The sequence below is a fragment of the Phyllostomus hastatus genome, unplaced genomic scaffold (assembly GCF_019186645.2).
Source record: "Phyllostomus hastatus isolate PE091 unplaced genomic scaffold, TTU_PhHast_1.1 phas_scaffold_442, whole genome shotgun sequence".
Classification (NCBI taxonomy): domain Eukaryota; kingdom Metazoa; phylum Chordata; class Mammalia; order Chiroptera; family Phyllostomidae; genus Phyllostomus; species Phyllostomus hastatus.
The window spans coordinates 5793966-5906532 of record NW_025334030.1 but is presented as its reverse complement, the minus strand read 5'-3'; the positions used below and the strand labels follow the sequence as shown (position 1 = coordinate 5906532).

General features: G+C 57.6%; 4 protein-coding genes across 19 annotated transcripts; 2 read left to right on the top strand and 2 right to left on the bottom strand.

Moving 5' to 3' along the window:
* The first annotated feature begins 10084 nt into the window (after positions 1 to 10084).
* SLC9A3R2 (SLC9A3 regulator 2) lies at positions 10085 to 21019 on the top strand. Of its 3 annotated transcripts, XM_045820855.1 has the most exons (7): positions 10085 to 10467; positions 12687 to 12887; positions 18282 to 18461; positions 18756 to 18909; positions 18987 to 19030; positions 19575 to 19637; positions 19879 to 21019. In XM_045820855.1, the coding sequence occupies exons 1-7, from the start codon at positions 10255 to 10257 to the stop codon at positions 20035 to 20037; spliced, it is 1014 nt and encodes a 337-aa protein (XP_045676811.1). In that variant the 5' UTR covers positions 10085 to 10254; the 3' UTR covers positions 20038 to 21019. The 3 variants fall into 3 exon arrangements, with proteins under 3 accessions (XP_045676811.1, XP_045676812.1, XP_045676814.1); XM_045820856.1 differs by lacking the exon at positions 19575 to 19637; XM_045820858.1 differs by lacking the exons at positions 10085 to 10467; positions 12687 to 12887 and adding an exon at positions 15590 to 15750.
* Positions 21020 to 21776: 757 nt separating this feature from the next.
* On the bottom strand, positions 21777 to 27740 carry NTHL1 (nth like DNA glycosylase 1). The gene is made up of 6 exons (XM_045820859.1): positions 27585 to 27740; positions 26026 to 26264; positions 25142 to 25312; positions 24029 to 24188; positions 22124 to 22229; positions 21777 to 21972 (listed from the first exon to the last, which is right to left on the bottom strand). Exons 1-6 carry the CDS (start codon positions 27721 to 27723, stop codon positions 21849 to 21851), a joined length of 939 nt encoding a protein of 312 aa, XP_045676815.1. The 5' UTR covers positions 27724 to 27740; the 3' UTR covers positions 21777 to 21848.
* An 89-nt stretch (positions 27741 to 27829) lies between these two features.
* Positions 27830 to 63913, top strand: TSC2 (TSC complex subunit 2). Of its 11 annotated transcripts, none has more exons than XM_045820844.1 (42): positions 27830 to 27933; positions 28474 to 28640; positions 30352 to 30438; positions 32456 to 32566; positions 33499 to 33643; positions 34702 to 34819; positions 35229 to 35277; positions 35675 to 35800; positions 36184 to 36257; positions 37360 to 37486; positions 38277 to 38420; positions 39262 to 39399; positions 40230 to 40333; positions 40807 to 40888; positions 42014 to 42169; positions 42641 to 42757; positions 43816 to 43938; positions 44844 to 44950; positions 45165 to 45315; positions 46607 to 46729; positions 47276 to 47410; positions 48661 to 48850; positions 49728 to 49821; positions 49973 to 50075; positions 50370 to 50464; positions 51699 to 51827; positions 53257 to 53421; positions 53676 to 53828; positions 53967 to 54079; positions 54607 to 54822; positions 56094 to 56297; positions 56988 to 57056; positions 58225 to 58355; positions 58955 to 59448; positions 59709 to 59784; positions 60046 to 60132; positions 61103 to 61289; positions 61608 to 61747; positions 63001 to 63079; positions 63149 to 63240; positions 63326 to 63424; positions 63569 to 63913. In XM_045820844.1, the coding sequence occupies exons 2-42, from the start codon at positions 28503 to 28505 to the stop codon at positions 63737 to 63739; spliced, it is 5442 nt and encodes a 1813-aa protein (XP_045676800.1). In that variant the 5' UTR covers positions 27830 to 27933; positions 28474 to 28502; the 3' UTR covers positions 63740 to 63913. The 11 variants fall into 11 exon arrangements, with proteins under 11 accessions (XP_045676800.1, XP_045676810.1, XP_045676801.1 ...); XM_045820845.1 differs by having other exon boundaries at positions 27844 to 27980; positions 53260 to 53421; XM_045820848.1 differs by having other exon boundaries at positions 27844 to 27980; positions 54661 to 54822.
* Positions 63914 to 63962: 49 nt separating this feature from the next.
* PKD1 (polycystin 1, transient receptor potential channel interacting) lies at positions 63963 to 110748 on the bottom strand. Of its 4 annotated transcripts, none has more exons than XM_045820841.1 (46): positions 110326 to 110748; positions 95783 to 95854; positions 95591 to 95662; positions 95181 to 95350; positions 94237 to 94908; positions 93934 to 94117; positions 92953 to 93173; positions 92481 to 92596; positions 91887 to 92013; positions 91294 to 91541; positions 89946 to 90701; positions 88947 to 89078; positions 88587 to 88762; positions 88191 to 88324; positions 83979 to 87595; positions 83616 to 83765; positions 82379 to 82522; positions 81994 to 82273; positions 81700 to 81913; positions 81449 to 81620; positions 80520 to 80672; positions 79810 to 79954; positions 79016 to 79636; positions 78720 to 78876; positions 78183 to 78435; positions 77884 to 78079; positions 76253 to 76423; positions 76006 to 76149; positions 75706 to 75916; positions 75479 to 75605; positions 74213 to 74329; positions 74071 to 74120; positions 73651 to 73835; positions 73454 to 73547; positions 69398 to 69516; positions 69114 to 69316; positions 68844 to 69038; positions 68267 to 68406; positions 67753 to 67865; positions 67342 to 67489; positions 67103 to 67228; positions 66649 to 66823; positions 66225 to 66515; positions 66015 to 66149; positions 65628 to 65930; positions 63963 to 65532 (listed from the first exon to the last, which is right to left on the bottom strand). In XM_045820841.1, exons 1-46 carry the CDS (start codon positions 110526 to 110528, stop codon positions 65065 to 65067), a joined length of 12900 nt encoding a protein of 4299 aa, XP_045676797.1. In that variant the 5' UTR covers positions 110529 to 110748; the 3' UTR covers positions 63963 to 65064. The 4 variants fall into 4 exon arrangements, 2 of the variants coding, with proteins under 2 accessions (XP_045676797.1, XP_045676798.1); XM_045820842.1 differs by having other exon boundaries at positions 67342 to 67477; XR_006783598.1 differs by lacking the exons at positions 63963 to 65532; positions 65628 to 65930; positions 66015 to 66149; ... (2 more) ...; positions 67103 to 67228; positions 68267 to 68406 and having other exon boundaries at positions 67471 to 67489.
* Positions 110749 to 112567: the final 1819 nt, after the last annotated feature.

Below are 112567 nucleotides of genomic sequence, written 5' to 3'. Positions count from 1 at the left end.
GGGGCAGAGAGCAGCTCTGGGAGCAGGGAGAGGTGGCCCTCAGTGTGGTCCGTCCCACAGAGACCAGGTTGTAGGGCCTTGGGGGTGGGGCCTGCTGGCAGTTCTCTTCTGGTGAGGGGCTTTTCTGTCAATTTCTATGGAATGCAAAGGGAGTTGTTTTGTTTTATAAAGCTTTAAAAAATTTACATCTTATCTTTGAGCTTCCATACTTTAAAAAAAGGGGGAAAATAACAAAAAAGAAAAAGAAACTGGGACCAATTTAAAATTTTAAAAGGTGGGTACAATGGTCAGGGAGTGAGAAAAGAGTTTCTAGGTACTCCCTGATAATGGTGTTCCCACAGGCTGTGTGGCACCAAAGCCTGTTGCTAAATGTGACTCAGATGAGATTGAGAGAATATAAACATGTAACGGTTGGTAGACTGTGAAAGGTGGAATATTTAAGCAGGCTCTATGTCGAGAATTTGTCTCTTTTACCTAATATTTTATGGGAATGGATATTATGTCCTACTGGGGAACACTTCCCCTACCTGTATTGTAAAATCAAGATGTGTTGATGAAGTCCTATCAGGAGCTACAGTTAGAAATGTGGGGGTTGATGGAATCCAGGGAAGAGTTAATAGGAGAACTGATAGGGCTGAGCAGGCTTGATGTGAATCATGACTCTTACCTGATTGTGTTGGGGGAGGTGGACGTTGTACCCCACTGGGGAGCATTTCCCTACCCAGTCTCGTAAAACAGGCATGTAAATCTGCCCTTCAAGCCGCCTGAATCGGACATGCTAAATGGGAACCCATGTGGGTGCCCCCGCCCATGCAGTGTGGAACAGAAGCTGACGTGCAGGTAGGGGCAGATCTCTGCGTGGTAGTCCATGTGGAGAGTGGACTGGGCATTGTGACAGCATCCCGTGAGCACCGGCTTGTAACCAGAGAATTTGGACAAGAGAATTTCCATTTCTGGGCATATGCTACCTTGTTAGCAGACATAAATCAAAGCTACTCATATGACTGAAGGACATAAAATGACCCTGAAACCTGAAGTACCCACAGTGTTTTGGGTGATGTCAGAGATACTCTAATGGGTATTGACAGCCCCAAGAGTAAGGTAATTAAATGGAAATGATTTATACAAGATCATGCTGCCTCAGGGTAGCAAAGAGATACAAGCAGGAAGCCTCTTTTCCCTAGGGCTGACTTCTAAACCGAGGAGCTGCTGGATTCTGTTGTCACTCGGACAGTGCCCTATAAATAGCTCTTGCCTGGTCAACAAAAGAGCTGCTTGGCGGTTCCAAGGTGAACAGACAACATCCTGTTCGGGAGCCTACCACTCTGATCAGAGAAGGTAAAAACAGACCAGCCCAATGAGTGGAACAGCATGCTGTTTTTCCAGGAATGACAGAAGAATTGAACAGCAGTAAAAGCTCCGTTGTTTGGGTTTTCATTCAATCACAGGCAATGGCCAATGGCCTGGCCATGTGGTCAGGCATGAGGGCAATGGAAACCTGGCCTATCAGAGGAATTCCTGTGCAGGCATGGTGTTGTTCTGTAAATCTCGGTGGGAATTTGGGGGTGCATTAAAGTAGGATATGTTGATGCCTGCCTGAAGGTTCCCCTTCCAAGTTCAGAAGGTGACTGGAACCACCAAGCAGACCTTTCAGTGTACTCACTTGAGGGGGCTACCTCAGCCCATGACGTGAGTTGACCCCGGGGGGCTGCAGCAGTACAGACATGGTTTGAATCTAGACATATCCTCTTGCACCCAGCAAGGCACAAAAATGCCAACAGGGACTGTTCTGTCTCTCAGCGAGACCGCACGTGGCTCTGGAAAAGATTCTCCCTGGGAAGTGGATTACATTGGACTGGTGCCAGCAGCCACTTGGCACTATCAACAGGTCCTAACAGGAACAGATGTGTAACTTCACACTGCATTTTGCATACCCGGTGACAAGTACAAACACTCAAAATACTATTAAGAATTGGGATGGAAAATACCGTATCCGTCTGTACCATCAGGTTACAGTTCTTCAGACCAAGGGACACACTTCACAGCTGATAATGTCCCATGATGGACAGAGAGGTGTCCTCTTTAGTACGAATTTGATAGGAAATTGAAAAGAGCAGTTAAAACACTGGATGTCTAAAATAGCAGGAAAGGTGTGTAAGACATGAAAGGCTGACTTACACGCTTTCTCGAGTGTGTGCTCACACTCAACCTGAGGGGGCCTTAGAGTTCTGGGGAAGGGGTGTGGGGGAGGATGCCATTGTGACTCAAGTTCTTCCCTACAGCACCGCAACATGTTTTCTTACCTGACACAGTAGTCCCAGCACCTGCGCTGCCACCGCAGGTGCCCGAAGCAAAGAGGATCTTAGGCAAGAAACTTAACTGTATACTGTTAAGCCTTTGTGTCAGAATTCCTAAGGGATGATGGGACAGGTTGTGCCTTCACTCCATCAGGTAGAGTTGGGACTGACAGTGGATGCTGGTGTGCTGTCTAGTGGTCCTGATAGCCCATGAGTTCTACACTTGGAGCTTCACCCTGTCTGAGTGAGAGTGGCCGGAGGGGAGGCACTGGCCAAACCGGTGTTACTGCCTGCAATCTGGACCAGCATGGCAGCCGAACCTAGCAACCCTTCCAAGGGTGGAAAAGTCAGGGTAAGAAAAATGACAAATGGAGAGAAGTAGCAATAATAATAGAGGGCAAGAGATGAGTAACTGGGTTATGCAGCAAGGGAAATCCAACATTTGTTTATTTTTTATTAATACCTGAAGAGAGGCTCAGCAAGAAATGACACTTAGTCTGAGAGGGTGAAGCCTTGTGTTTGCTGAGAGCGTCCACACTGTTGGAACCTGACAGGTTTGAGCGGCAGACTGCAAACCTGAATGACATCACCCTGGGAGACGTTTGCATGTGATAAGATGATGGACTGGATAGTTACTCATGATTGAATGAGATTCTGGTAATGGGCCAGTATCTTTTTTTTTAAGATTTTATTTATTTATTTTTAGAGATGGGAAGGGAGGGAGAAAGAGAGAGAGAGAAACATCAATGTGTGGTTGCCTCTTATGTGGCCCCCAGTGGGGACCTGGCCCGCAAATCAGTCATGTGCCCTGACTGGGAATCGAACCTGCGACCCTTTGTTTTGCTGCCCACGCTCAATCCACTGAGCTACGCCAGCCAGGGCAGCCAGTACCTCTTGACTTAAATGATTTGCTGTGAGTGATCCTAGTTCAAAGACTAGAGTGTGGACTGCAATATTGTGATTTATTATGATATTTGGTCTTCATAGTTCCTGGTGTCACAGTTCCCTAAACCCTTGGAATTTCCTAAGTGTATCTTGTTAGGTTAATAAAGTGGCTTTTGGAAACACTTAAGAAGGGAGGCTGGTTGCCGCTGGAGCCATCACAGGAGAGGGGCTGGACGTTGAATCAATCACCAATTCCCAATGCCGATCATAACTCCAGCGAAGCCTCCATAAGAACCCAGAAGGGCGGTCCTAGCTGGTGTGGCTCCTTTGGAGCATCATCCTGTAAACAAAGGTTGTGGGTTCGATCCCTGGTTGGAGTACATACTGGAGGAAACCAATCAATGTTTGTTTTTTCTCTTTCAATATAATGAAAAAAATGTCCTTGGGTGGGGACTGGAAAACAAAACAAAACAAAACAACAAACCCAGAAGGGCAGCATGCCTGTCCTTGTGGAGAGCTTCCACATTGGCAAAGACGTGGGAACGTGGGGGGAGTGGATAGAGGCTCCCTTCCTTTCCTGGTGCCTCTCCTATGTATCTCTTCTATCTGGCAGTTCCTGAGTCATATTCTTTTATAATAAACCTGTAATCTAGTAAGATTTTAAAAAATTATTGATCTTAGACAGAGACTTCAATTTGTTGTTCCACTTACTTATGCATTCATTGGTTGATTCTTATATGTGCCCTCACTGGGATCGAAGCTGCAGCCTTGGTGTGTTGGGATGATGCTCTCATCAGCTGAGCTACCCAGTCAGGGAGACATGTTTCTCTGAGTGTTGTGAGCCTTTTCAGCAAATGAACCAAATCCAAGGAGTGGGTAATGGTAATCTGATTTATAGCTAGCTGGTCAGAAGTACCTGGGCTTGCGGCTAACCTCTGAAGTGCTGGGGAGTGGGGTCAGTCTAGTAAGACTGAGCCCTTAACCTGTGGAATCTGGTGCTGTTTTCAGGTAGTGTCAGAATTGAATTCTTGGATACCCTGCTGGCATCTGAGAACTGCTTACCAGTGGGGGACCCCACCTATGTTGTAAAGGGGTCCAGGAACCCCAATTCAAATACTGTATATTGCAGTTTTCATTAGTGTTTGTATATTTAATATGTGGCCCAAAACAACTCGCCTTCTTCCACTGTGGCCCAGAGATACCAAAAGTTGGACACCCCTGCCTCTAGCTAAAGGACATTTCTTTGCTCCGGTCCCCCCATCCCTGTGCCCTAGCAGTTAGTTACTCTCCTTGGAGGGGAGGAGGGGCACCCTTAGGGGAGCATCAAGATGAGTTCTAGCTAAAGGCCTACTCAGCTAGGGTGCCCCAATAACCCACGTCTCTGATGCAGCAGCCTGGGCTCCTCTTCTCCTTGCACCCCTCACTCTCCCCTTAGGAGCCCAGCCACTACTGCAGGAGTGAGCAGGGGCGAGGCCACCGATTAGTTTTAGTTGGACCAACTCCTGACCTATAGCTTCCTGTGCTCAGGCTCCCATATGGCCTCATTCCACCGCATCTAGATCCAGCTGAGCCAATTCCTGGCCCACCCTACCTGATGGGCAACTGTGAACACCCTGGCGAGGGGCATGGAAGTGTGGAACCCTGGGCTGGGGGACTCTGCCAGCGGGCCACTGTCAAATTGCTGCTGTTGCTGCTGCTGTTTCCCGCTGGTGCCTGGTATAAGCACTTGGTGAATCCTGGCTACCACACAGTGGGCCACGGGGCTCACCCTACATGTGGTACAGCGCAACACTTCCAGGCCCCTTGCTTGGACACCCAAGCCTGCGTGTGCACACGCAGGGGCCATCTGCCAGAGACACCTTGTACCCCAGGCTGCTGCCAGCCAAGCTCTTCTGCCTCCCGCAGGGGTTCAGGAACCATGGGAGATGCGACGCGCGCCCCCTCCTTAATCCAGGGCCATGCTGAGGCTCAGCCCCTGCCCTTGGCGCCCCCAAGCCTGGCTGAGAAATAGTAGCTTTGGCCTCCTGGGCATGCAGCTCAGCCCGGACTGTGCCTTTTGGCCAGTAAAACCTGCCTGATTCCTGCGCCTCATTTGTGACCCTTTTCCTCCATGATATGTACTTTAACATCAAGTTTTGTGGTGCAAACAGCCACGCCCCCATCCCACAAATATCAGGAGCCATCTATCTGTCCAACACCCCTCCTCTCTGGCGCCTTCATCTGTACGTCCAAGAGGGGCAGAAGGGGAGAAGGGCAGAGGCAAAAACACTGCCTGGACCTGGGTTCCCTTCTCCTTTCTCTGCCAATGCTGCCCCCTCCTGCTTAGGGGTGGGGGGCATCAGACCAGGTCCCGGGTCCCCCAGGAAGGGAGGATTCTCCCCCAGGGGAGGGGTAAGTCACAGCCTGGGTCCTGCTGTCATCCCCCAAGGTGTAGAGGAAAGCAGGAGCTCACACCTCATCGAACCAGAGCCTCCACCTCAGCTTCCTGGGAGCTCCACAGGGTGCTCCCTCACTATGCCTCCTGACCAGGTTGGGGTGATTGTCTGCCTCAATGGGGTGGGACCTCAAGACATGGCAGCCCACCCAACATTTCCCTCATCTCCCAGGGATCTCCTAGGAACCCCTCTCTCCCCTCAGTTTATGGAAAGGAAGTGGGAATCCCAGCCCCTTCTTCACAGCTGTGCTCTTCCTCTAGGTAGGTAGAGCCCTCCAGCTGAGTCTCCTTGCCTCCTCAGGGACCCTCCACCTCTTATCCCCCTCTGCTATTCCAGCTATTGGCTCCAGCACCCCCCCATGTAATATGGGGTACCCTCCCTCCATCTGGGCCCCCTTCCAGCTCCTCTCTTAAAAGGATCTGGGCCCTCCCACCCTCGTGCTTCCTCTTCAACTCTTTTCAGTATGGGCTCAGGCTCCCACAACTGTCCTGGACCCTCAACTGTCCTGGATCACCTGGGCACTGTGATCTGAGGCTGTCTGCCCCTGGAGTCCTTTCTCGGCCGTGTGCCCAAGTCTCCCCTTAGGATACCCAGCAAGGATGGAGGAGAGGTGGTCCCATGTCTGTCTTGTTTTGGGATGTCCATGTGGAACCAGCCTCCACACTGCCCCCATGGCCTCTGGAATTCCTAATTTCTCCTCACTGGCAATTCCTTCTCATCTCCTGGATGCATCCTGTGCACCTGGTCCCCTAATGTGGGTGCTCATTTTTACTCCATTCTTTCAGTTCTTACCTTGAATTTATTTACCCTGAATCCACCCAGGTTGATGATTTTTTGTTTTTGTTTTTTTGCCCCAGGATCTGCACTGGCAGAAGGGGTGGACCCAGACCCCTTAGGTCCTCTTTCTACACCACTGAGCCCACTCCTGCCCTCGCTCTTTCTCAAACCTGACCTTTCAAACCATAGGTTTTCTTGTCACACGCAGTACACACTAAAATGGCTCCCTGTCTCTCACTCTCATTGCTTCTGTCCCTCCCCACAGCCTGCAAACACTCTGGGCAGGTTCCAGCACTATGGTCCACCCCGAAAGACTCTTGGGCTCCAGCTGGGATTAAATGTCCCTCCTTGGGGCTGCCCCAAACCCTGGGCTTGCCAAGGTACAGAAATCCCTGTTTCCATGGGTCTCAGAGATGTTTCCCCAGTCCTCGCCAGCGTTTGGCACCAAGTGGTCAGCAAATATTTGGTCACAAGTGTTGGAACTCCTGGTGAAAGGCCAGATTTCATGTTGCCTGAGGTACCCCAGTCCAGGAGGTTGGTGCTAGGTCCAAGGTGAGAAAGCATAGCAGATTAGGGGCTCAGCTTCTTCGCCTAGCACCGTCGTAGCACCCCTACATCTTGTATTGCAAACAGCCATAGGGCGCGGACCTCACTCCAGTCCCCACTTTGTAGGGCTGGGCCGAGTTGGAGCCGGAGGGATGGGGCCTGGGGCAGCCCTTCAGGCAATGCGATCCCACCCAGAGCCAGCAGGTGTCAGTGCGGGGCTGCGCCTCTGGACTACAGCCCCGCTCCACGCCTCCGGCAATGGGTGGGACTGGGGTGTGCCGCAGGCGGGGCCAGAGTGAGGTGGGCGGGGCACGGCCGCCCAGACGCCCCCGGGGGTTTCCCGCGCCTTCTCCCTCTTTGGTACTCGAGGTTGTCCTGTTCTCTCTCTCTCTCTCTTCTGGGTCTCCTTCTGATCTCTTCCAGCCACCGTGGTCCCGCTTGCTCCAATTTTGGGCTCAGAAGAGAGGCTTGGTGTTGTCTGAGGGAGGAGCCATAAGCCTGAGGTCCTGGTTATCCCGTGGGGCCATTAAAGCCCATTAGGGAGGGAGGCAGCGCCAGCCGAGGAAGCTCTGGGCTGTTACCCGGACGTCGGACAAATGGCTGGGTACGGACACATCCTCTGAGACTAGGCCTCCGCCCACTGCTACACCCTAAGTCTCCGCCCAGGCCCAGGCTCCGCCCACTGCTGGGGTATTGCTGCTGGGAGCTGGGCTCAGAGCTCAGGAAAGCCCCCTCCTTACTCAAGGTGGACCCTCTGACTCCCCAAGGGAAGGGAACCCCGAAAGGTCTGCCTAGCCTAGCAAGGTGACAGGAGTGGGTGAAGGCGTGGAGATCACCCAGACCACCGCTGACCAGACTTCCTTCCCGCCTGTTGCCCGCCTCACTACCCATCTCCCCTACCCACTTCTCCAGCGACCACAAACAACTCACAGCCCCTGGACCCCTTTCCCTTTCACAAGTCCATAATTCTGGCCTTCTGCTTTTGTCTTTTTTTATAAGTCCCTCATCTTCATCACAGCGCCGGAGGCCCGAGGCTGGAGGAAGCGCCGGGGAGTTTGCTTTGGAGAGCTGCTGGTCGCGCTTCCTCACCGCTGTTACTTCAGGCCCTACACACTGACCCTGCCCCCTCTCACTCCTGTCTGTTCCCCCTTTGGAATTTTTATCTGTAGGTCTTCCCGGGCCTTTGTTTGTTGTCGGTATCCACTTCCTTTGTTGCCCACCCCCTTTTGTTTTTCTATTACCTTCCCTGGTATTTCCTGGGCCTTGGGGCCTCCTTTGTTATTCTGAGATGCAGTGTTTGTCCCTGGCCCCTGGCTGTGGCCACGTGCCCTTTTAGCCCTCCTTCCAGCTGTGTTGGTCCCATGGGTCTTCACTCACAGGCTGAGTCCTTTGCTATGGAACACAAAAGGGCCTAAGGCAGATCCGGAGGAGTGAGGAAGTCTGCAAGCATTCTGACCCAGGGAACCCAGGCACCTAACTTGTCTGGTGGTCTCCCACTCAGCCCCTTCCCTCAGTTCTGGGTGATCCCAAAGCTACAGACTGGCAGGCCTTGGGTGGTCCTCGTTCTGGGGTAACCCTTCGGGCCGGTATGTAGTGGACCTCACTGTCCACACCCATCCTTACTGCCCAGTTGAGTCCAGGGAAGCCAGTCACAGGGCAGACTGGCAGCCTCTGGACCGGCAAACAGACAGATGGAGGTGGGCAGCCAGATGAGAGCCTATGGCAGCATCAGCCAGGAACTCGGAGGTATGGGTGGGGACTAACCATACAGCTTTGGCCTAAGTGGCTTTTAGGGGCAGCAGCTGGGGTATGGACACCCAAGGGGCTTCCGCCCTGGGCGGGCCCTGTGCTTGGGTGAGGGCTGGGAGCCCAGGCTGAGTGCACTGGAGAGAGAAGTAGCAGCAAGGACTGGGCCTGAGCAGAGCCTGCTCCTACCCTCATGGGGAACTGTTTGGGCTGGCTGTGCCTGACTCCTGGGGACCAGGTATGTGCTGGGGATGGGTACGCTGAGGAGGAGCTTGCAGCCCCTCCGGGGTTTTTTTCTGTCTGCAGCTGTGAAGAGCATGGACTTGGAATCTCACAGTCCTGGGCCCAAGAGGAGCTGGGGAACCTGGCCTGGGTCTTTTCCTTCTCCACACTAAGTCCCCTGGTCTGTAAAATGGCCTGAGCCTCGGGTTATTACAAGTAAAATGCACTGAGGCACGACAAAGCATTTATGAATGATTCTCCATTGTGATTATTATTGTCTGGTTGGGGGAAGGGTTAGCTCTTGCTTCCAGGAGGGGAGGGGAGAGCTGGGGGTGGAGGAGGGGAGATACCCTGGTTCCTGCTCATGGAAATAGCTCCTGTGAAAGCTGACCACAGGCCAGCACTCAGGGGCCAAAGCCTGCAGCACATTTTATCCCGGATCAGGATTGGGAGGGAGGACCAAGACGCTCTCAGCCCAGCCAGACAAGCACATTTCCTTACTTCACCCTCCCACCTTTTCAGTCACCAACAATGAGGAGGGTCATGAGTGAGGGGCCCTGGCACAGGGAGGGGCTGATGGGGGGAATGTTTAATGGACACATACACCACAGATCAGGGCAAACACTCCTGGGGAGGGCCAGGGAGCCCCTCAGTCACTGGCCTCCAGTAGATCGGGAGGGGCTGCTGTTACCTCACGTTCAAGCCCCTCTTTCTGCCCCCTGGACAATTCTGGAACTCTGAGATGGGCCAGGGCAGCTGTTCGTGCAGGAAGGATCTAGATACATGGACAGTGGTGCTGGTGGTGCTTCCAAAGAAGGGTGGGCAGAGCTGTAGCTCTTGTTACCCTCTGCCCCCTGTGTGAGACTCCTTCAGCTCTAGGACCCTTCCTCTATCCCTCTCCCACCTCAAGAGCCTGTCTTGGTGCAGTGCCCTGCATGCAGTAGGTGCTCAATAAATGTTCCTGGAATAGGAAACAAAGGTGTTGACGGGAACGAGGCTGCCCAGAGTGGGGGGCAAACAGGGGGTCACAGTGATTTGGAACCCTCTGTCCTCGCAGCCTTCCCCTGGGCTCCCCAGAGTTGGCGCGGTGCCGAGACAGGGGCGAGGCCAGGATGGCTTGGACACTGGGCGGGGGCGGAGGGGGCGGGGAAGGGGCGGTGCGGGGGCGGTGTCACCGCCGGAGCTCCAGCTCAAGCCCGAGGCGACGACGGGAGCCGGGTTGGAGCCGCGGAGCGGAGCCGCGGGAATCGCCCCTGGGTCTCCAGCGTCACCCCGTGCCCCTGCTTGCTGGGGGTGGCTGTGAGTGCCGTGGCCAGCCCGTGGCCGGCTGGTGGGTAGCCGGCGCCATGGCCACTCCAGAGCCGCTGCGGCCGCGCCTGTGCTGCCTGGTGCGTGGCGAGCACGGCTACGGCTTCCACCTGCACGGCGAAAAGGGTCGCCGCGGGCAGTTCATTCGCCGCGTGGAGCCAGGCTCCCCGGCCGAGGCGGCCGAGCTGCGCGCCGGGGACCGCCTAGTCGAGGTCAACGGCGTCAACGTGGAGGGCGAAACGCATCACCAGGTGGGTGCCTGCGCCCAGGCCTCAGCACTGTGCTCGGGGCCAGAAGGGGGTCGCACCAGGGCCCGTGTGCCCCCTGCTCTGGGAGGTGGGGGACGTAGCCACGGAGGCAACTGCTGCCGACCTCCTTCCTAGCACCCTCCCACCAAGCTCAGTCAGTCCTGCACCGCGGAGGGAAATCCTGGCAGGGAGGAGCCCGCACTGCGGCTCCTCAGCTCATCTCTCGATCTTCAGGCTTGCTCTGGCCTCAGTGTGCCAAGTATAGAGCTGCGGGGCACTCTGGGGAGGTCTCCGTGGAGGGGGTGCCCTGGGTGCTTTCTATGTGTGTACATGCGCACGTGTACACAACTGTGTATGTATGTGAGTGTGCAGGTCCCTCTGGGGGTCACCCATGTGCGCATTATGTGTTACAGTAAGGGCGCCCTTTTGCGTGCCTGCATGAGTGAGTGTGTGTGGGCTGGACTGTGCATGTGAATGTACTGGTTTGCACCCCAGGTGTGTGTGTGTGTGTGTGTGTGGACAGATCTGTACTCCTGGATGTGTGTGAGCTGCACTGTGTATGTGTGTGTCCAGGCTTGTGTGTTGACCAGTCTGCTTGTGTGTAGTCGTCAGTATGTGTCGGGAGCCCGTGTTCTCGTGGGCATCCTGGTGATGGTGTCTGGGTACCAGTGGGAATTACTGCTGGTTGCCATACATTCCTCTCCTGGGAGGCTGCGCTGTCTTGCCGGGGTCACCAGGCCGAAGTCCCTGCCTCCTGCAGCTGGAGATAAAGGCCAGAGGGAGGGCAGTGTACCTTGTCTACACAGGTTCTGACCCCTGGGGGTGTCCATCTCCCACTGGCTGGCCTGTGACTCACCTGGCTTGGGTACAGCCATTCGTGCTCAGGTTCCTCTGTCTTCACAGCACCTGCACATCCATGACCTGTTTGGGTGTCCAGCCCTGGGGCCTAGAGATTAATATATATTGGTCCTTGGCTGGCCCGGGAGCAGAACTTCTGGGCCTCGTCCATCCATCTGTCTGCTCTCCCGCCTTCCACCCAGAATGTCAACCTGATAAGACTGTTTACTGAAGGAAGGTGGGCGTCAGGGCCAGAGGACTTGGCTTGACAGGGCACAGGGAGGGGCCGGCAGGCCTGGCACCTAGCCACTGTGTAACAGTCGCTGCCACTCTTGCCCTGTTTGTCCTAGGCCTCTGGGTGGTGGTCTAAGAACTTCACACATGGGACCCCATGGGACCCTCTCACTGCCCTGGAAGGGAGGGCGTGCAATTGCAGCTCCCATCTCACAGATGAGAAAACTGATGTTGGAAATGTTGAGTGACTCCTTTGGGTACCGCAGTTGGGAAGCAGTCAGGTGCGGGGGTCCTGCTGCTCAGGGAGAAAGGAGGGGCGGAGGAGCACTGGGGAAAACATGGGGCTGGCTCAGACCCTCCTCTCTATTGACAGTTTTTGCCAAGCAGCTGATGGGGGCCTCTCATTTGCCTTCCCCCGGGCTTTGGGGTGGGGATGAGGACGTTACCCTTTCTACCCCAGAGCCAAGTGGGCAGTTGCTCCTTCTTCCTGCAAGGCACACCCTGGCATGCATGCCCTATGACCACCCATATGCTCCAGACACTCCATAGGCACCTGCATAGGCGTGCAGATGGCCACATGCCACACTTGTCCCACAGGCGATCCTGCCCCTCCCGCCTCCGCCTGCTGGGTTTGAATCCTGCTTCATGTGTGGTTCCTGAGTAGGTGCCTTGCCAAGAACCCAGGGCTTTCTCCTTCTGCAGGTCCAGCAAGAATGGGCCTGTGATCAGGGGGCGGGGGGACAGGAACGGACGGCCTAGATGCAGGGGTTTAGACTTCCATGCTCTACCACTGAGAAGGACAGAAATGGACACAAGACACGCCCAGACAGACAGCCAGGAGATGCTGTCTCTCTCAAACCCAGACTGAGAGACAGACCCTGGAACAGACAGATGCATACCTGCATCTATTGGAGAAGAGCTTGGGCTGAGGCAAAGCCTTGGGACCACACTGCACCTCTTGCAGCCTGGGCCCCAGTATCAGGAGACCCAGCAGAGGAGGGAGGGACTGCTGGAGCCTGGGGGTAAGGGGTGGAGCCGACAGGCCCCTTGGTCCTGCCACCCACTCCTAGTAGGCCATCCTTGAGCAGTGCCACTGTCCATGTGCTGCCCAGAGAGCTGGCTGCTGACCCACTCCCACCTGCCTGTCCCAGGTGGTGCAGAGGATCAAGGCTGTGGAAGGGCAGACCCGGCTGCTGGTGGTAGACAAGGAGACTGACGAGGAGCTGCGCCGACGGCAGCTGACCTGCACTGAGGAGATGGCCCAGCAAGGTCTTCCACCCGCCCATGACCTCTGGGAGCCAAAGCCGGTCTGGACGCATGCAGGCAGCCTTGGCTCCAAGGATGGCCAGAAGGTATGGCAGATTCGGCCCACAGGGACCACCCTGGCTTTTTCTAGAACCATCTTGGCCTCTTGATAGCAGTCTGTTTCTGGTCACCTCCAGAAGTCACTCTCTCAGACTCTTCCGCCTCTCAGGGCCTTTCTTTGCCCCCGGTGACTACCCTCTTGGCTACATTCTTTCCGTCCTCAGTCTGTTTTAAGCTGGTTAGGATCAGGGCAGCCTGGTCCTCAGCCCCTGGCCCTCTTCCAGAATGCTCGGAGCCACCTGATCTAGCGAGGGGCCACTCTGACGAGGCTCCCTCCCCTTTCTGGGGACTGAGGAACCCAGCCCAGGGAGGGGCTGCTGGGATGTCCAGCTCTTTGCCTCTATCTGGTGTCTGTCTGTCTGTCTGTGGCTCTGCCCTTGTGTCTGTCTGCTTGTTCTTTGAAGGCCTTGGGGAATGGGGGCTGGTCCTGCTCTGTGGGCAGTGTAGGGCTGGGGGCAGCTGAGGAGCCGAGTCCTCATCTGATGGTCTGTGGGGTTGGGGCACCTCCCCCATCTCTTCCCCAAGGCTGGAGAGCTGGAAAAGAACTCACGGGGTGGGGGGCGGTTCCAGGGCAGCGGTCCCCAAGCTTTTTGGCATCAGAGACAGGTTTCATGGAACACAGTTTTTCCCTGGGGAGTGGGGGACAGGAAGCATAGCTCAAGTGGTAATGAGAGTGAAGCTTTGGTCGCTCACCTGCCGCTCACCTTTTGCTGTTTGCTCACCTTTTGCTGTTTGCTCACCTTTTGCTGTTCGGCCCGGTTCCTAACAAGCCGCAGGCCAGTACTGGTCAGGGGTTGGGGACCCTGGCTTAGGGGGGTGTCCCTTGGGGGAGGTGACCCCACCTGGGAAGCACCTGGAGGCCAGGAGGAAGAGCCTGGGCCTGCTCGTTCCTCCCTCCTGAAGGTCCCATGGTATTGTCTGTCATGCCCTTTCTCCCTTTTTTATGTTTAAAATAATTTATTTACTTATTTATTTTTAGAGAGAGGGAAAGGAGGGGAGAAAGAGGGAGAGCAGTATCAATGCGTGAGAGAAACAATGATTGGTTGCCTCTCACACAAACCCACAACCCAGGCACATTCCCTGACCTGAGATTGAACGGGATGATGCCTAACCTTCATTTTGAGGGATGATGCCTAACCAATGCCTGAGCCTCACCTGTCTGGGATCCCTTTTTTATTTTTAAAGAAAAATAAATCCCTTTAGGGGATTCAAGCCCAGGGGTTCCTGGGGTGTGAGATCTGAAGTTTCTGGGTGTGCAGGGGATCCCAACGTCTACCTTGACCTGTGCCGTCTGCCTTATCCTGTGCTGTGCTGTGCCGTGCCTGTGACCTGGAGCACTGGCCTGAGCTTTTTGTTCTAAAAGGAGGGGGATGGTCTCATGGCCGAGGTGCCAGGCCCTGTAGTTTGCATTTTGCTCTGGGGCCACTGAAGGCCAGACTAGGGGATGTTAGGTTCAGATCTGTGATCTTGGGGGGTCCTGGGATGGTTAGCTGGCTGGGCTCCCACCGAGCCTGAGGTTGGGAGCCTCCCTCCTTCCTGGGCGTCCTGCACCCCTGCCAGGCTGCGCCCTTCCCCCCAGGCATTTGTCCATTGATTTGGACACAAATGCCAGTGTTCACCTTCCTGTGGAAAACTTCACCCTCAGGCCTTATCATCAGGATGGGGTGACCCACCTTGTCCTTGGGTGGAGCCTTCCCCCTCTGCTATTTAAGTCTCTGGGGCTGCAGGAAGCCCTGGGAGGGGGCTTCCTGTGGGTGTATTTTTAGAGAAACAGAGTGAGGCCTGAACGACAGATTTCTCTAGGGTTGGGGCTGGCCTGCGGCCTGGGACCCCAGAAGGTCAGGGGAGGCCCAGAAGACAGAGACCCCCAGTTTTGTTTGGTTGAGTTCAGAGCCTCAGAAGGAGGTGCTGGGCCTTGGTGGGGGATGACGCTCGCAGGGCTGTGCTCCGAGGGGACAGGAGAGACAGGGCAGGATGTGTGTGCTTTGCTTTCGTGCAGGGCAGAGGGCCCCTTATGTCTTCTCAGACTCAGTTCCTCCTGTTCTGGGGCTGAGAGGAGAGGGGGAGACCGGGGGAGGACACTGGTGTGGCCAGCCCCTCCCTTAAAGGACTGTCAGGGCCTTGTAGGTGGTGACTCAGCCCCTGGCCAGACAGGGGCTGATAGTGGGGGTAGGGGGCAGGCCCCAGATAGAGCCAGGGCAGCTAGCAACTAGCAGTGCCCGATGGGGCACTAATAGACCCTGGGCCCCTTCTTTCCTTACGAGAAGCCTGTGCCCCCAGCCTCTGGTTGTGAGGGTCCTTGCGGGGTGAGAGTGAGTGAGGTAGCGAGAGTCCTGCAGGGGGTGACTGCTTGGCACAGGACCTTGTTCTACCATCGGGTTTCTGGGGCTCTTTGCTCCTGCTGCTGCCCTGCGATCTTCTGCAGATCTGTTCTCCATCCTGGGGCCTGGGTTCTCCCTTGCTTCCATGTCTCCCCAGCCCTGGGGCCTGGGAGCAGGGCAGGGCCTTGCAGCAATTTCCTTCCCTTCTTGGGACGGAAACCTAGTCAGTGGGAAGGGGGGTGGCACGCCAGGCTGGAGCCTCAGTAAGGGGGGCTGTGCTCAGCCACCACCCTGTTCCCCTGAGTGACTCAGCCCCATGACCCCACCTGTCCCTGGGGAGCCTGGGTCTCAGTGGGAGGTGGATAAATGAGGTGGCAGCCTGGGCCGGCCAGAGAGCTCAGGCCACTCCAGGTGGATGCTCACTGTCCGCCACTTCTGTCTTGCCTCCATGGCGCACTCCTGGAGTTCCACACCACCTGCCCCAGTCCCAGGAGCCCCTCCACGGAGCCCATCCCTAGGACTTGTGCAGGTTAGGTGGGGCGGGACTCCAGGAGGGTGGGCAGGGTGGGCAGTGAGAATCCTAACAGCTAGTTTAGCCTGTGTACCCCAGGGTCAGGAGAGGGGACCCTGGTGTGAGCAGGCTGGACCCTGAACGACAACGGGGCCTTTCTCTGCCAAGGCTGGTGAGTCACCATCTGCGGGGGGCACAGCCTGGCTCCCGGGGTACCCCATGCCAGCCTCTTTATCCAGTTAAAGGCACGGCTGGGAGGACAGGGCTTGTCCAGCTCTGGGACCGCCCTGCTGGGAGCCGTGGGAGCCGTGGGAGCCTGAGGGCCTGGCTGGGAGGTGGCAGGAAGTGCGCCGAGCCAGGGCAGGGAGTGAGGAATTCGAGCAATGCGCCGGCGCCCCCTCCAAACCCACTGTTGCCCGCCCTCCTGCAGGGCCTCCCTGCTGGGTTGCTGCACCGCAGCCCCTCGGCTTAAGGGTATAGCGCGAGGTTTGGTGCTCCATGGAACCTGGGCTCTTGTGAGGAGGATTTAGGCTAGACAGAGAAACCTCAGGGCTTGTGTGATGAGAGGCAGCTGTGTTGGGTTGAGGCCAGTGTGGTTCCGAACCCGGATGTGACTTCAGCCTGGCCTCGTGGCCTGGGATGCCCCCTAAGTCGATACCCCCCCAGTCCTTTTCCCGTTTGGGACCTTGACAGCCCCTGCCCTGAAGGTTACTGTGGAGGACGTGGGAAGAGGCCACAACCCGTACCACCAGGCTGTCCCGTCACAGGTGTGGGTCGCCTTGTGTGTCCTGTAGCATGTTTGTGAGCATGTGTTTGGATGTCTTGTCTCTGACCATGGGCTGTACCTCTGCTACCTGGGCCCATGTCCACATTCCAGGTTTGGTTATGTCATGCTTCCCAGTTCCATGTGCGGCCCTGGCCCCAGATCAGCTCTGTCCCAGTCAGCCATGGGGGCCCATGTGCCTGACGGGGCCTCTGGGGAGGTGTGGGCCCTCCTCAGAGCTGCACACCTGCACCTCCAGGTTTGTCTGGGAGAGGACATGAGCCTGTATAGCGAGGCTGTGGAGAATTTGGGGGCTCACATCTTCCCCAGTTCAGACCATGCTGCTCAGCCCCGTCCCCAGGGAACTGAAGGGCAGCAGTTCTGTCCCTGGAGTTCTTGGGGTTATGGGGCCAGATGGTAGCCTGCGGCAGGGGTCCCCAGGGAGTTCTGAGCAGGCTTTGGGGGTTAGAGAAGAGGGGCACGGGCTGGACAGGAAGGAGGTTTTCCCAACAGGTGGGAACCCACTCTGTGAGGAAGGACACTCTTGCTCCCACAGCTGGGTGGCCGCCAACTGGCAGGCAGAATATTCACAGTCAGATTTGGGGTTTGGAACCAGGTTTCAGGCCTGGAGGCTGGAGTGGTCCAGGAGGGGGCCTGGGCTGCAGTGGGGGCGGGGCCCAGGGCCTGGAAACCTCCCCTGAGGGCCGAGGGGACTCCCTTCAGTGCCACCCCAGCCTGGCCTAAGGTCCCTCTACCACCTGTAAAGGGGGGGCCTGGTGAGCATTCCCACCCCAACACTCACCCGCACACGCACCTGAGCCCTGAGCGTCCCGGGAAACCTGAGCTGCCGCCTGCCTGCTCACTCCGGCCACCGCCATGTTTAATTGAGCACCAGTAGCCGCTGGCCACTCAGTACCGTGGTCACTGGCTGCCCCAGGCCCCTGCTGGGTGGGGGTCCTGGGGCCCAGCCCCTGCCGGCGCAGCTCCCTGGCCCAGAGCCCTACTGCAGGATGCCAGAGGTAAAGCATGACAGGGCCCTGGGATGTCGATGGGGGACCCGCAGGGCACCGTAGGCCTCTGTGTCTCAGAAGGGAGGGCAGGAGGGCAGGCCCCACCCTCGGCCCTCTTACTGGGCTCCTGCTGCAGCCCCGGCCCGGCATCCCTCTGTCTCTGGTGAGGGTTGGGGTGGAGATGGGGGTGGCTCCAGCTCGCTCTGGAATGTGAAAGCAAACACAGTAGCACTGCTGCCAGCCCTATGGGAGAGAAAACAAAACTGCCCAAGCCCGGGACTCCACGAGCCCCACGCTCTGGAGGGAGGGAGGGAGGGAGGAAGGGAGGGGGCTGCTGGCAGGCAGGGCCCACAAGGACAGCCATCCTCCATATCTAGATGAGTGGCAGCTGCTCTCGCCTGGCCTCTCTAAGGACCCTGGGCCTTGTGCTCAGCGCTGTTGATCCTTGAGCCTGTTGATTTTCCCAACATCTCTAAGGCCCTGGCCCATCAGAAGCCACTGTGGGGATTGGAAGCTAGGCTTTGCCCAAGATGTCAGGGCTGGAAGTCAGTGACAGGCAGCCAAATGGGGCCCCCGGGTGTGGGTGCACAGTGTTTGTCTCTGCCACTGGGCAGGGGCTGATGCCCAGTGAGAGGCTGTGCTCCTTGGTGGTTGCTGCCCACAACCGTGGCTGTGCTGCATGGGGGTGGGGGGTGCAGAGGCCTTGGGGTGGTGTCAGTGGCCTCTGAGGGTGAGAGATCAGAGCCGAAGCCTGACCCGAGTCCCGTGTTCTGCAGGATGTCAATGGGCCTGCAAGGGAGCTTCGCCCCAGGCTCTGCCACCTGGTAAAGGGCCCCCAGGGCTACGGGTTCAACCTGCACAGTGACAAGTCCCGGCCAGGACAGTACATTCGCTCGGTTGACCCAGGCTCGCCCGCCGCCCACTCTGGCCTCCGTGCCCAGGATCGACTCATCGAGGTACCCATCACCGAGGCTTCGGGGTGTCAGGTGCCCTGTGTGCGTTGCCCCCTGCATGTATATCTGTGCTTGTGCCCCTGTCTGCATGTCTGTGCCTGTATCCCCTGTCTGTGTCTGGGCCCCAGGTCCTCCCTGGGAGGAGGGGAGTTTCTGGGAACTTGAGCTGGCATTCCTCTTGCCGCCGCGGCTGGTGACAACATTGATGAATATTTGATGCCACACCTGGCCAGGCAGCCTGGGGGGCTGGTGGGGGCCTGCCCTCAGGCAGTGCTGTCCCCATGCTGCTGGCGGCAGGTGAATGGGCAGAATGTGGAGGGGCTGCGCCACGCAGAGGTGGTCGCCAGCATCAAGGCACGGGAGGATGAGGCCCGGCTACTGGTAGTGGACCCTGAAACAGACGAACACTTCAAGAGGCTGCGGGTCACGCCCACCGAGGAGCATGTGGAAGGTGGGCTGCTGCCCTGGGGGCCTGGGGTGGGGTGGAGTGAGGGGGGCTGGGCAGCCACTGACACACTGTCTCCACAGGTCCACTGCCATCACCAGTCACCAATGGGACCAGCCCTGCCCAGGTGAGAGGGTTGGTCCAGGAGGCCACAGGGGCACCTCTGGGGTCCCCAGGCCTGACAGAACCCCCCACCTCTCTGTATTTTCAAGGCTGTGACACCCAATCTGGCCCCGACACTCCCTGCTTTAATGCCCTCTATGGGTTCTGTCCTGAGCCAGCCATGCCCCAGCCCCACACGGCAGGCAGGCAGGCACCTGCAGCCCGGGGCTGCTGCCCCTGCTGCTCTCTCTGTTCAGCACCTCCTGGTCACCTGGAGTCTCAGTCTGTCCTCAGGAAGCTGTCCCTGGCTCTGTCCCAGGTGATGCTCATGGATGATTTGTGCATCAAAACTGCCCCTCCCTGTTGTGAGTTGGCCAGGGGTGGGCCACCTGCCTGTTCACTGTTTAGTGCCCAGAGTCCTGCCTACAATGGGCTTGGAGCGTGGAGGCCTGGTGCCTACTGCTGGAGGAACAAATGCAGCTCTGGCACGTGCTTGTGTGTGTGCATGTGTGTATACCAGTGACTCTGGGCAGGGCCCCTGAAGCTACACCTTGCCCTTGGTTTCCCAGCTCAATGGTGGCTCAGCGTGTTCGTCCCGAAGCGATCTACCTGGCTTAGACAAGGACAATGAGGTAGCGAACGTCCACCCACCTCCTCTGCTGTGCTTACACTTTTGGGGGTGGGCCAGAGAGGCCTTTAGGGTGGGTGTTTGTGGAACTTTCTACTTGGGCAGTGGGGCCACTGCCTCCAGGAAGCCTTCCTGGGCTCGCTGCCTCAGCCCCACCAGGTGGCCTCTAGTGTGAGCTCCTTGGGGAGGATCCAGGTTTGGGGGCTCGGGTCCAGGGCTCACTCTGGCCATCTGCCTGCCCTCAGGACGGCAGCACCTGGAAGCACGACCCGTTTCAGGAGAGTGGCCTCCACCTGAGCCCCACGGCGGCTGAGGCCAAGGAGAAGGCAAGAGCCACCCGGGTCAACAAGCGGGCACCGCAGATGGACTGGAATCGGAAGCGTGAGATCTTCAGCAACTTCTGAGTCTCCCTCCCCACCCATTTGCTGGACCTGGGCCTCCTCCCTGCATGGACTTTGGGTCTCGCCCCTTGGGTCCAGACCAAGAGTTCCCCAAGCCTCAGTGGACTGGAGGAGGTGCATCCTCACTCCCAGAAGCCATGGTGGTCCCACCACCACCCAGGAACCTACCCACGTCTCAGTGAGTCCCTGTCCAGAGCCCCTTACCGTGGGTGCTGAGGGAACGTGGCAGCAAGACTAGGGAGAGGGAGCCCCCAGTATGTGAGAGAGACATTGAGAAAGGGAGGGGTGGCGGTGTGACCCTAGGGGCCAGGCCCTTGCTGCTCTGCCTGGGCCTGCTGATTTAAAGGAATTTGTGGTTTTGCTTTTTTTCCAAAAAGAGCTCCAGCTCGACACATGTTTCCACTTAATACCAGAGCCCCCACCCCCACCAGGACGTGCTCTCTAAATAATTGCAATAAAACAAACCTTTCTCTACAAACCATTTCCTCCCCCACCCCCTCCTGGGCAGGAGCCATCCTGGGTGGGAATCCCTGGGACTTCCTGGGACCGAGAGGGGGTGGGCAAGCTGTTTGAGGGGGCTTCAGGTGAAGCTGGGGAGGCCAGATGTGGCTGTTAAGAGCTTTCCCTGAGCTCCATCTTTGCCTTCTGTGGTATGGGGGTTCACTAGACCAGGCTCTCTATGTCCCCACCACACCAGGGATCTAGGGCGCAGGGCCTGGGTTCTCTGAGGGGCCCAAGGATGGAGGCTTCCTGTCCCTGATGAGGGCAGCTTCTGGACAGGCCCCATGTCCTGCACCACCTCCCCCAAGCTTGGGGAGCGTGGCTGTGCAAGATGCTACCCCAGGAGCGACTCCAGTCTTTGAGCTCAGCTCCTGCCCAAAGCCCTCCCCGAGTGCAGCCCCAGACTGCCCTGAAATCTGACATTGGCATCAGCCCTGTAAGCCATAGCGCACCTGCACCCTTGAATAAACAGGCCTTCCTTGGACCCTTGGTTGCCTCTGTCCTTCCTGAGCCCTCAGGGGTGGGGGATGGTGGTCCAGGTAAGAAGACAGCAGCCTGGCCTCCCCCTCCCCAAGTCTCAGCTGCTGAAAACTGGGTCTTATTCTTAAACTTCCCCTTCCTGAATCCATCTACCTGGTAGCTAAACCCAAACCCCTTTCAGTTCCAGCTCCCTCGTCCCTCCCCCAGCCCACTTGGGAGCCCTGCCCTCCTCTCACCCTCTGGTGCTGAGGCCCTTGGCCACCTTTTCTGCCTGGTGAGGCCCAGCTCCTTCGCCGGCACCTCCCATGAAGCTTTCTGGGCCCTTGACACCCCATGATACAGGGCGACCCCCAACCCCCCAGCAGGTACACAAAGGTCAGGCCTGGTGCTCTGTGACACAGCGCCTGGGCCTCCTGGTGTTCTGGAGGCCCAGTGGCTCTGTAAGCCCTGGGGGTGGGGCCTCCTGGTAGAGGCGAGGCTCTCAGGGGGCACCAAGTTCAGGAAAGGGGCTGTTTCTGGGCCCCCGGCCAGCTGCTGAGGGAGGGAGGAAGCCTAGGTCCCCAGCGTCCCCAGCAGGCTTCCCAGCGGCAGGCTACAGCTGGCTTGCATGATCTGCTTCTTCAGTCTGGGCTCCTGCACCCCCGCCCGCAGTGTACGCAGCCCCGATTGTCACGTGCACATCCTGGCCTCCCAGACAGCCCCACTCCAGACATGTAACACAAAGCCCACGCACCTTCTACCAAGGGCAGAAGGTGCCCTACTATTGCAAACCCCCAAACTTTATTATGAACAGGCTACAGCTCTCCAGCAAAGTCACAGAACAGACATGGCCTTCAGAGTCCCCGTGCTGCTGGGCACAGGGCCTGGTTGAGGCAGGCCTGGCATCGTGGTCGGATAGGCAGACAGATCTGCTGGCCAAAGCCCACCAAGAGTCCGTTAATCTCTCTCCACACATCCCTGTGGGGGTGAGAATGAGTGAGTGCAGAGAGAGAGAGAGAGAGAGAGAGAGAGGGAGAGGGAGGGAGGGAGGGAGGGGGAGGGAGGGAGAGGGAGAGGGAGAGAAGGAGGAGGGAGGGAGGGGAGACCCATCTTGCCCCTGTGATAGCACCTGGGCAACCACTCCTCCAGGGCTGCACGGGTCTCCTCTGGGGACTTGGTTGTCTTCTTGGTCCACCCAAGTCGGTTGGCAATTCTGTGCACATGTGTGTCCACTGCTGCTGGGAGACAGGGCAGAGTGAATGTGGGGCATGCTAGCAGACCAGCCCTTTCCTGCCCATGGCCCCACCTTTAGCCCAGGTTGGGGGGGGGGGCCCTGAGTCTCCCTGGCCTCCACATGGAGTGTCTGAGGAGGGCCCAGAACTGCGCAGTACTGGCTACAGACATGACAGTGGGTCACCAGGCCACCCCCATTACTGGACAGGGGCTGTAGCCAGAACCCAGAGGACTTGGGCCCTCATTTGGGGTGCAGGGAACAGTGGGTGCCAGTGTGAGGCCATTGCCTGCAGAGGCAACACCTGTAAAGGACACAGTGGGATGCACAGCCAGGCCAGCTGTGGCTGTCATCCACCTGGACCATGGAGGTGACTGTGCTGTCACCCAGAGGCCCAGCCTAGGGTCACACCACACCATACCTCCTGTGGGCTGGTCCAGGAGGACAACTGCTTCCCCTGCTTTTTGGCCAAAGCTCAGAGAGGTCACATGCCTTGCCCAAGGTCACCCAGGTGGGGTGGCAGAGCTGGGATCAGCTTTTTCATTGAAGGGGCTTCTAAGGAAGCCCCTGAGAGGCAAATCCTACTCTTCCTAGGGTCTCTCTACAGGTGACAGGGCCCACAGCCAGAAAGGATGACACTCTGATGTTCATGTCTGCTGTGTCTGCTATCCCCAAAGCCCTGTCCTGTCAGGCAGCAGGCAGGGGGCCCTTCACCACAGATGGGTCAGACCACTCCTGGAAAAGAGCAGCTAAGGACAGCCGCCTAGATAAGCTCAAGTATCTGCTGAGAGGCTGGCATATTCAGGAGCCCTAGTCTGAGGAGGCTGTGTCCCTCCTTGCAATGGCCCTAGCCCCTCCTTGACCTGGTTCTGGCTCTCTGGGGCTGCCACCCCTAGCTGCCCTTCTACTCACAGGCAGGGCTAGAAAAAGGCTCCCACCCCAGGGGGCAGGCTTCACAAGCTGCAGGAGCTGGGGGTGTCCCCACCCCCTCCAAGCTCCCCCTGTATGCTTCCCAGAGAAGCCATGGGGTTGGGGAGCAGAGAGGTCGCAGGTCATGCCTTGGTTTCTGGGTTGGCTGGGCCTGCTGCTAGGGCCTCAGAAGCCCTAACTCTGGGCAAAGCCTTAGAAAACAGCTGCTGCACCTGACCCAGGGTCTGTCTCCACACACGATCCTCTGATGCTGGGATGCCCGGCCTGGATCTAGGAAGGGATTCCGGCAAGGGGCTCCTCCACCCCAGCTCCTCCTCCCCATGCCTCCTCTCCCCGGGTCCTCCTGCCTTCACAATGCCACCACAATCTGCCCACACTCATCCCAGAGCCCCCTGCCTCTGGCCCTCTCTACCACCTCGTGACTTTGCAGATGCTGTTCTCCTGCCTGGAACACACTTCATCCTCATGGCCCCCACACCCTGTCCCCCCAGCCCCCCGCACTTCAGTTCTGGGCTGAGTTATCACTTCCTCAGGAAGTCTTCCCAGGTGCATACCCCATCATGGTTCTACCCCACCAGTAAGGACTGTGCAACGTCTCTCTTCCTCAGGTAGCACAGACCCCAAGTCTGTCCCTGAGTCCATCACCAGAGACCAGCACAAAGTAGGTGCTCAGCAAATGGGAGCTCCTGCCATTGGTACTCATCTCAGGGCAAGACAGGCCTAGCTCAGTGCTGGGAACACCTTCTGACCCTTTGGGCTGAGTTATAGATGAGACCCGAGCTGGGATCACAGGTCACGGGCTGTGGGGAACCCTGAGAGCGGTCAGTAAGTTGAGAGCTGGCCCCACTCTCCTCGTGGGGACATGCCACTCACCGATGCCTGACACAGTACCCCAGGCCACAGCCATGGCCAAGTGTGCCATTTTGGGCCCGACACCTGGCAGTGCCACCAGCTCTGCCACAGAGGTGGGGATGTCCCCATCATAGTGCTGCTGCAGGATGGCGCTGGTCTGCTTGATGTACTTCACCTTGTTCTGAGAGATAGGGAGAAGGGGGTGTTAATCCTGGAGGTAGAAGGTAGGTCCAACCTGGAAGGACAAGGCCAAAGAGGAACCACAGGTGCCTAAAGCTGCTTGTCACCTGCCCAGGACATACTCAGAGGCACCTACTTGCTCCTGTCCCCCCACAAAGTAAGAATGAACCAAAGGCAGCAGGCAGCTTGAGGGTGGCTCAGTGTAGGCAAGCACCCCTCCCTCCCACCTGTCTGGGCCAGTAACCTGCCTGTGGGGTCCAGCTTGGGTTCCTCCTGCCCCTTTATTACCCCCAGAGGCCAGGCAGGCTAAGCAAGGCCAGCCACGCCAGGAGCTGGGTTCAGCAGCACCTGGGCCTTCAGGAAGGAAGGCTGGAGCCTGGGGTTCCCTGCTAGCCGCCAGGCCAGCTGGGTGGTTCCCATCCTGTGCCTGAGCAGAAAGGGCTATTTAAAACCCATCTGACACACTGCAACCCACACCACTGCCTAAAGGAAGCAGCCACACCCACCGGCTACTTACACCAGATCTGCCCACCTAAAAAACTGTGCTGTGGCCTCTTGGGACTCTGGAAGGGAAGGGGTGACACACTCCAGGGAGGCTTAGAGTAAACAAAGGGAACGGTGGGTGGGCAGGCTCAGTGAGGAAAGGAAGGGCCGGGCAGCTGGGCGGGGAGGTGGAGGAAGGAAGGGGTGGGCTACAAACAGGAAAGGCCAAGGAGCGCCAGGGCCTAGACTGGAGGCCCCATTGCCTGGCCCACTGTGGGCTGCTCAGAGGGGCGGGGGGCTCCAGTGAGAACTCACATCCATCTGGACACCTGTGGCCAGAAATGTCAGAAATGTCTAACCTGGTCTCCTGTACCCCGACAGCTGCCCCCCCCAGCCCCCCAGCCCCAGCCACTTGATGTCTTTTCCAGGCCAGGGGCAACCCCAGCCACGTTCACCACAGGCTAGGCTCACCCTCCAGAAGCCCACAGGGTAGATGAGTCTGCCCAGTGTGATGTCGTCTGTCTGCAGGATGCTGTCCACTGTCAGGCCCCGGGCCTGTAGCCGCTTCATGGCACCTGCTGTCACCTGATCTTTGGTCTGGCTGGAGAGCATCAATGACAGCAGCACCTGGTACCTCCGCACCTGCTCTCAGTGACAGGGATGAGAATGGTGGTGGGTCCTGGGTGCTCACTATGGGCCAGGCCCAGCCAAGCCCTTTACCTACCTGGGAATGTATGGGCTGTCAGCCTTCCACCCGCCCTGGCCAATGTGGGGGAGGCGTGTAGAGTTTGGCCTGGGCCTACTTTTCATCTATAACATGGGGACAATGATAGCACCTGTTTCTCAGAATCACTGTGAGGCTTAATGAATCATTACAACACATAGGCTTGCACCTGGCACAATGTCAGTGCAGCAGCCATTAGCTGTACAGTCACTGCTGTGTGAATGATGCTACCACCCACGTGACAAAGAAGCAAACTGAGGCCCAAAGAGCATGTACCTAAGTCAGTGGCGGCAGAGCTGGGATTAGAATCACGCTGGTCAAAGGACTGGGCTCCAGGCCAGGGAAGTGCAAAAACTTCTTTCTCTATCAGCAAACTTACTGAATGCCCCTTATGACCCAGCACCGTGCTGGTAGCAGTCAGAGCACCAGGCCCCATGCCACAGGTACACCTGGCCTGCTGAGTGGCCATGGTAAGGCAAACGAGTTTGCCCAGTGCTCTGGGCCTCAGGTGTGCATCTCAGGGTGGTATCAGCCAAGAGCTGTCGGCTGTCAGGTGCCCTGCCACAGGCCTGAAAGGAGACAAGCATCTTGTTCAGAAGGGGGTCACCAGGCAGACTGGGCCCCTGCCTACCTTTGGGGGTACTCTGGGATCATAGCAGTGCTCAGCCCCCAGCTGGTCCACAGGTGCATCCTTCCCACTCCGCATGGTGCGGATGTTTGCCAGCTGCTGCTGCCAGTCCTGAGGCTCCCAGCTTGGCGCCTTGAGTGGCTTGGTCCCCTCTCCTTTCTCACCATCCGAGGCCTCGTAGGCTACATTCAGGCGTTGGGCCTTCCGTTGACGCTTCACAGGGTGGTAGCTTTTCCTTCCTTCTGCAAAAACATGCCACTCGGTTCTTTCAGTGAGGGACACAGGTAAGGATAAAGTGTTTCCCTACCCGCTCTCTCAGCTCTTATTCTTTCCTTTAAGAAGCGTCCATCATCTACTACACCTGGGGGTGCTCTGTGCTCTGTAGCATGCACTCCAGTGAAGGTTAGCCTTCCTTGTGCCACTGCCCGCCTCCCCCCTACTCCCACACCCACCAAGTCCAAGTTAACACACCAGAACTCTGGTAATAGCCTCCACCATTATGCTCCCTAATCTAGTCTCCACACTGTCAGACAGAATTTTGTAAGACCAAAATTTGTGTCAATTCCTGATTAAAAATCTTCATTGACCCCGGCTGGTGTGGCTTAATGGATTGAATGCTGACCTGTGAACCAAATAGTCAATGGTTCTATTCCCAGTCAGGGCACATGCCTGGGTTGTGGGCAGGTACCCAGTTGGGGGTGTGTGTGTGTGTGTGTGAGGACAGCCACCCATTAATGTTTCTCTCCCTTTCTTTCTCCCTTCCCCCTCTCTCCCTTAAAAAGCAAACAAAACTTAATTGGTTTTTCTTTGTACTCATAATGAACTCCAAACTCTGTCCTGGCATTGAGGCTCCTTCCTACCCGGCTTGACTTGCCACCTGCACCAGCCCCCCCCCCCCCCCCCACGCACGAGTTCCTCCCATCATGCTTCTGTCCTAGTGGGTCTCCTTTCCTGGACTACCCCTGGGGTTCTTGGGTGCTTATGGGAATTCCTGTCTGTCCAATCCTGCAGACGTCATCATAGGACAAGCTGCTGAGGCCCTGTCAGTCTCCTTCCCAGCTCAGGCCCGTGGTAGGCACCCAGTAAGTCCTGAACGACTACAGGTTAAACATAACAAAGGCCATGCCCCTTCTTGTTTTCTCTCAGAGGGGAGAGGACTTCTGGCTAGGGGTATCCTGGGCCCCTGACCTCTCCAAGAGGTAAGCAGCTATGAGAAGAGGGCCAGTCTGCCCCACAGATAGCTTGGCACAAGTGGAACATCCCAGGGCAGGCTAGTGTGGTGGGGAAAACGTCCCTGTTCAGGACAAGGCTGTGAGGAGGTGTGAGTGCCCGGGACTAGCCCCTGTGGACCCTGTCCCTTCCTCTTGGGAATACGGCGCTAGGTGGGAACGCAACTGAACTTGGTGACGAGGAACTGCCTCGCTGCTGCCAGGTCCCCAGCGTCTGGCGTCTGGGTCCTAGCCCGCGTGCCTCAGAGCCCTCGTGGGCACCCCGGGACCCCAGCCCCCAGTCTCTTGCCCTCCCTCCTCTCCTTTCTTTCCCCAGCCCGATCTTGGCGCTACCTGCAGACGCCTCTCCTCCCCTTTGGATCGTCGCGGCCTCCTCCCCACTCCCCGGGGGCCCAGCCCCAGGTCCCCGGCTTTGGCTGCGGGTCACCATCCTCATGCTCACGTAGTTCATGCTGAACTGCGGACTACACATCCCAGAGATCTTCGCGGCCTGTCATGTGACTCAACACTCACCCGGTCTTTCCGACAAGGGAAGCTCAGAACTACGACTTCCAGCAAGCTTTGCGGCGGCCGTGAACTGTCTGCTGCGCAAGTGCGTACTTCCGGCGGCGGCCTGCGGCCCTGGGGGTGTGCTCCCCGCTCTGCGCCCGGACGGTCCGGCGCGCAGCGCCCGCGGCCCTGAGTGAGTGGCTTGCGGCCCCCCGACAGCTAGTGCAGGCCCAGACCGAGGTGTGGTGCGACCCTGATGGGGCTGAGGGGAGGCAGCCACGCCTGGCCTACTCGGTGATGCGGCGGGGCGAACCCTGCAGTGTCCCGGGTCCGAGTCTAGGCCGCGCCCACCTTAGCCTGACTGTGGAGCTCTGGGCACTCCGTCGTTTTAAGTATGGCGGGTGAAAGGAGGTCCCTGCTTCCGGGCCCCCGCGAGAGTCCTTCACATGTGAAGGAGCGAGATGTTTAACGTCAAGGCTTCCTGGGCCCTGCGGCTACTGTACCTTCACCCCTAATTCCCTTCCCTCACCCTATGCACTGGCTCAGGGGCGGCTGCCTGGCGTTTCCCAGGTTTATTTTTGGCCAGGACAATGTGGCTGCGGTTGAGTTCTCCCCAGGGCCCGTGGGAGGAAAGGTGCCCATCAGAGAACTATGGTTCCGTGGTGGCTGTAGGTCCGCAAGGCAGCTGTGTGGAGTTGTTTCTGAGATCTCTATGCCTGTTTCCTCCGCACAGAGGAGTCCCTGGGTGCGTCCCTGCCCACCATGGCCAAGCCAACAAGCAAAGATTCAGGCTTGAAGGAGAAGTTCAAGATTCTTTTGGGACTGGGAACTCCAAGACCAAATCCCAGGTCTGCAGAGGGCAAACAGACGGAGTTTGTCATCACAGCGGAAATCCTGAAAGTGAGTGAGCTGCCTGTATCTTCCCTGCTGGCCTCTGGGAGGTGCGAGGAAGGCTGGGTTTGATTTGTCAACAGGTGCTGTGGGAGATGGGTTGCTGGAACAGTCTGCATGGGGTTGCTGTCCCCAATATCCCGGAGGCTTACATAGCTTTTCCGGAGATTCAGGAAATCAGAATCTTGGTGACTTGGTTCTGCACATGAGTTAGTTTTTAGATGTTGATGCAAGGAAACCTGTTTTACGACGTGAGAACTGAATTCCATGGCCTCCACAGGTGATTAGGTTTATGGACAGGTGCATACCATTAACTTGTGAGTCCCTGTGCATTTTTTGTCTTTGTTTGAATTCCCCTACCACACTCCTGACACCATGCTTTGCCTATGAATAGATGTCTAGGTTTTGCACTTTGATAGTGTCCCGTTCAGAAACAGCCAAGATGTATGTTCATCAGCTGGTGAGTTTCCCCTTGAACAACACATACTTGAACTGCACAGGTCCACTTACACTCAGTTTGCTTTAATTTTATTTTTTAATTGAATTTATCTGTTAATATATAAGTTTCAGGTGTACAATTCTGTAATACATCATCTGTACATTGTATTGTGTGTTCACCACCTCAAGTCAAGCCTCCTTAAATGCATGTTTTTTAAATCCATTTGTAAGTGGACCCTCATGGTTCACATCCACACTGTTCAAGGGTCAGCTATAAATAAAATATGGTGCATCCATGTGAAGGAGTATTACTCGTCAAAAAAGGAATGTTGCAACATGGATGGACATTGAAAACCTGCTATGAGAGAAAAACCAATCACAAAGGCCCACATAGTGTGTGATTCCATTGATATGAAACGTTGACAATAGGAAAACCCGCGAGACAGAAAGCGTTTGCCAGGGCCCCCCCATCCCCGCCACCCCCCCCCCCGCCCCCCCGTGGAGAAAGCAATGGGAAGTGACTGGTAAAGGGTATGAGGTTTCCTTTTTTTTTTTAAGATTTTATTTATTTACTTTTTGAGAGAGGGGAGGGGAAGGAGAAAGAGAGGGAGAGAAACATCAGTTGGTTGCCTCTCGTGTGCCACCTGGGCATTTGCCCTAACTGGGAATCAAACTGGCGACCTTTCAGTTTGCAGGACGGCGCTCAGTCCACTGAGCCACACCAGCCAGGGTGAAGCTTCCTTTTGAGGTCATGAAAATGTTCTGTAATTATGGAGGTGGTTACAAGCAATGTAAATATGCCAAAAAATAAATTATATGGTTTAAAATGGTGAGCTTCATGTGATGTAAATGTTATCACACACAAAAATAATGGATGTCCTGGCTGGTGTAGCTCAGTGGATTGAGCATGGGCCTGCAAAACAAAGGGTTGCGGTCCAATTCCCAGTCAGGGCACTTGCCTGGGTTGTGGGCCAGGTCCTCAGCAGGGGGCGCACAGGAGGCCACCAGACATTGATGTTTCTCTCCCTTTCTCTTTCATTTCCCCTCTAAAAATAAGTAAATAAAATCTTTAAAAAATAAAAAAAGTAATGCAGTGATGAGGAAAAAGTCTGTTCTTACTCAATGGAATAGAGTAATAAACTGGTAACTGCTTTCAGAAAGGTCTGCTACCAGTCTCCAGAGTGGGAAATACAAGTACCGTTCTTAGGGTGGTCAATGATTGGCAGTTAAGGAGACCTGTGGCCTGAGCACAGGCCCCTTTTCCTTCTTTTACCTTCTCCAGGAACTGAGTGTTGAATGTGGCCTCAACAATCGCATTCGTGTGATAGGCCAGATCTCTGAAGTCGCAAAAACGAAGAAGTTTGAAGAGGTAGGTCTGTCTCGGTTGGGCTACTGGAAGGATGCACGTGAGCTGTTCAGAAGCCTGATTTGGCTCTTTGTAGGAGCAGGGTTGACAGTTAACTTTGCTAATGAATAATGCACCACTTTAGTGGATTTAACTTTCATCTTAGTTATGGGGAAACTTCTGGAAATGCCCTGACCACAACCCAGAGGAAGCAATCATATGTGGAGGTGGAGAGCAAAGGGATTAAATAGGGCTTTTCTAGTGGATCTGAGAAGGGGTTTATAGTGGTTTACAGGAGTTCACGTTCACTTGTCCTGTTGTTACAGATTCAGGGGAAGGAAAATAGGGGAGTGTCAGGGAAGAGTGTGGTCTCACAGAGAACTGTTCAAGGCTCACCTGTCTCTGTCTTTTTGGGAGAGGTGGTTGGCAGTTCCAAGGGGCCTTACAGACAAGAGCATACTTATTTCAGCCAACTATTTCCAGGCTCTCTCCTGACGTCCTGTGGACAGAGTGGGAAGTTATCATTACAGCACTTCTCTGCTCTGGCCTCACACAGCTTTTGTGTGAATGACTGGGGGTGGCGGGGGAGACACGGATCTCACCTAACAGGTTCAGATCTGCTAGGGAGAGTGACCGAGACATTCTCAGCAGTCCGTCTGAGCCATGACAGCTGCACATTACCAAGGAGCAATGTGACAATAGGCACCTGTGTTCATAAAGTTGCCTATGTAGGTACCAAAAGGTGAGATGGGGATGAGCTGCTGGTCATGTGAATAGACAGAGAGGCCTGAGAGGCTGGGATAGTCTACCAGCCCAGCGTCTGTTTTGTTGAGGCTTTGGTTGCATCCACAGGAGTAGGTAAATAGGGCCAAGGAAGTGAAAGTTTTAGTGTATTGGGAATTGGTCAGAACATTGTCAGACATCATCTAGAAGACATATTAGTCCTGCCACTAAGAGTGAGCGAGAGCTCAGAAAAGGGTAAGTGGTCTGAAAACCCTGGTTGAAGGGAGTCTGGGATGGTTGATGTGGAGGAGGGAAGGTGACAAGAGAGACTGATTTGGGTAGCTGTAGGGGACGGGAGCCAGGTCTCCCATGGGCTGGGTGGACTTAGAGGAGGCCAATTCCAGAAGTTTGCATAGAGTTCTTGGCAGGTCACGCAAGGCAGCAGAGGTGGGGCAGGGGTGGGGTACTGAGTGGTCCATGGCTGGGCTAGTGTGTTTAATATATTTTTAAATTTTTTATTATGTTTTATGTTTTAAAAATACTTCTTTTTTAGAGAGGGGGAGGGAGAGAGAAAGAGGGAGAGAAACATTGGTATGAGCGAGAAACATAGATTGGTTGCCTCTCAAATGCATCCTGACTAGGGACCAAACTCGCAACCCAGGCATGTGCCTCGCCCAGGAATCGAACTGGCGGCCTTTCACTTTGCAGGATGACTCCCAACAAACTTAGTCACACTTGTCAGGGCCAACACATTTTTAAAATTCTGTTATTGATTTTTAGAGAGAGAGAAAAACATTGATTTGTTCTATTTATTTATGCATCTATTGGTTGCTCCTTGTATGTGCTCTGACTGGAGATTGAACTTGCAACCTTGGCTTAGCAGGATGATGTTCTAACCAACTGAGCTGCCCAGCCAGGGCTGGGCTGGTGTGTTTACAGAGAGGGAAGCCAGGGAGTCAGGCTGCAGGTCAAGGGACCTCTGTGGTACTTCTGGTTATGAGACTATTCCAGTGGATTTTTCCACCAGAGTGAGGAAGCTGTAGGGCGGACTCCCTGTGATCGCTGGAGGCAGCCAGGACAGCTGCTTTCTCCTGCATGCCCTCCTCCCTCCTTTAGCCTGTGGTCTGCTGAGGGTTTTGAAGTAGCTTGGAGCTATTTTGTTGGTTCACGGTTGCTGTGGGCTGTGACAGATCCTCAAGATGTGGGCTTTAGTGGCACAGGATCTAAGTCAAAAGACCCTGTTTTCCTGGTCTGTCCTTTGCTCTCGAGTTGAGGGGCCAGCACACCCTAATCTCTGTCCCCTCTTTGCTGGTGGCAGCATGCAGTGGAAGCACTCTGGAAGGCTGTTGCAGACCTGCTACAACCGGAACGGCCACCAGAGGCCCGGCATGCCGTGCTGGCTCTCCTGAAGGCCATCGTGCAGGGACAGGTAAGGAGTGTTGGGTCTCTGCCCAGGCAGAACTGGGATGGGTGTGTGGGATGATGTTGGGCCGCCCACTGACGGCTCCTGCTGATCCCACTTGGACTCTTGTCTGTGGTGAGGGCACCAGGCACAAGCTCTGTGGTTCCCAGGGGCTCTGCAGCTAGATGGCCTGAGTGGGCATCCTGGAATCGCCTCTTGTACCAGTGTGACCCTGGGCAAGTCACTGGAGCTCCCCGCTGAGCCTCTGCCTCCTTACCTGTAAAAGGGGATGCCCATGATGCCTTCCTCCTCTGGGATGTTTTAGGGAGTAAATGGGGCAGTTTATGCAAGATGATGAGAACGGTGCTTGGCATGAGCGAGCCACGGACTGGGCTGCTGTTCTTGCCGACCTCGGTCCCCTCTTCCGTGGCCGCTGCCTGTAGTCAGTGTCCTTTGGCCACACTGGTCTTTGCTGTTCCTGAGCTGCTTAGGCCCCTGCTCCCTGTTCCTGCCCAGAAGGCTCTTCGCCCCCACCCTGCCACCACCATTCACTCTACTCCTTTGCACCCAGCCGCCCAAGAAGCCCTGAAACCCTCAGTGTGGTTAGACTGTTGTCGTTGTTCTATGAGCACAAATGTGTCCACCCTATGCTGTGAGTATGGTGGGAATGGAACTGCACTGTCCCTGCTGTGTGCCCACACTCATGCTCAGAACTGGGCACACAGTGGGTGCTCCGCACACACTGGTTAGCCCATGACCAGTGCATCTGCTCCCCTACCCTAAGCTGCTTCGATGTTGCCGGTCCGTCCCTCATAGCCCGTTCCTGTGGGAAGGGGAAAGGGCCCCAGAGTTGGGAGTCTTGTAGTCTGTTGTCCTTCCTGGACTTTTTACAGTGCTCACAAAGCCCAGTAAGCCAGGGGATCCTGGCAGGACTGCTGACCTTGTGGTTTTGTCTTCAGGGGGACCGCTTGGGTGTTCTCAGGGCCCTCTTCTTCAAGGTCATCAAGGATTACCCCTCCAACGAAGACCTCCATGAAAGACTGGAAGTTTTCAAGGCCCTAACGGACAATGGGAGACACATTACCTACTTGGAAGAAGAACTGGGTGGGTGCCACACTGGGTGTGAGGTTTCTCTGGCCCTGGTGATCAAATTTAATCTGGGATGTGGAAGGCCACTGGGTCCCTGAGGGAGTACTGCAGTTTGCAGGAATGGCCTGCGGAGGGCACTGCACCATGCAGCTCTGCTTACCTGTGTGCAACCGGAATCAGCCACCAGAATCTCCTGGGGATCTTGTTAAAAATGCAGAGTCCTGGGTTTCATGCCAGACATGCTGGCTCAGAACTCCTGGGGAGTGGGGCTGAGGTGTGCATTTGAGGTGGGCAGGAGGTGACCTGAGCTCTGTTGTAGGAGAGTAGGCTGCTGACCCGGCCATCAGGCGTAGCCTCCAGGTAAGGTTACCCAGAGTGCCCTGAGGTTTCTGCAGGGCCTGGCCGCCTTACTGTGTCGGCCTCCTTGCTCTCTTTGTGCCGTGGCCTGGCCTCCAGCTCTCTCCTTTGCTGGCCTTCCTCCTTGTAATGACTGTGTGAGGTTCCCATGAGTCTTGAGATTTCATGTCACTGATGAGGGGAGAAGAGGGAGGAAGTAGAAGAAGTAAATCTGACTAACGCCTTGTTGATCTGTTGACTAGAAATGGGCCTCAGCTGTTGGTTTGCCTCCAGGGCAGGTGCTGGCAGGGAGCCATGGTCAGGTTTTCTAAGTTTACTTGGCCAGCACTCAAGCGTTGCTTGTGTCTTCAAGAGATTCTTTCTGGGGGTAGGGGGCCACAAATCTGCCTCCTAAATAGATGTCATGGCGATGCTGGCACCCCTAGTGTTGTGGTCAGGGCTCTGGTCAGGGGTCATCAGATGCACACACGCACTGCTGCTGCCTTTCAGCCCAGATCTCCCTCAGTGCATTGCGGGTTGGTGAATTTGAATTCCACAGTCCATGACATACTGACTTGCTCGGGCTCCAGCCGAGCCACTCTTGACCCCGTGCATGCGTGGCCTGCCTGTCATTGCACGGGGACTGAGACGGGGTTTCCAGCAGTCAGTGGGCTGGGACGCATTTTCCTTGGGAGGAAGTGGTAGGGAGAACATTTCTATCCTCCCCTTCTCCCCAGCTGAGTTTGTCCTGCAGTGGATGGACATCGGCCTGACCTCAGAATTCCTCCTGGTGCTTGTGAACTTGGTCAAATTCAACAGCTGTTACCTCGATGAATATATTGCATCAATGGTCCAGTAAGAAAAGAATCCAAATAACGTTACTCTGATCGTAGTCTCACTGTCTTGGTTTTCACTTCAGCTCTGCAGGGTGAATAAAGCTATTGGGTAAATAGAGACACTGGAAGTGGCCACAGCCACCTTCTACTTAGGCTGATATTTTAAAGCTTGACCTAGCATTTTATTTTTGATGGATGTAATATTATCTGATATTTTATTTATTATTTTTGTTGTCATTTTTTCAAAACTCTGTGACATCCATGAGGGCAGGGGCAGCACTGAGCACTTGCCTCTCTGTGGGTGAGTGGGGCCCTAGGGAAGATGAGTCCCTCATGTAACTGACTCTGTAGAGTAATTAGAAAGTAAACTGGAGTCATGCAGCCTCTGGGGAATGTCCTTTCAGTGGACTTTGTGCTTCCTCCAACAGTATGATCTGCCTGCTGTGTGTCCAGACTGTGTCTTCCATGGACATAGAGGTTAGTAGCTGCCCCTCCCAGAGGCAGTTTCTGTCATCCTCCTTCCGGGCAAGCCGGGTGGGCTCAGGGTAAGCTCCATGCTGCCCCCCACTGGCTGTGTGACCCCAGGCAAGCTGCTCGGCCTCTCTGAGCCTCTGGACTCTTTCCTGTAAGTAACGATGTTTGGATGACCTATGTTGTGGGGTCATAGTTCAGGATGAGGTGACCCCAGTGCGTGGAATGTAGAAGTGCCTCCAAGACACTCGCTTCCCATTTTGGTTCCAGGGAAGGCTGCTTTGGCATTGAGGAGGGATGACAGACACTGACCAAAGGAGGGTGGGAAGGAGGCCGGGGGTGTCACTTCCCTATGGGCAGGAGTTAGGCAGGGCCAATGTGACCCCTCCTTCCACCCCACCAGGTGTCCCTGCAGGTGCTGGACGCCGTGGTCTGCTACAACTGCCTGCCGGCCGAGAGCCTGCCCCTGTTCATCGTAACTCTGTGCCGCACCATCAATGTGAAGGAGCTCTGTGAGCCGTGCTGGAAGGTGGGGTCTGAACTGTTGTCCCGGAGAATCCTTCCCTGGGTGAAGTTATAAGCCAGGCGCATGGACAGGACAAGGGCCATCTTGTCTTTACAGGACAAGGGCCATCTTGTCTTCAGTGAATGGCCATCTGATTCTCAGGGTGGCCACACAATGGCCTGCTGAGGGGCATCCAGTGACATTTTCCCAGGCAGTTGAGCTGAGGTCAGGGTTTTGGTGGCATTTTGAGAACTCTGAGGCCTCTCTGTTTGGGAGGAGGTGGTCGCAAGCCAGCCGGACACATGGGGTGTTGGAGCAGTAGTGTGCAGGGCTGGCGCGCACGCAGGGCTGGATTTGGAGCCCTGGGACTCGAATCTGCCAATCTAATGGTGTGTTTTGTTTCCCAGCTGATGCGTAACCTTCTGGGCACCCACTTGGGCCACAGTGCCATCTATAACATGTGCCGCATCATGGAGGACAGGTGAGGGGTCGGGGCCTGGGGCAGATGGGGAGCGTGAAGTGGCTGGATCAGGTGCTGCAGAGCTTTCATGAGAGGCTGTCTCTTTTGGCTCTTGCCTGGCACAGGCCAACAGGGAGGCTTCCTATGCCTTTGAGGTGTCTGTCCCAGAAGCACACAGCTTATGCTCTTGATTTTCTGTCCTCTCCCACCTCTGTCAATAAAATCAGAATGTTCAAAAGGGAACTTGTAACCTCCCTCCCATATTTTGATCTTGTCCAGTGAGGCTGGTTCTCCTTTGATCCTATTATGAGGCCTTCACCCTCACCTCCCACAGCCAAACCATCACTGCTGTCCTTTGGAGGTGGCTCCGAGTTGCCCGCCTAGGATCTCCACCCTAGCCCCTTGGCTCTCACCTCCTCGTTGGACTCCTGCACCCACTCTTGGCCTCTTGAAGTCAGTTCCTCCACACAGCAGCCCCGTGACCTGACTGTGTCACCCTTTGCTTGAAGCTACTGTGGCCCCCAGGGCGTTCAGGATTAGAAACCAAACTCCTCACTGCAGCAAGGCCTGGGTGGTCTGGCCCTGCCCCAGCCCTGGCTTCTCACTTCCTCCATCTTGCCACGGGGCTCTGCACGTGCCCTTGCTCTTGCTGGAACATCCTTCCGCTTTGGTCAAGTTTCGCTGAGTGCTCCTTGACATGTAGGCAGCATCGTTGATTCCCTGAGCACCCAGGCAGGTTTTGCTCTGCTATCCTGTGGCTTCCCTTCTTAGCTGTGATTTGAGGTAGACATTTGGCATTTCCTTATGTTCTTTGGTTCACGTCAGTGTCTCCTGGACTGTAAACACTCTTTCACGTCTGTGCCCTGGCACCCAGCATGGCTCTGTGGTTAGCAGCGACGACTATGGAGTGAAGGCACGAATGAATCGAATGGTTGCTGCCAGCCTCTGTGTTTCCTGACCGACACTCCTCCCCTAGCTTTGCTTCTGCCCTGTAAGCAAGTGCAGGGCCCCCTGGGGAGGCTGCCAGGAGCCGGGGCCCACCCCGCCTGTCTTCGGGCCCTGCAGTGGGCAGATGGCTGGGCCGGGCCCTGCTTACATCCGTCTGTCTGGTGAATGCTTTCAGAGCCTACATGGAAGATGCCCCGCTGCTAAGAGGAGCTGTTTTCTTTGTTGGCATGGCTCTCTGGGGAGCCCACCGGCTCTATTCTCTCAAGAACTCCCCAACATCTGTGTTGCCATCGTTTTATGAGGTAACTAATTTTTCATGACACGGGAGCCAGAGCACTCACCTAAGTCAGGCTGGCCTGCTGAGCAGAACGGGCCCATGCGCCGGGCTCTGCCGCATGGGCGAGGGTATTTCTAGTCACTTGCTTTTTAAGTGCAGATGAGGCTCGGAGCCATTTGACAAACTTATTCTCCAGCAAATGTTATGTTATGCATTTCATATTCTCAGTTAGCATTAGAACTACTCAAGATCCCTCCAGGGGTGGCGATACTCTTACTGGTGACAGTTTCATTTGGTAATCTCGGCCTCACTCTAGAGTGCAGCTCGTGAGAGGGCTTGCATTTCCCAAGTTCCTGGTGAGGTGCTGAGTGTTCGTGCGTGTATTTCTCACATCATCACAGCAGCCCTGTGAGCTGTGCCAGCTTCATCTCACTACACGGAGAGCTGCCTGGACAAGCTGTGTCATGTCCAGGGTTACACAGAGTCTCCTGATGGGCTCTTCTTTCTGCCCTGCCCCCACCGCATGGGCAGTGGTGCGTGCGGTGTTTGCATGTTGCTTGCATCAGGGTAACTTTCAGGTTCCTCTAGGCCAGTGAGCCAGGGGTCAGGAATTTAGCTGAGCCAGGCTTTCTGGAGCCAGTGTGGAAAACACTTCTGGGCTCCTATGAGATGTGGGTGGCCTGTGAGACATAGGCGGGCATTGTGGCCCTCCCAGGGCATCTTGTGTTGGGATCCGAGGGTGATGTGATGGGGGCTTCCTTTGCATGAGCAAGAAGTGGCTGACAGTTGCCTGCCCCCTGGGCCTTGTTTTCCAGGCCATGACCTGTCCAAACGAGGTGGTGTCCTATGAGATTGTCCTCTCTATAACCAGACTCATCAAGAAGTACAGGAGAGAGCTCCAGGCTGTGACATGGGACATTCTGCTGAACATTATCGAACGCCTGCTTCAGCAGCTCCAGGTGAGGCCGGTGGGAAGGCTGGGCACGGGGAGGACCAAGACCATGGACAGGCAGGCCCAAGGGCTCTTCCTTGGGTGGCCAGGACCTTTGGGGCTGCCAGGCTCGTCCCACCTGGATGACAGCTCCCATGAGACCTTCCTTCTGACCCTGCTGGGGGGGTTCCTGATGGTTCTCAGTGATGTCAACTCGCCATCCACTGAGGCCAGCCAGGTTTTCCAAACCTGCTCATCACTGGGAGCAGGGATGTGGTGTAAGCGAGCAAAGGGACTGTGCTGCTGTTGATCAAGATCAAGTCATACACCAGGTCACCTCCGTGGCCTGGAAGTGGGCCCTGAAGACAGTTTCCTAAGTGTCTAAAAAGCTGGCCACAGCTTTGGCATTATTTTCGAGGACATTGCTGATGTGGGGGCTGTGGAGATGACAAGGGCTCAGGGCTGGGCCTTCTGGGGCCCTGGGGTGGGCCAGTGTTTCAGCAGCCAGGCCAGGGGGAGGAAGGGCTGGGCTGTCATCCCTCATTGTCACTGTCCAGCCGGCCAACTGGTGCTTTATCCCAGTGGCAGGCTGGGAGGGCATATCCTGGGGCCTCCAGAGGTGCTTGAGTCTGGGGGAAGCGTGAAGCCCCTGAAGTTGGCCCCTCTGAGGCTGGCTGTGGGGCACATCCAGGACCCCTGGCAGTGGTGGGTGAGCAGAAACAGCCCAGCTGCCACGTGTGTCCCAGCACGGTGGGGGTCGTGTCCCCTACCCAGCGGAAGGTCTTGAGGGGGTGTCTGGATGCAGCTGGTCTTGAGTCCTTGGGGAGAGCCAGAAGTCCCTCCTGTGTGACTGCACCTTTGTGTCGCAGACCCTGGAGAGCCCGGAGCTCAGGGCCATTGTTCATGACCTGCTGACCACGGTGGAGGAGCTCTGCGATCAGAATGAGTTCCATGGCTCCCAGGAGAGATACTTCGAGCTCATTGAGAGATGTGCGGACCAAAGACCTGTAAGACCACCTGTGCCCCGGGCCTGGTGGGGCCTTGGGTGCTCAGGCACAGAGGGTAGTTTCTGTCAGGCTCCTAGGGAGGGGTGGACCTGCTTAGCTCTGGGAACCCTGGCTGTGTAGACTGAAACTGAGTTGAGTGTGTTTGAAATAAAGGCCCCTGCTTTTCTGGGATTGTTCTCCAGTGGGAAGTCTGTCAGGGTGTCAGCAGACTGCGTGCGTGTGGGTCTTTCAGAGCGCAGCGCTAGCCTAACCGTCAGTTCCTCCCACCTGTGTGGGGGCAGGTGCCAGCCGGCACCGTGGGGACTTGTTGCTTGCCACATCTGCTTCCCGGGCAGTGGGCAGGCCTTGTGCCAAAATGCTCGGCTTGATGCCAAGTATTTTACATAGGTTTTTGCTTTATTTTTATTTACTTATTTTTTAAAGATTTTATTTATTTACTTTTAGAGGAAAGGGAAGGGAGGGAGAAAGAGAAGGAGAGGAGCATCAGTGTGTGAGAGATACATTAATCAGTTGCCTCTTACTGGCCCCCAACTGCAGACCTGGCCTGCAACCCAGGCATGTGTCCTGACTGGGAATCGAACCAGCGACCTTTTGGTTCACAGGCTGGCACTCAGTCCACTAAGCCACACCAGCCAGGGAATACATAGGTTTTTAAATGAATTTTCACTGCTGCCAGTAAAGTTTTGTCTTGGTGGGCTCCCCACCTAGGCCTTGGAGTGGTTGGTCTCGCTGAGCACACTTCTGGGCCAGCAGCATGGGGCGCTGTTTATAACAAAACCTCTGGAAAGGCAAGGTGGCTCATTCATACCAGGTGTTTCTTCTTTTGACAGGAGTCCTCCCTCTTAAACTTAATAACCTACAGGGCTCAGTCAATCCATCCGGCAAAGGTTGGCTGGATTCACAACCTGCAGTTACTGATGGAGAAATTCTTCAGGTAGGGAGGCTCTGGAGACCTCTTGAGACATGGAACCTGACCCTGTGTCTGTGCCTTGGGCCGGGGTCTAGGACACCAAGAGTGAGGGCTTTTCTTTCTGATTCTTGAAAGTAATGGTTCTAAATGAGCAGGAGAAGGTTGTTTTCCTGTAGGGCAGAGTCCTTGAGGCCTCTGTGCTTACTTCTTCCTGTGGGGGGTTGCGTAGAAGGTGCTCTCTCTGAGGGCTGAGCTTTGTGCCCCTTTCCCAGTTCTTGGTCTGGATATTGACAAGCTGGGCCCACAGGGAAAACTGCAATCAGTCTTTCCTGCTGGAGTGACGGGGGGCGGGGGGGCTTTGTTGCCCACAGTGGGTCTGGGTCCCTGGGGGAGCCTTCGGAGCTTGGGATGCAGTGTCAGCGGGCCTGGTGCAGGGGGTGAGGGAGGCTGGTAGTGGGGCCTGCACCCGGCCCCAGCAGGTGTGCCCCCGCCCGCAGGAGCGAGTCTCGCAGTGCTGTGCGCATCAAGGTGCTGGACGTCCTGTCCTTCGTGCTACTCATTAACAGGCAGTTCTATGAGGTGTGTGTCCTACGGCTGGCGGGGGAGCTCTGGGGCATCGGGTTCGGGTGAGGGTCGCCTTAGAGGCCCTGCATGGCCCTCACGGGGCAGTGAGAGCCTCTGGGGTTTGCCTGGGCTCGGGGTCTGCCACTCTCCTCTCTGGCAGGTTTTCTCAATAGGCTTTGTCTGTTTACTCCTTTGTCTGTCCATCCATCCATCCTTCCTTCCATCCATCCATCCATCCATTCTATGGTGTGCCTGCCAGGCCTGTGCTGGGCTTAGAGATGCTGCTAAGCAGCTGGTGGGGATGGGGGGGTGGGCATAGTTCCTGTCCTCAGGGAGCTTCAGCCTACTCGTCACCCAGAATACAGAAGAGTTCTGTAGAGTCTTGCATGGGGATGTTTTCCTTTTGCCTTTGTAATCACACTCACTCTCTGGACCCCAGCCCAACCACTGGCTGCCTGTCTGTCTTCTGCCAGTTTCTTCCCTCCAGTTCACCTTTCACTGCATTAGTGTTCAGAGTCCCTCCTTCCTGCAGAAACTCTATTGTGTGCCTGCTCACCGTGCCCTTCCCTCCAGGAGCTGCACCTCAGGCTGTCTGTTTTCTCTTGCTTCCCAGCACACCTCCTGGCACTCTCAGTGTTCCTGGGATGTGCTCCCTCCTACCTTCTCAGCCTTCCCTTCCCCTGCGTCTCTGTCTCTTGGCATTCCAGCCTTCTTCAGAGTCCTGCTTGGAGCTGCCTCTTTTAGGAAGCCCTCTGGGTTTTCAGGTTCCTCACGTCAGGGTCGGCCTTGCCCTGCTTCTATGAAATTCTTCTCATGCTGTCCCATTGAAGTGGACTCTAATGTCAGGGAGAAGGTCTTCCTACCCCCAGACACACAGAGGGCCTTCCGTGTAAGATTATTCTTAATTGTGACATTCAGTGACAAAGAGCAAGTGGGGACATTCGCTGTTGCATCCTATCTGAGCCTGTGGTCCTATGCCTAGGCTGGGCCATTGAGTAGCTGTCGCTACTCTTGAATTGAGGGGCCAGGCCCCCTAAGCACTGACATACCCCTGCCGTGGGTTTCTTGTTTCAAGGGGTGGCTCAGCTGCTTTCCAGCCTGTCACAGATAGCCACCCTCACACCTCTGTGCTTGCTGCAGGAGGAGCTGATCAACACGGTGGTCATCTCACAGCTCTCGCACATCCCTGAGGACAGAGACCACCAGGTCCGGAAGTTGGCCACCCAGTTGCTGGTGGACCTGGCAGAGGGCTGCCACACTCACCACTTCAACAGCCTGCTGGACATCATTGAGAAAGTGAGAGCTGCGGGGGCATAGGGTGCTGGGGTGCCAGAAGCACCCCCTTCCTCTTTGGGGCCAAGCCCTGCAGGCAGCAGCATCCTCTGGGCTCTGTCTCCATTGTCTGCGGAACCCCCGGCTGGGTCTCTTGGAGGCAGGGCTTCCCTCCCAGCCATGATGGGCCGGTCCAACGGCGCGGCAGGCCCGCTGCTGCTCAGCAGCATCCCAGGGTCCCGGGAAATGGCTGTGGTGGTGTTTCAAGGTGGGCTGGTTTGGGGCTTGGCCCTTTGTCTTCCCACACAGCCAATGTAATTTTCTCTTCATTTTGAAATGTATCACAGTATCTAAATGGTTCCTCACATGCATAATGTGCACCTCTCCTTTTGAGGAGGAGAGGAGAAAGGGCCTGCTGGCGGGAGAACCGAGTCTGGTGGGTGCTGACTCTGGGAACCTGGATACCAGAGTGACACACAGATCTTCTCTCCAAAGGTGATCGCCCGCTCCCTCTCCCCACCCCCGGAGCTGGAGGACAGGGACATGGAGGCGTACTCCGCCTCCTTGGAGGATGTGAAGACTGCTGTTCTGGGGCTCCTGGTCATCCTTCAGGTGGGCCTGCACTCTTTGGGAAGGCATGCGATGGCCGGCTGTGTGTGTTGGAGTGCTGATCTTCGGGGACACTCCTCCTGGGAGACCTGGGCACTCCCCAGGGGTCAAAGAGAGCAGCCTGGGTGTGATCCTGACTTGTCGCAGTGTGGTGGGGGAGGGGCCTCAGCCTGGGGAGAGCCATCCCGTGCAGAGCTGCTCAGTCATTGCCCACCACCCCTCAGCTCTCCCAGCAGCCGAGGGAGGGAGGGCTGCCATCCATTTGGCCCCAGGGTTGTTTAATTTTGTTAACAGCTTTATTGAGATGTAACTTACATGCCATATAATTCATCTGGGTAAAGTATATGATTCAGTGGTTTTCAGTGTATTCAGACTTCTGCAGCTATCACTATGGACAAGTTACTACAGGGAACTTTAGAATATCTTTTTAAAAATTTTTTTACTTATTTATTTTTAGACAGAGGGGAAGGGATGGAGAAGGAGGGAGAGAAACATCAATGTGTGGTTGCCTCTCATGTGCCCCTTAACTGGGGACCTGGCCTGCAACCTAGGCATGTGCCCTGACTGGGAATTGAACCGGTGACCCTTTGGCTTGCAGGCTGGTACTCAATCTACTGAGCCACAACAGCCAGGGCTAGAACATCTTTATCACTTCAGAAGATACCCTGTGTTCCTCATGGAGCACACTGCGTGCTTGTCCTGCCCGGGTGTGCCCTCTTTTGCTATGTGGTTTTGAGAGCATGCTCTTTCGGCCCGCAGGGCCCCATCTCCCACATGGCTGCATGGTGCTCTACTGGATGGACTTTCCCGGTTTAGTAACTCATTCCCTGTAGGTGACGGGGGCGTGAGGATGATTTTTTGCTGTTACCAGATGCCTGTGTGGGGGTATCCATGAGGCAAAGTGCTGGAGAGCAGCTGGTGGCTTAAAGGGTTTGAGCATTTTGAAGGATGGCAGATGCTACCCAGTTACCTCCAAAGCTTGTCTGGTCTCTCTCCCCCGGGTGCCAGCTCCCTGGCTGCATTGTGGCCTCTTGCCCTCATGGTGACAACTTTCTCCGCAGACCAAGCTCTACGCCTTGCCTGCCAGTCATGCGATGCGTGTGTACGAGATGCTTGTCAGCCACATTCAGCTCCACTACAAACACAACTACACCCTGCCCATTGCCAGCAGCATCCGGCTGCAGGTATGACAGGCCTGTGTGGGTGGTCAGTGGCTGTGGTGGGGCCCAGCCACACCTCGGGGCCAGCCTCAGGTAGATCCTCTCCGGGGCCTAGCAGCTGCCTCAGTCTTGGTGGTAGAATGATCTCAAACAGGAGAGGTGGCGGATGTCCCCGGGAGGGATCTCCAGCAGACTGTTTTCTCCTTTAGCACCAGCGGTGGCACCTTCTGCCCTTCCCTTTGCCCGCAGCACCATGAGCCTCTGTGGCATGTCAGTCTGAGTCACACAGTGGCCTGCAATGGGGGCAGAGGAGGGGTGTCACGCTGATTTACAGGGTGGCACATGTTCCACTCCTGGTGCTCAGAGTCTGTCAGCAGCCTGTAGCAGAGGGCGTGAGCCATGTGTAGGGGCGGGGCCGGACCGGGCAGACCGCCTTGAGCTTCCACTGTGGGTGCTGGCACCAGGCTGAGCAGAGGTCACTGGGACAGAGGCCCTGGTCCTTCCCAGAGCATCTTCCTGATCGGGCAGCCCTCTGTCATTTAGGGAGCCCATTTAAGTGGCCTTTCATTCATTGGAGGAAGTGACAGTGTTCTGAGCAGAGGTCTCTTCTTTGGCACCTGGGGCTGGGCCGTGCAGTGCTGTCCAGCCAGCATGCAAGGCATCCATCCCTTCGTCCTGAGGGCAGGACCAGCTACCTATGGTGTGGAAGGATACAGCATTACCAGCTGCTATGGGACTGTCACAGAGCCCTGGGGCTCTGAGGGAGAGGCCAGGAATGGCATACCTTACCACTGACCACCGCTGTCTGCGTAGAGAAGTTGGGTGCATTTGCTATTAGTGAAAGCAGCATTTCCTGAGAGATGTGTGGGCTTGGGGGCACGGGTCAGGCATGGTCCTGCTCTGTGGGTGGTGCTTTCTGTTCCCTGCAGGCCTTTGACTTCCTGCTGCTGCTACGGGCCGACTCGCTGCATCGCCTCGGCCTGCCCACTAAGGATGGGGTTGTGCGGTTTAGCCCCTACTGCGTCTGTGACTACATGTACGTGTGGGTCGATGTCTTTCCCTACTGCTGAGGTCAGCCTTGTTTCCCCCGGTTCCAGGACATTTGGGTTTGGAACCTGTGGGTGGAGCTGGCTGCGCTTCCCCCCAAGGACTGCTGTGTGTCTGAGGGATAGACACAGTTGGTCTTCTCACCCTCTTGCTCTGTGGATCAGGTGTTTCAACCTCAGTGCTTCTCCAACTTGATTCCACAGGGAGCTGGAGAGAGGCTCTGAGAAGAAGGCCAGTGGCCCACTGTCACCACCCACCGGGCTATCTGGCCCAGCATCTGCAGGCCCCACCGTGCGGCTTGGCTCTTTGCCCTACTCCCTGGTGTTCCGTGTCCTGCTGCAGTGTTTGAAGCAGGTGAGGTGGCTGGTCCCTTGAGCTGCAATAGTTCAGACTGAGCAAGGACTGGTGCCGCTCAGACCATATGTACGGGTCCTTTCCTGCATTAGTGACCTTGGGAGGTTCATCACTGGTTTTCAGGTGTCACCCCAAGGTTCCACGGCAGTTTTGTAACCATGTGTTGGGCACCTGCTGTGTGCAAACCACCACATGGAATGGGCTGAGGAGACATTCCTGCCTCTAGAAGATGGTTTTGGTGCAAAACTAAGGTGTGCAGACAGATAACTGGAATCATGGAGCAGGGCTGGCCTCAGAGGGAGGCACAGACCGGCTGAGTGGGACTGCAGGTGGGTGCAGTCACATCGGGTTGGAGGCACCTGGAGTGCAGGTAAGGTTAGTCTTGAAAGGCGGGGAAGGTTCCAGTGGCAAGAGTAAGCAAAGTGTGGAAGCAGGGTAGGTGCAGTTTTATTGGTGGAGACTTAACTGGGTGGGACGAGGAGGCAGGAGAGTTCAGGTGTGTTCCCTGACAGGAGCCAGTGAGAGAGAAGTGGGCAGCGGTGTGCCGTGGGGCAGAGGGCAGAACAGCCCGTAATAGGCTAGGGGAGCCCCCGAGAGCCGTAGCAGGAGGCAGGGCCAGGTTGCTGGGGGCACCTGACGTTGGCATTAAAGGGGACCATCAGAGACTTCCCATGAGTCTCAAGGCTTTTAGGACTTGCGGCTGCTGGTGTAGCTTATGGACAGTGGTCACTGCCAATGGAGGTTGGAAGGGCCACTGACTCGGTCTGGTGGTGCCAAGACTGTCCTCCCCATTGTGGCCCTGGGTTGGTTGCAGTCCCTCGGCAGTTACCTGGGCTGGATGCTTGCTGCTGCTCCCCTTGAGCTGGTGTAATGGGCTGGATGCTTGCTGCTGCTCCCCTTGAGCTGGTGTAATAGCTTTTACCTGCCGTACCTCATTGTACTCTGGGTGGGCATCAGTCAGGGCCCCTTAGCATCAGTGCACAGGCAGGCAGTCCCAGGGCCCCCATTGGGCAAATGGGGAGGATGGGGCCAGGAGTGTGGAAGTTCCAGTAAAAAGGGGCAATGTTGTGTCTGCACTGGGCCTCCTGCTCAGCCTGGCACAGGGAAGGGCAGCCACTGCCTTCCCCGGCTCTCCCCAGCCCTCCCTGTATAGCCCAGGAGTGTGGAAACCAGAAGAGGAGGGTCCACAGCCCCACCCCACCCCGCAGCTGTTCTGTTTCAAACAGCTTCAAACCTGGAAACTCCATGCTTCAGGGTGCAGACCTCCCCCGACTGATGTGTCTTCCTGCAGGAGACTGACTGGAAGGTGCTGAAGCTTGTGCTCAGCAAGCTGCCTGAGTCACTACGCTACAAGGTCCTCATTTTCACCTCTCCGTGCAGTGTGGACCAGCTGTCTTCAGCTCTCTGCTCCATGGTAACCTGCTGCTTTCTGTGCTGGTCACTGGGGGTGGTGCTGCAGCATAGCTCCTCCCTCCCCAGAGGCTTTGAGGGAGGGGCCGTGGGCTGCGTGGTGAAACACGGGACTGCGGAACTGCGCTCCTTCCCAGATGCGCTCCTTCCTAGATGTGGTCTCTGGAGTGCAGATCATGCCTCCAGGATCTGCCCTCCCTTTCTCAGTTTATGGGGCAGCACGTGGGAGGTCCCTGGTGTAGAGCTGGAACTTCAGAGACTGAGTGTGATGTCTCCTCTCACGTCTCCTCTCCTTTCCTGTCTTCCTCACCAGGGTTCTGTGACAGGCACATCAGTTACATTTCCTCTCTTTCCTTAGCATCAGGGTGGGTGCTCCTCCACTTCTTTGAAAAGCCGGACCTTTGTCCAGAAAAGGAAGTAGAAGGCCCTTGGGCTCTTGATTCCTCCTCCCGCTGGGCCTTGGTTCATGGGGGCCTCCTTGCACCCTCCAGCCATCCAACACTTGGCCTAGCCACCAGGCAGGGCTTCACGTCTGGCCCTTGGTTTTTAGCTCTCAGGTCCCAAGACCCTCGAGCGGCTTCGAGGCACCCCGGAAGGGTTCTCCAGAACTGATCTGCATCTGGCCATCGTTCCCGTGCTGACAGCATTGATCTCCTACCATAACTACTTGGACAAAGCCAGACAGGTACTGGATGGGAGAGTGACAGTCAAACTTTGCGGTGCCTTGTCCTCAGGATTTTTCATTAAGCTAAATGGGCACAGTATTTTCCTCCTACCCCATTGTAGCTGCTAGGCCAGGGCGAGGGGACTTGGCTTTGCTTCCCCATGTGCCTGCTGGACCCCTACCACCTGGTGCGGCCTGGAACTGCAGGCACCTGACTCCTGGGATCCGTGGGCTTAATGCACCGCATGACTATCTCCCAACATACAAACAGAAGCATCCGTTCTTCGGGGAGCGTTGCCTGGCTTGTCCTTGCTGCAGCTCTAGGACAGGTAGCCAAGCCCCTTGGCAGAGTTTACCCTGTTTTGAGAGGTAGTGTGGCTGGGCCATGGTCTCCCAACTTCTATCTGCTTCCACACCTGCCATCAGGTGCAGCGAGCACAAACAGTAATGCTTGTTTTCTTTATTCCTTGCTGCTGGGAGTGAGGTCCACACTGAGCCCTTACATTCACTATCATTTAAATTCTGTAGAAAGGTCAGGTAGCATGTTCAAGGTCATGGCCAGCAATGAGAGGGCCAACACTCATTCTGGGCTTTCTGAGCCCTGAGCCTGCACTCCTGATCACAGCACTGTCGGGAACTCACACTTAATTCCCCACTCCACTCCCTCCCTGAACCCCCAAAGGGGCTGCTGGCCATGTGGGACTACAGGTTCCCTGAGTCCTTTTGAGGCGGGAAGTATTTCTCAGGCGTGGGGCAGCTGCAGGAAATCATAATCATCCATGGGGCGTTGAGGCTGTGGCCCAAGCTTGCACTTGGCACTTGAGTCCTGCGGGCCCAGCCTCACTGTCTTTATGGAAGATACCGCCCAGGGTCGGTGTGGGCCTAGTGACCTTACTGTGTCAGGCAGAGCCTCCCTTGCAATAAGGCCAACCGGTTGGGGGTCCCAGTGCCAAGGGAGTGAGGGGCCCAGCATGTCCTGGTTCCAGGATGGTGGCTGGTGGGGAGGTGTCAGGGAGTCCCTGACTGGAGCAGCTCCAATATCCAGTCAGCTTGGGTGGGGTCAGCTGCTGGTAGCTCTGCTGCTTAGGCACTCAGAGACCTGACACAAGGCTCTCACCCTTTATAAGCCTTGGCCTCCTGTGTAGCACATTCTTGAGTGGGCTGAGGGGTGGACAGTGCCCTAGCTCACCAGCACAGCTGTCAGCAGATGGGCAGGGGTGCAGAGGGCCTGCTGTAGGCCCAGGTCCGAGACAGCCTGTGCTGCCCCATAGCGGGAGATGGTGTACTGCCTGGAGCAAGGCCTCATCTACCGCTGCGCCAGCCAGTGCGTGGTGGCCCTGGCCGTCTGCAGTGTGGAGATGCCCGACATCATGGTCAAGGCTCTGCCCATCCTGGTCGTGAAGCTCACACACATCTCGGCCACGGCCAGTATGGCCATTCCACTTCTCGAGTTCCTGTCAAGTAAGTATCTGTAGCTCCATGTATGCAAATGTGTGCATGTGTGTGTGAGTGTGGGGTGGACCCTTGAGTTTGGGTCTGCGCCCTGCCCTGCCTGAAATAACCTGGGCCGACTTGTCTGACCTCATTTCGTAACCTCTCTGTGGCTGCCTGTCAGTGCACCATCCATCCTATTGGGAACCCTGCAGATGCCACCCCCTGCTGTATCAGGACCTTTGCACCTCCTGCCCCTGCTCCTTGAATGCTTTCCTCCTTCTTGGCCTTTGAGTAGTCGGCTCCTTTTGTCCCCTTAGTGTCGTTTTAAATTGTGCAGAAGTCCCCTATTACTTGCCATTGGTCCCTGCACTCAGCTTGGCTCTCACAGCCTCCTCTTTGTCCCCCTCAAAGCACTCAGCACAGCTTGGAGAGGGTTTTGCAGACCCATTTCTCAGGTTGTGACTTCTAGGAGCCCCAACTTCATTCCCAGGATCCTAGAGTGTGTTTGGGCTTCAGCGAGCCCCCGTGTTGTGGACAGCATGAGCCAAGCAGGGCCAGCACTTCTGCGAAGGGCCACATGCGGCCTCTGCTACACATTTGTTTTGTCCACAACCCTATAAAAGTGTAAAAATGATTCTTACCTCCAGGGTCATACCACTGGCCACTGGCCAGATTTTGCCATAATTTGCCAACCCTTGGAATAGAGAGCCAAAGCCAAAGGTTAGGGGAAGGTCATATTTCAGTGGACTGTGGCCTTTATTCCTTGTAGCCCTCTTGGGTCAGAGTGGCTGCATTGCCTTTCAGGCAGCACAGGTCCCTGGTGACCTCAGCCCCCTCAGCAGCCTTGGCCTGTCCCTGCTGGACTAGCCATGGGCTCTTACTGGCTGTGTCCATGTTTTTGCAGCTCTGGCCAGGCTGCCTCATCTCTACAGGAACTTTGCAGCAGAGCAGTATGCAAGCGTGTTCGCCATCTCCCTGCCATATACCAACCCTTCCAAGTAAGTGCTGGCATGCGTCCCCGAGGAGGCCAACCCAGGGGCCTCTGCTTGTTGGAGCCAGGCCCCTCGGAGCAGAAGGCCCTGTAGCCTCTGTGCCCTAGAATTGGTCTGTGCTTCCAGGTGCTGAAGCATCTCCCTTTTCTTCTCACAGGTTCAACCAGTACATTGTGTGCCTGGCCCATCATGTAATAGCTATGTGGTTCATTAGGTGCCGCCTTCCCTTCCGGAAAGACTTTGTTCCTTTTATCACCAAGGTAAGCCAGTGCTGGGGCTGGGACCAGCTCTGCCATTGGCCGTCCACGGCTGGAGCAGGGTGATCGTTGGGAGTAGAGGTCGGGCATCATTCGGTGCTATTTTTATGGTGCCTGGGGGCTCTGCTGAGCCTGGCTTGCTGGGGCAGGAGCTGCCACTTCTGTCCTAGATCTGCAGCTCGTCCCAGGCTGGTAGTATACCTGGGTGGGGCTGATGGGTGCACAGGGAAGAAGTGTGTGGGTGCCCCAAGGGCCAGCCTTCCCAACCTCCAGCTCGGGTCTGCTCCACTCTGCCAGGGCCTGCGCTCCAATGTCCTCCTGTCTTTTGATGATACCCCTGAGAAGGACAGCTTCAGAGCACGGAGCACCAGTCTCAACGAGAGACCCAAGAGGTGTGGGGCCAGTCATGGGTGTGCCTGGTGTCCGGGTGGGGCGGGGTCAGGTCTGTGAGTTGTCACCCGTGACCAGCATGGTGCATGCAGTGCCTGGGGCTGACCGGCTGCCCCCAGGCCAGTGAATGGAAATAGGATGCGTGGTTGAGGGTGTGCCCCTGTTCAGGCCATGCTGAGCACCAAGACGCCCTCGGGTTTTGAGGCAGGGCAGGGCCGGGCCTCTGAAGGCCACTAGTGCTCCACATTCAACTGGAGAGTCCAGAGACCTTTGCACCAAGGCTGTGGCATCGTGGAGTCTGTTTATTGGGCTGTGGCCAGACCTGGCCTTGCCTGGGTGGCCAGTGCAAGAGGTACTGAGCTGGGGATCGGGGTGCCAGCTGTAGGGCCTCTGGGTCTGGGTCTGACTCCATTGGATAAGCCCAGGGTTGCATTAGGGTAGCTGTGACTCCTGAGAAGCTGAACGCTGGGATGGGGAGGAGCCCCAGGGCCTGAAGATCCTCCCCTGGGGACCCAGGTCAGCCCAACCTCTGGCCAGGGTGCCCCTTCTCCAGAGCTCACGCTCCAGCCCCTGGCCAACCGGGAGACGTGTTCTTCTCTGCCATCACAGCCGCTTCTGCCGGATCTGACAGAGCTGTGCTAGGCCTTGTGTTCTTGTTTGCATTTCACTTGAATGGCTGCCCCCTCCAGACCTCTACCTTCCCACCTAAGCTTTTTTGGCTCTCCCTAAGTGGGAATACGGCATTTTCCAGAAAGACCAGGTCAGTGCCTGAAGTCACAAGCATTTCTCTCAAGCTTCTGGTGGCTTGGGGCCACTAACTAAGAACTGGCCTCGTTTGAACAATTAGTTGGGGGCTTCAGCTCTTCCTGGTCCTCAAGCCCCGGGGCAGTGCGGGCCTTCCTCAGGGTGCGCATGGGACCCCGGTCGGCACAGCCTGGAATCTGCCGTGCAGCGAGATCCACACGTTTAGTTTGCACTAGTGTTCTTTGTTTTGGTATCATGTGTGAAACCTGACTTTTTCTGTCATGTTTACAAGATGTATTTTCATGCATTTTTGTTTTCTGTTTCTTCCCCCTGCTAACTGGCTTCTGGCATGGTTTTTTGTTCGTCTCACCCACGGGCTCTCCATCTGACCCTGTGGCCTGTGACCTTTCCTCCTCATTCCTCAAATGGCTTGCTCTCCCCTCCCGGGAGCTGGGCTCCCTGGGGCTTGGGCCTTCCTTCCTCACCTGGTAGTTTGAGGATAGCCAGACCCCCCAAACAAGGCTTGAATAACTCTCCACCCGTCAAAGAATTCAAGGAGAGCTCTGCAGCCGATGCCTTCCGGTGCCGCAGCATCAGTGTGTCTGAACATGTGGTCCGCAGGTAGTGGGCTTTGTCGGGCGGGGGGCTCAGACCCTGGAGCTTGGCCCGTGAAGTGGTGCTGCCAGGCGGGAATACCCGGGTGGCGGTGCATGGGGCTGCTTGCATGACTTCGTTGTCTGCCCCTGCCCTCCCTGGCTGGAGCAGGAAGAGAGCCTGAGTGGCAGCCCCCAGCCACAGGGGCCTGTGCTGGTAAGCCCAGCCCTGAGTCCAGGGAGCCTGGCAGTGAGGGATGGGAAGGTTGCATTCTGTCCCCAAGCCTTGTACGAGCATGGGCTGGCTACATGGCATCCTCAGGCTGGCCTGAGAGCCCAAAGCAGGGTGGTTCCTCTGAGAAAATGTCCAGTGGCAGCCTCCTGTAGGCCTGTCCCCAGTGGTCATGGGCCTTTGCAAATTAAAGCAGCGCCCACGCAGGTCAGGTGGGAACACAGTCTCCAGGGTTTGGCCTTCCACATCACCTCTAGTGGACTTCTTCTTGAGCTCTCTTGTAGAAAAGGTCTGCTTTCTGTGGTAGCTGAAAGGGAATTCCCTTTTGTAGGGCAGTGGGAACAGTGGCCAACCTGGGAGGGGCAGGGGACACCTGGGTTCTTAGGGGTGAAGTCTCGGTCACTCCTCCCTGCTGTGTCCGGGTGCAGGTGTGGGCTCTCAGGGGTCTCTGCTTCCTGCCGACCAGGCCGGGCTGCACTGCACTGAGCAGGGGACACCTGTCTCCTCACTCGGAAGCCTCCTCATACCTCAGTGTCCTGCTGCTCGGAGACCCACCTTCTCGCAGATGCCTGGCTGGGTCCCGGCCTCAGGCCTGCCTCCACCGAGTGGGATGTGGCTGGGTGGGAGGGGAGATGGTCAGGGAGGCTCCCTCTTAGTTTTTTTCCCGGCAAATTCTCTGTTATAAGCAAAATATGTCTAAGGGGCTGTGGAATTTATTATGCCAGAATCAAACTTACATAACCCCCTGTGGTCACTGGGGTGCATGTGGAGCGCGAGGTGACCTGAGTGTGAGGGTGGAGAGCTGCACACGAAGCCCAGACTCTCCCTGTCCTCGATGGGAGATGGCCCTGTGGGCAGAATGCAATCTTTGTGCGTGTGTACCCCGGTCTCGCTGTCTCTGCATGACTAAACTATTCTGCCACGAAGCCAGAGTCTAACTCTCCTATGCTTTGGTGAGGGAACATCCTGTCTTTCCTGCCTCCTAAGCCTCTGCTCCCAGGAGTGGGCCTGGGTCTCCCATGAGCTCCTGCGTTTCCTCTCTGGGGTGATGTGTCCACTCTGTTTGCTAAGCTGTGGCTTAAGTAGCCACATGCACTGGGGGACGGGGAGGGGTGTCTTTCTGAGCTTGGCCCTCTCAGCTCATGCATGCCTCCATCTCTGGTCCCTGGTGGTAGATGCTGTGGCCTTCCCAGTGCCCTGACTTTGCTGTGGTCCCTCCCTCCAGCAGGATCCAGACGTCCCTCACGAGTGCCAGCTTGGGGTCTGCAGATGAGAACTCAATGGCCCAGGCTGACGACAACTTGAAAAATCTCCACTTGGAGCTCACAGAAACATGTCTGGATATGATGGCCAGATATGTGTTCTCCAACTTCACAGCAGTCCCCAAGAGGTGTGGGCCAGGCTCCAGGGTCGGGATGGGGGGTGCCCAGGGCCCAGCTTTTCTTCTGTGACTTACTTGGTCAAAGCAGTGGCAGCAGGCGTGGTCTGCAGCCTCCTTCCTCTGGGTCACCCTGGGCAAGGCAGCTCTGCATGTCTGAGGCTCCCCTTTCTCTAGGCAAGAGATCTCTGAAAGCCAAGATGTCTACCCAGAGCTTCCACCAGGCGTGGTGTCCAGCCACAGGGCCTACACTCCTATGCTTGCAGGTCCCCTGTGGGAGAGTTTCTCCTGGCTGGCGGTAGGACCAAAACCTGGCTGGTTGGGAATAAGCTTATCACCGTGACAACAAGTGTGGGGACTGGAACCCGGTCACTGCTGGGCCTGGACTCAGGAGAACTGCAGGGAAGCCCAGAGTTGAGGTGACTACTTCCCAACCCCTGCCTGCTGAGCCTTGACAGTGGCTGTCCTGAGCCCAGACCTCCATGGGATGGTGCTCTGCCGGACTGGAGCCCATGGGGCACCCTGGTCATGTTCTGCGTGGACCCTTCTGTCCTCAGTTCTGACCTCAGCATGCACATGAGACAGACAAAGGAGGCGCCAGCTAAGCTGGAGTCCCAGACTGGACAGCAGGTGTGCCTTGGGGCCCGGGACCGGGTCCGCTCCATGTCAGGTGAGCCTCTGCCCCACTCCCTTGCTGACGCGTCTCTAAATCCTTGTGCTTAGGAAGGCCCCTGGGAGGCAGGGGACAAGGTGGTTGGCTTCGGGCTTGGCCCAGTTCCTGAATAACTGGGGTGCTACCCCTGTGAGCCCTCGTCAAGGGTGTGGGGAGGAGGGGCACACCTTGTACACAGCCATGGCCCAAGGCCCCTTTGCTGCTGAGGGTCTGTTCTCATGGCCAGTGCTTCCTAGAAGCCCTCAGCAGCCCTGTCCCTGAGCCTAGCTCACCCCTGGAGCTTTTCTCTGATGCAGCTGGAGTAAGCCGTGGTCCAACTATGGAAGGTGCCGGGGCCATTTTCTGTGGCTCTGGGTCCCTTGAAGCTGATACTAGAAGAGGACCGTGCCCAGGCAGGGCTGAACTGTGCCCGGCACTGACTTGGCTTATTGGCCAGATGGGCCTTGCTTGGGTGGAGTAGCCAGGTGTGTGCTGGTGGCCAAGCAGGAGGTGGTCACCAGCCCTCCTGCCCTCATCCCCCTCAGGGGGCCATGGCCTTCGAATTGGTGCCTTGGACACTCCAGCCTCCCACTTCCCAGGTGGCCCTACCCTCCCGGGCCCACAGACTACACCAGCCAGTAAACCTGAGAAGGCCTCAGCTAGCACCCAGCTCCCGGTGCAGAAGGAGAAGACGAACCTGGCGGCCTATGTACCCCTGCTGACCCAGGGTTGGGCGGAGATCTTGGTCCGGAGGCCCACAGGTACTGAGGGGGTGGCCCTGCACTCAACCAGCCTGGGTCTCTGTTACACATAGTGTGGAACAGTGACCCATGAGAGGGGGACACGGGAGTGAGCAGCAGGCAGCTGGGCCACAGGGTCATTTTGGAGGGGATTTTTCAGTGAAGTCCCCAGAGGCAAACAGTGAGGGAGACGCAGGGGCATAACAGTCTGCTCAGGCCCCACAACAAAGCACCGTAGACCAGGCGTCTTACATAACAGGAATGTCTTTCTTCCCAATCCTGGAGTCTGAAAGTCTGAGATCAAGATGTCTGCGAGACTGGTTCCTCCTGAGGCCTTGGCTGGTAGACAGCTCCTTCTCCCTGTGTTCCCACACCCAGGTTCCTCTGTTGCCGTCCATATCTCCTCTTCTTATAAGGACACCAGGCAGATTGGATAGGACCTACCCATGTGACCTCATTTTACCTTAATCACTTAAAGACATTTTCTCCAAATATAGTCACATTCTGAGATCCTGGGGGTTAAGAATTCAACATGAAATTTTGGGACACAATCAGCCCATAATGGGTATTTCAGGCTAAAGGACTTATAAGCCAAGGCCCAGGGTTCAGGAGGCACCTCGGGTCGCAGTATAGGCCAAGGGGGTGTTGGGCCCCACGGAGGCCTCAGGTGCTGGGCACAAGGCTGTGGGGATGGAGGCCAGGAGAGGCTCCTCACTCATGTTTAGCTCAGTCCTCCTGGTTCTGGCTGGGGAGTGGACAAGCTGGAGGTGGGAGACCAGGTGAGAAGGGCCAGATGGGGTAGCAGGAGGTGGGTCAGGGTCTGGTGAGATACTAGGGACGTGAGGATGCTCAGAAAGGAAGGTCAAGTCTAACTGTAGGCCATAGGCCTTGTGGGGAGGAGGACCTTCCTAGCCAGGCCCTCCTTTCCCAGCCCACTGGGTAGGAGTCTGCTGCTCTGCTGTGCCTCCTGAGCCTGGCCTGAGGGCAGAAGCTGACCCGGGGCAGCCGAGTGCTCATCACTGAGGCAGGTGTCCCACCAGATAGGTGTTGCCCTGATCTTGGGGCCTGGGGAACCTGTGGGTGGGAGCATCAGGACAAAGTCAGGGACGTGCCTTGAATAGGGCCTGGTCCGTCTGCTTGCTCTCACTCTGCTTGGAGCACAGAGCCCTGCGGGCCCCAGGTGCATGCCCTTGAGGGTCGAGGCACCAGAGGCTCCCCAGGGAGGGCTGGAAGGAGGTAGCTGGTCGGATACATGGGCTTGCGACTTGAGGGGTGCTGCCTTTTCTCCCCAGGGAACACCAGCTGGCTGATGAGCCTGGAGAACCCACTGAGCCCCTTTTCCTCGGACATCAACAACATGCCCTTGCAGGAGCTGTCCAATGCCCTGATGGCCGCCGAGCGCTTCAAGGAGCGTCGAGACACAGCCCTGTACAAGTCACTGTCGGTGCCAGCAGCCAGCTCAGCCAAGCCCCCGCCGCCCCCACGGTCTAACACAGGTGAGCACCTGGTGTGCACCGTCTGAGGGCGTGTGGTACTCTGCACTGTGGGGACATGCCTGGGATGGGGTCCCTGAATCTCTCTTGGTACTGCCAGCCTCGGGCAGCTCGAGGAGGCTGACTTGTGGGAGGATGCCGTGCTCCTAACCCTGGTGTTCAGGGGCAGGGCCTGCTCCAGCAGAAGCAACTCTTTGGAGACTGGGTACTGGCACAGGGGCAGGCTTGATGATCCCTTTGCTGGTCTCAGGAAGGATGTGGGCAGGACTCTGGGAAGCCTTTGCTCTGCACCCTCCTTGGGATGCCCAGTGCGTGGGGCTGCGGGGGTGGCCCCATTTTTGCTGGGGTGTGGGTTTGGATGCACCAAGCATACAGCCTGAGCCTTCCCACAAGCTCTGATGCTTCTGCTTGGCTGGGCCAGGGCTGTCTTTCGAGGCGACCCTCCGGCCACACATAGCATTTAGAGGCTGAGCTCTGTTCCTGAGGAGGAGGGATGCACTCCCCTCCCCGAAGTCCGCTCAGGCAGCTGAGACCCCGCGTGTGCCCTGCCCACTGCCTCCCCGGATGCTGCTGGCCCTCCCCTCTCTCTCTCCAGGCTCCGGGTCTGTGCAGGACTAGTGGTGCCTGTCCTTTCTGCTCAACCTGTGTGTAGTCTCTCCTCTGCTGACTGGCCGTTCACGGCTTCCCTTGCAGTGGCCTCTTTCTCCTCCCTGTACCAGTCCAGTTGCCAAGGAAAGTTGCACAGGAGCATTTCCTGGGCAGGTATTCACGCATCTCCTTAGGAAAGCAGTGTTTGCTGCAGAGCCCTGCCCTGCCTCATAGATGCTGTTTTCACTGTCCCTCATCTGCTCACCCTCCATGACCCTCTCAGCCTCTCATCGCCCTCCGGGAGCAAGGCCCTGACTCGAGTGAAGACATCTGTGCAGAATGTCTTTGCTTTGCTGGCAGGAACCCCTGTCCCTTGTGCCTTTATGGTTGATCTTTGTTCCTGGGCCCTCCCAGCCCTGGGGCTCAGCCAAGCCGCCCTTGCCCTGGCCTCTGGTGGTCTGATTAGTTTTGAGAACTCACAAATTGAGCTTGCCTGCTTTTCATCATGGGCTGGCTGAAGGCCTGCAGACTGGCCTCTGGTCTGTTGCCCCCAGGCCCTGGCAAGGGACTAACACAGCACTCCGGCCCACCTGCGTCCCCACGTGTGGGCAGGAACCAGCTAGGAAAGGGCAGTGTGCAGATGGTGTCTGTCAGGCCGCTAATGGACGACACGTGTGCAGGATTGTGTGCAGGTGGCTTCAGGCTGTGCTAACACTCAGTGGCTTCTTCTCACCCTGCCCCTGGCCCTGACACTGGCACAGGAAATGCTGCTTTGGGGCATCGTGCCTTCTCCTGAGCACACCTGGACTTGGAAGGCAAGCTTCTGCTTCCCAGAACAAGCTCCCCAGTCGGTGTCCACACAGGGACTTCTGCATCAGTGTGTCCTCCAGCCCAGGCTGGGAGGAATTCGGGCCTCTTTCCCAGTTCCTGGGCTGATCCAGCCACTCCTTCTGAGCTGAGGCCTCATCTCAGGTGTTGTTCCTTCCTCTCGGGGTCCATCTGCCCTCACCTGCCTGTCTGCTGGAGGAGCAGAGGAAAGCTTCTGGAGGACACCAGGCCAGGTTGATGGGGATTAGAGGAACCAGATGACCCTTCGTCCTGACCCCCAGGAGCCCGTGTTAGGAGTCACCCTGTGTCAGAGCTCACACCCATGCCCTTCAGAATGCCCTTCTCCAGCTGGCTTGGTGGGAGGGGGTGGCTCAGAGCTACAGGCAAGGAAAGCCTTGGGGGTCTCTGCTGGGGGCAGCTATGCCCTATCATGGGGGAAAGGCTGGTGCCTTTGAGGCCACGGGAGCTCCCTGAGCCGGGCCATCACCCAGCAGCCCTATCTGTGTCCTCCTAGACTCTGCCGTGGTTCTGGAGGAGGGAAGTCCGAATGAGGCTGCTTCGCTGGCGGAGCCCCCGGAGTTGGAGGACTTTGAGGCAACCCTGGGCACAGACAGGCACTGCCGACACGCTGAAGCTTACAGCAGGGTGAGTGCAGCTGGGCACCGGAGCCGCCGGCCTGTTGGGCCCTATGGCTACTCTCCATCCAGGCCTTCAGGCCAGGCTCGCTTTCAGACCTCAGCCTGAGCCACTGGGTGTGGGAGGAGGGGTCAGGCTGAGGGGTGTCTGAAGTGGAAGGGCAGGGCTGAGGCAGGGGTGGGGTCAAGGCAAAGGGATGGGGTCTCAGGCAGATGGATGGTGGGGACCCTCCACTCTAGGCTTTGTGGCTCTGAACTTGGGTGAGTCTTTCAGCCCCCCCATATAAAAAATGGCTTGCTGTTCTTCCCAGTCCCTTCTGCTCAGCCAGTGAATTTCCCAGAGCTCCATCTGGGGATAGCTTCTCTGGTGGCACCCTTTGGTTTGTGGCGCTCTTGGCTCTGCTCAGCATGGGACACAGGCAGATGCTGCCCTGGGGTGGGGGTGGGGCAGGGTTGGGACCATCAGCTTCGTGCTGGTGGCTCTGTGGCCCTGAGGCCTCAGTGTCAGGTGAACCCCACTGCCTCCCGGTGAACCCCAGCTGGGCTCAGTGGGCCGGGCTCACTTCAGACTCAACCAGTGAAGGTTCTCTTGGGATCTGTCCTTTCCAGTCATCTTCAACCTCTAGCCAGGAGGAGAAGTCATTCCGCGCAGAGGACCTGTCTGCCGGGGGGATCCCCATTGAGCGGGCTGTCTCCTCTGAGGCAGCCCGGCCGTCTGTGGACCTCTCTTTCCAGCCCTCGCAGCCCCTGAGCAAGTCCAGCTCCTCGCCTGAACTACAGACCCTGCAGGACATCCTCGGGGACCCTGGGGACAAAGCTGACGTTGGCCGGCTGAGCCCTGAGGCCAAGGCCCGGTCACAGTCAGGGACCCTAGATGGGGGAAGCACTACCTGGTCAGCCATGGGTGAAGCCAGCCAGGGCCCGACCCACACCGAGAGTTCCATGCCTTCCAGCTGCCCCCGTTCCCCCAGTGGCCTGCGGCCCCGAGGCTACACCATCTCTGATTCGGCCCCATCACGTAGGGGCAAGAGGGTGGAGAGGGACTCCTTCAAGAGCCGAGCCGGAGCCTCCAATGCTGACAAGGTGCCAGGCATCAACCCCAGGTGAGCCTCACCATCCGGGCTGGAGCTCCTGGACATTCCTGTGGGAATGTGGCACCTAAGCAGCCCTGGGCAGAAAAAGCTGGGGTACAGGCTTGCGTGTCCTCTGTCCTGCGGCTGGTCAGAGCCACAGGAGAGGGCAGTCCTTTGGTGATGGGGTGCAGGTCCTGCTGCTTTCTATGTGTGTTGTGACCGCACTGGCCATGACTTCGATCTAGGGTCCACAGCACTAAGCTCATCCCTCCTCATCTCTCCCTCTGCAGCTTCGTGTTCCTCCAGCTGTACCACTCACCTTTTTTTGGTGATGAGTCCAACAAGCCAATTCTTTTGCCCAATGAGGTGGGCGTGCCTTTTCTCCCCTTCAGGGGTCCCCTGGATCTTGGGGGCAGGGCTCAGTGGGATGCCCAGCTCTGGGTAGTGGAAGCAGTAGCCCAGGCTTGTGGTGGGCTATAGCCTTAGCTCCCTGTGCCAACCTGTGGTAATCTCCCTGGGTGGGGAGAGCCTCTCCCTTGGGTAGGCACCTGGCTGGGGCTGGCCAGGCAGGGCTGGTGGCAGGGGACAGCCACTGCCCCAGACTCAGGCAGGGCTCTGTGGCTACAGTCCTTCGAGCGGTCAGTGCAGCTCCTTGACCAGATCCCATCATACGACACGCACAAGATTGCCGTCCTGTACGTGGGAGAAGGCCAGGTGAGGCTTCTGGGCTGGCAGGGGCTGCCTGGGTGCCAGGGAAAACCTGGGCAGCCTTCCTGCCTGGGGCGGGGATTGGGGGTATGGGCCCTTGTCCTCCGCAGAGCTCAGTCACTGCATCAGCTGCTAGAGCATCAAGTGGTTATTGAGTTTTGTGCCAGGTACTGTTCTGGTGCCAGGACACAGGAGTGAGAATGGCAGGTCGGTGTGTGAGCTCACGGCATGCCAGACGGTGCTTGGGCTATGGAGGGGGAAGGTGGCAGGTCCTGAAACTGCACATGTGAGCAGAGTGCTGTTCACATCAGTAGTCCAAGGAGGGGGTACCAAGCAGAGAAGTAAAGGAGGTGAGCGTGTGTGTAGGTGTGTGTGGGAGCATCGTGTGCAGGAACAGCCTGTACAAAGGCCCTGGGGAGGGGCACGCTTTGTGTAATCGAGGACAGGCACCGAGTGGGCAGGAGGCAGGATGGGGAAGTAATGGGGAGGGGGCCGATCATTGACATCCTCATAGGCCACAGTATTTTTGTTCCCAGTGAGGTGGGAGGGCCTTGGGTGTTTTTGAGCCAAGTGTTTGCTATGACTCAGCGGAAGTCTCAAAAGCATCCTCTGGCTGCGGAGTGGAGGGTGGTGGAGAGGGGCAGGCCCAAGGAGCATGGCATTGCAGTGCTGGGCAATGTTAGGGTTCTGGGTGTGTTTCGAAGTTGAACCGATTTTGCTGACAGATGAATTATGAGGGAAAGGGGAAGTCAGAGATGTCGCCTGTCAACTGCTGGAATGGTTCTCTTGTGCTGAGTCCATGGTGACAACAGAAGTGGGGCTCTTTGCCAAGCCACACCAGTTACCTCACCACCACCCCCCGGTCCCCAGTAGCAATCAGCCCTAGGGGCTCTCGGGAGCTGTGCTCAGGGTGGGGTAGGGTATAATGGGGTCCACTGGGGAAAGGTGCCTTCACACTTATCCTTCCTCTGCACAGAGCAACAGCGAACTTGCCATCCTGTCCAATGAGCACGGCTCCTACAGGTACACGGAGTTCCTGACAGGCCTGGGCAAGCTCATCGAGCTCAAGGACTGCCAGCCAGACAAGGTGTACCTGGGCGGCCTGGATGTGTGTGGCGAGGACGGCCAGTTCACCTACTGCTGGCACGATGACATCATGCAAGGTTTGAGCCTTCCCAGGGCGTGGGTCCTCTCCAGCCCCATTCCTCTTGGCCTGCCCTCAGGGGGGCAGTACAGGTGTCCAAGGGCCCAAGGTCACCGGCCCGAGCACTGAGGCAGCAGTTGGACTGGCTCCTCTGCTCCCAGAAGCTCTGCTCTCAGGGAGAGGAGCCACGTGCTGCTGGCCAGGCACCAGAGACTCAGCTCCTGCGGGTGCTCAGAGCCTCTGCTCTTGGCAAGAGGCACAGGGGCCCGCTTTGCCTGCTGGCGCATCGCCCGGGCTGCACCGAGCCCACTCAGTTTGGCCCCATTCTGCCCCACAGCTGTCTTCCACATTGCCACCTTGATGCCCACCAAGGACATGGACAAGCACCGCTGCGATAAGAAGCGCCACCTGGGCAACGACTTCGTGTCCATCGTCTACAATGACTCTGGCGAGGACTTCAAGCTGGGTACCATCAAAGTGAGCGAGGTTGCCTTCTGGGTGGGCAGGCAGGCGGGCATGGATCCGGGCCTCTGGCTGCCCTGGCTGGAGGCCACATCTCTGGTGAAGTGCCCACTGGCATGTGTTGAGTGGAGGCAGTGAGCGAGCGCCATTAGCGTCAGTGCGGTGATGAGCAGGAGTACCGACCTGCTTTAGTGTCTCACACTACCAGCTGGGCCGGGCAGGTACCCCTTCTGAGCCTGTGTCCTTTTCTTCTGTAATGAGGATGACGATAGCCCTGTCGGTTTCTTCATGGAGCCTGTGGCACCTGAGGTTTTGTGAGGAATAACCGAACGTGCCCAGGTCCTTAGCAAGGGGGCGTGGCATGCAGTAGGTGTTCAGTGTGCTCGTAATGCCGGGAGGCTGTGCGCCCTTCCCTCTGGTACCACCTCGTGTCATTGCGGAGTGGGGGGTGGGGACGGGTGACAGGCCCTGGTACTCCTGCCCTCTCCTTCTCTACACAAGGACACTTGGACTTGAGGTCAGGGTGGGGATGTGAAAGACAGCTGCAAGGCCAAGGGGGGTGGGGAGCCCAGTGCAACCCAAGTGTCCGAGACGCTGGTCTTCAGAGGGGTTCAGATTTATTCTAAAGGCAACTGGAAGCCTTGCGGGTTACTGGACACAGGCCCCCCTACCCCTGCCGACCAGGAAATCTGGTGGAGAGCAAGCACGGCACGCCTGTAGGGAGGGCTGCTCTCTTCTCCTTTGCTGCAAAGCTGGGAAACAAGGGGCCTGATGTGTGGGTGGTGAAGCTGCTCCTTGAGGTGGGTGCTCGGGTACACTGTTGGGTGAACAGGTACCTGGACATGCAGGCTGGAGAGGCTCTTGGGACCTGTCAGCACTCGGAAGGCATCTGAGCCAGGGGCTGGGAGTCTGCAGAGCTACACATGCTTTCAGCTGACAGCGAGGCGAGTGGCAGCTAGGTGGCAGCAAGTGCCCTAAGTGTGTTGTATGTTGCTGGGGTGAGATGGGGGGGCCTTTGTGACCGTCTTGACTATGAACTTACACTTTGACAAATTCATGTGCTAGGATCCAGGTGGAGAGAGGCTGGGTTTAGAATGCAAGGTGTTTGAAGGGAGATGCGATGGCGGCCCCAGTGCCCAGGCTGGATGGGAGGAAGTGTGTAAAGACAGTGACATTCATGTTTATGCCAACACTGATGAGCCACTGCCTGAGGAAGTAGCAAAAAGTAGCCTTTGCTGTTGGGGGTGACCCTGGTTTTCTCCTGGCAGGGCCAGTTCAACTTCGTGCATGTGATCGTCACCCCCCTGGACTACGAGTGCAACCTGGTGTCCCTGCAGTGCAGGAGAGGTGAGGCCTGGGGCTGGAGGGGGCGGCCATTGGGGCCCTGAGCCCCATGTGAGTGCAGTGTCTCCCCAGACATGGAGGGCCTCGTGGACACCAGCGTGGCCAAGATTGTGTCTGACCGCAACCTGCCCTTCGTGGCCCGCCAGATGGCCCTGCATGCAAATGTGAGCAGAGGTGGCATCCTGGGCGGATGGACGGGCTATAGGTGCCACCCATAGAGGGCTCACCACTCTGTCCACCCCATCCCAGATGGCCTCACAGGTACACCACAGCCGCTCCAACCCCACCGACATCTATCCCTCCAAGTGGATTGCCAGGCTCCGCCACATTAAGCGGCTCCGCCACCGGGTAGGGAAAATGGGTCATGGGCACCTGGGTGCAGTGGCTTCCCCAGAGACAATGCTGGCTGGCCAGGGTGGGTGCCAGCGACCACCCGGGAGAGAACACGTGCCGCCATTCTGGGCTTGCTGCCAAAGTCTCTTCTCCCTTCAGATCCGTGAGGAAGCCCACTACTCAAACCCCAGCCTGCCCCTGATGCAGATGCACCCCCCGGGCCACACCAAAGCCCCGGTGCAGGCCCCAGCCGAGCCTGTGCCCACCTATGAGACAGGCCAGCGGAAGCGCCTCATCTCCTCTGTGGACGACTTCACGGAGTTCGTGTGAGGCTACAACTGGGGCAGCACTTGGCCTTGCTGGAGCTCATGGAGATGCTAGGATGTGCCCAGAGCTCTTGGTGGCTGTTGTCTGAACAGCCACACTGCTAGGCCCTCCCTGCTGCATATGAGGCACTGGGCAGTATTTATTTGTGCGAGCGAATAAAAGTAGTCTTGAAGCCTAGGTCTGCAGCCGTGCCCACTGCCCCCCCATGCTCGGACAGAGACACAGGTAGCAGTCAGCCAACTCATTTATTTGGCCTTGTCTGGTGGGGGTGGGGGCAGGGGTGGGATCATGGCTGAAGCTTGAGCCACGCCCACAGAAGCATTGCGGGAGGCCCGTCAGGCTGTTATCCAGGCTTCACCCCTTCAGGAAAGCATCACACAAGTATTGTCACATTTGTCTTCCCCAGCCCCAGGAGCCAGCCCCAGGGAGAGGGTCTTTCCCCCAACCACCCTGGGGTCCTTTGCCACACACTAGGTTTTGTTCCTTACTCAGACCTGACACCAGCAGGCCAGGGCCCTGCCTCTGGCAGCCTGGCCTCAGGCAGGGCAGGAGAACAAGGCGGTAGTGTAGGCAAGAACGGCCCAGGGGGTAGTAGTGCCCCCAGACAAATGTGCTGTCCCAGCGCCTGCCCAAGGCCAGATTCAGACCCAAGAAGCAGCCGTCACTTTCTTGGGCCTGGCCACAGGGACAGGTGTCTAGGGAAGGAGGCCAGCTCTGCAGCCCCAGCTCCCCCTCAATGCAAACAGTGGGTACCAGGCCATTGCAGCTATCAGGCCCCTGGGCCCTAGTGAAAAACAGCAACGTACAAAAATATATACATTTTAACCCCATATAAATTACTGACAATAGACACACAGACGGCAGCTGGAAGTGAGTGCACTCAGCAGGGGACAGGAGAGGTAATAATTTAGGGGGAGTAACAAGGGGTGCAGGTTCCCTCCCCACAGCCTGGATCCTTAGCGAAGGGGAAATGTCTGCCCAGGAGGTGGGGCTGGGCACAGCCCGCTGTACCTGAGGACTCAGAAAATAAATTAGTGTCTCAGAGGCTGGGCACTTGGTCCAATACTGCTGTGTCCTCCCCACAGGGAGCTGGGGAGGGGACCCTGGGTCCTGACTGGCCACTTGGCCTCTTTAAAGTGCTGAAGCCCACAGAGAGATGCAAATGAGTGCTGTCAGCGCTCTGAGGGACTGCATGCAGCTGCTCTGCCCGGCCCAAGACTTGGAGGGCAGCAGAAGGTAATACTGAGTGTTGCCTCTCTGGCCCCTTGGGCCAGAGTGTAGCCACAGAGCCACACCAGGGAAAGGGTGTGAGCTCAGGGCCCCTGGGGCTAAGTGCTGCTGGGGTGGACCTTGTTCTTGGCCCGTAGGGAAGCCCTGCTGGGGCCTGTAGCCAGGCCAATGCCTCGACTGGCCCGGGCAAGGCGGCTTGGCAGGGCTGGCTGCAGGCCTGGGGAGGGGCCAGGGGGAGGCGAGGCTGGGGGCTGGCTGGTCCTATGGCCTCGCAGACTCTGCAGCTTTCGTTCCAGCTGGTAGACATCCTCCGTGGCCTGGTTGAGTCGGTCAAACTGGGCAAGTAGGGCTTCAAACACAGCTTGGAGGCGGGAGGGTTCGGGTTCCCCCCGTGGCCCTGGCCTACCCAGGCCCACACTCAGCCCATCCAGCTGGCTAGAAGAGGTGGAGAGACGGGAGGCATCGGAGTCCCCAGTAGGTGGGGGCACATCTGGAGATGACTTGGAGCCCCTAGACGATCGGGAGGGCAGTGGCTCCATCCCTTCAAAGCGGACTTTGTGGCGGAACTGGGGGCGGCACAGGGGCTCAGTTAGTCCGACTGCGCCCTGGGCGCACCTGGGCCCAGGACACATCCCTCTCCCCCCCACTGGGCCGTACCCACCTCCTTGACTTTGCTGAAGCCCATCCAGAGGCGCAGCCTGCGCAGTAACAATTCTACCATCTCGTAGTCCTGTGGCTCCCAAGCTGGGCGGTAGAGCTCCCCACGCAGAGTGTGGTATCGCCACCGGAGAAGGACTGCCCCCAGCCTCAGGGCACCCCATAGTCGCAGGGCCCAGAGCCCCGTGCACAGCAGGGGAGACAGGCGCCAGGACTCGGGGCAAAGGGTGGGCCACCCAGCCCTGGGGCACAGCACCAAGAGGGCCTGGGTCGCCCTCATAAGTGAGTCCACACAGGAAGATACCAGCTAAAGGAAAGGTGGCATGAGTAAGGGGTGCACCCTGGACCAAACCCCCCCCCCCCCCACGCCTCGAGCCCCACTGTCACCTACCAGAATAGCCAGCTGAGCATAGGCCACGGCGAGCGCCATCAGGCCTAAGGCTGCCCCCAAAAGCTCCGGCAGGGCTCGGCACAGCGTCTTGCCAAAAACCGACCACTGGCGCACGAAGCGCAGCTGCTGGGCGGCCTGTAGGCAAGAGGCGTCAGCCGACCAAGCCTGGTCCAGCCTGCCCAGCCTCAGGCCTGCTGGCCCAGCCCTCACCTTGACCAAAAGCAGGAAAAGCAGCGATGCGACTAGGCCACGGGCTGCGGCGCTCAGCTGTGCCACCTGCTCAAAGCTGGTAAAGCGGCGCGGGCGTCGGCGCACGAAGCGCGTCCACTGGCGGTCCGCGGCGCCCAGCTGGGCCAGACGCAGGAGTGCTGCAGCGGCAGTAAGCGCCACCAACAGCCACCTCGCCCAGGCCCCAGGCCGCGCCGCGCGCACACACCCCTCCCTGCGCCAGGCACGTGCCTCAGCCACGGAGAAATACACTGCAAATAGCAGCAGGCTCACCTGTGGGGACAGGGCCAGGGCGGGGTCAGGAATGGACGAATCAGAATGCATTGGGCGGGGCTTCAGGATGGGCCGTAAGGTGTGGGCAGGGTGGGGGTATAACGGGGGGCGGGGCCAGGAAGGCCGAGCCTACCGTAGTGAGCAGTGGCAATGAGAGGCCTGCGCTCAGGCGCTGCAGCGCGAAGGGGCGGACACTGAGGGCAGCCACTGCATGTCCAGCAGAGAGGAACTCGAGGCGCAGTGTGACGGCAGCGTGCAGCCCCACAGCTGGGCTGTAGCGTGTGAGCTCCACGAACACTGCGCGGCTCCTACGCAGGGGGGAAAGGCGAAGAATGGGACACAGGAGGGATGAAAGGGCAGAAACCTCTACCTCATGAACCTGGGAGGCAGGGCCTCTGGTGTTAGGGATTGCACGGACTGGGGAGCTCACTTGGAACTTCTGGGACTGATCTGAAGCGGCAAAGATGAGGGGTGGGAGTAAAGTGGGATCACTGGTGATGGGAGACCACTGTCGAGGGGGACCACTGAGGGCCCAGAGAAGGGCGGCATGCAGAGCGAGGCAACCTGTCTCCTGAGTGCCTGCCTACCTGTTGTCAATCCAGTTGTGCAGCTGCAGGAAGCCCAGCTGCGCTCGGCTCTCCTCCAGGCTCAGCCCCAGCTCCTGCACGTAGCCCCCGCTGTCATACACAGCACAGTAGCCCCAGTACCAGACGCTGCGAGTGAGAGGCAGTGTTAGACACAGCCCAGCCCTGCAGCAACCAGGGAGCCATGCTGGCTGGGGCAAAGGGGCTCCTTTGAACACCCCAGCCCCTCCTTCTGTGCTCACCCCAGCAGGTCTGGTGCAGAGTAGGCCCACATCTCAGAGCCATTGTGGGCAGCACTTCCCCAGCCAACGCCATAATCACTGGTGCTGAAGCCACCTGAAGCTGCTGAGCACGTGTGCACCCCTGAGCCAGGAGGGTCTAGGCAGAGTGCTGAAATCAGAGGGCTGGGGACTGAGCATGACCCACCCAGAGGAGCTTACTGTTTACCAGCTGTCTGGGCTGAGCTCCACGTGATCTCCCCTGAAACCCTCCCAGCAGTCCTGAAGGTAGATGTCCTGGTCTCCCTGACCCACAAGGAAGATGAGGCAGGGAGAGGGTGATGGTTACACAGCTGGGGAGCTGGACCAGAATGCAGCCAAAGGCTGCTCTTTGGAAAAGAGCAGGGACGCGTACCAAAGTGGCCCCCAGCTTACCTTCCTTCAGCCGCACCTGCCGCAAGCGTGGGGGCCCCAGCTCTGGGCTGGACCGGTTCCCGTGGATGTAGGGGAGCAGTACGTGGGACATCCACGGCCAGAACTCATCAGACCTGCTCGCACCAAACACAGTCATACACTCCACACCTCGGCTCCCCGCATTGCCGGGGCCAGAGGCCCAGGGAGCACGGACACTGCAGCCCCAGCCCAGCCCACAGCGGGCTGCCGGTGCTGCCGCAGAGGACAAGCCACGGCAAAGTTCCTCAACCGTGGCCTGCTGATGTGTGGGGACAGATAACTCCGAGATGGGCCGTCCTGGGTGCTGTAGGACGTTTACCAGTATCTGTGGTCTCTACCAGTTGCCAGTCCTGATAACTAAAAATGTTACCAAGACCCTTCCTGATGTCCCCCAGGGGCTGAGCTGGATGGAGGGCAGCATCACGGTACACCTGGCTTGCACTGCACTGCCCGGGCCCAACAAAAAGGTGTGGACATGCATGCAGGGTGTTCATACCGAGAGATAGCCAAGAAGGCCTGGCTATCCAGCTCCTGCCTGATGGCACTTTGCAGGCGGTAAGCGTGGCTGTGGCACGAAGCGTCCCCGTAGTTGGCCAGCAGTGTCACCAGAAGGAAAAGCATGTACACCAGCAGGCTCTGGGGGGCAGGGATGGCCCTGGTGTCAGCCAATCCTAGCCCAACCGCCATAATAGGACAAGGCTTCTGGTCAGCAAATTGCCCATGGCTAGAGTGCCTGGCACTGAGAAAGGGCAGGACAGACGCCTTGCCAGTGCCCCACCTGGGGGCAGACACACGGTTCACTGAAGGCCAAGGACTCCATACCTAGGGCTTTGTCAGACTAGACAGAGGTAGGCACTGGAGCTGGGGAGGAGAAGTGGCAGAGCAAAGACTAGGGGCAGCAGGAGTCAGGGTGATGGGAGGGGGCCAGACCCGGGCTGCAGAGCCCTAGGGCCTTCTTCGGAGAGGACAGGGTGCAAGTGAGGTTTCTGAGAAGGGCAGGACCTCCAGGAAAAGGCTGCGCTGGCCAAGAGGTGCGGAGGGTAGGAGGCACTGGCCGCCGCAGCCTGACTCACCCTCAGCATCCTGTGCAGCCTCTTGACTTTTCGGGCTTCCTCCTTGGCCAGAAAGAGGGCGAAGCCATGAGGGGGCCGCACACGGGGTACACGCTCACTCACAGGTGTCACAGCTGGGCTCTCCACCAGGGTGTCATCCTCATCAGGGTGCAGCCGCTTGGCCACCAGCGAGAAGTATAGGGCTTCCAGCAGGACCTAGGCAGGAGGTAGCGTCAGAGGGGCCCACACGTGCCAGAGGCTGGTAACCTGGCTCCTCAGCATCTCACTCACCTTGAGAGGCTCCCAGCCAAGGAATGAAGCCAGGAAGCTGGAGCTGCTTGAGAGGAGCCACATGACACTCACATGAGGGGGGAAGCTGGCACCAACCCACCCCGATACCCCCACGGCCACGGCCACCAGTAGCAGACTGAGCGCGTGGGCCAGGGCCGCACACCAGGCCGGCAGCAGTCGCTTGCGCAGGCCCTCCACCAGCCCTGAGGAGACAGAGACAAGCAGGTGACTGGGGGCCCCAGAGGAGGGGCAGGGAGGGGCATCCTGGGGATACATGAGCACACCTGAGCTGGAGAGCTTTGCTGGCTGGGGCTGCTCCCAGGTCAGGCCAGGACTGGAGAGCCCTCTCTCCCCTAGCCTTTGTAGCATCAACATCTCGGTCCTTTCCCCAGGAGCGCTGGACCTGAAGTACAAGAAGGGGGAGCAGCCAGCACTCACCGGTCAGCCCCACACACTGTCTACCTCATCTGTGTGCAGTTCCTTGGGCCTCTCTGGGCTTTGCCCCTCACCACCACCCCTAAGCCAGGTAGTCATGTCAGCCTGTCTCTGTACCCCTCATTTCCTGCCTACTCCATCGACCTTGCCTGTGTCTGTGACCTATTCCGCCTTTCTCCTGTCCTGCCACTACTCCAGCAACCATCGCCTTCACAATGTGACCATGGTAGCGCCCCACTACCTGCTCTTCATGCCAGCAAACTCTGACTAGCTTCCAGTGAGCACTCCCCAAGCCTCAGGTCTACCCCCTCAGACCCTCCACTGCGCATGCACAGCACACGAAGGAGCCCTGTGCACATGCCTTTGTAACCTAAGACTGACTTCTGGGCAGGGGCGTGTGCGTGTGTCTTTCAGATCCCTACAGAACACAGCATACCATGTGTCTCTCACAGTCCCACCCGCCCTTTCCAGCTCCAGAGCTGGTGCCCTAGAGAGAAAGAATTAGAGGAAATGGGGAGAAAAAAAGATGGGCAGGCAGCAGGGAGAGAAAAGAAAGGGAAGCAGGAGCTGGACAGGCACTTACAGAGAAGGTGCACTGAGGAGGTGGGAGACCACAGACAGAAGGGTGCTGGAAAACATAAATTGCATATTTGTAGAAAGGAGGGTAATAATAAAAGGAGAACAGAAAAAACAAGGTGTAGCAACAAGATGCACGTGCCCCACAGGGAATGCAAGGACCAGGAGGCACAGCCGTCGGCGGAAAGCAAGGAGCAGCAGCAGCGCAAGGAGAGCTGCAGAGAGGCGGTGGGGTCAGGGGTTGGCGAGAAGTGAGGTTTCCAGCCCCTCTGTTGCCACCTCCGGGGCCAGTCGCCAGCTGATCATGCTGGAAGGGAAGTCAGGACCCTACTTTTCCTCTAGGCTCCAGCATCAAGATCCTGAAGAAGAGCCCTGGCTGATGTGACTCAGTGGATGGTGTGGCTCAGTGGATTGAGTGCTGGCCTGCGAACCGGAAGGTCACCAGTTCAATTTCCAGGTTGCAGGCCAGGTCCCCAGTTTGGGGCTCATGAGAGGCAACTGACTGATGTTTCCCACATCAGTGTTTCTCTCCCTCTCATTCTCCCTTCCCTTCTCTCTAAAAATAAAAATCCTTTTTTTTAAAGATTTTACTTATTTATTTTTAGACAGAGAGGAAGGGAGGGAGAAAGAGGGAGAGAAACATCAATGTGTGTTTGCCTCTTGCGTACCCCCTACTGGGGACCTGGCCCTCAACCAAGGCATGTGCCCTGACTGGGAATTGAACCAGTGATCCTTTAATTCCTAGGCTGGTGTTCAATCCATTGAGCCACAACAGCCAGGACTGAAAATAAAATCTTAAAAAGTCCTGAGGAAGAGGGCCCAGGAGCTGATCAAAACCATTAACGAGATCAGGCAGAGAGACCAGGCACTCATGACCAACTTCAGAGACAGCCTCAAAATCAAGGTTTGGACCTGACAGAGAAGCGAGAGAAAAAACATGCATCAGTTTTAAAGTCACCGCTGCAAGATCATCCAGGCACAGCTCCGACAGTTCACCCAGAAAATTGCAAAGATCAGCCATACAGAAACAGAGATTAAACAAATGTGCCACATTGTGAAGACCATGTGCACAGATCTGTGTGTCCAACCAGAGGCTACCACTTCGGAATAACAAGCCCATAAAGACGGTGAGTGCTGACAGCTTCTGAGAGCTGTCACTGAGTGACAGACACCAAGAGAAGGCCCCAAGGCCACCGTTCAGGTCACACTGAGGAAACTGTTTTCCACAGTTCTGTAAGGAATCTTGCCACTCTCCCCCACAAAAAGGCAGTGAGTCCAACCTCCACCACGGGTCCAGCTTTGGTATCCCCAACATGCGGCAAATTTACCCCACCCCAGCTCCACACAGTTTACTAAATGTTTGAGTTTAGGGGGGAAAAAAGAAAGAAAAAAGAACAGACAATACCAGCATTTCCATCATGCAAGAACAGCAGCATTAATGGTTATTTCTAGTTGTCTTTCTATATGCACATGCTTATATTTTACATGTGCCTATAAATACGTTGTACCAGGTCATATGGTGGGTACAGCATGGAATACACATAGAATTTTACGTTCGACTCTACGCTGCATGACAGCAAAGATGTGTCTGGTATTGGGTGGCCATTCACTGATTCCTTCAGTTGTCAACAAGTATGCCGACCCCCTACTGAGGGCTGGGGCCTGTTCCAGGAGCTGGGAAAATGAGCGAAGTCTGCACACTTCTAATGTGCGCACACGGTGTGGGAAGCACACAGTGAGCATGAGCATCGCTTAACGCACAGGAAGCAGGCACGAGACAGGCCGGGTCAGCATGCACATGCACGTGTGTGTACCGTACTCTATTTGCGCCAGGCAGGCAGGAAGGAAGGTTCCGATTAGGTAGCTTTGAGTGAAGACCCGAAGAAAGTAGACCAGGACACTCTTGTCGTGTGGAGGAGCAGCCTGGGCAGAGGGGGCAGCAGATACAAAAGACGGAGGCAGAAAGGCAAGGGATGCTGTAGCTGAAGGGAAGTGGGTGACAGAGGGACGATGGCAGGACAGGGCCTGAGGTGGCCTGGGGCCAAACTGGGTACAGATGGTGGAGCACGTAAGGAGTGCACCTAGTCCTGGTGGGTCGCCTCCAAGATGCCCCAATGACCCTGCCCTCCAGGCCTCACACCTCTGCATGGTTTCCTCCCATGGAGAAACCAAGAGGATATTGTGGAATGAAAATGTGTGACTAATAGGGCTGGGTGGCAAGGAAAGTGGCTTTTGCCTTGGTCTCTTGGATGCCCTGCTCTGGGGACACTTCGAGGATGCCTGAGCAGCTCAGTGGGGAGGCCCAGATGGGGAGAAGCAAGGCCTTCCACCAGCAGCCCGCACCCAGGCGCCTGCAGCCTGAGCTGTCCTGAGCCCGGAGTTGGGGGAAGCCAGCACACAGCCAGAGCTGACCAGCGTCCCCGCGGTGCCAGGACAGGGCCCGCCTAGGGGAGCAGGCTCTCTCTGTGGCAGGTGGAGCAACAGGGCTGTGCCCAGGCGGCCCTGGAGGGTCTGGTCAGAAGATGACGCTTGGGTGGGAGGTGCAAGGGCGATGGAGAGGAGGCTGTGTGAGGGAGGGTGCAGAATGCAGGATTTGGGGGTAGGGGATGGAAATGTCTCAATGGAGATAACAAGTGTTCTGACTAGCCTGTTAAGTCTACTCTGCACCCTAAATATCCATGAGAGGGGAGCTGTCAGACAGACGGTTGACGTCTGCACCAGGATCAGGAAGTGTGTGGGCTGGAGATTTGGGGTGCTCAGCTTATAATTACTACCCCAGGATCTCACTATGCCGTGGTATTTAATCAATTGGCAATTTCTTCTTAAAAATGCCATCATGCCATAAAATTATTGGAGAAAACGTTCCCTTTTTCTCTGTGTGCTGGGTCATTTTATGCATCTCAGTAATTTTTGGTTGCTTGAAAATTAGAAGAGTTAAAAGTAATGGAAACGTGGATATTAAAATAATATACATGAGAAAAGAAGGTAATTCTAATGAATCTTGTTAGTAATGAGAAATTCTAAGAAACATAAAATCAGAATAGTCTCAAAAGAAAAAAATTGATATTTAAAAACCTGCCAAGGATCCCTCACCACAGCCACCCTTTCTGTGCCTCAAACGTCCCTCTCCCAGGGAACGTTTGCTGGGCCACAGCCGACCCCGTGCAGCCCCTTCCACAGGGGAGGGGCTCAGAGGACAGACAGTGTCACTCCAGCTCCACACTGGGGACACAGGTCTGGACGACATGAGGCCAGTCCCATGCAACAGGCAGGACTTCTTGGCCTGGGTCCCCACACATGCCCCCCCTCCCCCGTGGCCGGGTGCTCACAGGCCAGCGGGCAGGTCTGCTTCTACTTGAGTGTCCTGAGTGGGAGCCAGGCTGCTGACCCCTTCGGCCAGGACTTGCCGGATCAGGTCTTCATCTAGAGAAAGCAGAACGTGTCAGTGAGGGTGTGGGCTCCTCCCACCCCGAGCCTCCGAACCCTCCTGGGGAGAACCTGTGGACACCTCCCCACCCCTGCTCACCTGAAGCTGAAAAGTATTTGGCAGGCGAGGAGGGGCTGACTAGGGAGAGACTGTCCTCCTCCGGGCCCAGAATGTGGCCCATCCGACCCTGTGCCAGCCGCTGCAAGGTGCTGCCCATGATGGATGGGTCACTTAGCAAGTCTGGCCAACTGAGTGTGCCTTCACTGGATGGCCAGCACACCAGGCTGTAAACGACAGAGGTCAGCAAGGGGGCCCAAGGGAATGCATCTGCACACGCAGTCACACACAGACACGCGGGCCTTCTGAGCAAGCACGCCCCCAGCACAGCACGTGCCGACACCCGGGGCTCTCGGACACCAGGCGGGGATACGCGACGCGGCGCACGCAGCTTGGACGCCGTGACGCAGCCCACGTGCGGCTGGCCCACACGAGGCTCACGTTTTCTCCGGGGACCCCCACCTTTTGGAATCATCCAGAAACAAGTCACTTTTCACTTGTCCAGCAAAGGCCTGTTGAGACGTACAGAGAGAGCCTCAGACTCTGGGCTGCCCAGAGGCTGTGGGGCCCTCCAACCCAGGCGCAGCCCCTCCAGGGTCCTCACCTTGGCTCGGAGCCCGGGCAAGGTGAGGAAGGAGCTGTCCAGCACAGAAGAGTCCAGGTAGCTCTCCATGTCCAGGATCTGCTGCCCTGTGGGGGTGGGCTTTGGGGGCCCAGCCACCTGCAGGGAGAGGCAGGTAGTCAGCAGGGGGCAGTTCTGGCCCCTGCTCCGTGGAGGCGTACAGCCTTCCGAGCGGGCAGCGTCTAGGCTAGTGTTTTCCTAGAGAATGTTCTGGAGTGATGTACACATTCTGTATCTGCACTCTGCACTCTGTCACAGTAGCCACTAGCTGCACACTGCTATGGAGCACTTTAAATGTGGCTGGTGCAACTGAGGAACTGATTTTATTTAATTAATTTAAATATACACATAAACAGCTGCCCATGGCTAGTATCACTGCACTGGATTCCCGGGGTGCCTCCCTCTCAGCCACAAGTACAGTACTGTCTTATGAATTGCTGGATTTGATTTTGATGAGTTGCTGTTTTTAAAATTTTTTTCATTTTTAGAGAGGGGGAAGGGAGAGAGAGAGGGAGAGAAACATCAGTGGGTGGTTGCCTCTCATGCGCTCCCCAATGGGGACCTGGCCCACAACCCAGGCATGTGCCCTGACTGGGAATTGAACCGGCAACCCTTTGGTTCTCAGGCCATCACTCAGTCCACTGAGCCACACCAGCCAGGGCTGATTTGCTGTTTTGTTGAGGATGTTCGCCCACATATTCCTAAGCGAGAGTGGTCTGTGGTTTCCTCTTCTTGTGATGCCCTATCTGGCTGTGCTGCTGGGCAGCGCTGGCCTCTCGGGGTGAGTTAGAAAGTGCTTTCTCCCCTGTACGTTTTTTGAGTCTGGGGAGGAGCACTGACTCTTCTGTAACTGTTTGGTATAATCACCAGTGAGGCCATCTGGGCTTTTATCCATGAGAGGTTTTAAATAATTAATTCAACCTCCTTATTTGCTACAGGCCTGCTCAGATTTTCTGTTTCTCCTTGAGTCAGTTTTGGTAGTTTGTCTCTCTAGGAACTTGCTCGTTTGTTCTAAGTTACCCAGTGGGCCGGCCTACAGCAGTGCACAGAACTCCCTGTCTGATCTGTCCCTTTCTGTGTCGTTGGTAGTGACAGCCCCTCACTCGTTCGTGGCCTCAACAATCTGAATTTTTTTGTCTAGCTAAAGGCCTTGCTGATTTTCCCTCTTCAGCTGCCAAACCGGACAGCGCAGCCCCTCACAGAGGAAATGAGGGTCTACCCTCCGGGGCACCGAGGTCCCCAGCCCACCTTGCTCCGGGACATCCGGAAGAGGAACAGGATAACCAGGTAGATGGGGTAGACAACCACACTGGACACCAGGCCAACGGCAATTGTGTCAACACTCAGCGGGATCAGACTGGACACAGGCCCCGAGCTATGTGGCAGGAGAGGAGAGACCTCACTGGGTCAGGCTGGGCGGGGGAACAAGAGAGACTGGGCACAGGGAGTACATTCGAACCCCAACAGGCACCCACCTATAGGCAGCGTCTCCCACGACCCCATACCACACGGCATTGGCACCGAGGAAGAGGCAGATGAGGAGAACGCAGCAGGTGGCTCGCTGCACTCGAGTGAAGCGGCTCCGAGGAGGCCGGTCCCATATGGAGAGCCAGATGTGCTTGTCAAAAAAGCCACGCTGGAGCTCAGCCACCAGGAGGCGCTGGAACCGCCGCAGGGCGGCATCACCTACAGAAAGGGCACGGGAGGGGCTTCAGGAGGCCAGAGGCGCTGGCCCCTCCTCCATCCTCCGGGGGTGAAAGGGGGTTGGGCCTTACTTGCTGCCAGCACCTCCTTCTCCACGAGTCCCCCATTAGCCTCAGTCTCCACTGACAGCCAGTCATTGACCAGGAAGAAAGTGCTGCGAGCCGTCTGCAGGTCCCTGACGATGACGTGCTGCAGGAACCAGGCGGGGCTGAGCCCTGCGGAGGGGGCAGGGGCTGGGTCAGGGCTCGGGGCTCCCCATGGGCGGGGCGGGGCGGGGCGGGGCGGGGCAGAGAGGCAGCAGCCAGAGCCCACCCAGACCTTTGTTGTCGTGCCACACTCGGATCTTCCACACGCTGCCCAGGCTGTGAGGGGTGGCAATCTGGAAGATGTCCAGGCTGTTGCGGTGGAAGACCCTGTCCCCATCCAGGTGCCTGTGGCCACTCCGGCTGTCCGCCCCGTACAGCATGATGCCCACGTGCGCTGTGGTACCTGGGGGATGAAAGGGCAGGGAGTGGGACTCTGGGCTGGCTGCCCACCAGACATGTGACCCCAGAAATTTTTTTCCTGTCTTCATTCAAGTACAGGCAGTCCTCACTCTGCGCAGCTCTCATAAATACAAATCTCAGTTACCTAAATTTGTTAAATAAACACAGCTCCCAATGATACGATTCGTATGTCTGTTATGGTGGTATGTTAACTGTAACTGAGTAAAGTATAAACTTGGCTGCTAGCTCTTCAGTCCACTATGTAAATAGGGATGCTCAGCCTCATCAGTGACCAATCACGTCCCTTCTTCCAGAGCCTGCTGACGACAGGTCACTGTGCATCCTTCCATTCCCACAGACCACTGGGTGTGCAGTGGTGCTGCCGTCTCCTAGAGGTAAACCCATGTGGTGTTTTATAAGAATGGGCCATTGAAAGGGGCTACGGGCCAGCAAAGATGAAAGTATAGCGAAGAAATGAAAACTGGTAATGCTGGATATGAAATCTGAATCAAAGGTAAACAAACCACATCCCTGGTGGTGTGGCTCAGTGGACTGAGCGCCAGCCTGTGGACTGAAAGGGTCACTGCTTCGACTCCCAGTTAGAACACGTGCCTGGGTGTTGGGCAGGTCCCCAGTAGGGGCGTGCGAGAGGCACCCACACACTGATGTTTCTCTCCCTCTCTTTCTCCCTCCTTTCCCCCTCTCTAAAAATAAATATTTTTTAAAAAAGATAAACGAACTACTGAAGCAGCAGCCAAAGAGACTTTAGAAAAGCCATCAGTGACAAACTTACTAGCATAAATGACAGTGGCTGTGACAAAATGGATAAAGATATCACAGAGCAACTGACACCAGCAAAAGCTTCCTGTTACAAGAACTCTCCAAGGCGTTTCACGATATGGAGGGCGCTAGCGAGAACTGCCGGGACTGGCAATTCGCCCAGGCACAGAAAAGATGTTCGTTCCACATCACGAGTAACCTGAGAGAACACTGTTCAAGCTATTCTTGCAAGGTTCTTTGCAAAGAAATAAAACACTTTAATCCCCAGTGCATCTAATGTTTTAAGTATGCTGTACTAACTAAAAGTTCCAAGTTACACTGTACTAACTATATGTTTGTAACCAATGGCTTTTGACGTCTTAGAAATCATCTTCATTGCTTTCATGATGACCTATTACCATTTAATAACCACTCCCCACTGAGCCTGAAGCTTGCTCCCACAGCCCGCACGTGCTAGGAGGTCCCGTGAGGCTGTGAAGTGAGCGCGCAGGGGGTGTTCGCATTCTCAGGAAGGACTGCAGGTCACTGCGAGGATCGGGAAGCTACTATTTCACACGGCATTTGGTAAAGTGAGTCCTTGTTTTGTGTCATCTACTATGATGACCACTATTGGGGAAGGTAGCCAGAGAGACGGAAGGAGAGCGGCCTGGGAGCCTGGCAAAGGGGCGCCCTTTGTGCCCTCACCTGAACCTCGGCCCCAGCCAGTCTTGACCAGGATCTCGTACTTGAAGCGGCCCCCCTTCCCGCAGAAAGGGATGACACGGACCCGGCTAATGTCCAGCTGGTCCAGCTTACGCAGGATCACAGCCATTACCACATAAGTCACCAGGCACATGGCACACGTCAGCAGGACGATGTAGTTCATGTCCAAGGCAGGCTCCTGGGGAGACAGACCCATCAGGCCCAGGAAGCACGGCCCTTGCCTCACTGTCTCAGGATAGAGCCGGGGCTTCCACACTGCTCAGGACCACGGTGACACTCACAGGGAAGATGAAGTAGACGTGGCTGGGGGGCACAAAGAGGCTGGCTCCGAAGGCAGTGAGGTGGCGGGTGAGGCAGACAGCCTGGCTGGGCGAGGTCTCCTCCAGGGGCACAAGGCCCTCCGTCCGCCAAATCATCTCCTTCTCACTGAAGTACTGGCACAGGGACGTGTACAGGCCCACGGACACTTCCAACGCAGACCAGTGGAAGTGGCTGGTCAGGTTCAGGTAGTAACTTCCGCCCAGGTCACCAGTCCTGGGAGAAGCAGTGGGGAGTGTCACAGCCACACGCTGCCAAGGCTCTGGCCCCGTGTCAGAGCAGCGTTCTCAGCTACAGCCACGCTCACCGTGCGTGGCCACTCCTGGCCTCTCCCCAGTCCCTCTGCTGCACACTTGCTCCCACAGGGGGCCCACGCAGTCTTGGCACGCAGATTTGATCATGCCCAGCTCACCCTTAGAGGCCGGCCCCGCCCATGCTGAGTCTCCAACTGGTTTGTCAGACCCAACCACCCAGCACACAGGCCACTCCCAGCTCCTCACCCAGGGGCGATGAAAAAGGTGTAGGGCTTGTGGTCCTCGCCTGCCAGTGCCTCCAGGCTGATCTTCCTGCTGGCGGAGCAGTTGTGCTCGTTGGGCCAGGGGGCTGAGTGCAGGTAGACGGCCAGATAGGGCTCCGGCTCCTCTGGCAGGTAGTGCTCTAGGGGCGGCATGTGCAGGGTCGGACGACTGCCCATTTGGGGGCAGAGGAACCACGCTGCCTGCCCATGGGGGCTGTGGGTAGGGCACCGGGTCCTCCCTGGCCACCCACAGCGCAGTGCCCCGCCCACGGCACGCACCGTTCAGCACCGTGTAGATGAGCTGCAGGTGCAGCCCGGCCTCAGGTTTGCTGCGGTTGGGGGTAACCACGGCGCCGACTGAGGCCCTGGGGGGCACGATGGCAGAAGTAGCAGGGATGCGGTGGCCCGGAGCAGCCTGGCTGGTGCTGTTGGGCACCTTCACGGTGATGGCGCGCTCCGAGGCCAGCCGCCCAATGGGGATCTGGGCACCAGCCTGTGTCTGGAAGGCCATGGATGCCACCTTGGTGGAGACAGTGTAGTTGCTTATGTAGCCGAAGGGAAAGGGGTTGGAGTCAACAAGGAAGATGAGCTGCACCACGTCGCTGAGGTTGGACAGGGCCCCACTGAAGGCGGCCGGGATGGAGAAGTGGCAGCCAGGGCCCGAGGCGTTGCCCTGACACAGCAGGCTCAGAGGGTCCGAGCGCTTGCCCTGTGCCACAATCTCCTCGCCTGCCAAGGTCAGGGGCTCTTCATTGAGCACACGGGAGCGCATGAGGATGTACATGAGGGCCGACGACAGGTGGTAGGCCCTGGATGCCACCATCAGTGAAGGTGACTCAGCCCCCAGCTCTGAGGGCTGCAGGTCTGGGACGTCTGAGCTGGCCAGGTGGATGAGGTCACCTGCAGATGGGGGGCATGAGAGGAGAGGTGGGGGTATTGGGGGAGAGGTTGGTAGGAGAGAAACGGGGGGAGGAATGAGAGGAGGGGTTGGGGGAGAGAACTGGAGAAGAGGTAGGGGGCAAAGAGATGGAAGGAGGAGGAAGCACCATGTGCCCCCAGGACCCAGCCCACACCTGTAATGTTGAGGATGCTGTCAGCAATGGCGGTGGGCGTCCCGGTGCCTGCGGTGGTCTCGGCCTGCAGGACGCGCATCATGGCCTCCAGCTTGTGCAGTGTCTTCTTCAGGCACGAGCGGCACACAGGCTCCCGGCTGGACACCTGCGGGGAGTCCGGGCACTGGGTCCAGCCTCACTGCGGCCTGCTGGTGCCCCCTTCTGCCCCCAGGCTCAGCGCAGCTCCATTCCGTTCACCGTGATTCTGGGGCAGCCTCTGTGACCACGGCCTCCCGCCCCCATTCCGTCCCTCTGAACCATCCCAATGTAGCCTCCCCAGGGTGCCTCCCTGCTGGAACCCTTCTGGGGCCCCTCCCTACAGACAAGCAAAGTCCAAGGTGACATGGACCTACTGGCTGACCCCAGGCACACACATAGGCACAGATGCCACGTGGCAGACAAAGCAACCCCCACCCAGAAGGCTCTTTGCTCCTTTCTCTTCTGCTGAGGCTTCTGTAGCAATCCCCTGCCACCCTGGATGTAGCGTGCCCAACCTCACGGGCACCGTGCCCAGCACTTCCCGGGTCCTGGGTGATGTGGCGAGCAGCCTCTCAGGGCTGGAGAGACAGGTCAGGTGTGACCACAGGCTGGAGGCAAAGGGCACAGGAAGGCCTCCTCATGTCACCCCTCTCCATACCTGGGCTGCTCCTCATGCCCGGGTACCGTCCTACCATGCACTGGGCCAGCACCGCCGTGATCTGTTGGATGTCATCTACGGTGTTGACCCGCAGGGAGACCAGGATCTCTGTGATGTTCTTGCGTATCTGGGCATGCAGCTGCCACCTGGAGTCCAGCTCTGCCACCACGGCCAGGCCCTGCTCATACTGTGGGAGGTGGGCCAAGGTAGCCATCAGTGGGCAGCAGGCAGCCCTAGCAGCAATGCAGCTGGGCACAATGCAGGCCATTGCAGGCACTGTATGACGTGGGCAGTGACCCAAACTCTGTCTTTTAAAGGGCGAAAGGGGGCTTTCCCAGGCTCTCAGGAAAGTCTGGGGCACAGGAAGAGGCAAGTCGGGCAAGTCTGGCACAGGAGGGACCATGGAGGGGTCTGCTGAGAGCAGAGATCTTTTTTTTTTTCAATCCTCACCTGAGGACACTGTACGGGTTTGAGAGACAGAGAAACATTGATGTGAGAGAGAAACATGGACTGGTTGACTCCCATACGTGCCCCAACTGGGGATTGAGCCTGCAACCTAGGTGCGCACCCTGCCAGGGGTCAAACCCACAACCATGCCAGTGTGCGGCATGACACTCCGACTAACTGAGCCACCCAGCCAGGGCTGTTTATTTATATTTATCAATTTTAGAGAGAGAGGAAGAGAGAGACAAACATCGATTTGTTGTTTCACTTATTTATGCATTCATTGGTTGCTTCTTGTTTATGCCCTGACTGGGAATCAAACCTGCAATCTTGGTGTATCGGGATGACGCTCTAACCAACTGAGCTATGCGGCTGGGAACAAAAGCAGAAGTCATTTCAAGGGATTCTTGTCTCTCAGGAGCCAGGGAAAAGCCCTTTGCAAGAATGCAAGGACCCAGTAAAAGTACTGCTCTGAGTCAGTGCTTACCCACTGAGGGCAGGCTCCCCCAGGGAACTGACCTCATTGAGCACAGTGATGAGGGCCAGTGAGTACTCGAGGACATGCTGCGGGTCAGCCTGTCTCAGCAGCTTGGGCAGCATGCTCTCCGTGAGGCTGTGCAGCCAGGATGTAAGGTCTGGGGGGCCACCCAGGTCATTACCCGGGGGCTCCGGCAGGGTGATGGCCAGAGACCTACGCAGAGAGGCCATGGGTAAGCAGGCAGCAGGCCCGCTCCCACCCTCCAGGCCCCGTTACCAGGGGCCCTACTCACCTGTTGAGGGCGACCACAGCAGCGCCCAGCTGGTCCTGCACCACCACAGCCAGGCCCACTTCAAAGCGGGGTGCGAAGCCAGGTGGCAACACAGCCCCATAGGTGAAAAGGCTGCCCTTGTAGACACAGAACTCCTCACAGTGGCCCTGGCGACAGCGCTGCAGCAGCAGGGCGTACACCAGTGGGGCGCCTGCATCCTCCGCGTCCTGCCAGCCTGTGAGTCACAACACGGTCACCTCAGTCCCTCCATGAGCATCAGCATGGCCCCTGCCTCCCCAGCCTGGCCACACTCACCCGTGCACTCGAAGTGCACCTTGGTGGTGAGGGCGTGCACAGCATCCAGTGGGAAGAGGTGGCAGGAACCCCCCAGTGGAGGGCGGTTGGGGGAGAGATGGATGGAGGCACAGCCTTCCTCCTGGCCAGAGCTGCCCAGCACAGTGAGCGTGAATGTGTAGCCTTCGCCATCCCGAAGCACACCACGCCGTACCACCAGCCGCATGCCCGTGCTGCCTGTGGACGTGGTCGTCTCGTCCAGCACCAGTGTCTGGTTGCTGAAGGTGCGTGCAGCCCAGAGCTGTGGGGTGCAGATGGTCATTCAGGGGCAGGGCTGCTGCGGTCACCTCCAGGGCTCAGATAAGGCCCGCCCCCAGCCCCGCCCCCCCAGGCCCCCCCAGCTCACCCCTCGCTTGGCGCCCCCACTGCAGTTGTCGCAGCGGCCCTCCAAGTACAGGTAGGAGCTGCGGCTCACTGCATACACCCCCTGTGCCTTGCAGGACACACACTCCAAGGACACTATGGGCACCTGGCCACTCCGGATCAGCACCTGTAGATGGGGTGGGATCATGGGGAGGCCATGCCCTGAGACAGGATCTCTGCTTCTGAAACTAACCTGAATCTGCCCAGGGTGGTCTCTCCCTCTCCCTGTGCTTTTGCCCCAGATGAGAAAGCACCCCTGTAAGCCCTGCCAACTGTATAGCCCGAAGTCCAAGTTCCCAAGGGACAGTGAGCTTGGCCCTCACCCAGTGCATTCACTTGGTTTTGGGTCTCCCAATCTGAGGGCAGGGGTCATCTAAAGGAGCAGAGACCACAGGGGGCTTATTTTTCTGCAGTATCTAGTGCCTAGCTTGGGCCCAGCACCCAGGAGGCACTTGCCACGTGCTCACATATCAAGGCACATGTGGAGGACAGCTGTGTTCCACACAGCCCCTGCTGAGCCTCCTGTGGCCTGGGCCACAGGGGGTCTGCCTCACGTAGCCCAGTCAGGACGGCCACTGCTCGAAGCTCCCACCTCCCTGGACACTCCCTCCGGGCTGGCTGCCCCGACTCCCCAGGCAGGCCATCCGGGAGAGGCCTGGCACGGAGGACAGACACCCCACCCCAGACACCAGCAGAGCTTGGAACCACCGATCCCATGGGCAGGCCCCGCCCACCGGCAGCTGGAGTGGCTGACGCAGGGTCACCGCACGGGGGTCCTGACCTGCCCGGCTGGTCCGAGGGAGGAGGACAGAGAACATGACCCCAGAGAGGGCGAACCAGGCCCTTCACGTGGGAACTAGGACAGCCCCTCAGGGAGACATTTCCTCATGGTTCGCCTTCGCGCTGCTGGGACAGTTTTTTCTCACACATCACAAGAGCTACGCAGCTCCCATAAGGTCTGGAGCGCAGCGCACCGTTCGGAAGGAAGCAATGCTGAAACAGGGTGTCTTGTTAAATAGAATTTGTATCCAAAGTAGTAACTTAGAGGCGAACCAACAGCTTCTGGAAGTACTAAATCAACGCAAACCGTAAAAAAGGGCATTTGGAGCCATTTGTAGGAGGCAGCCCTGTGTGCTCAGCCCTTCCTGGGCGGCACCCCGCCCACTGCAGGCCTGTGGATCCACTTTCCTGGGCACAGGCCAAGGGCAGTCGGCACCCACCGTCTGGTTGGTGGCTTCCTCCTTCCGGCCGGCCTTCCACACGGTCAGGTTGAAGGTGTACTCCACTCCGGCTTGCAGGCGCTCCCGAGGGATGGTGACTATGCTGTTTCCTCGGGGCCCGAAGTTCAACACACAGCCGCCAGTCTCGCTCTGTGGCCCATGACAGGGGCAGTGAGACCCCGGACCACCTCAGAACAGGGGCTGGCCCGGAGGACAGCTGGGGATACCCCTCCCCCTGCTGGGATCAAGCCCTCAGGACTCTGCCGGCAGATGGACCCCCTCCCCTTGTTGGACTCATTAGTGCAAACACCTGAAGGGGGCTGGAAGGACACCCCTCTCCCCCGGCCCCTCCGTGCAGCTGACCTGTGTTGAGGCCACACAGGCCCAGTGGAAGCTGAGTGGTGTCTGGTCACCATCCTCCAGGTTGGGGTCGTAGGACTTGCTCCCGTCCAGTACTAGGTCCTGCGTGTCCGACCACACGCGGTATGAGCCACCCTTGACAATGGGCACCAGGCGCTCAGGGGCCACTGTCACATTGGCCTGGATGCTCTGGGACAGGGGCGTGTCCCCAAACGACACCACGAACACGAAGCAGTAGTGGCCCACGGGCAGCACCAGGCGTGGCACCACCAGCTGGGGCCGGCTCACGTCCACGCCAGGCAGGGCCACAGGGGTCGAGCGCCCAGGCCGCTGGCAGCTGGTGGCGCGGTACACCTCCCAGCGGTACTCAGTCTGGTAAGTGACACAATCTCGCAGGTCAACGTGAGCCTCCAGGTAGTTGCGCTGGGAGCGCCGCATCAGCACCTGCGGGGGCAGGGCCACATCCACCTTGGGTTCCCTGCACGCCAGCACGTGCACCGTGACCGTGGCCTGTGCCACGAAGAAGCTCACCAGGTTGGAGGCGTTCACCTCCACGTGGTAGTCCCCAGGCTGCAGGTAGGAGTGGTCGGCCCAGGGATCCTCCGTCGCCTCTGCTGGAGCCCCATCCCCAAAGTCCCAGTGGTAGGCCACACGCCGAGGGCTGGGGCTCGTGGCAGCCTCGAACCGGGCTGAGCGGTTGGTGAAGCAGCGACCACTGCGCAGCACCACATGCTGGATGACATCCTGGACCTCAACCACAAGAGTGTGGTTCACGCCACCCAGATCATTAAAGGCACGCACGTGGATCTCCAGCAGCCCCGCAGCCACGGGGGTGTAGGTGACATCGCGGCCAGAGAGGATGACCAGCGAGTCCCCCTGAACCTTCTGTAAGGAGAAGTACCACGCGTAGGCAACACGAGACCCCCGCTGCACTCGGGCCGTGAAGTTCCTCTCGGTGCCAGTGGCAATGCCTGCTTCGCAGCAGTTGGGCACCTGAAGCCCACCCACAGCCTCCAGCACCAGGATGCGCGCCTGTGCCTGTGCCCGGCTCACGTGGTTCTCAGCCTGGACGCTCACTATATAATCCCCAACTCGGGGGAAGCTGCGGGAAAAGTGAGGTCCTGGGAGCAGCTCGGGGCCAGCTCCGCTGACTTGCAAGTGGAAGCTGACGGCTGAACCAGCAGCTAGCAAGATCTGAAAGTGGACCAGCTGCCCAGGCTCCACCACCTTGCTGCTGGCCCACAGCACCAGCCCCACAACAGGCTCCTCCACCGTGAGGCTGTACGTGGCTGTGACCCAGCTGACTGCGTTGGAGGCGTTGAGCTGAAGAGAGACAGTGCCGGCTTCGGGGAAGACCACAGTGACATGCTGGCCGTGCCTGCTGCCACCTGGAACAGTCCAGCACCAGCTGACGTTGGTGCCTGAGGTCAGCTGCCCCCAGAAGGGCAGAGTCGATCCGGTCACCACGAAACTGCCGTCCACCTCACCAGTCCTGATGCTGAGGCCACTCACAGGTACCTGCACAGCCAACTCAACAGTGGTGTTGGCCGAGCCCAGCTGGTTCTTGGCTGTGACGGTGACTAGGTATAGGCCAGGGGTGGGAAAGGCATGGGCTGTGGAGGGCTCTGGGGTCTCCCAGCTCAGCCCGTCCCCCAGGGACCAGGTGTAAATAACACCACTGCCACCGGCCAGCTCAGCACAGAGGGTGACACTCACGTTGACAGGGGCTGGGTTTGGGGAGGCAGCCAAGGCCAGCCACCCCACAGGCTCCACAAAGTCCACAGTGCGGTTGGCCGAGGCACTGCCCAGCATGTTTGTGGCCCGCAGCTGGACATGGTAGGTGCCAGCCTCGAGCACAATGAGTGAGAAGGTTTTGCCGCTGCCAACCAGGGCCGTGCCACCGTCCCGCTGGGCAGTCCAGCCATAGGAGATGTTGGTCCCGTCCCTTACCACAGCCTGCAGCTGAAGCGTGCTGTTGGTGGGGAAGCAGCAGCCGCCGCCGCCACCAACCACCTGCAGCCCCTCGATGCGCTGCAGGACGTAAATAAAGATGCTGTCTTGGGCGGCGCCCACCTCATTCTCGGCCGTGACGATGATGTTGAAGGTGCCCACAGAGCGGAAGGTGTAGGAGATAGTGGGGCCCCCGGGAATGGGGGTGCAGCGGTCGCAGAGCACCCAAGAGTAGTGTACATCGCTGCCTGCCTCCAGCGAGGTGCTGAAGCTCACGCTGCCGTTCAGGGGCACCACCGTGCGGCTGGCATTCACACTGAGCCCCTGCACGTGCCGCTGCACAGAGACGTTCAGCCAGGCCTCGCCATGGCTCACCTCGTTCCAGCCGGTCACCCTGATGGTGAAGTGGCCTGTGCTGGTGTAGACGTGGGTGACCGCAGGGCCCTCGAGTTGCCCGCCGTCCCCCAGCTCCCACAAGTAGGTGGCGGGGCGCCCATGGCCCACGGCGGAGAACAGGTGGGGCTGCTGCAGCTCCAGCACCCGGGACCCATTGACCCTGATGCCGGTGAGCTCCACAGGCTCCTGCACCTCCACAAGCGCCGAGTCGTTGGCAGCCGAGATATTGTTAGACACAGTGACCGTCACCAGGTAGGAGCCTATGTCCCAGTAGGTGAATGTGGCCTCAGAGACCCCAGTGCTGGGCCCATTCTCGGTGCCAAAGTCCCAGGTGTAGCGGTAGGGAAACGGGGGCCAGGTGTGGGCCACCAGCCGGACCTCATCTCCAAGCCGCGCAAACTGCCTCTCGGGCAGCAGGGTGACGTTGCCCACCTCGGGCTCCACGCACACGCTGGTGAAGTAATGCGCCTTGTTCACATGGCTCGACAGGACGAGTGCCAGGGGGAACGTGCCACTGCGGGCGAAGCTGTGCAGCACGGAGGGGTCTCCCCAGACGGTCGTGTTAGACGAGCCATCCCCAAATGTCCAGTCGAAGGAGTAGTGGGCAGGGTCTCCAGTGACATGGGCTACGAGCCGGGCCTGGGGTTGCACAGGTATACAGGTCGCAGGGTCGATCCACAACACCTCCAGGACAAACACCTGCACTGGCAGGCTCTGGGCTAGGTGGCCGGCAGGGCTGGATACGGCCACAGTCACTGTGTAGTTCTGCGCCCTCAAGTACACATGCTCTACTGTAGCCTCAGGGCCCACAAGCACCGTGCCATCCCCCATGTTAAAGGTCCACGTGACATTGTCGCCCGACTCCAGGGTGGCGCCAACCACCACAGGTGCACCCTGCTCCACAGCCGGGCTCAGGCTCACATTCAGGCCACGGAGCTCCTCAAAGACATGGACATCAGTGTGCGCGACTACACTGCTCACTGTGTTGTTGACCTCCAGGCAGACGTGGTACGTGCCCCTCGAGGTGTATGTGTGGTTGACCGTTGGCTGGTGGTACGTCATGGCTGGGGAGCCATCCCCAAAGTCCCACGTGTAAAGGATGCCCCTAGTCAAGGGCGCTGGGTGTGGGGAGAAGATGATGGGCCAACCAGCCACTGGGACAGGGCTGCCCACGGCCACGGCCACAGCAGGCAGAGAGGAGCGCACACTCACGGGCACCAGCTGCGTCAGGTTCTCGAAGGCATTGGACACGAGCAGTGTCAAGTTGTACTCGCCTGGGGGACAGGCCCGGGGTGGGAATGGCACCTTGGCTACCACACTGCCTGCTCAGCACAATCCCTCCCTAACCCCACGAGGGCTGCTTGTACTCAGGAGCCTCTCTGGGGGACAGAGCAGGGCCACCATCAAAATGGAAAAAACACCCTTGGGTCCCACCCCAGGGGTCCTCAGAGAAATGTATGTGAAGTGCATCACCACAGAGCAAAACACAGGGCCACAGCAGACCCAGGACGAGGTGCAGACTGTCTCCAAGCGCGAGCTTACTCGGGTTAGCGAGCACCGGTGCAGGGCGGGAAATGGGGGCCTGCTGCTTACTCTGCGTTCTGCATGAGAGGCTTCCGGGGCTTTAACGGTAACTGAACAATAGCCCCCTTCTCTCCCAAAAAAGGGCTCAGGAGACAGGAGGGTCCAGGTTCTGATCAGCAGCTTCAAATCACAGGGTTCGGTGACCTGGACCACCCCTCACCCCGAGCCACCCCTCCTGCATCCTAGTAAGGCCAGGGTCAGCAACCCAAGCTGGCTTGGATGGAGCTGCTCCTGGCGCAGAGCTTGCCCCATGGGGTGCCAGCAGGGCACCAGGCCTGTCCTTACCTGGGATGGTGTAGGTGTGCGTGGTGTTGTGCTCCACTAGCACCTGGGCCACTGTGGGGTCTGGGACCTGGAAGGACTCGTTGTATGGAGGCTTAAACTGGCCGATCACCTGTTCCCCATCCCCGAAGGTCCACCTGCCAGGGCAGGCGGCAGTGAGCAGGCAGGCTGGGGGATGAGTGGAAGGGGCTGGCTACTCCCATGGAGGGGGGGCGCCCACTGGCTCAGCTATAAGCACTCTTCTCGTACCTTTGTTCCGAGTACCACCCCGCCCTGCTGCAGCCCCCCCCCGACACACCCTATTCACCCTGTACCTCCTGACAGACGAGGTGAGAGCTGGGGAAGGGGTGCTAGGGAAGAACCCCGTGCCCCTGCTCCTGCTGGGCCCAGTGCACTCACAGGAAGGCCACCTCCACGGCCGAGTCCACCAGCACATCAGCCGCCAGCACCAGCGTGGCGTTGGGGGGCAGCACCGGGGGCACTGCGGACACCCGCAGGCCCTGCATCCTATGCATCCGCTCCACGGTGACATTGTAGTTCACAGTGACGTTGCTCACATGGTTGGTGGCTGTCAGCTGTGGAGACAGTCAGCAGTGATCCAGCCACCACTGGGCCTTGAGGCAGAGTGGGCAGAGCCCCACCTCGCACCCACCCCTGGCCACCACGGGGTCATAGGGAGCAAAGCAGAACTGAGACAGAAGGCGAGAGTGAACTCTGGACACCCACCCACCCCCTGCCCCTGCCCTGTCTTCTGCCCACCGACAGCTTGAAGACGGCAGCGCTCTGGTAGATGACGTTGAAGACAACATTGTGGAAAGTCAATGACTGCTTGTCATCAATGGTCCAGCGGAAGACCACGTCTGAGCCAGCCTCCACCGTGGGGCTGTACCTCTGAGGGAAGGACATGGCGTTGGCCCACAGTGACCCTGCCCCAGCACAGGGTCTTTATAGAGCCAACTATGACCTCAGACCATGGGTCTAATGGCCCGAACACACCTCCCCGTGGCGCTTCATGAGACAGGGCTTGGACACACTGTGGGAGAGTGGGAAGGCAAGGAGGGGCCAAGGGTCCCAAGGCCCACCCTCAACTAGGGGGCCATATGGAATGGGGCTGAGCTCGGGCTTAGTCACACCCCGACCTCTCTGAACCTCAGTTTCCCCACCTGTCATCTCTGAATCTGCACACCCCTCCCAGAGCTCCTCCTCAGGCCTCTTGGTTGGACAACACGATGCCGTTTGGTAAGGCACATGAGTCCCAACGGGCCTCGTGGCTGGATATCTGTCTGCATCACCTGAGAGAACAGGTGTGACTAGCCAGGCTGGGGACACAGCTACGCAGTGGCAGGGCTGTTGGAAACGGCCCTTCCAAGGTCCTTGTGCAAAGATGCAGAGCTGACAGCTGCCTTGGTTGGGGCAGTGGTCCCAGCCCAGGACAGCCCCTTCCCAGAGAGGCACTGCTGTGGCCAGGTGGTGTCAGAAGCCCCTCAAAAAGTACTCAGGGCCTCGTTAACACACCCAGGCTTGATGAGGTCAGAGGTGGGCAATAGGGTTCTACAATCTGTTTCTTGAAATGTGAGAACAGAAAGAAACACTTTCAGAGCCGCTGTTCTAGTGGTAATTTTTTAGTAACTTAGGAATGAATGACCACCTAACAGGATCTGCCCATCAACCAAGCTCTTTCCTCAGTGGGGAGGGGCCACTGTGTGCGTGGGCACTTTGTCTCAAGAGAGGCTGGGCAGACCAGCTGGCCACACTCACCACCAGGACACCCTGCAGCACGCGGGCCTCGGGGCTGGGCGTGGCCCGAAGGCCGCAGATGGGCTCCTCCGCCTTCACCCACAGGCTGAGGTTGGCCCGGCTGGCGCTGTTCTCCACCACAACCTCCACTGCATGCTCGCCCTCACTGAGCCTGGGCAGCGCCAACACTGAGTACAAGGTGGTGTTGGCCTCACGGGCACAGCCGGGCACCAGGGCAGCCACTGAATCAGGGCAGTAAGCCTTGAAGGGTGCACTGAGGTTGCCCCCGGGCCAGTGCACCGTGGCTGTGGCATTGTCGCCGGAGTCCACCTGGAGCACCAAGGCTGAGCCATTGGTGGATATGTAGAGGAGACCGTCGTGGGGAATGGGGTGGATGACCCGCAGCCCAGCCACCGGGGAGAGCACATCGAAGCTGCAGGACAGGTTGTGCCTAGACACGCTGTTGCCCACCGAGGCCCGGACCTCATAGCGTCCTGGCCGCCCCAGCCCCGGGTTGGGCCTCAGGCCCAGCAGCGGGGTGAGCCGCTCTGTGGCAGTGAGCAGTCGCAGGGCACAGGCCTGGCCAGCCCGGCTGGCCTCCAGCTGGGGAGACAGGCAGGCCTGCCAGGCCGAGGCAGTAGTAGAGAGGTATGGGGCCTCAGGGGCAGGGTGGCCAAGTGCTGGGGTGCAGCGCAGGAGGGCACCTGGGCCGGCATCATGCTGCAAGCCTATGAGGTCACCGGGGAGCAGGGGGCCATCCTGGTCACGGAAGGCGACCTACAGGAGAGGGAGGCGGGGCCATGTCAGGTCCTCTCCGGGGGACCCCCACTGGTCTGGGGCCTGTAGAGGGGCACTGGGCCAGGGGCTCCAACAGGCAGGCGAGATTCCCTCCCAGGGTGACACAGAGTCACCCCTGCACAAGGGTCTCAACACTCCTCAGTCACTCACACTCCAATGGGCTTCACAGGGGCCCCAGGCACTCATGGTGGAGACAGAGGGGACAGCCTCAGACAAAATGAACATGCACAGGGCAGACAGAATCGGGCAGGGATGGGGCTTCCCCAGACAGGGGAGGGACATTTGAGGGACAATGCAGCCACAATTTGTGACAGGAAGGAGCCAGCCAAGCCAAGAGACGTTTAGAGAGTCATCCTTAGAAAGCACAGGAAGTGTAAAGGCCCTGGGGCAGGAGCTTCTCGTGATGGGAGATGAATAAGGGCTCTGACAAGGCCAGAGGTGGGCAGAGGCCTGGGCAGAGGGACCCAGTGGGCTATGCCAAAGAATATGCATTTTCTCCGTGTTTTACGGGGAGACCCAGACCTTGGGGGGCTGAGGGGAAGCAGACGGCACCCGGGCCAGCGACACACACCGAGTACTGGGCGGGGGCGCCTGCAGGCACAGAGAAGAGGAACTCCTTCCACAGCTCGTAGGATGCCCCAGGGAGCCCCAGCACCAACGCAGACCCATTGGCACAGGCCCGAGGGCAACCGGGGGTGTCCAGTGGCAGACAGATGTTGGATCTGGGGCACCAGAGGCCCTCCTGCGTGCACTCAGGAGCCGGCTCGGTCCTGTTCTCCGGGGGCCCACTCTCAGGCACACTGCTGTTTTCTGGGGCCCCTGAAAGGGGAGGAAAGGCATCACAGGTCCAATTTGCTAACAGGCCACAGTCGGGGACACCCACTACTACCTGAGGCCCTGCTGGAAAGCGCTCCTGGCCTCCACCATCACTCCCCTGCCCCCCAACACCAGGCCAGCTGCCTGACTCAGGAGGAAACCCCACCTCGGCAAGCCCTGTCCAATCTGTCCTTGGGACCCCGGGCATGAGTCAGTGTCTCTGTGGACCCCACTCTGTCCATCTTGAGGCTGGAGACCAGTCTAGTGGCCCAGGGACAAGCAGACATGGCAGCGCAGAGAGGCCACCCCAGCCCCTCAACTCCCTCCACCACCAGAACAGGGTCCCACCTGCTCCCTCCAGGGGCCGGTACACCTGCAGCCTCATCTGGACGGGTCGGTCAAGCTCCTGGGTTCCAAACTCTGCAGCGGTGAGGAAGGCTGCGAGGCCCAGGCCCAGGCCGGGGAACGCCATCACCTGGTGAAGTTGGGGGGGCACGAGGACAGGGGTGGGGGTTTGGGGCTGGAACGCACAGCTCCACAGATCCTGGGCCTCAGCCCCCACCGGCCAAGGGAGGAAGGAGCCGCCAGATGGGGCTCTCCCAGGCCCTCCACAAGTGTTTCACTAGGGAGGAAAAGTCATGTTGAAACCATCTGTGAGCAGAAACACCTTGTTTTTTTTTGTTTTTTTTTTTAAATCCACACAGAGAGAAAAGGCGCAGGAGCTCAGAGCGGTCCTAGATACCAGGACAGAGCTTTCCCTCCCTGCACAATAGCAGGGTTCCTCCAACATCTTCACTGGGCACACAGGACATTAAAAAGGCTTGGGGCGGGGGGGGGTGGGGGGGAGGCAACTTGTTTTTTAAAGAGACACACAGCAGCCAGAGTGAGGGTGGTCTGGTGATCCCCAGATGGTGTCAGGAAGCAGGGGCTGGGCTGGCCTACCTCTACAGGCCCCCGGGGGGCAGACAGGCTCTCCTGCTGTGCCAGGGGACTCAGGGGTCCCTGCAGGTCTCCACTGGACGCCCCCACGAGGAAGTTCTCCGCATCCCACACAGGGCCTAAGGTGGCAAATGTGCGATGAGGTTCTGGTCCCAGGCCAAAGAGGACAGTGTCAGGGGCCAAGGCAGGACTGAGCCAACTGGTGGGAGCCCCCAGCCTCCTCCATCTGTGTCTGCTCCCTGTGTGCAGGCCCAGGCCAGGACGGCAGTAGGTGCTCGGCAAACACCTAGACACTGACCAGCTAAGGAAGGAGCCTGGGGGGAGGGAGAGGGGGAGGGGAGGGGAGGGAGAGAGGCACTGTCCTGGCCAAGGGTAGGAGGAGCTCTGGGGTGGCCCTGAGACTGTGTTTTTGGGGGTTAGCTGTCCTGGTTCAGGGCAGAAGGCAGTCCCCAGCCCCCTAGCCACCCCGGCGCACCTCCAGGCCGCAGCTCACAGACGTAGCTGTGGGGCGCGGAGCACAGGTCAGTGTTGCACTGCCCCGCAGGCCCGAGCCGCACACAGCGCTCTGCGGTGGCGGGGTGTGGCTCCCCCGGTAGCCAGTTCTGGCAGCTCTCCAGGCTGAAGGCCTCGCCCCGAGGCAATGGGCCTGCCTCAGCGCTCTCCACAGCTGAGAAGCCAATCCACACGTCCAGGCTCCTGCAGATGGGGAGAATGAGGACCCGGGGGCTCCCCAAAGACAGACGCCCCTCCATTCATCCCCTCTGGGGGCAGGCTTCTCACAACAGCCCCTCCGGGGAACCTTGCTCCTGCTTTCCAGATGAGAAACCTGAGGCTTAGAGATGTGACCTGGAGAGCAAGGCCCACAGCAGTGCTCACGCAGCCGCCCAGGCCATGGGCTAGGAGCCCAGCCAAGGGGGCCCCGCTTCCATCGGACCTGTGCTGCAACCTGCGGGGAGGCCCAGGGTACAGCAGGTGGGGACCACAACACCCACAGATCAGTCCCCAAAGGGCTATTCCCCACCACCCTGCCAAGGTAGGAAGACCCTCTTAGAGGAAGCGATTACAAATATATGGATAGGGATGGACACACGGAGAGACAGACACAGGGACAGGCAGAGGGACAGGGACAGACACAGAGGGAAATGAGGTGCTGTAGTCAGGGCCAGGATCCGGGGTCAAGCATGTTAACTGGGTGACCGTGGGCAAGGGCCTTGACCACTCTGGACCTCAGTTCCCCTTCTGCTCACTGAGGATGTCCAGGTGTGATTTCCCAGTCCAGCCGGGCTCTTCCCACACAGGGAACCCCAGAGGCAAGGATCTGGCCACCGCCCCCTCCCCCATCGCCAGCCTTGCCAGCCACTCCCAACTCTCCTCTGGACTGCCCAGGCTCTACCCTCTGACAGTGCTCTGCCCCCCATCCCCAACCTCCCCGCCTCTCAGGGGTGGGGGCAGGCACCTGGTGACCCGGGAAACCAGGAAGTGCTGGACAGCGGGACTGTCCACCATGGCCAGGGCAGCCCCAGCCCAGGCACGGCACTGCTCCTGTGCCTGGAGCCAGGCTGCCTTCTCCGCTACCAGGCGATAGCAGTGCCCATTTCCAGGGAAGATCTCGGTGTCGGAGGGGCACAGCGGATGCACCACTGGGGGCCGGCGGGGAAAGAGGGGGGCCATTAATGTGTGCCCACCTGGGACTCTGCCCCACCCACCCTTGACCCTGGGGTGAGGAACAGTAGTGACCTGGGCCCAGGGAGGCACCCACCTTGGGCTGGCTCCTCGCCCAGGGCCGCAATTGTATAGGTGGCCTCGAGGCCTGAGCCACCAAGATTTCGGATGCCAAGCTCGAGGGTCTCATCACTGTGCACCAAGACTGGACATGTGAGCTCCAGAGCAGCAGGAGCCGCCTGCACCTGCACCTCTGTTTCCAGCCGGACAGAGCCAGCCCCCATGGCCAGCACTGCCGTCACGTGATAGCGCCCAGGCAGCACATAGCGGTGAGTGCTAGCAGAACCAGCCACATCCACCTCGGGGGAGCTGTCGCCAAAGTCCCAGTGTGTGGAGCTGATGGGCAGCAAGGCAGTGACATGGAAGGCTGCTGGCTGGCCAGAGGCCAGGGGTCCTTGGGGCCCCACCAGGGCAGCCCCTGGGGAGGCAGGGAAAACATTCTGGAGGAGGGTGGGGCCCCCACAGACAGGGACAGGGGATAGTGGGGGGCTGGAACAGAAGGGTAGGCAGGCAGAGGAGATGTTGGGGGGATGGGCAGCCCCGCACAGGCAGTGGCCCTGCTCTGAGAGGGCCGCAAGGCCCCGGCTGGCTGAGAAGCAGAGGGCACTGCAGGCCTCGGGCACCAGCGGACCTTCGCGGGCAGCTGAGAAGGCCACCAGCACCACAGCACCTGAGCTGTTGTCAGGGAGGCAGGCGATGTACTTCTCACCTGGAAAGGGCAGATGGCTGCCTCTCGGCCCCCATTCCAGATCCCAGATCACCCCACCCAGCCCCATGGCCGGTCTCCCCCTATCCCACCCGCCCCAATTCCTGGCCAAGGGGGCCTGCCTGACCCAGTCAGTCTGTCTCAGCTCTGTGCCCCAGGTCCCTACCTACTGCCCCCCACCCTGGCTGACGACCCCTGACCACCGGCAGGGTGCCTGCCTAGCAGGGCTGTCCCACAGGGAAGGACCGAGCTGGCCCTGCCCCACCCACACTCACCACAGCCGCTGTCAGACATAGGGACTCGGAGGAGGGGTAGGCCAGCCAGGGGGCCAGGCCCCGCACAAGTGGCCGCGTCTGGCTGCACTACACGGACCTGCTGCTCCTCTGCCCAGCGTGGCAGCCAAGCTAGACCACAGTCACACTCCAACGGGTTCCCACTCAGGTTTCTGCGGGAAGGGCAGGGCCAAGCGCTCAGCACGCGGTGGGGGCAGGTATTGGCACCCAGGCCTGGCCCCGAGGAAGGGTCTGGGCCCCCTGACAAGTACAGCCTCCCCCTCCCCCGGGACAGCCTTCAGGGTCTGGTCTCAAACTAGGAGGCCGGTACAAAGGCAAGGCCAGGGGGGCAGGGTGCTGTTGGGGGACCAGGAGCCTAGCTACTGAAGCCCACCAAAAACAGTGCAACTTACATTTCACTTAAATTAAATAAATTAGCAAATGTTCCTTCTTCTAATGTAGAAATCTTGTTGTTGCTTATGTCCCTGAAAGAAAGGGAGGGATTCAGCAGGGTTTGAGGGATGCCCCCCTAACCACATGGTGACAAACTGCTGTCGCCTGCCCACCCTGTGGGGTCCCACGGCCAAGCCAAAGTGGACACTCACAACTCTGTCAGCACTGAGAGATTCGCCAGGAGCCTGACATCCAGCACCCGGAGCAGGTTGTGGGAGACATCTCTGGGGAGCAAAGAGGCCACGCGTCGGCACTGGATTCCTGGGTAGGGCGCAAAGCCAACCCCAAGCCTGTCCCTGGAAGCTCCCTAGTACCCCCAAGCTGTGACCTCCCACCCTCTAAGCTCCCTATCCCCAGGGCCAGAATGGAGAACTGGAATAAACTTTCATCTGGAAAAACCGAGGCAGGAAAGGGCTGGAAGCCCTCAGCTCTCCATCCGTGCCCTGCCCCACTTCCCTCCCTGCAGGTGCAAGGTCCCGGTCAGTCCCCTGCCCCCTGGCGCAGCAAGGCCATCCCACACCATGGGGAGCAGACTTCATCCCCCTCCACACAGGGTTTGGGAGCCCACGTTCAACCTCAAGGTTGACACAACCTCAGTAAAAACCCCACACAGGCCCAATGAGAAGTGTGGCTGGGCGAGAGTTGTCCAGACAAGCTGTAATGGACCGACGCTGTGTCAAACTGCGCTGCACGTGCAGGAGTGGACGCGATGGCTGATGAAAGCAAGAGGACCTCCTGAAACTGGCTGTGGCACCACAAGAATCCGTGCAAAGAAAGTCGGCTCTGACATAACCAGGATGCGTTCTTTAGCCCCCAATCCCACGTCCCCTCCCAGTCCACAGGCAGAGGCCACAGTCGCCCCTGCCTATCCACTTCCTGAGTCAGGGACCTGTAGACCACCCAGACTCAGTGGGCACCTCTGGCCATAGACTCCGAATAGGCCTCCCATCCTTAAGCCTCTGCCCTCTGATGTCTCAAAATGCCTCTCACCAGCCCTGTCTTCCCACCAGTGACCAGACCACCCAGTCATGCAGAGATGGGGGTGTCCATCAATGCCACCTCCCGGCCTGCCAACCCAATTCCTAAAACACTCAGCCTCCCCCACCCTACCCCAGCTATAGCCTGATCCAAACCCCCATCCCTGACACCTGCCCTGCCTCTAAGACCCCTCCTATCCAAGCTCCCATGGCAGCCCTCGGCGGGGGATGTCCTGAAGCCCAGCTTCTATCAGCCACCCTCTGGAATGGGCCCTGCTTCCTCCAGCCTGCTCTGAACACAGCAGGAGCTTAGTAAGAGCGGCTGGTATGAAACAAGGTCCTCCTGGGAGCCAAGGCACTGGGTGCCAGTCCAGGCCCCTGACACAGAGTTGGCGGGGAGAAAGGGTCCCAGGGCTAGGCAGGCTGGGGGACCTGGCATAGTCCCTCTGCCCGGCTCTCAGTGACAAGGACCATCTCTAGAACCAGACTCAGGAAATGCCCCCACCCCAACCACTGACCACTGTTCCTCCCTGAAGACCTGCTGGCCACGTGGGATCTCATGGCAACCAGTACTTGAATGCTGGCCACTTACCAAGGACAGGGGCTGGGGGCTGGGTTTTAACTAGGCTGCTCCAACTATCTGACTCCCAACATAGTCAGGGGGCTACTAAGGGAGCTTTCAGAGGGGCACTACCGGCCTTTGAGTGGTCAGTGTAGGGAGCCAGGCCCAGAGGGGCTCCTGTCCCCCTGTGGCTTCCACTAAGGGAGTGTGGGGAGGCGGACTGTGGACGCAATCGGTTACCCCTGGGAACCTGGTCTCTCTCGCGCTCTGCAAAGTACAGCAGCCATCCAGGGACGCCATGAGAAGATGGCACATGGACATGAAGAACTCCACTGATGCTGGCCTCAGACTGCCGGGGGTGGGGAGGCAGGCCGCAGGCGGCAGATGAGCGAGACCACGGCCCTGCAGGGAATCAGGGGCTCCACAAGAAAATCTAAAGAGAAACCTCAAACGTGGTCAGATGGACCAGGCCAGGCCGGCAGAAGAGAAGGCCAGTCTTCCTGGCAGTGGAACCTCTGCAAACCTGGACTGGGCTCCTACAGGGCAGGGGAGGCACTAGTGGGTCAGAGCTCCTGCAGGGACCAGATGGGGTGGGGCTTCTGCCGGAAGACCCATAGCAGCCCCACCACTGCTTTGACCAAGTGGCCCAACAAGGCAGAATGCCGGACACCTAATTTGGCAAGGCCCTCTCCCCTGTAAGGTCAAACGGCACCACAGGGGCCAGCTCTCACAGTCAGGCCACCACCACCCTGAGAGCCTGGCGGCTCTGGGAACCAGTGTAGCCACACACGCGGAGAGGCTTGAATGTCTTTCCCTCACCTGTGACATGGGACATGATTTCTAGGCTGAGAGCCCTAGGTACACCAGCAGGTGTGGCTTGGGACGCCCCTCAACACACAGTGGCAGCAGAAACACAGGTGCGAAATGCAACCCCCTCCCCGCAACTGTTCAAACTGAGAACTAAAGAAAGCGCTAGTGGGGGGAAAAACAAAACAAAACAATAAAGATTACATTAAAATTGTAAAGAAGTGCTGGAAGGTAGTGCAGAGTCATAAACCTATCCTCAAGAGCAGGCAGGTACCCTAGATTTTCCACACGCATTCTGTTCTTGAAGTAGGAGAAATGGGGTATGGGGGTTTCCGGGCAGAGGAGACAGACAGGCTGCCCAAGGGGGCCTGGGGCAGGGGCCGAGGCAGGACACGGATGGGGCCAGGAGACGGGGCTTCTGAGGGGAGCGGAGGGCAAAGGGTGGGCAAGGGTGGTCAGGAGCCACTCCAGCCAAGGAGCTCAGGGCAGCAAGGCACCCTCCACTCCAGAACTGGCACTGTGGGCTCAGGGTCAGATCCCTGCCCTAGCTCATCTGAGCAAGGTGTCACACTACCCTCACCGAGACTGGAGGTTTCCCATCCAGAAATGGGGGAGTGTGCTTGCACACGCCAGTCTGTTTCCCCCAAGGCTGTGGGACAGGGGCCCATGCCCAGAGTGTGGATTCCACGAACTCCAGGAGCAAAGGCCTCTGTGGGCCACGGGACGGGGTTACCTCTGCTCTCCCCAACTGAGCCTGGTTTCCCTGTCCCTCCCACATGGGGGTGAGGGCGGCTGCCATTGGGTACACCCAGATATTCATTTAGAAGTGAGTCTGGGCCCTGGCTGGATAGCTCAGCTGGTTGAAGCATCATCCCAATACACCAAGGTTGTGGGTTCTCTGGTCAGGGCACATATAAGAAGCAAACAATGAGTGCATAAATAAGTGGAACAAAAACTAGATGTTTCTCTCTCTCTCTCAAATCAATAATTTTTTTTAAAAACTGGGTCTGGGAGCCATGGAGGGGACACATGCTTTCTACTAGGGTGCACGGTGGGGCAGCACCGGCTATCTCTGTGCTCAGAGAACTCTGGGAAGAAGAGCAGCAGAGAGGGTACTGGAGTGGGGGCCACTGGAGGGATCACAGGGGAGGGTCACTGAGGGGGAGTCACAGGAAAGGGACATGGGTAGAGCCCTCACCCAGCCCCACGGCCCTGCGGCCCTGAACAGCCACTTCCCGCATCGCAGTCTGTTTTCACCATCAGCACTCTGGGAGAGCACCAAGGCCACGGGCCAGCCCCATTCCCTCTCCAGCCCCTAGGCTTCCTCTGCACCCCCAGGTGATGTCATCGAAGTCTGACTCCCTGCCCCCACACGGTTCCCCCACAGTCCTGTAAAAGTGGGGGGAGAGTGACGGCGGGGGGGGGCGGCGGAGGGGCGACTGACAGGACACAGCAGGCCCCAGGAGCCCACTACAGGAGCCCACACAGTGGGCAGAAGCAGCAGAGGCTGGCCGAGCAGGGCAGCGGCCAGCCCCACAGGGGGAGAGCCAGCAGCCTGGCTGGACAGCACCCTGAGAGTTCCCAGGCCAAGCAGAGTCCACCCTCTGAGCCAGGTGGACCCTCCCAGGTCCCTGCGAACCCTGAGCCAGCAACTTCCAGGGAGGCCAAGGCTGGAGAGATCCAGCCAGCTAGGGTCAGGGGAAGGGATGACCTGGGAACAGGCATATACCTGTAACAGCATAAGATGTGTGTCACCTCCCTAGGCATCAGGGATAGGATGGGAGGGGCCCCAGAGCCTGCAGTACTGAATATAAACCCCATAGAGATGGGGACTCTCATTTCCAGCCCATCCCTTCGGCTGTCCCCTCTCCTACTCCCAGACAGGCACGTGTACTGGAGGGGAAGGGAAGGTCCCTGGTCTACCCTACATGCCGGGGCCCTCCTTCTCCCCCTCGTCAGTCACTGAGGATCCCAGCCTGTCCCCATGCCGGGGTAGTCCCAGCTCCCCCTGCCTTTCAGATCAGACATTCTCAAGGGGAGGGCCAGTAGCCTTCTCTGGGCTTGCATCCTTATCTTCAGGGTCCGGGTACCCAATGGCACATCCCCGTGCCTCTGGTTCTGGTCTTTCTTGTTCCACGCAGAGCAGGGTGTGGGAAGGCAGGGGGAGATCCCTCTCCCACCACCAAGCTGGAGGTGCGCAGCAGAAGGTACTGAGGGCCCCCTCCCCATGGACAAAGGCAGCTCCCCCCACCTTCCCCATACAAGGGCTCTGCCCCTGCTCCCATCCCAGGCCTTGCAGGGAAGGCAGGGAGGGACGGGAGAGGGGAGAAGAAAGGGAGGGAAGGAGTCCCAGGGCCCCACCAGGAAGAGTAGGAAGGAAGTTTGAGTGACAGCGGGTCTGCAGTGCTCCCTGGATGGCTCCAAGGGCAGTCCCTTTCAGAGCTGAGGAAACAAAGCCCCCAGACAAGCCAGGAAGCAGTCCAGAACTGCCTAAGTTTCTTCCTCTGCCAAGGAGGGGAGTGGCCTGGGTGCCTGCTCCCCAGTCTAGAGTTCCCCGGTCCAGATGCCGGGCGAGGTCTGGGGGCCTGCTGGAGCCCCCAAGGAAACATCTGCACATTCCAGACACATGTGGTCAGTGGCGGGGGTGAGTGCCAGGCCCCAGCCCAGCACCCCCACCCCAGTGCTGGCCTACGCAGTGGATACTGGGCTTGAGGGGAATGGGCTCCAGAGGGGCCGCCTGCGCATTATGTAACCTGCTCCTCCCCAGCCAGCAGCTGCCTCCTCCCTCTGGCAGGACAGAACAGCACAGTGGGCAGCGGGGGAAGGCACCCTGCTCCCCATCCAGGGCACGAGGCCGAGGCTCCTCCCTCCAACCCGAGCCCTCAGGGCTCCTGGAATGAGAGCCTCGGTGGGCCCTGCTAAGCCAGCTGTCCTCTCCCCGAAGGCCCCACGGACTCTGGGGAGAAACGGGTTCTTCTCAGCCCAGCAACGGGAACGCCAAACAAGGTCCCTGGAAGCCGGGGCCAGACCGAAGGGAAGAAAGGCCACGGTGCTGGTCCTGGGCCTCTTGTGGGACCCCTGTCCACACCGCCCAGCCCTCAGGCCAGGCAGTGCCGCCCACATGCCACCCTGACACCCCACTATCGGCTCCTCTCAGCACGGGGGTCAGGCATCCAGGAGCCCAAAGCCTGCGCCAGTTTGAGTCTAATAACCTCATTCTGTTTTCATTCCCTTCTATTTATGGAGAGTAAGGCTGGCTTCCAGGGCCGGAAATGATGACGTTTAAATTAATGAATTCAAGTTTAGGGGAGAGAGCTGAATTGAAGAAAAACATTTGGAGAGGATGAACTGGGGCGGGGCACGGGGGTTGGTGGCGAGCAGGGGCAGGCCCACCAGAGAAAAGGAGCAGGGAGGGCCCATCAGACTCACCCCGGCTCTCTGGCCAGGCTCCCATCCCCACCTGGGTCTGACCCAGCGTCCAGGGAATCAGCAAGGGGGGCGGGGGAATGTCTCGGCCTCGAAGACTAGAGGGAAAGGCCTGTGAGAGAATCCTCCCCAGCCTCCCAGCCCCGTGGCACTGGATCAACAGGCAGTGACCATTTCACAGGTTTTTGTGGGGTTCCCTCAAGGAGCTTCGTCATCCGGTACTGAACCGTCACCAGGATGAGGCATGGGCATCTGGTGTAGCGACACTGACTGCCTGGGGTCACCCTGGGCCCACAGGCAGAGGGAGGGAGGGGAGCCTCAGGCAGGAGGTTAAGGTGTGGGGTACCCTCTGCAGAGCCCAGCCCCGAGGAGGAGTGTCTGGAAATGAGCCACCGTCGGGGCATTAACAGACCAGCGTGGGGGGGCCAGAGGCTGGGAAAGAGGGGGCCTGTCCAGGAGAGGGGCCCAGCTCACCCGTCCACCTGAAGCTGGAGAGTTGGGACCTCCCTTCCAGGATAAGGGGAGAAAAAAGCCAGCACCTGGGGGCCCCCCAGGCACTTCACTCAACTGGTCCATCCCTCTGCGCTCGGGCCTGTCAGCTAAGCAGAACAGGGTGCACACTATCTCCTTACAGGTGGGAATGCTGAGGCTCAGGAAGGCCACACCCCTTGCCCCACCATCACCTCCTCAGGAACTGAAGAGTGAAGGAGAAAGGCAGGCAGACCTCTCCCCACCCTGGCCAGGGGGCCAGCACAGGGCCTCTGGCTTTCCGGCAATCCCATGGTCCACTCTGCTGCTGGGCACAGCCAATGGCATGACGCGGCCTGATGCCAGGGCCACAGAGCAGTTTGGGGGCACAGAACCCTGAGCCCTGGCCCTCGTGCCCCACCTCAGCTGGAGAGAAAAGCCAGCTCTGCTTTTCCTCGGCAAAGCCCTTTCCAGGGCAGCCCCACAGGATTACAGGAGGGGGCTCCACACACGCCGGGCAGGGGGGCTGCCAGCATCGGGAGCACCACACTTCGCCAGGCTGGGCCCACAGTCTCCTCGCAGAGAGAAAGAGCTCTGCCCACCTTGGCCCCCAAATGCAGCCCCCTCCCTGGTCTCAGCAGCTGGGCACCTCCAGGCCCCTTGACAGCGACGGCTGCCAGGCAATAAAGAATGAGGTGTTCCAGGGAAAAAGGACGTGAGCCGCATTTTCCAGCCACCTTTCTCTCGGCAGTGCCCCTGCTGCCTCCGCCAGCCGGAGACGCAGACACCCGGCACACGGGGCCAGGCCCCAGTGCCCCCACGCCTAGACATCGCACCACCCTGGACGGTGGCAGAAGAAACGGGATGTTTTTGTTCCACGGTGCTTGGCGGGCTGGGCCCACTGGGTTCTCACTGCTGGCACTGGCCACCACACAATGTTCCAGAAAGGAAAATGTCCATCTCCATCCAAAATGGTTTCTTTACTGGAAACCAAACTGCAGCCAGGGTCTCCACACTCCCAGCCCACCTGGCATGGGGCAGCTGGGAGGGGTGGAGGGTGGGACCGCATCTGGCAGTACCCACTAGTCCCCCCAGCTGTCACATGCTAGTGGTTCCAAGGCACAGCCTTGGAAGGCAGGACAAGAAGGTCCCAATAAAGTCTACCAGGAGATGTCCTGGCCCTGACCACACGTGGGGGCGGGTGGGGGGACTGCAGGCTTAGCCCGCAGGAAACGAGGAAAGGAAAACTGTGTCTGGGGAAGGGGGCGGCCAGACACACCTTCTCCAGAAGCACCTCATCAGTTAGCTCCCCCAGTGAAAGCACAAGGGTGTGGGTGTGACAGCCGAGGTGGCAGCAGGGACACTGTGCCAGGGGGACACTGAGCAGCTTACAGGCGGGCAGGTTCCAAGGCCACCAAATCATCAAAACAAGGTACACTCAGGAGTTCATAGCACTCCGTTCACGCGTGCTAACTTCACTGTGTTACATATCTCCATCTGAGTCCATCAAAAAGAAAGGCTTAGAGAACACAGACCAAAAAAAAGAAAAAGAAAAAGAAAAGAAAAGAAAAGCCAAAAAAAAGAAAAGAGAAAAAGAAAACAAAAGCTTAGCCCTGGCCGGTGTGGCTCCATTGCCTGCAGCATCATCCCATTCGCGGAAAGGTCTCGGGTTTAATTCCCAGTCAGGGCACAGGCCTAGGTTGCAGGTTTGATCCCACCTGGGGAGCGTATGAGAGGCAACCAATCAATGCCTCTCTTTCTCAATCTCTCCCCACCCACGCCCCCAAAAGCAATGAAAGATGTTCTCAGGTAAAGATTAACAACAACAACAAAAACTAAACTAAAAAACAAAGGCTTAAAACTGAAATATAAACACAAGAGGAGTATGCCAGGCCTGGGTGTGATGAATCCCAATAGCTGTGTGGCCCTGAGTTGCAGGCAGCTCTGGGGTCAGACCAAGCTTCTGGACACAGGTCCCCAGCCTGGGCGCTGAGGGGTGCACAGGAGCCTGCCTGCTCAGGCTCATCTGCGTTTCTCCCACCCACTTTGCCATTTGGTCTGAGCAAGAGAGTCCCGGGCACACGCACATCAGCTCCAGGGCCCTTCTACTCATGCTTTTGAGCACTGTGCTCTGCAGCAGGACAGGTTCCGGGGGCCCATCTCCTGCTGGCCAGTGCTTGGGGACACAGTAATGGGCTCTGAGAACATGGAAAGGAGGGATAGAGGGGGCCGCTTTGGCAACAGTTAGAGTCATTGGGACCACCAGCAACTGAGCCCCGTGGAGGTACCGCATGCTCTTACTTCTGAGGCCCTGCAACCCCGTGAGATTGTATCCACTCATGGCGCCCGGCCATTTTGCAGGTGAGGAAACTGAAGCTCAGAGATGCTGAGCGACTCGGGCAAGGTCACACAGGAAATGTAGGAGTTGGGATGTGAACCAGCTCTGACCCAGGGCCTGAATCCCCTACTCCTGGGCTCCCATGTCTCCCTCCTAAAATCAAGCCAGCCAGTGGAAAGGACTAGAACAGGAACGGCCAAGGGAGGTCCATGTGGGAAGGGCTGGGCCAAGCAAGGAGTTGGGGCCTAAGCCCAGAGCCCACCCGGTCCCACTCAGGGACACCGCCACCGCCACCTCTCTATGACTGATGAGCCAGGTTGCTGGTGCTGTACCCCAGGCCCCCGCATGTAGTTGTGGGGATATACTCCAAAGTGTGCCGATGACATCACCTCTCTGCCACAATACTCCAGCCATGTGACCCCAGGAAGCGACTCAACCTCCAGGAGACTAATGTCCTGTATGTAAAATGGGACCAAGAATGGTTCCGCCTCCACAGCACTGTGTGAGGCACCGGGAGATAAAGGTCAGGAAGGGCCTGTACGGAGCATGGCGCTTGGCGACCTCAGTGGGGGAGAATGAGGCAATAGTGGGGTGGGGCCACTGGCCTGGGCATTTTCTTCCGAGACTTGTTTAATTCAGACATAACTCACATACTATAAAGTTCACCCTTCTAAAGTATCTAATCCGGTGCTTTAGTATATTCTCAAGGTTCTACAACCATCGCCACTATCTAATTCCAGAACATTTTCATCACCCCAAACAGAAAAACCACACTCCTCGTCCATCGCCCCCACTCCCACCCCCACCCTAGCCGTGAACAACACTAGTCGGCTCTCTGCTTCCACGGACTCGTCTGTTCCAGACACTTCACATCAGTGGAATCATTCCATCTGCGACCTTTCGTGTCTGGCTTCTTTCTCTGAGCATCAGGTTTTTAAGACTCATCCATGATTACAGTGCATCAGTATTCCATCCCTTTTTATAGCTGAGTAATATTCTACTGTATGAGTGGACTGCCTTCTGTTCATCCATTCATCATTCATCTGCTGATAGATATTTGAGTTGTTTCCACCTCTGGCTACTGTGAACGGTGCTGCTATAAACATTTGTATAAAGGTTTCTGTATGGGTGTATGTTTCATTCCCCTTGAGGAGTTGCCCAGAAGAAAAACTGCTAGGTCCTATGGTAGCTCTATGTTTTTGGTTTTGTTTTTTTAAGATTTTATTTATTTTTAGAGAGAAGGAAAAGGAGGGAGAAAGAGAGGGTGAGAAACATCCCAACATGTGGTTGACTGTCACATACACCCCCCATTGGGGACCCAGCCCGTAACCTGGGCATGTGCTCTGACTGGGAATTGAACCCGTGACCCTTTGGTTTGTAGGCTGGCACTCAATCCACTGAGCCACACCAGCCGGGACTGGTAGTTCTATGTTAACTCTCCTGAGCAACTGCATTGACTGTTTCCGAAGGGCTGTGCCATTCTACACCCCCACCAACAGTGGGGGAAGTTCCAGTTTCTCCGCATCCTCACCAATACTCCTTGTTATCTGTCTTTTTGGTGTTAATGATCCCACTGTGAATCTCACTGAGGTCTGATTTGCGTTTCCCTGAAAGCTAGCCATTGGGCATCTATTCAGGCACTGATTGGTCATTTGTGTATCTTTTTTGCCTAATAATCTTTTGCCTATTTTTAATTGGGTCATTTGTCATTTTTGCATTAAGTCAGAAGGGTGTTTTATACAGGGTCCAGCACAAATAATGCCCCTTTTTTATAACAAAAATCTTTTATTACAAAATCACAAGCACCGAATTCTGTAACATAACAATATCACTCTCAAGCACACCATATGACATTTTAGGTGAAATGTTCAAATTAAAACTATAAATTATTACACCCATTTATTCCCCTACCAACCACACTCAAGCAGGCATTACTTCTGCCGGCCCTTGTATATTCTGGCGGCAAGTCCCTCATCAGACAGGTGATTTGCACATGGTTTCCACCCCATGGCCCCGTTCAGGGGACCACATACAGAGGCATATGTGCCCTCCTGTCCACAGTTCTGGCAAATTTGCACTCTCTCATCAAGAAACTAACATTCCACATACATTCAGAGTCTGATTTCCCAAGTGCCAGCTGCCGTGTGCAGTGCAGGGAATGTGAGGAGGGACCAGCAGAGTATGCAGGACACACAGGTCCTCCCAGTACCTGCTGTCTCCACATAGTAGCCAGTGCTCTTCCCAGAAGATGCCAAGAATGCCGCTCCCCTCCTGGGTGCCACCCTACCTGCTCTCTCACTCCCCACCCCTTCATCTGTGACTGCCAAGCTGTCCCCTCTGTCTGGGACACTCTCGCCCATCCTTGGATGACCCCTGTGCAAACACTGAATCTTAACTTCTATGTCACTTATACTGGGGGTCCTTCTAGGCAGCCCCTCCAAAGTGGTCCCCTCCTCATCGCCAGTGTCTTTGGTTCAACACTGGCTCCCTCATAACTGAGCCTCACAAAGGCGGCCCTGGAAGACCCGTAGCACAGGGCTGGCACATAGCAGTCATGCCCTCCGTATGCCCGGGGCCAGCCCTTAAGGCAACACCACACATGGCACCTGCAGTCCAACATGCTACACACACATTAGGCGCGGAACAAGTCTGGGGCTTTGCTCACTTCCCACACATGCACATCCTGTGCAGACACCAGGGGCTGAGCCTCCCCCACAGTCTCCTGATATTTAGTGCCACAGGCGAGGAATTGTGAGGCCCTGAGTGCTCCCAGCCAACAGAGACCCTAAGGTCCCCAAGTATTTTAATCAGCGAACCAAGTCCTTGTTGAGTCTCCGTTCCTAGCTTAGTCCCAGATGTGAAACACGCACAAGACAGCACACGAAACCTAGTGTGGGTCCGGGCCAAAGTGAGCAGCACACAACACCTGAGAGATGTTCGGCCAAAATCACCCGTACCTGAAACTAATTGGTCAGGAGACCACACCTAGAGCCACATCGCTGCCACAGCTAGAAGCGTCTGTGGTAGTGAACACTCTCTCTTCGTGTTCTCCTTTCCGACATAGTAACTGCTGGCCGCAAGCGGCTCCAGAGCACTTAAAATGTGACTCGCCACACAGTGCAGCTCTGGACCCAACTATCAGTCTATGGGAAACCGAGGGCGGAGGGATACAGCGGCTGAGCCATCAAGGTGGCACAGACACCAGGCACCGCGGAGGCCGGTCTCAACAAACTGCACAAGGAAAAAATAAATGAAGGCGAAGCCTATACATCAACAGAGTCTGCACTGTGTGGACCTTATCTGGATCCTAATTCTAGTTAGTAAAACAAACTGAGACAGCCAAAAGTTTGAACACACTGGCCCTGTAATGGGGTCAGGGAATCACTCACTGTCGTGGGTACGATCATGGTGGTGCCACAATGCTTACAGATCAAAGAGTCGGGTGCCAGACTTTGTTTTAAAAAAGGGGGGGGGGGCAGGACAAGCCACAGGGCAGTGAGTCCACGAGGTTCAGCAGGCTATTCTTCTCCTATATACCTTCAAATTCTCCATGAACAAAGCTTTAAAAGTGGAGCAGCAGCATTTTGCTGACATCACCGTTTTCAGGCTGCCACCTCCAGGCAGTATGGGTTAACCCAAGAAAGGCTGGGGCCTGGGAGCCCCAGGAGCTGAGAGTACCACACAGGCCAGACTCCCATGCAGGTCTAGCCCTGACTGTCCTGCCACATCTCAGGCTGGCCAAGGAGTCTCAAATAGAGGGGTGGCTGCAAGACACTGGTAACAGAGGCACCAAGCTCATACCTCCCAGAGGAACCTGCTGGGTCCCCTGCACACGCATCCTCTCGCCCGAAGGCCCCCTGGCTACTCCAAGCTCGGCCCTTCTCTCTTGGAGAAGACTCACCTATTTCTCTCTCCTTGAGGTGGGGGTAGAAGGGTTGATAGGTAGAATGGCTGGGGCAGCCCACAGAGTACAGATGGGGAACCAGCGGGAGCCTTACCATCTGCACCCTTACCATCTGCACCCTTACCATCTGCACCCAAGGGCCCAATTCCCCCTGGGTCCTCGCCCTCAGCCTCTGGAAATCTCACAGAAGCAGCTTGGGGATGTAGAGAAGAACATGAAGTCTCCTCTATTCCCCATCCACCTACTTCCCAGGGTCCTGTCACACACTCAGAGGGGCCAACAATCCTGCCAACTCAGGCTGGTCCAGGCTGCCAGCTCCCAACACCTCCAAAACCAAAAGCAGAGTCTAAAGGGTCACAGGCAAGGCAACAGCCCTGGGCTCCATCATTGTCTTCGAGAGCCTCCTGGGCATGTGCCCTGATGCAGTCTGGACCCACCAGCATCGCTTATTCCCTGGACAGATCCCAGAGGCCAGCTCAGATGAGTCAGCAGGAGCCAGGCCAGATCCCCAGCAACTCCCAGCCCACCAGGGATGAAGGTAATCTCACCCACAGCATCAAGAACAGTGGGTAGCAGGGATCAATGCAACTACATTGAGCACTGGTGGCAGGCAGGTGGCTCATCTCCATAGAGACAGCAAAGGCAGCAAACGCTTTAGTGGTCGTGGAACAAGATGACAGGCCCCCATGCCTCCTGGCTGGCCCTGGAGAACCTACCCCCAAGTCCACCTGGCAAAGCCCCAAGAACAGCTAGACCATTCAGGAGAAGCACACACCCCTACTTCCCACACACTCCACAACATCCAACCACAGCCCCCCCATTAAAGGTGGCCAAGTGCTGGAGTCACCCAGGGAACAATGTTACAAAACTGAATGCCAGGACCCACCCCTAGATTTAACAACCTGCAGCCAAGGAGAGATGGAGTCCTGCCTTAGGTGCCCGGAAGTGCCCAAGAAATCCAAACAGAGCCATAAGGATGTGGATCAGCAGGCCCTGAGCCTGCTCTCAGCCCCAGGGAAAACTGTCTGCAAATCTTGGTCTCCTGCAAACTTTTCATTCCAACTCTGGATCCTGGGCACCTCACAGTCAAACCCAGCTCTGCCACGTACTGGCTGTTACTTGGTACTTGTGCTTGGACAAACCGAATCACCTACATCTCAGTATTCTCATCTGTAAAATGGTGATCTTCACTGTACCTTCACCTAAGAGGATTAGGGTGAGAGTTAAGCATGATAACCACAATCAGAACTTGGCATAGGACCTCACTCACTCAAGGAAAGCTATCCATAAAGGCTGACTCATTACTACTTCCAAAATGCAAATCTGACAACAGCTTTTTGGCATTTTAAACCCCAGCCACCCACTGTTCCCAGGACAACATCAGAGACTTAGGCAGGACACTTGAGGCCCTTCAGGGCCCCTGCCCACCTCCCACGGTGCCCTCCCTCATACTTTCCCTGCAGCTGCCACACTGGGGATGTACCCTACATCTGCACACAACCAAGTTCAGCCTCCAAGTCTTTGCACACACGGTTCCCTCTTCCCTTTCCTAGACACATCTTCCCACCCATCCTTAAGTTTCAGGTTAATTCTTACACATCCATCAAATCCCTGTCCAGACACCTCTACCGGGAAGCCTTCCCAGCCATCCCACACAGAGCTCTCCACCTCCTCGCTCCCTTTGCGGCTCTCAGGTGCTGGGTATCCGCCAGGCACAATCCTATTAAGTCTCTAATTAGCGTTTAAGTGTTTGCAGACTCCGTTCAGACACCGCCCCAGCCCGCCCCCGCATGCTGCCACAGGCCCCCCATCAGCTCGCGTTTGCAGAGCCCCACCGGGTGGGATGTCTATGTTTTCACAGAAACCGAGATTGTTCTGTTTCCCTCTGGCCCGCGCCAGGCGGGCTGACAGCCGGCTGCTATCCCCGGTTTTCCTTATTTAGTCGGGCCGACCTCACTACACTGGAGCCTCGCCCTGGGAAAGGCCTGGCCAGCACTCCGTTTCCCCTTCTAGAGGCCGGGGACGCGCCCACGCCCTGCGAGGCCCGCCAGGCCGGCGGCGCGCCCGGCCGGGCCTCTCCCAGGAGGGAGCAGCGTGAGGAGGCCTCCAGACGCCCTGCGCCCGGCTAGGCCCGCACTGCCCCACAAGGTCCTCCGCCTGCCTGGCGCCATGGCAACCGCCGGGCCGGCTTTGCGGGGCAGCGAGTTACTCACAGCGCGGTGGCGTCTGCTGGGATGTGCAGCGGGGGCCCCAGCGTCCGCAGTCCGAGGCCGGAGCAATTGACGCGGCAGGCGGCGCCGGGGGCGGGGATGCAGAGGCAAGGCGTGCAGGGCCCACAGCCGCTCCCGGGGTTCCCCGCCAGCGCCCCGAGCCACAGGCCCAGGCCCAGGGCGAGCGCCAGGCGGGCTGGCCGCATCGTCAGGGTAGCGAGCTCATGGCCCTGACCCCGAGCCCGCCCGGCGCTGGCGGCCGCGACTCAGGCGGAGCCCGTGGATGGCATGGCGGGACGGGATCCAGGGGCGGCTGTGGCCTGTCTGCCTGAGCGACGGCCGCTCCTCGCTCCGGCCCGGCCGCGCGCTCAGCCCACCGCCGCCCGCTCGCGCGTTCGCGCTGAAGTGCGGCCCGCCACCGGCTCCTCCTCCGTCCCGCACAGCGAGGCGGGGCGTCATCAGGTCCCGCCCCCTGTGCTAGGGGGCACGGCGTCTCAGGCTCCGCCCTCCGCGCCACGGTGTCCCTCGAAGAGCCGGGCGCGTTGTGGCTCCGCCCTTTGTTCTTGCTGTGTGCCTGCCTTGCAAGGTGGGGTGCGGTAGGCGGGGCGCTTTGAGGCTACGCCCCTCTTCAGCACAAACTTTTCTCCGCGCTAATCTTTGGCGGCGCTCACCTCAGGTCCAGGTCGCATCCGCGCCTCCTAGGGCTCCTCTGGCGCCCCTCGGGACCGAACCCTGGGCAGTCTCCACAGTCCCAACACTGAAAACACCAGCAATAATAACCACCGCGGAGAGAGACCTCAGACAGCCTGCTACGTGTGCTCAATTCACTCCCAGCGCCTCTGTCCCTCTCGATTTACGCCGTATCCCGAGAACCTAGCGCACAGTAAATATACATCGAGTCCTCTCCTGGAGTTCCGTGAGAGCGCCAGCGAGGTGTCACTGACTGCTAACCCCCGCAGTCATGGAGGTGACACCCAAGGTGGGCCTCACCTGGGCTAGTGAAGTGCAGCATCCCGCAGCCGCCCACCAGGTCAGAAAACAGGTTTCTGCTAGGCTTTCTGTTCATCGGGCTCCGCGTTCTTTCCGTTGCTTTTAGAAGAGGAAGGTAGAGGGAGAAACAGAAATATCGATTGGTTGCCTCTTAAATGCGCCCAGATCGTGGATCAAACCCGCAACGCGGGTTTGTGCCCTGACTGGGAATGGAACCCGCAACCCTTAGGTTGCAGGTAGTCGCTCCAACCAACTGAGCCACACTGGCCAGGGTCTGGGTACACGGTACTTTTTGAGATGATGATGCTCCGGAATTAGTGGTGATGGTTGCACAGCTTTGTGAATATACTTTTAAAAATCACGGAATTGTGTTCTTAAAAGGGTGAATTTTATGGTATGGTAGTTTTTTAAATAATGAAGAAATAATAAAATTGTTCCACCACTGGGAACAGAAAGCAGAAAGATTAGTGGTGAGAGCTTCTTGAGAGGTAGGAGGAAGGAAACACACATTTCTTAGTTTCCCCATCCATTCATTCATTGCCTTATCCCATTGAGTCTTCACAATTCTAGGATGTGGGTACTATTATTAGCCTCTTTATTAAATAATGTAACTGAGGCACAGAGAGGTTAAGAAATATGTCATGTCCCACAGCAGGTAAGTGCCAAAACTGGGATTACATTCCAGACCCATGCTTTTAAATCCAGTCAAATGACAAATTGATAAAAGTCAAGGACTCTAGAGTCCTTGTTTGTGAAGGACTGTTTAAGGTGGTTGTGGAACAAATGCAATTGTTTGGAAGGGGTTTCTGAAATAGAAAATATATATGCTTAAAGAAGAAATTAATTATCTGGAAATGAAATTCTCAACTATTTCAACAGACTTTGTGGTAAAACAGAGAAAATAAAATTTGCCAGAGATCATTGTTTGATTTAGAGAGGGAGATATTGGAGAAATGCTTAATTCTTGACCAAATATAGATTTTAAGGTTTTTTTATTAACAGTCAATGATGACTATTAACATAAAATAAAGGGGGAAACTACTGGGAAGAGGGGAAACAAGAAAACTTGATTGGCCCAGGACTGGATTAAGAAAGGAAACAATGCATTTTAATCAGAACACACGAAATAAGGCCAAGCACATGGATGATCATAAAAAACATAAATGAGTTAAATTTCCCTATTAAAGAACAAGGATCTCATATAAGAAAACATACTAAATCCTGGCTGGTGTGGCTCAGTGGATTGAGTGCCAGC

Excerpts from the sequence above, each read along its gene's own strand:
- SLC9A3R2 (XM_045820855.1), top strand. The coding sequence starts at position 10,255 with ATGGCCACTCCAGAGCCGCTGCGGCCGCGCCTGTGCTGCCTGGTGCGT. Across the intron at positions 18,910-18,986 it reads CACCGAGGAGCATGTGGAAG|GTCCACTGCCATCACCAGTC; the intron begins GTGGGCTGCTGC and ends CTGTCTCCACAG. Across the intron at positions 19,031-19,574 it reads ATGGGACCAGCCCTGCCCAG|CTCAATGGTGGCTCAGCGTG; the intron begins GTGAGAGGGTTG and ends TTGGTTTCCCAG.
- NTHL1 (XM_045820859.1), bottom strand. The coding sequence starts at position 27,723 with ATGTGTAGTCCGCAGTTCAGCATGAACTACGTGAGCATGAGGATGGTG. Across the intron at positions 22,230-24,028 it reads GGGTACTGTGTCAGGCATCG|CAGTGGACACACATGTGCAC; the intron begins GTGAGTGGCATG and ends GTCTCCCAGCAG. Across the intron at positions 21,973-22,123 it reads CTGGAGGAGTGGTTGCCCAG|GGATGTGTGGAGAGAGATTA; the intron begins GTGCTATCACAG and ends TCACCCCCACAG.
- TSC2 (XM_045820844.1), top strand. The coding sequence starts at position 28,503 with ATGGCCAAGCCAACAAGCAAAGATTCAGGCTTGAAGGAGAAGTTCAAG. Across the intron at positions 34,820-35,228 it reads TATATTGCATCAATGGTCCA|TATGATCTGCCTGCTGTGTG; the intron begins GTAAGAAAAGAA and ends TTCCTCCAACAG. Across the intron at positions 63,425-63,568 it reads TTAAGCGGCTCCGCCACCGG|ATCCGTGAGGAAGCCCACTA; the intron begins GTAGGGAAAATG and ends TTCTCCCTTCAG.
- PKD1 (XM_045820841.1), bottom strand. The coding sequence starts at position 110,528 with ATGCGGCCAGCCCGCCTGGCGCTCGCCCTGGGCCTGGGCCTGTGGCTC. Across the intron at positions 69,039-69,113 it reads TTGGCTGGGAGCCTCTCAAG|GTCCTGCTGGAAGCCCTATA; the intron begins GTGAGTGAGATG and ends CCTCCTGCCTAG. Across the intron at positions 67,490-67,752 it reads GCAGGTGCGGCTGAAGGAAG|CACTCTGCCTAGACCCTCCT; the intron begins GTAAGCTGGGGG and ends CTCTGATTTCAG.